We start from the raw sequence: 144179 nt of genomic DNA, 5'->3' as shown, positions 1-144179 counted from the left end.
ATGCTTTACTTTAAATCCCCATGACTATTTTGTAACTACCAATTTGTAATTTTTAATCCCTTCTCCTTTTTGACCCTGCCCCCAGACCCTTTCCCTTCTATCACCCCAACGAATCTATTACCCATCTGACACCACACATAGTTATTACAATATTATTGACTATATCCCTTATGCTATACCTTACATCTCCGTAACTACTTTGTAACAACCAACTTGTACCTCTTAACCCCTTCCCTCTTTTCCCCCCCATATCCTTAACGCCTCTCCCATCTGGCAGCCATCAAAATGTTTTCTGTATCTATGAGTTTATTTCTTTTTTTGGTGTTAATTTTGTTCTTAGATTCTATATGTAAGTGAAATCACATTGTATCTGTCTTTCTCTGTCTGATATACTCCACTCAACACAACATGCTCCAGGCCCATTCATGCTGCCACAGATGGCAAGAACCCATTGCCTTCCATGGCTGAGCAATATTCCACTGTATATATGTACCACCTCCTCTTTACCCATTCATTCATCAATGGACACCCAGGCTGCCTCCACATCTTGGCTATTGTAAATAATGCTGCAATTAACATATGGATGCACACATCCCCTCAAAGTATAACAGCATTTGTGGTTTCTTCGGATAAATACCCTGAAGTGGGATTACTGAGTTCTTCTTTCTCTCTTCTTATAGCCTTTGTTTTAAGTCTATTTTGTCTGATGTAAATATTGCTACTCCAGTTTTTTTGTTGTTTTCATTTCCATTTTCATGAAATATCTTTTTTCATCCCTTTACTTTCTGTCTGTGTGTGTCTTTCAATCTGAAGTGAGTCTCTTGTAGGCAGCGTTTGTAAGGGTTTTGTTTTCTTATCCATTCATCTTTCCTATATCATTTGACTGGAGCATGTAATCCATTTATATTGAAAGTAGTTGTTGATAGATATGTAGCTATTGCCATTTTATCATTCATAATTTTTATTTTTTTTCATCTTAAAGAAATCCCCTAACATTCCTTGTAATACTGGTTTTGTGGTGATGAACTCCTTTAACTTTTTCTTCTCGGGGGAAGCTCTTTATCTGTCCTTCGATTTTAAATGATAGCCTTGCTGGGCAGAGTAGTCTTGATTGTAGATTCTTGCTTTTCATCATGTTGAATATTTTGTGCCAGTCCCATCTAGCCTGCAAATTTTCTGCTGAGAAATCAGCTGATAATCTCATGGGAGCTCCCTTATAATTTTCCAGTTGTCTTTCTCTTGCTGATTTTAGGATTCTCTCTTTGTATTTAACCTTTGACATTTTAATTGTAATATGTCTTGGTGTTGGCCTGTTTGGGACTCTTTGCATTTCCTGGACTTGTATGTCTATTTCCTTTACCAGGTTAGGAAATTTTTCAGTCATTATTTCTTCAAATAGGTTCCCAATCTCTTGCTTTCTCTCTTTTCCTTCTGGTACCCTTATGATGTGAAAATTATTATCCTTGATGTTATCCAAGAGGCCTCTTAAACTATCCTCATTTTAAAAAATACTTTTTTTGTTTTGCTGTTCTGATTGGGTGTTTTCTGCTACCCTGTTCTCCAAATCACTGATTTAATCCTCTGCTTCATCTAGTCTGCTGGTGATTCCTTCTAATGCTTTCTTCATTTCAGTTACTGTATTCTTCACTTCTGACTGGTTCTTTTTTATGGTCTCTGTGTCCTTTTTTGTGCTTGCAATCTCTTTGTTGAAGTTCTCATTAAGTTCCTTGAGCATGCTTATAATCATTGTTTTGAACTCTGTCTCTGGCAGGTTGTTTGCCTCCATTTCATTTAGTTCTTCTTCTGGATTTTTCTCCTGTACTTTCATTTGGGGTGCATTTCTTTGTTTCCTCATTTTGGCTGCCTCTCTGCATTTGTTTCTATGTATTAGGTAGATCTGCTCTGTCTCCCAGTCTCGGCTAGGTGGCCTTATGTAGTAGGTGCCCTGTGGGGTACAGTGGCACATTCTTCCTGGTCACCTGCACCAGGTGTTCCAGCAGTGTCCCTTGTGTGGATTGTGTGTGCCCTTCTGTTATAGTTGAGCCTTGATTGCTCTTGGCACATCAGTAGGTGAGATTGACCCTTAGGCTGACTGGCAGTGCGGTTTGGCCACACCTACAGCTTATTGGCTGCTGTGCAGGTGTCTTACGCCACTGAGAGAGATCTGGCCAAGTGGACTCTGGTGCCTTTGGGACCACCTGTCGTGTGTGCTACTTGTGGGGCTAATTGGGTGATGCTCTGCTATGGTCTGAAGCCAACCTCCAAGTACAGTGGTAGCTCAGTTTTTGAATGTCTCCATTGACAAACATTTCGGTTTATGAACACTGTAAATTTTATGGATCTATGGTATCATTAGATAGTAAAATTCATACTAAATTTCCAGTTTTAGGGGTTGATTTTAAAGGTCTGGAACAGATTAATCCATTTTGCATTACTTTCTATGGGGAAAACGCACCTTGGTTTTCAAACGTTTCAGAACTCGAATGGTCTTACGGAACGGATTATGTTCGAAAACCGAGGTACCACTGTATGTTGGTTCTGGGGCCTCTTGGGAGGGGTTCTGGTGCAGGCTCAAGTCAGCCACTGCCTGTGTCTGGCGAGGCATGACATGGTGGGAGCTACAAAGTGATCCACAGTTGTTACTAAACCTGGAGGCGCATGGGAAAGGCCACACTGTGAACTGAAGATGGCTGCCACCAGTACCAGGCCTGGGGTAATTCCACAAAAAGCCAGGACTCCTGGAGGCCTGCTGCCACCTGCTGGCTCCCTTAAGATTCAGCCAGTGATAAAGCTTTGTGTGGTATGTAACTTGGGTGAGGCAGGGTCTCAGGGAATCACTTGAGTGGGAAGAGTTATGGTCATGAGGTTAATGTAGACTCTGGTGTTGTGCAAGTGCTGAGCCTGGAGCCACTCAGCAAAAGTCTCAGAGCACACCAAGGCCAGTTGCCACCTTCCTGGGGCCTGTGGACTCTGAAAGTTTTCCAAGAAATAGTGCAATGCAGGAGAGGCTGCTGCTCTTGGAGAAAGTGCCTTCAGCTGTGTGCGAGTTGGGTAAGGAGAAGCCCCAGCTGAGTCAGCAGGATACAGCAGCAGAGCACACAGGGCCAATCAGATTCAGATTTGGCCTGTGGGGGTGGGTTCAACATAAGAAAGATGGCGCCCACCTGCTGGCTGCACAAGATGAGGACGTCTCACCAGAAAAAATGCCGACTGTCCTCCAGTCCTCGCCCTGGAGTCACACTCCTCATTCTACCTTCCCGTATGTCTCCAAGGACCTGGAGTCACTGTCCCTCTGCTGGAGCCCAAGGTGAGTGCCCACGAGTGAATGAGCCTGTGCACAGGCTATGTAAGAGGATGTCTGGGTTTCCTGCAGCCTTCCATCCTACCCTAACAGTTGGAATCCCCACAGTTTTTCATAGCCAGATGTGGGTGCTCCTCTTCCTGGCACCAGTGCTCTGGGCTGGGGAGCCTGGTGTTGGGGGCTGGGGCTCCTTGCTCCTCTGGTGGGGGGAACCTTCACAACCGAGATATCCCTACTGATCTCAACTGCCACCGAGAGGTTTGGGGTCCATTCAGCCTCTCCGTCCCTCCTACCAGTCTCATTGTGGCTTCTTTATATTTTCAGTTATAGGACTTTTGTTCAGCTAGACTTCAAATGGTTCTGCAGGTTGATTGTTCTATAATTTAGTTGTAATTTTAATGTGTTCACGGAAGGACACAGACACAGTGTTTATCTACTTTACCATCTTGGAGCTCTCCTCATATCCTCATATTTTGATTTCTTGTACAGCTGAATCCATCTGCTCTCCAACTTCCAAATTTTATTGACATTTTTCCTCTTCCATTTTCTTTGTTAAAAATCCCTTTGCAGTTGTTTTCACGGACACTAGGAAGGTATCAGAGAAATATGTGAATATCTAGTTTGTCTTTTGTAACTGGAGCTTCAGCCCCTTATTTTAGAGATTTGAAGCATGATATCCAGGGAGAGTGCATAGCTGGTTGGAGACAACATGGTGATGGTCTTTTGATTGTGGTCAAATGTTCTTCCTACTGTTTCAGTCTGTTCAGGTAGCTATAATAATACCACAGACATGGTGGCTTATAAACAACAGAAATTTATTTCTCATGGTTCTGGAGACTAGGAAGTACAATGTCAAAGTGCTGGTAGATTTAGTGTCTGGTGAGAGACTGGTTCCCAGATCATAGACAGCCTTCTTCTCACTGTGTCCTCACATGGCAGTAGAGGTACAGGATATCTCTGTGGTCTCATTTATCAGAGCAGTAATCTCATCATGAGGGCTCCATTACTCCCTCATGACCTAAGCAACATGCAAAGGCCCCACTTCTTAATACCATCACATTAGGCATTAGATTTCAACATATGAATTGGGGGTGGGGGACACAGGCTTCTTCACCCTGACTCTGAGCAGCCTCAGGAACCTGATCTGATAAAGTTGAGGAAATTTCCTTTGTGTTTTCAATGGCAAAGAGCAAAGACTCCCAGCTTTTCACTAAAGTTTGAGAGAGCATAGAAAGTTGCGATTCTTTATCTTTGTCATTTCCTTACCCATGATATTGTCATCTGTACTTTGGAGAACGATTAGAGTTTCTTATTTTCCCTCACAGCAGGCTAATGTGTGAGGGAGGCTCCTCATTTTAATAAGTTAGTTTCCATAAAAAGGGTGAAATTCCCCTGAATTTTTGAGTAACATTATAGATATTTCCTCTTAAAAAAGAATACAACCAGGCTATAAGACTATGTGTATAAGACAAGGCAATGTGATGACGTATAGAGGAGGAGTTGGGGAAAGTAGTGTTAATGGTAACCCAATCAGGGGCCAGGATCAAATAAAGCAAACTAAGAGGAGAGGCTAAGTGTTATAGCAATAGGGGCCAGGGAGGAGGAAGATAAACTGTCATCTGCTAAAGAGTTTATATTTTTGGGTTGTGAATATCTCAACTATGAAAGAGAAGATCTTGCAATAATATGTGTCAGAAGGCTTAATGCTTGGTGCTGCTATAATTCAGAACTATAGTCACCTACAAGTCTTGGCATGTCATCAGTATGTACCTGCCAGCCCAAGAACACCACGGCATGATTCTGGCCAGGAACACTCCTGAGGCATGAAGAACTGCAAGAAACCAACTATCCAATGGATCTGGGCCTCCATTTCAGTAATTATAGCTGAGTCTCCCCAAACCCAGATTTCACCCTTGGTACTCACTTGCAATGGATGCTCCCATTTAAAAATACCTCAATTGAAGAACATCTTTACAGGACTTTCAAGGCTTATAATCAGACCATATTTGAGCTGGAAGAGACCTTAACAATTACTTCATCTAAACTTTATGTTTTATAGAAAAGGAAATTTGGTCCTAGGAATTTGCTAGGCCCCACTTCTTATAACTAACTGATAGTAGACTTTTAGAAAAATTGTATTCCCCTTCAGAAAGAGTTTCATTGGGGGTTAAAAGTCATTAATTCACTCAACAAATATTCATTACAGGCCTATTATGTGGCAGGTCTCTAGACATTAAGGATCCAGGGGTGAACAATCAGACAAAGCTTCAACTTCATGGAGCTCATAGCCTGGTGGGGATTGCAGGGAGTAAACAAGAAAACCAATAAATATATAATGTACAACATGAAAATAAAGTACAAAAGGTTGACAGTGAGTAGGGGATGATGGCTACTTTAGACTGATGGTCAAGAAGTTGCTTTGAGGAAGTGGTTCATGACCAGACACCTTAATAAAGTGAAAAGAACAAACAGTGGGAATATCTGAGGCAGAACATTTCAAGTTGAAGGAACAGCAAGTGAAAAATCCCTGAAATGAGAAAAATACTGTAGTGTTTAAGGAACAACAAGAAAGCCAGGGTGAATGGTGCATAGTGAATAGTAGGGGAAAACTAGTAGGGGAACAGGGTAGTCAGAGAAGAAATTATACAAGATCTTCTAGGCCACAGAAGGACTTTGGATTTTATCCTAAGTGTGTGGGAAGCCATTGGAGAGTTTTGAGCAACCAACAGAGTTTTGGGGTAACTAACATGAATTGCCTTTTAAAATGATAACTCCCACTGCTGTGTGTAGAACAGATTGTGGTAGATAGGGGTAGAAGCACGGGGGGGCAGTTAGGAAACAATAGTCCAGATGTGTCATCGGCAAGGATGGTAATGGTAGAGATGAGGAGAAATGGATAGATTCGCATTATATTTTGAGTAAATAGCTGACAGGACTTTATCAGTATTGAATGTTGTACAGGAGGAGATAGAAGTCAAGGATGCCTTTAGAGTTTTTCTTGAAATCCTGCGCAAATGAAATGATGACATTTCATGTGATGGAATCACTGGGGATGATCAGGTTTGGGGAAAGTGATAAACTGAGTATTTGAAAATATCAACTTTACATGTTAAGTTAGAATGAAGAAGTTGAGAAGTTATTTAGATAAGCAACTGGAGATTACAAGGAAGGTTGGGGAGGAAGATATAAAATTTTGAATTATGAATGTCTAGATAATATTTAATGCAACTGAATTGCATGAGATTGTCTGAAAGGTGAGTGTAAAAGGAAGTGCAATGATTAAGTGCTGGAATAATCTAACAAAAAGGGGTTCAGTGGAAGAAGAAATATTATTAATAGGGAAGAAGTAAATTAAACAGGTGAATCTGGGGAACTGTCGTACTCCAGGTTGTTCAATTACTTTGGAAGCTGCACACAAACATTCATTCATTTATGAATTTATTTATTAAAATATTTATTTAGAGAGATAAGTTCTCTTCTCATCCCACATAGAACTTAGATTCTTATGGTGGAAGGCAGTCAATAACCTAGCAAATCAAAATCAGGATAATTAGAAATTAGTAACATGAAAAATAGCAACAGTAAAAGTATAGATGATCAATAAAATCAATAAAGTTTTCTCTTTAAAAAGACTAGTAAAAGAGACAAACCTCTGGCAAAATTGATAAAGAAGAGATAGCAGAAATCAATATTAAGAAAATAGGATATAACTACAAATAGAGTAGATATTTTTAAAATCATTAGAGATTATTATAAACAACTTTATGGCAGTGTATTTTAAAAAATGTAAATGCCCATCAACTGCAACATACACATTCAAGAAATTCATCAAGATAGACTATATGGTTGTCCATAAAGCAGGTCTCAATAAATTTCAAAGTATTGATGTTACACAGATTATGTTCTCAGAAAATGTTATTAAATTATAAATTAATATCAATAAAGCAGCTAAAAAATTTCCCCAAATTTGGAAATTTAGCACCACATTTCTAAATGATCCAATGAGTTAAATAAACTACAAAAGAAATTCAAAAATATTTTGAACTGGATGATAGTGAAACATAGCATGTCAGTATTTGTGGGATGCAGTTAAAGCAGTTCTTAGGGGGTAATTTTGGCTTTAAATGCTTATATTTGAAAATAAAAGATTTATAATTAATGCTCTAAGATTTCATATGAAGACATTAAAAATAAGAGTAAATTAAATCCAAAAGAGTAGAAGAAACAATAAAGATAAAAACAGAAATTAAAATGAAGTCCCAATTAAAATCCCAGCAGACTCTTTTTCCTGTGAAAATTGACAGGCTGCTTCTAAGATAAGTATGAAATGCAAAGATCTAGAAATCTTAAAAAAGGAACAAAGTTGGAGGACATATACTGCTTCATTTCAAAACTTACTATAAAGCTATAGTAATAGAGATGGTGTAGTTTGGCATAAGAATAAACAAACTGATCAAGAGAACAGAAGAGTAGGTACAGAAACAGACCCACACATAATATGGTCAGTTGATTTTTAGCAAAGGCACCCAGACTATTCAATGTTGAAAAGGAATTTATTTTTTTCCAGCCGATGGTGCTGGAACAACTGAATACCTGATGGTAAAAATGAACTTCAATTCTTATCTCTCTATATACTCCAAAATTAATTTCAGAAGGATTAAAGACTTAAAAATATAAGCAAGAATCATAGGGATTCTAACGTATCCATTACCTCTTAGCTACAGGGCAGAGCAGAAATCAGTAATTAGAAGAAAAGTGTTTTTTGGTGAAATTTTATGCTCAAATCAATGTTGTAACTGTAGCTGAAATTGTTATCACATTCTAAATAAGGGTAATTTTTGTATGAAATGTAAATCTAGTATGAAAGTCGTGTGCTTATCAATAACACTTTAATGAAGCCATTTCCATCTAAGGAGCCATTAGTTTGCGTTCTGGGTCACTGCTGAGTTCAAAGCTTGAGAATTTTAAGTTAGGAAATTTCCTTTATTCCATATGACTTGTATTACTTCAAGTCTCAGAATTATAAGGGACCTTAGAGACCACCTGGTCCAAATCCTCTTTTTCAATTGAGGAAACACTTAGGCAAAGATCTCACAGCTACTGTGTTTCCCCGAAAATAAGACCTGGCTGGACAATCAGCTCTGATGCGTCTCTTGGAGCAAAAATTAATATAAGACCCGGTCTTATTTTACTATAAGACTGGGTCTATAATATAATATAATATAATATAATATAATATAATGTAATGTAATGTAATGTAATATAATATATATAATATAATAAATATACTATACTATACTATAATATAATATAATAAATATAATGTAATATAATATAATACCAGGTCTTATATTAATTTTTGCTCCAAAAGACACATCAGAGCTGATTGTCCAGCTAGGTCTTATTTTCAGGGAAACATTGTAGTTGAGACTTGGGACAAGAATTGGTCTTATAACTCTTGGTTCATTGTTCTTTTCTCTATTGCAAACAGGTAAGAAGAGAAATCCTGGAAACATCTTATTTTTGGGGGCGTGATGGGGACAGAGTGTCAGCTTTGGGGAGAGTAGGGTAATTACAGAGTTTTTCACAAGCCCTGTTCCTCAGAAGCCGAACTATGTATGCATCTTCTTTCCTCCTGCCGTCACTAATCAGTCTCCTTGCAGGTTTTGGTCAGGCAGGTGAGAAGCATGCTGGATACTAAGGAGTCTACAGAGAAGGAAGTTCAGCAACTCATTTCATAGAACAGGAACTGAAACCAGAGAAGTTAAGCCATTTGTTTTCACCCTCCTCTCAGTGAGAGCTTCGTTCTGTTGAAGGCTGCTTTTGCACATTGCATTTAGTCATGATGTGTGGACTGTGGGCCTTATTGTCATGAGGCTCTCATTTTACTGATGGATAAAGCAGCAAACCGGAAGTGGTATACTGTGATGAGAAAATTATGGCAGGAAATGAGATGGCCATTACCACCCAGGCATCTCCTGTTTCTCCCTGGCAAGGCTCCTTTTGAAATCTTGCATTGCCTCCCCGTTGAGTCATTCAGCAGGGCTTCATTTAAATTGTGTTCATTTGCATTCACTCTCATAATGAAGTGTATTCCCTGTTGGATTGGAACAAAGCCTGTGGTTACTTTGTGCCTTCTGTGCTGTGTCCATTCCCTGGTAGCCTGAACCCACCTTCAGTGTTGACAGTCAGAGCAAGAGCAGAAGAAGGAGTGATTGGCAGGAGCAGGCCACTGAATAAATGAAATAACATAACGTGTGCCTGACACACAATCTGTATTCAATGTTTGTTAGCGCCTGAATCATTGCAATATGATTACGAAGCACAGTACAGCATGTCCTCTGACTTAAAGGGATTACCAGACCTTCTAACTATCAACCAGTCTAACGACTTAGTATTTAGTTTGTACCTTTGTTTTAAAATCTGAATATTGCACGTTAATTCCAAATAGTTATGCAACTATTTGTAAGAGTGTCATAGGAGTAAAAGCTGTCTGGAATTAACATTGGCACATCTAAAATGAAAAGGCCCTTTGTAATCACCAACACATGGTGATTACAAGTTGAAGGTCAGTAAAACATGCTCAGACGGAGGACAGTTAGGTGTTTGGCAGGGGCCTATGTTGTTTCCAACACACCCAGCCTGGCCTCTGCTGTGTAGGACATGGTTTGTTCATTGCACTGTGAACCCCAGAGGTAGAGCATGTGAAGGAGAAGCCAGTTTTACAAATTCCCTGGGTTTGGGAAGGGACATATTCAGTGCTCAGCGGAGAACAAAGCTTTCCGGAAAGTGTGCTGCTGAGGGGATGTTCTCTCCACACCTGTGTTGTGAGTCCTTAGTGAGGCTTTATCAGCTAAAGCAAGTGAATGAGGCTGACTCCTTGCCAATAGCTGGGGCAGCAGTGTCTCGTCCTGATTCTCACAGGGATCTGGCCTGGAAAATTCTTGTCCAAGTGGGGATGAAAGGTCTAGACAGTTATATAAATATGCTTCTAAAATGTGAAGGGCAAAAGAGCAAATGGCAGAGCAGGGCAGACCTTCCCTGGGTCATGGGTGTGGATGACTCAGCCCACCCAAGGTCTCTGGGACCCCTTGCTCAGTGAGTTCACATGAGTCCTCACATGTCAAAGATTCTCATGCTCCAGGTTAAGTCTTTCAGCATTACGGCATCTACTGGGAGAAAGGGCCTGCTTGAATACGTAGTTCTAGTGAAGAGAGGCCAGCCTCAGAAAATCCAACTCTAAGCTTTTCTTTTTTATTTCTGTTTTTGCAATAAAGTCCCTTAGTCAGATATAAAAGTAGTGAAGGGGTGTTTCCTTCCTATCAAAAAAAATCCACCTCAATTCTTTCCAAGAGATCCTATTTTCCTTGGAGAATACAGGTGAAATCAAAGAAATCAAAGAACCTGTGACCCTCTTGCTAACCCTCCCCTTGCCCATAAGGAAAATTCTGGAAATTCTAGCATTGTTGACTCTGCATTTTCCCTTTGCTATGCTCTCCTCCTTACTCTCCTTTCCACCCCTGCCACCTCCCCAAGAGTCATTTTTAATACAAGGATCTAGTTTATTAGAGAATAGGAGAAGTGCTAGCTAGAGAATTTATACTGGAAATGAAGAATAGAAAAAACAATAAATCTAAGAATGAGATGAAGTGCGAGAAGAGTCCAGGATGGTAGGTTTCAGAGAATTTTATGTTGGGAGTTGAGGATGGGGGAGAAAACATTCTCAGGGAGTAACTTCCATGTACATGGGGAGTGCTGAGACAGAAGAGCTAAAGGGAGAGAGGAGGAATAAGACATCTGACTGTAGGAAAAGAAGGTGGTTCCCTGGGAGAAGGCACGATATTTGAATTACCCTGAATTGTTTTTAATGACTATTTAGTTGTCTGATTGTTTTTCTTTGAATTGGGAGGCACTATTTAAAGTTTGGGGCAGGGGGTGAAGGCAATTATATTCATGTGCTTCCAAAAAGAAAACCACAGTGAGCTTATCTTTGTACCAAATGCATAAGTCCTGCATAAGTAACAAGAAGCACTTTGTCCAATGAACAATCTGAAGTGTGCTGACTTCACTGTGTCTCCCCCAAACCTCTCTGCTTTGGGAGTTGGATAAGTTGCCTACTTTCCTTTCTCTCACCCCTGTAGCAACACTATGCCTAATTGCTGCTGACAACACTTTGCTAAATGTGCAGGGGTGCAGCCTTTTGCCAAGAACCAACTGCAAGCCAATGCCATTCTTGCCCCTCTTCACCCAACCCCTCTCCTGGTGGTGCTCCAAAGGTGGCAGGAACTGTATAGTCTTCATTCAACCCAAGCTACCAAAGGTGCTTGTCCCCCAGTAGACTTCCCAACTGTCAGAACTATCTTACATGGAGGCAAAAGGAGAAAACCCACTCTTTATAATCCCAGCTATCTTCTAAGGAAGGTTGTTCCTTGATGAACGGAAGGCTGTCAGTTATGCTTCTTACCTTGATGAGTTTCTATCTGCAAGTTTCGGAGCAGAAGCTATACGAGAGAAGAAATGCTCTGTATAATAGGAAGGGATTTGAGATGAACTGGGTGTGTAAAGAGAAAAGAAGGAAAGAGGGAGAAGGGAGCATGGGAGAAGGTGGAGGGACATGTGCTGTCCTTTGCAACTCCAAATCTTTAGCAAATCCTACTAAACTCAAAAAATAGTGCTGACTTCTGAGTCCAAGCCGATGCATGAAGAGACTGTGCACACAGACTCAGGATCCATTGACAGAGTATCAACAGAATAAATAACTCTTGGGAATTGACAGAAGTCATAAAGAGGGCTGTGGAATTGGGGTTTGGAGTCAAGTTTGCCTGGATCCCTTGGATAGCTGATATTGGATTTTCATTACAAAGAAGCTTTTCAGTATACAGTTGGAGATACAGTTTTAGAATGCAAGTATTTCTGACAGAGACAATTCATTGGCGTAAGGCATACTAAGGTATAAAGAACTGATGTCTGATTCAAAGGATGTATTCAAAAGTACATATAGGAGGTTAGTAGGAATCTGAAGTAGAAGAGTGAAAGAAAGAGATACTAGTAGACAAAGTGGGGTAGAGAGGGGGGGTATATTTGTGCCTGGGCTAACGAAAATTTGCAGCATGTATGGGAAAAAAGGTTACACATCGCATGACGAACAAATATTAATTTTTCTGTATTGCTCTATGAAATGTGAATTTAATGAAAAAATTTAAAAAGATCTCAAATTGTGTTCCTAAATCTCAATGACATAAAATAATATATATTCTCCCACATCTTCTTTTTAATGACCTAAAAAAAAATCAGGTGTGAAAACTTGAGATTTTGTGTTCTACGCATATACAGTATACATTCTGAAGTTAATACTCTGGGTGTGTGTCTTTATTCTTCATTTTTAACATGACACACATACAAGTGAACATATTTTTGTTATAAAAATGTTTTTGTGTTTTCTTTAGTTTCACTAAATCACTTCCCAGAAATGATTTCTTGGTTAGATTATTTGATCTTTTCTGTTCTTGACAACGGACACATTTCTCTACCATCTCCTCACTCCCTAGGATAAAAACCTACAAATGTCAATTAGTAGGATTAAAATGAGGCAATTCCAATTGCATTATGAACATTTGAAGCTGCTTTGCATTTTTCTAAATTCCTTTGGGGAAAATCACCTTTGTTAATGAAAAACACATTTGCAATATCGAAATTATAATTGGAGGCGCAGCCTACTCCAAGAGTTCATACATATTGGTTTATTGGAGAACAGATCTGACAGATGGCTACTTGCATTTGGGGCCAAAGAGTCTTCTGATAAGTGCTGTGTCTGTGTGTGGGATTCAAGCTGCATATGCTGCTGGGGTTCAGAATAAGTGGGAATATTTTGTGAACTGGTGGCATAGTCTGAAAGAAGCCTGCTGTGGGAGGTTATATCCTGAGGCAGCAAGGAAACACGCATGAAGAAGATACACTTCCCAGAGGGTTAAGAGATTTGGAGGACGTCATTGCCATTACTTAAATCTGTCCTTAGCCTAGCTGCCCCCGTGTATACCTTGGTTTAGGAGGAAAAATACTGAAGGAAAAACTGCAAATTCTGTCATACATCAGACTCAAGCAATCCTGCTTTGGGATTTCTCATATAGTCCATAACACAAGGAAAGGAAACCATTCTCTTTCATTTCCTTCTAGAACGCTGCACAGCTCTGGTGCCCTATGGGTCACTGTTTGCTGCAGGGCAGCCCAGGGGAATGGCAGCGATGGTCGTCCCAGGCAAAGCTGCACTGGATCAGGGCAGGACTTACTTGGTGGAGTAATGGTGACCACAAGTGGGGAAACTGCTATGCCCAGTGGAGACTAGAAGAGAGACCATGGTACACGCCTATTGAACCAAGCAGATGCCATGGGAGTGATATTTCCCTAAGTACACAGCCCATGGGGATGACTAGCTGGAGCAATTTGTGGGCAACCCATCTTCCAGGGACTTTGAGGATACCATTCTCTTTGCCAGAAACATTCTCTTAGTCACCACAACTGCTTCTTTGCTAATATCATCTTCCATGTAAGTGTCAGATTTTCCAAGAAGCATTTCCTAACCGTTTACAGTAAGCTGGTTTCACTCCCTGTCTCACCACTATCCTTTCTTATCTCCCTATTGGACAACAACCCCTCCCCCATCGTTTGTAAGGGTCATGATAGTGAAGTTCATACCCATTGGGTCCACCATTGTATATATAGCATTTGGTATAGTACCCGGAAACTAGTAGGAGTTCAATGAAGATCTTATAGCCTTCATGCTTGTTGTTTGCTGTTCTGAAGAACTTTTCCCCTCTATTCATAAGTCTTGCTCCTTTGGATCAGTTCCCTGGGCTCTGCATACCAGTTACCTCACCAGTTATGGAGGTCTCCCCTCACCGTAACCCTTCTATTTGCCTCCTGGTTCCACCCCTGTGGTGTAAAACACGCAAAGGAAATTGCCCCGCCTATGAGTCTCCTAATTCTTCCCAGTGGCCACTGTATTTTCACTTTAATTCCCCAGCTTTGTGTGAACTTTACTTTTATCTTTTAGCTGTTTGGTAACAAAAGATAAAGGGAACGGAAGAATGAACATTCAAATGAGTAAATAAGGAGCATTCTTAGTGGAGGCTTGAAGGTGTGTATCAGTCTTCACCTTGAAGAGTCACAGATGACTTGCAATGTATTGATAACGTTATAAATGAGAGTCCCCCACTTCTGGTGCATGTTGAAGCTATATGATATCTGTAATTAAAAAAAAAATTATTTTTAAAGACCAGTCTCTATAAAATCCTGAGAGCTTTACCTATATTTATCTCAACAGTCCTTCTCTTATTTACAGAACCTAGATCATTTCAGTGTATTGTTACTGGTATTTTTTTAGAAGGCTACTCACAGGGGATTAAATTTGAGTGCTTGTGCATTGTGCCATTAATTGAGTTCTTAAAAATATTTTGGATTAATATTTGTCAAAACTAAAACATTATTTTCAATATTAATTGAGGGGTTTATCTTAAAGGTGCTAATCTGTTTTTTCAAAAAATTTCCTGATTTAAGAATTATAGGTATATCTGTAAATATATATAATATACATATATATATGTATCTATAGATATAAATATCTATAGATACACATATATAGATATAGATATCTATAGATACATATATATATGTATATACACACATACAAATATACGCAAATCAATTGTAACAAATTGACATGTATTTGTGGTTGTGAAATTTGGTTATAAAACACGTATTATAACATGCTTTTTAAAGAATGAAGGGTTATAGGAAGGTATATTGTGTGTATAGTATTTTCCTAGATAGAACAAACTATGTGAAGGTTTTGTTCTCTTATCTGTGTGTACTTTGACCAACCCATGGTTATTTAGGCAAATTTTGAGTTATTTCCCTTGGTAGGAAATAACCAAGACCTCACAGTTGTAAAGCATCTGGCCAAGGTCTTGGATATAACCTAGAGACTTGAAACCATTTTCCTCGGTGCAGCTCTGACTGGGGTGAATAGAATTTGAGTGTAACTCGTGTCCTGGCCAGTGAGGAGCAATCTCTTAGTCACTGAGCTCACACATCAAGACCTCTTCTTTTGTCAGGGATAGGTTTGATGTACAGACCTCACTATGGGCTCACTATGCTGTGTGTGTCATTTAGCGCCATGCGCCGTCATCCCTGTCATCATGCACAATGAATGGCACTGAGCAGGTTGGGAGGTACGACCCTTCTGTCATTGGGTGGCTGCTCACCAACTTCCGAGGGAATTCACTAATATTAACAAAACCTTTATGAAAAAGAGGAAACCAAAGGCAGGACAGCAGCAGGCCTTCAGAAACTTGGGGGCAGTGCTGAATACCTCCCTGAATTGCTATTGTTAGTTCCTGAGAATATTTCAGGAGGACAGGAACTGTGAAGGAAGGATAACAGAATTGGGATTTTTAGCCAGAGGAAGCAAGGCTATAGGTGCCATTTAAATAACCAAGCATATCTGGTGAGGTTAATGATTAGGCATTTCCTTCCCCCACCCAACACATACACAGCGCCTGAGAAATAGATAAAAATGTGAACTGTAGCAATCAGAATATGTATTAAACATAAAACAAAACTTTTAGGACCTGCGATTCCTAACCAGAAGGTGCAGCAGAATCACCAGGAATTCTTTCTCAGAATAAACGTGCCTGGGCCCTGTCTCAGGCTTACTTCTTTGTCAGGCAGCCTGGAGAATCTGCATCGTGGTTTGGACTTACGATTGGGAAGGCCCTTCTTCGCCTTTCATCTTTCTGGAGCACTGGGTTCCTTGAGAAGTTTTTCCCAGTTGACATGGACCTAACTTTGCTATCAGCTCACATCCGGCAGGAAGATGGCCTTCTTTCTACAAAGCACAGGATCTGGTAGTAAGGGGACAAATTGTTTTCTGAAAGGCCAGCAGAGGGAGCTGAGAAATAAGTTTTCCTCTTGCTAAATATTCCCATGGCTGCAGATGTTGCAAAACAGTCAACTTTTCTCTCGGTTATAATTTGGAACAGATTCAACCAACATCCTAATATCCCAGAATTTGGCAAGTGAGGGTGCCTTGTATTTCAGTCCCACTTCGCCTCAGTGAGCCAGACATGTGGTCCTTGTTCCTGACTGATAGGGGGACAAGTGTAGCACACGTCAGCCTACGTGGGTGTCTGTGCTGACTTATGGTCTTCTTTGGGTTAGAGCCAAAGAGAGCAAAATCAAACTGGACTTTGGGTTACCAGACAAAATGACCAGTGCATTTTTCTTCAGATTTTCTTTTTCTAATAAGTTAAGGAATGATTTTCCTTAAGGTAATAAATAGTATTATTCTTTTTGAGAGATGCGTTATTGAGGAATCTGATGACAAGCCCTTCCATTTGATCTGTAAAGGAAATAGCTAATTATGCAGGACAGACAGCCTGAGGATGATTTATGCTAGTTCTGCAAATGGGTCAAATAGGTAATTTGTATGTGAAAAGGAGAATCGGCCATAGAAAAGGAGTAAAAAAATCAAAATTAAACCTAGCCTTGCAATGGCGAAGAGAAATGGAGAAAAACGAAGATGCAAACTTGAATTATGAAAGAATTGTACTGATGAGTAGAATCCATTAAGTTTCTGAGCAAATGGAGTAATAACATTAATTTTATACTAATGGAAGAACTTCAGATAATTTCCTGGGTATTAGGGGGGAATGATGATCAGAACCAAATGGAACATAAGTATTATTCAAATCAGAGTCCCTATTCAAATGGCGAATGAAATAATGTGACTCAGCTTAAAAGTTGCAATAGGGCTATTATTTATTTATTTACTCATTTATTTATTCTGAGAGGTCCCTACATTGGGTCCGACTTGACTTTTCTGGTTTCTCTGTAGATGAAAGCCAGCCTAGGAGCTTTCAAGGTGTTTCATTGGAAGGACACACTCAGCTTTTGTCTATAGTTCCCTGCCCAGGTAGTTGTAGACACTGCTGGACCACCCTCTCTTACAGGGAGACGTGTCCACATCAGGTGATTGATAATGTCTTCTTAAGAGGTCAGAGCCCCCAGTCATCTGGCAAGTTCACAGGGTTGAGATCTTTCCTCCAGGACAGGAACTTGGTGGCTTTTTCAAGTTCTTATATAACTAGTGTCAACTGAAGGCTGACTTATTCCTTGAGATGTAGGTGAAATTACCTTCAACTCTCTAATAACTGTGCCTGTGGAAAGTGAAAACCAAGATGCTACATTTCCCTAGGGCAGACCAACTTGACGTTGTTTTCTGAGTCTCCTCTGCCTTCTTGGCCTTCTACGTCCACTGGATTGTCTGGGTCATCCATGTCAAACATAAAGCAGAGCCACTTTAGTTTCTACTACACACACACACACACACACACACACACACACTCACACACACTCACACTCACACAAGCATGTACAAGACTCTTCACTGAAGAGAGTCCCGGAGACATGATGGAGGATGTCCAGATGAGAGTTACAGGTCAAAATGCAGCCACCCTCTCCCCATCAATAGCACCCATTTCTCTCTCTTCTTCTCTCCGGTGGATTTCCCAAGAAGATCCAAAGGCTTTTCTCTTTATTTGCAGAGTGTTTCCGCACTTTTCTCTTCAGCCTTGGTGCTAGCAAACCTGGAGGTGCACGGTTGTGGTAGTGACAGTGTGGGGAGTAGCAGAGGTGAACTTTTTCCCTAGGTCCTTCTCAAATGATTTTTCCAAAGGGGAAGAGTGCCCTCCTGAAGACAAATTTTGGTACAAGCCCTAAGTTAAGATTTTGTCAATCTTGTTACGATGATTTTAACTCAATTACTGGTATCCTTGAAAGAATAGATACTCCACCTACGTTGAGCTCCATTTACAACCTTGATCTTGAGCCATAGAAACTGCTGGTTAGAGAAAGGAAGAAAGTTGCAAATATTCTTGTGAAGGAAAAACATGTAGGAAAAACGTGCATTACAAAAGTATTCTTTTAAAGCAATAACACAGATTTAAAAAATCCAATCAGTTCAGATGATCACATAATCATAATAAAATATCTCATTGCTTTCTTTCCTCTCCTTCCTTTCCCACCTGCTCCCCAGAGGTAGCCACTTTTGACCGTTTCTGCTTTTAGTTTTTCTAATGGTTGCCATCATAACTTCCCTGAATGCGAGGGATGACTGAGCTCAGACCATGAGGGTGGGGCAGGGGCACTGGAAGGCTTAACTTGAAACCTGTGGGCAGGAAGTTAGGTTAGAACCTCTGCTGAAACAAGAGGGGCCCCTTCACTGTTGGTTGCCTCCTCAAATTTAGTGATTCTCAAACTTACACCACCGGTATTGCCTGGGAACTCGGCCAAAATGCAAATTCTCCGGCCCCACCCCAGAATTTACTGGATCAGAACCTATGGGGGCGGCACCCAGCAACTAGTGTTTCAACAAGTTCTTTAAGCAATTCTGTCATGCACCCAAGTTTGATGAGCACTGCTGTAAGTCAACCACAGAAATCCCATTCCTCCTGTTGGTGGTTACGAATGGACATGTGACCCTGGTTGGGCTAATGAGACGTGATGGGAGGTTTGTTTGGGGGGGCTTCTGGGAAAAGAGTTCTTGCTTTAAAAGACATGCATGGAAGACTGGGAGCCATTTTCAATCCTTCCACATTTTGTGGTGTGTAGGTGAGATGGTGGAATTGTTGCCGACTACTTATGGTCCTGGGGTGAGCTGACACACTGAGTAGGGTGGAGGTGAAAGGTGGATAGATCTGGATGTATAATGATATCCTAGAGCCCTGACATTAACCATCCTGCAATCATCCTAACGTGGACACATTGTGAGAATAGGTGAGGAGACAGGATAAGAGAACGAACCCACTCCGCCATTTATTTCATAGGCATTTGATTAGTCATTTTCATACCCGATCCCTGAGTCCAGAGCCCTTCCAGTCCCCCTGTTCTGTTGTAGTCTTCTCTTGCGTAGCTAAGCTGATATCTCTTCTGCCAATGTTTATCTCTCAGTGAAATTCTACCCATCAACTGGCTTCCAGAGACTCATGAAAATCCTTGGCCTGCTGATGATCTCCTATGCTCTCCATATTCCTCCGTGTCTTTCTTTACTTGTCTGTCATTTAGATGGGACTTGGAAAGGGCAGAGAGAGAAAAGAATATATGTACTTAGTTTGCCGATGTGAATCAGAAGGCCCAACTTGTTTGTTTGCTCTCTCATTGAGACTTGACACAAATTGTCCCTTGTAATCCATTTCCAAAAGAAGAAAATATGAAGTACATCAAGAAGGAGGAGAGCTGTTCAGTGAGGTCTACTTGGAACACCCATGTAACCTTGTAGTTAAAATACAGGTCCTTCAAATAGACAGGGACACCGAAGTGACTCAACCTGGCAGCAGAAATCAGCAGGGCTCCGAAGCTTGCCTTAGATTGCTTCTACCCTCCCCTGGAGTTTGGGCCAATATCCTTCCTTCCCAGAAAAGAACTCAGAAGATGTGGACTATGAGTCCTTTTACCTTCATAATTGTATGAAACGGAAGCTTCAGTTGTCCAGCACAAATGGATGGAGAATGTATATCTAGTTTTCTTCAAACCTTGAACCACGTGATATGAGTTTGAGGTAGCACTTACATTGGTGAGAAACCACCATGAGATCTCTAGGGCCATCTCAGATAGCCATCTGTATTCTCCTTTATAATCTTCTGACCTAAACTTTGTTCAGCCTGCTGTGGTTTTGCTACATCAGATATTTCTCTTTGCTCTGTAATCCTTCCTGAATAATACCTGTGGATTTTCTCTCTCTCTTGAAATGTCAGAATGTGACAGTATGTTTGTTTAGAAGGATTTGTTTTATGTGTATTCCTTAATATTCCTCTTACAGTTAAAGAGATGTTACAGTACTGGTCAAGTGCTGTATCTAATTAGTGACCTCCTTTTCAAGGGCAAGGCATAGCAGAGGCATCACCATCTGACCCTGGGTCAGGATGTTGAGGCTTTTTCTGGCTCTAGAACTGAGTCAATTCACTCCTTTCTTTGTGAGCTTCAGATTCTTCCTCTACAAAAGGTGGAGATTAATCACAGCCCCTGACAGGTTTGTGGTGCTGAGACTTGACAGGCCTGAGGTCTGTAATAACGTCAGTGTTGTATAAGCAAAGCCAAAGGCCTGAAGCATAAGCGAGGACACCATCACCGCCATGGAAAGTGTCAGCAACCACCTGACCTTTTACATTTTCACTTAAGAAGGAGACGACTATCCATCCCTGTAGCTTTTCCTGTCTAAATCTTATCTGTAATGCACTGCAGGGGATTTTTCGTTCTATAAAGTGGGACTGAAACCTTAATGGCATATTTTAAAGCATTCTAAATATAGAGCTTTTTTTGACACCCCCTCCACTTATCCACAAATGATTTGACATATATTATAGTGGTATGCATTTTTTTCTCTCTTTCCTAAGCAGTTGACTTAATTTTCATAAAAGAGCTCTGTGTTTGTTGTTGTTGTTTTTGTTTTGCACTCGTGTTTCATTGGTTTAAATAAGTGACCTCACCATATAATTGGAATAATAAGTACAGTTTGTATTCCCTTGGGATGCATTTGCTTAGGACTAGATCCCACTGAGTTAATATGTACAATACATGTGGTGAGAGAAGTGAATGACGTACTACCAGTCGTGAGCACTCAGCAGACCCTGGGCATCCACCAAGGGGTTTTGCAAAGGACTGCACAGAGAAGGGAAGTTAGTTAAGGGCAGGTCCATAACAGGAGCTTCTTGTATGCCGATTAAATATGTTCCCTTTAAAGTGGTCCGCTAGAGCCTGGCTACTCACAGTGTGGTCTGGGGACCAGCAGCATCTCATCATCTGGAACGTGTCAGAAATGCAGAGTCTCAGGCCCCACCACAGACCTCCTAAACCAGGATCTTCATTTTAACAAGAACCCAGATGATACAAAATCACCAGAAAGTCTGAGAATCACTGCTCTAGGCATGCTTTGGGACCTCTGTTCTTCCCACGCTGCACACTCTCCCTTGGTGGGCTCATCTCCATTTGAACTTGGTACAAAATAGGTATGCGACAAATATGGGGTGATCTCGTTCTGAAAAAATGCAAAGGATTGTTTTGTTGGAAATTGCCTCCAGAGCCAGCTTATGGACCACCCAAGAAAATCAGTTTCATCACCTTTGTCTGCATTTCCGCTCGCTGCTGCAATACATTACAGCACACTCTTTGGCTTAAAACAACACAGATTTATTCTCTGATAATTCTGGATGTCAAAACTCCCAATTAGTCTCCCTGGGCTCAAGTCAAGGTGTGAGCAGGGATGCTTCCTGCTGGAGTCTCTGAGGGAGACTCTGTTTCCTTATCTCTTCCAGCTTTCAGAGAACATCTGTGCTCCTTGGCTCATGGCCTCCTCCTTGCATCCCTCTGACCTGTGCTTCCATATTCCAATCAATCTCCCCCTGCTTCCCGCTTAAGGCCCCTGCGATTACACTGAGCCCGTGTGCATCATCCAGGACAGCGTCCCCATCTCAAGATCTTGGCTTGATCACACTTGCCAAGACCCTTTACTGTGTAAAGTAACACATTCTCAGCTTCCAGGGGTTAGAATGTGGACGTCTTTGGGGAGACATTATACAACTTTCCACAACCTTATCAGATGTTGTTTTAAGGAAATTCAGCATTACTAACATTACTATCTAACAATGCCTGCTATGTCCCAGGTACTTTACATACAGGAAACCTACTTCTCCTAAGAAAAGCCCACAGTAGATATCCTGTTTTTGTGAATGAGAAACCTGGGGTTCAGAAATCACAGGGATTGGCACCCCGATCCTCATGCATCCAAGCTTATTGAGTACCTCTTGGCACCTGGCTCCTGTCTTCAACATATTCCCAAACTCAGCACAAGTGACGTCAGACAGTCCAGGGTTACCCAGTTACCTGTTATGTCCTAAAACCCATGCTTATTTTGAGAAGGAACTTTTAAACGTTATGCAAGACTAAAGTGATGGTTTTGTTAGACCAAACCTGAGCAACTTCCTGTGTACTATCAACTGACTGATCAGGGCTCATTTCTAGAAATCACACACCCAGACAGGAGAGCTCCCCATCTTAAAAATCACAGGAGTCAGACAGAAATGCTGTCCCTTGGTAGGCGGCAGCGTCAGAGAGGTCCCTCTGACGAGCGGCCGTGGTACACTGGGGTTCACACTTTCAGTGGGGCAGAGGAATAAAGCTGGGATAGAACAGAGACTGCAGACATGGAAACATTTCAAACAGGTTTTTATAAAAATAGCTCCTATACTTGCTCTGAAAGCTTTGCTATGGGCAGAGAGCAGATTCCCCTCAATTATGTGGCTATAATCACTTTGTTACTGGAATCACCCCAAAGGGCAAGTTCTGTGTGCATAGGGCCACAGTCAGCTTTCAGCATGTTTGCACCTTCCAGATTCAAATGTCCTTTAGCAAGATGGACACGATCTGTGTGGTTTTAAAACTTGCAGGCTATTTTCTGATACTTCCCCCACCGCCCCCACCTCCAGCCCCCGATGTTCTGAAATATTTGAGGATGACGCTAATAGACTCCTCTGCTTGGCCAATATTATCTTTCAAAACTGAAATAAGTTTTATAGCAATCCAGTTGTGCTTACAGATGTGACTGAATGCAGAAACACTTAAGGCACCTCCAGACTCCAAAGTCTTAGTAATATCCTCATTCTTTTTTCCATCCCATGCGTCTAGAACCACACGTGAAACTTCTTGGGAACAACTTTAACTCTGCAATACCAACGTGGCATTAACATTGAAAGTAATTATGTTTCTAATGAAAATGTGTATATGTTTGCATTGCCCTAACTACTTAAAATTTCATACACAAAGTTTTTTTTAAATAACAGATAAAGCAGACTCCATTTATGAAACTGGCCCAAACTCATTTCATCCTTTTGCCATCAGAACTAACATTCAGAAATTAATTCCTCACTTTATTTTGTATTTTATACTCTATTTTAAGGATTATATTGTATATTTTCTGACCATTATGGTTTGCTATAACTGAGGGACAGAACACATACATTTCTGCCTTGACCTTTCCAGTCCTTGCCTCGGTTTTCTTATCTGTAAAATGGGATAAATAATATGTGCCCCATTTACATACAAGGTCGTGATGAAAATCATGAGAGGAAAATGGGTTTGCAGTGAGCATGAAAGTCAAGTGTTCTCTTCACTGATGTGGAGAATTAGTTTAAAGTGAAGTTACACACGTGCATGAACCATTCCCTTCCCCCAGCAGGATTTGGCTGTTCTGTGTGTAATTACTCAATGTGAACTGTGGGTTTCATATCACTGGTAAAATCAGCTGCCTTTGTCACTTCCTGTTCTGGCATTGCCCTGCTGAGCACCTCGTGATCTTGGGAGAGTAGAAGCCGGCTGGTAGAGCATCCCAGGTTTGGCTTAAAAATACAGGTCTCGGATTGTTGGATGAGGTTTCCTCTCAGCAAAACCCCAGGTAGAGGGAGGATCACAAGTTGGCCTTTCTGCAACTGGATCCCTTTCCCTTCTCTGGTGTCCCCACCCCTCTCCACAACACCACTTCCTTGTCCCCTGTGCCTCCAGGCCGATAAAATTGGGTGTGTCATTATTTGCACACGTGTTGGGCCCGGCAGGAATGGGCTCTTGAAACCACACTGATGGTTTGTGGTCCAGAATTAGTCACCATCCCCAGCCTCTCAGCACTGCAGTGCTTTGTGGACAGCCCTCGCCCTTCCTCGCTCCTTTCCGTGCCCCTCCCAAAGTGTCCCAAGTGGGCTTTGCAGCCTGTTTGGCCTTTTAAACAAGAATGGCAGGGCCCTCCTGTTCCCCAAGTCGGAGCCAATATATCACATGTTAACCTGTTAGCTATCAGCGGACTTTCTTATTAAGTCACATGAACTGGATCTTTGAGGGCACATCTCTTCAGGACACATCACTTCACCAATGAAAATTATTTTCTTCTCTAACATATGTTGAGAACTGGCTACATGCCAGAACTGAATTGAGTCTTTTGGATGTATTATCTCATCTGATCTTGTCAGCTCTGTGAGATAGATATAATTTACATGTAAAATAATTCATTTTACATGTGAGGAAAGTAAAGCTTTGGCAGGTTAATCAACATGCGCACAGCCACATAGGTGGTCAGCTGAGGAAGCAGGATTCATACCCAGGGAGTCTGATACCAAGGGCCCTGCTCCCTATAGGGCTTCTCACTCCAGCTCAGGCTCCTGAACTCCCAGATCCTTCCACATCACTTATGGGTACATGAGTGCTCCAGGACAGCTGTGTAAAGCACTGTGCAAAGGACTCAGGGCAAACACGAGCGGATGTCACTTGCTGCAAACACCCCTGGGCAGGTGGTCAACAGGCACCCTATTTCTCCACTCTCCAAACTAGGGAAAGATGAGCTTGGCCTGGGGCTCAACTGGATGCGTATGGGCCTGCACTCCAGCAGAGGGGTACCACCACCTTTTTACTCTCTCTTTTTATGGGGCAAGTGTGACAGTGGCTGTGTTTTGCTCTTGATCTGGCTATTCCAGTGCTCATTCAGAAACATTGGCTATGGTTGGTACGGTGTGGAGTAGCCGGCAAATTCCATGATGCGGGGCCCACCGAGAGGCTGTGGTCATAAATGGAGTTCCTGTAGTCAGAGCTTCCCAGCACACGACAAGGAGGTCACTTATAATCTAATAGTCGATAGCCTTCCACTCAGGAGAGACAGACTTCATGCCCTGAGAACATGTTCAAGAAAGGAAAGCAGGGCGCCTGTAAAGTTAGTCTGCCATTTGTGGGCCAGGTTAGCGCGTCGGTGGGTTGAGTCCTGCTCACTTAGCTGCCACAAGGTATATCTCTATGTCGATTCCTTGTAGGCCTTCCCAGTCCGTGCGGGCTGTTCCGTCCCCCGCGCTGGGTCTGAGCAGGGACCCTGTAGGCCGCTGTGGTCTGCTGCGGGTGTACTATAATGGCTGCTGCATCCAGAGGCTCCTGGGGGCCTTTCTCAGAAGTGGTCCCTCCTGTAGAGCGTACCCCACACGTGTGGCTGAGAAGAGGGGGACCTCAGGTACGTCCTGACCCTTCATCCCATGGCCCCAGCTTGCACCAGTGATGGCACCAGTGTCTTCTCTGGCACAGTGTGCCAATGTGGAATGAATGTTGCCCAACTCGGCATGTAGAAGGGGTCGAAGGGGTCCTCCAGGGTGGACGATATTTCCCCTACCCCAATGGTGATAGCAGGTCAGGGGAGGGCTGTAACCAAGGTGACCACAATGACTGTTGGCCAGCAAAGCCCCTGAGAAGTCTGGTCACTGGCCCTACGGAGGGGTGGTGATGTGGTGGTCATGTCATCGGCCCTCAGAAAACTTGCATGTAGATTACCCACATAGGAGGACCGGGGGCTGTGAGTCTGCTGCCTTCATTCCTTTGGCTCCTCCTCACAATGGCGAAGGGCTAGGGGAAGAATGGGGCCTGAGATGCTTCCCCAGGATGGAGCGGTTACTGTACCGATACACCAGGGGGGCCTTCTGGGGAAAGAGAAGGAGGCTCCCTAAGGCCCCAGCCGCAAGAATCTCTAGATGAAGCCTCTATGCAGGTGAGTAAGGCCAATGGCTGGCAGGTGAGGGTTAATGCAAGACTTTTTGTTGTAGAATGAGGTACCTAGGCTGGCTGGCCCAGTGGGGCAGACACACCTGCCTCAGTCTTGCACTGGACTCACAGTGAATACGTTTGCATACCTGTGTGGGGCAGGTCATTTCCCAGAGACCCCAGATGCAAAGTTGAAAACCCCTGCCAAGACCGCAGGCACCACCTGGGCTCAGCCTGCCCTGTCAGCGTGTACTCTAAGATTCCAGGCAGGATGGGTACAGCTCCTAGGTTCCACCCAGGAAAGAGTTAGGAGGCAAAGGCCAGAGGAAGCCCAGAAAGGGAAAAGGGGTGGGCCAAACTGCTGTCAGAACCCCTCACCTAAAGCATGATGGCTAACAGCATTTTTGTTAGATGAGAAATGGAGGAATTTCTAATTCTTAAACCTGGGGAAAATACTGAAAGCCTGACAGGGAAAGCCAGGCTCAGCAGAGAATCCCGGCAAATGCACATGAGTGCTGTAAACCCCAGCTCTTGGCTTGGTCAGCTCACACCCAGCAGTGGGCTTGTGTTCAATGCCAGGGGGATGAATCTGGCCTTAAGCGAGCCTGTGGTCAGCCATCTAAGTGCCTGCACCGTGGCTGCTAGTTAAGGGCAAAAAAGGCTCAGTGGAGCCAAGGTGAAGGAAGTGGCTGATCAGCCAGTGGGTTGGGTGTTCTGGTGGATTGCCCATGCTGGGCTCCAGGCAGCCTGCCCAGGTCTGTAGACTTAGTGTGGGACCAATTGTGAAACAAAAAGCCAGTGGGCTACCTCAAAACCTGGAGAGGCCTTTGGAAAATTATAGGAATGGGCTACATTTATTGGGAACTTCCTTGGGGCGGTTTGTATTAGTTGGGGCAGAATAAGAAAGGGCAGATAAAGACCTAGAGCAGTTCTGAGAAGGAGAGTGACTGACCCTCAGGACATGGTCAAGGGTGGAGGGAAAAGGGCAACAAGGGCTCCCTTCTTGCTCTAGGGCTCCCTCTAGGGATCAGTGAGCAAGGCCCCACTCCTCACTGGGTTGCAGAGACTTAAGAGCAGGAAAAAAAGGGCACCGAATCTTGACCGTTTCAATCCATCTTTGAGGTCTGGTGTGAATGGAGTGCTTGGGAAATGGTGATATGGAGAACTCCTTGAGGGGGCAATCGTGAGGCCCAGGTCCCTCTGCCATGGGGACACCCCTGGATCCTTGAGAGTAGAGGCCTGAGGGATGGGGATACGAGAAGTTATCCTGCCACCCTCTTGCTTATCTGGGCTGCTGGCCAGGTTGCCCTGCATATTTCTCTGGCCTCCTGTGCTGGGGCTTAGTGCCTATAGCTGCAGGACACTGAAAAGTGGTTTTAAAAGGGCTTGAGGGGTGGGGAGTGGAAGGAGACTGGCCCTGTCACTGCCCATAGCCAGTCAGTCTGAGATGGACACAAATAGGACACACAGATATGTCTTGGTGATTTTACTAACACACTTTCTGGTCCCTGGAGGTTACCTATGGTGGCAAGATGGAGACTTCCAGATTCCCACAGAGCTCATTGCTCCAAAGAAATGAATACATAATCTGGCTCACTTTGGAAGGAGAGAAAGAGCCCAGTTGGTTGGGCTTGGGCACGTCTGACACAGGGAGGTGAGTGGGATGGGGAAGATCACCTCCCTCTTCTTACTCCACACACGACAGCTGTGTCCTTAAATGATGAGTCGCTGGGGTCAGAGAGCAGAACCGAAGCTGAGTGGGAAGGTCTCGTGAGTGACCAGAGGAGTTCTCTGGATGACCAGGAAGCATGGCTTCTCTTCTTCCAGTGGGGAAGGCTGAGACCCTCCTGGACTCAACTTCCCACTGGACTGAAGCCTCCAGCTCTCCAGGTGTTAGGGAGCTGACATTTCCCTAAGTCCCCTAAACACCTGGCCTGTAATTTAGACTGCTTGGCATCTGAGCCTATAATGTTCATTTCTCCTGGGTAAAACCTCTCTCATACTAGTCCCGTAAAAAGAACAACTGTGGGCAGCACCCCAGCTGGGGCAGGATGCTAAGAGAACGGAGGCCTTGGGCACCTGGGGACTCTTCAGGTTATTACTGATGACACTGGCTGATGTTCTTCCCCTGCCACTTTGGGGAACCAAAAAAATGTAGGGTCAAAGAAATGTCTTTTCACATGATCTAAAATGTCCATCCAATAGAGCTCAGCCCTGAACAACAGACTCGTCTCCAACTGCCTCCTGGACCATCTCCACTTGGATGTTTGCTGGGCATCTTTAGCTTAATATGTGCCGACATCCACTCCCTCTCCCCAGCCTCCTCCTTCCCCGTCTTTCCCACCTTAGCACGAGAAAATCTGTTGTTCCATTTTCTCAGCCCATGGTCCATGTACCTTCCCTGGATTCCTCTCTTTGTCTCACAGCCCTCATCCAGTCTGTTAACAGACCCCACAGGACCCATCTGGGATGTAATTAGAATCTCAGCTCTTCTCACTAACTCACCGGCTACTACCAGAGCCTGCGTTGGTCCCTATGGCACTGCTTTTGTAACATTGAGAAAAACACCACCCGCACAATTAACGGATGGACAGAACCTTTGTGCAGAGAAAGGTGCCCCTTCCTCTGGAGGGATGCTGCTCCATATTAGGCCCAGAGCCTTCCTGCATTTCAGCTGCCCCTTCCCCCCTGAGACCCACACCTGAGTCGTGCATCAACAGCACAACCATGTGTGGTGTGCTGGCTGGTCCTCACTGGTCTGAACCCACCATCCTCTGTCACCTGCACTGTTGTAACAGCCTCTAAAGTCTCTGCTCCTTCCCATGCCCTCCCCATCTTTCAGACTACTCACCCCTTTCTGCTTCCTCCCTGACTGCTTGAGCTGGGACCTCGCATCTCATCTTCTCCGGTCCTTGACTATGGATGCCAGAGCTATCTTTTAAAAGTACAGGAAAGTCGAGTCACCCCTTTGCTCAAAACCTCACTCTAAGTAAAAGCCAAAATCCTGGACAGGTCTTGGACAGCCCTGTACAATTTGTCCCCTCTCACCTCCTTGCCTGTCCCTAACAATCTCTCCTTCTTCCCTTTGCTGCAGGCACACGGTTTTTCTGCTGTCTTTGGTCCCACTTGGCTTGCTCGCACCCCGGCACTCACTCTCCCTTGTGCTGGAAGGTTCTTCCACAGATATTTACCTGGCTCTTTCCTCACTTTTTCTCCCTAGGTCTTTACTCAAATGTTGTACTGTTCAACTAGTCAAAACTGTAGCCATGCCTCCTGAAGCCCAGCCCCCTTGCCCCTTCTCACAGCACTTTTCCTTTCCTCTGCAGCACTCACCACCTTTTAACATATGTACTTGTTTTCCTGATTTATCGTGTTTATGTTGGTCCCTTCTCACTAGAATAATCCTCAGATGAGCAGGAATGTTTGTCTATCTTGCTTTGGGCTATACTCCCAGCACATAGAACAGTGCCTGGTACCTAACAGGTGAACATTTCATTTGATATTTGTTCAGTCAATGAGTGGCAGGAAGCAGAGTAGGCATCTTACATCGAACCATATGAAATGATTGTTTTTGTGGGTCAGAAGCAGTCAACTATCAGCAACTTCATGTGGTTCAACCTAACATAATGTGACCCGTAACAGTGGCCCCAGGAGGTGTTCTGTGGGGGACATTTGCCCCTGCTTTGCTCTGTGTGCTCCCATTCAGAGACTTCAGGTTCTGTTTATAATCCCTTGGTAACCAATTTCTCATTTAAATAGGCTTTTCTCTCCCTAATCTCATGATCCATGGCACAGGTAGAGCCTTGGCAGGAACAGTGCCCATCTTGACCTTTAGAACTCTAGATGTATCTTTTTTTGGCTATGAGATAGTTGGAAAAGTGAAAGTTAACAGACTATAAAACTGATCAGCCAGCAGAACTAACATCAGAAACCTTGGCTGAGGCGAGATCAGTAATGAGCAGGACACGTCCACCTCACTGCTTAGTCCCCCAAGGAAGGAGGCTCGGAGCCAAATGTCTGTACTGAGTGCCCCGATCAAGCAGAGTGTTCAGAAAACAAGTCTCTTCCTCTGCCAGGTGGGGCTTTTTCTGTTGTTTGATTGGTTTTTTCCTGTTTTTGCTATACAGCCAAGGGAAAGGGAATAAAACCTTGAACTTGTGCCTTCCATATTCCACTTCCTTAAAGATATAGACTCTTAAAATCCATATGAAGAGGGTCTTTCTTTTGGGATCTCCAAATGCCACATTGCAGGACACACATTCTGGAGAGTGCAGGAATTCAGAGTTTTGTTTAGGGATGGTAAACATGTTCTAAAATTGTTTGTGGTGATAGTTGTACAGCTCTGTGAGTTGAATGTCACTGAATTGTACACTTTAGATGGGTGAATTGCATGGTAGGTAGGTTATATCTCAATAAAGCTGCTAAGAAAACAAAACAAGGGACATGAAGAACAAACGTGAGAAATTGTCTCAAAATGCAGAGGACAGTAACAGAAGTGATGAAACGAAAAACAAGGAGGCACAGACAGCAGTATGGTGGTTACCAGAGGGTAAGGGGGGAGGAGGATGGCAGACGAGGGTAAAGGGGGTCAAATATGTGGTGATGGAAGGAGGACTGACTCTGGGTGGTGAGCACACAGTGTAATATATAGATGATGTATTACAGAATTGTATACCTGAAACCTATGTAGTTTTGTTGACCATTGTCACCCCAATACATTTTAATTAAAATAAAATACTTTAGGGGAAAAAAAGAAAAACAAGGAGGCAACAAATTGGAGAGCTAGCATGCAGATAATTAGAGTTTCTGAAGAGATCCTAGAACGAGTGGGATGAAAATCACAAAGAACAATATAAAAAAAACCCCTTCCCAGATTCCTTACAAAATCGCTCAGACACATAGATACCTAGACATATCTGACCCCTATGAATGACGACTAAGTACATTAAAAAATAACTTCAGTTTCACTATTTGATAAAGAATTTTTGCCTGAACAATTGGCAATGATTTTTAAAAAGACAAAAACAATGCCAACTGTTAGTGATCCAGGTCCCTCAGACATCACTGGGGACATAAACAGGACCTTCCAGGGGACAGTGTAGAAATACATATCAAGTCTTAATGCTTTCTTAATCCACTTTCCCACGTTTCCACCTCTAAGAATTCACCTGGGAGTGGGGGGAGGAGTGAATTGACCTAGATATGTACGAGGATATTGTGAAAATTTGTCCTCATCTCAAAAGCCCAATGATACAGGGTTTTGTTGAATAAATTTGGTGCTCACCACATAATGAAAAACTATGAGGTCATTAATGATGATGATTTAGAAAAATGCTTAATGACAGATCTGTTATTTTTGGCAATGGAATATAACAGTTTATAAAACAGCATACCTACTATTTTTTATTTTAAAATACATATATCGAGGGTGCCAAAAAATGTATACAAGTGGACACTTTGGTCAACGTTGCTCAAGCAGTAGTTCGCCCTAATCGGAAGTGTCTGGACGCTGATGGTAACCACTTTGAGCACCTCTTGTAATTGCAGAAGTCAAACGTGACTTGTATTCATCTTTTGTTATCGGTGTATATTGATTATTACAATTTTAGTAGTTTTTTCCTTTCTTAAAATTTGTATACTTTTTTTGGCACCCTCTGTATATTTACAGGATCTAATGCACAGCATGGTGACTCTGGTTAATAATAGGGTATTGTGTACTTAAAAGTTACTGAGAGTAGATCTTAAGCATTCTCACCTCATACACAAGACAAGGGTAACTACATTAACAGTGAGAGTTGATGAATGTGTAAATTATCGTGGTCTGCGTAACCATTCTACAATGTACATGTATACTGAATCATTACATTGTACACTTTAAATATATACAATTACACTTGTCAATTATATGTTAATAAACATATATACATATATGTATACACACACACACAGACACACACACACATATATATATATATATATATATATATATATATATATAGAGAGAGAGAGAGAGAGAGAGAGAGAGAGAGAGAGAGAGAGATATGCAGACTGAGAATGGGAAAAATTTTCATTACACCTTAAATGGTAACAGTGATTTTTATTTTCTATATGCTCATTTAAAACTTGCATAACCTTCTATAACAATGAAAATAACAACAAAAAAGGAATGTTTAAACAGTCCTCCATTGACTGTCACCTCAGGGTGGAGTCTACCCCCTCAGCCAGTGCCTGCGGCCCTGGTCAGTGGCTCCTGCCACTTCTGCATCTCCTCCCGCAGCCTTACCCTGTAGCCACACTCCGTTCCTCAATGGGTTTCATGTTTAAGCAGCTGTCTGCTGTTTCATCTGCCCGGAAGTCCTCCTCCTGCTCCCCCATCTTGCTTCCTGCCTGAACTACTGTCTCCTGGGTTACCTTTCCTGGGAAGCTGTCCTGGGCCACCCAAGCAGATCTCACGATTTCTTGCTCTCACCCTACCCTGTGCGTGCACTATTTTCGTTCCTTTAACAGCACTGCTGTTATGTTTACACTTCTCGCTCATGAGTCATTTGAGGATTAGGTTCTTAATCATCCTTGTTTACTCAGCATCCTGCACAGTCCTGGATAAATGTTTATGGAGTGAATGAGTGAACAAACAAATGAATCTGTCTACTGAGCTCTAGGCTCACATACCTGCAGGGCATCTGTGCTCAAGTGCCCCTTAAGTCTCTAAACACAACATCCCCCAAGCTGAGCCCAGCGTCTTCTCCCTGGGGTACCTCGATTCCCCTCCCCTCTCCTCATTAGCAGCCCTCCATTTTGATGTGCCTCCTCATCTCTCGGATTGAAGTCAGACTGTGGGCATCTCTTTTTCCTCCTACAGAGATTCCCTGGGCCTATCAATCCCACCACGTGAATGGCTCTTGCCTTGTTTTCCCTTCTTTACCTGTACGATGCTGCTTACTTCTCTCCCTCTCTCTCCCTCTCACCTGGATATCTGCCACACTCTCCTCATTTTGACCCCAGTTAAAATCTCCTCACTGCCTTCTATATCCTTCAGGGTAAAGTCAAAACTCTCTACCAAGGCTTACCAGGAATCCATCCCCAGTTCAGCCCTGTCTATCTCTCCACCTTCATCTCTCCTCCATCCCACCCTTTTTCATCCTTTTCAGGAGCAACCTGATGAGTTCTTTCCTGCCTCTGTGCCTCTTGCATGCTGTTTTCTTTGTCTGGAAGCCCTTTTCCAACTCTCTTACCCCCATAACTCATTCATCAAGCCTTAATTTCAAAGACACTTCCTCCAGGAAGCCTTCCCTCACACCCCACGTCCCAATTAGGCCTCTCTGATATAAACTTCCATAGCTCCCTACACTTCCCCCAACATAACCCTTCTCGTGCTGTATTTAACTGTTTACTTAATGATTCTTCTCTCTCAACAGACTGTAAGTTGAATGGGAGCAGAAACCAAGTTTGTTTGTTCATGAACATTCCTTCCATGTCCAGCAAAAATAAAGTTCCATCCCAGTACATGGTTAGCATTCAATAAGCAAATAGATGAATGAATTTTTGCTTTTGCTTTTGCTATTTAAGATGCTGCTTCAAATTTTGGGACCAGACAAGACACCCAGTTCTTCATTTTCTAAAGGTCAGGAAAAGGGGAGCAGCACTGCAGCAGAGCCTCACTCAGGCTTCTGACTAACTCACAGTGGGCTCTTTGGAGGGAAGGCTGTGTGGGGCCTTTCCGGGGGTGCTTTTCATCCGATTGCCTTTCCAAGTACTCACAGCCAACTTCCCCATCAGTCACGAGTTTTTCCAAGCCTTACAGGAACCTACCATAAAGAGTAAAGGAAGTTCTCTGTATGTTCCTAAATGCTACCTTCAAAAGATTTTCAGAGTTCCCGAGTCAAAGGTCTCAGGACTGAAACTTTGCTTGGTGTCAAGTTCCCTGTGAAGATGTTACTGGGTTGGGGCTCAGGAGAGCTATTTACTGCCCCCCACCCCCCTGCCATCCCACCAAAGTCAGGATAGGAAAAAGATCAGTGGTATTTAGGTCTGGCAGACAGTAATGCAAAGTGGGGCCTTCAAAGTCTCCAACTGGCTGAGTCCAGTTCAGAGAAATCCAGCACCCCTGGGGAAGTTGGCAGGTAGCTGGGAAAACTAGGCTGGTGTGATGGGTGGGAGTCTTGATTAGCAAATATTCACACCCAACTCCCTCTCCCCTCCCCCTCAGGGCTGTGTGTACTTCCTGCCTCATTGACTTTGGACTTGGCCATGTGATGTGTGTTGGCCACTGGAATACAAGCAGACAGGATGTGAGCAGAGGCTTTAAATATACCTGTGTGATTCTTCCCTGTTCTCCTTTCATTCACAAGGAGAAGAATATGCCTCAGGTCAACAGTGCTCCTTCAGCCTGGTCCCCTGAATATAAATTTTGGACATATTTAGTTTGATACGGCTATTAGATATCTCAGCAGAGAAATGTATGATTTTGGAGCTCAGGGGGTGGTCTGGGCTGGAAATCTACAATGGAGTCATCAGCAGATAAATGGCATTTAAAGCTTTGAGGCAGATGAGCTCACCAAAGTGTGGGTATCAACGGGAAAGAAGTCCACTGAGTGAGTCTTAGTTTCCTCCACTATGTAGAGGTCAGAGAGACGAGAGAAAGAAGCATAAAAACGGAGATGGAACAGCCAGAAGGTGGGCAGACAGGCAGGCCAGGGAGGAGTCCTGAGAGGCAACTGGGAAGAGGACTTGGAGTTGGGGACAGTGATCAAACGTACCCAAAGCTGCTGATAGGTCAGTGAGATGACATGGAGAATTGATCTGTGGGCATAGTGACAGGGATGTCATCACTGTCTTTGATAAGAATGTATTCTCTGGAGTCATGGGGGCAAAAACATCAACAGGGGATTCAGGAGAGAAGAACAGTAGAGACCTTTGCAAGAGTAGAAAATTCTTACGAAAGCTTTGCTCAGAAATGAAGGAGAGAAATGGGGCTCTTGCTGAAGGGGGAAGTAACATCAAGAGAGATTTTTTTTTAATAATGGGATGAAAAATAATAAGTTTGAATGATGATGGAAATGATCCAGAAAAGCAAAGAAAATGATGATGCAGTAGAGATGGAGGAATGATGACAGTTGGTTCATCTCTGTAACAGGAAGAAGGTTGAGTGCGCAGGCTTATAGGCAGGGAGTGGGGCAGATTTCGCGGTGGGGGCCTGCAGACCTTCTCTTCCAATTGCACCAACTTCCTCAATGAAATAGGAAGCCAGGTAATCAACAGAGGGTGAGCACGTGGGAGGTGAAGAAGAATGTATGACAGAGTCGTCCAGGAGAGTCCAAGAATGAATGGACTGAGGATTTGTAGCTTGCATGCTGGCTAGCAGTGACTCTCTTACCGCTAATAAAACCTCACAACAGACCTATGAAGTAGGCTTTATTATTGTCTCATTTGCAGCTGAGGAAATTCAAGCACAGAGTGGTCAAGAAACATGTCCAAAGTCATACAGTAAGAAAGTAGGAGAGCCAAGATTTGAACACAGGCAGGGTGGCTCTGGGCCCAAATCCTTAATCACTAGGTTAGGGTGACCCAGTTAAACACATAAAAGCCTGTCACGGAACTGAACGAAATGGAATGAGGGTTGAATTAACATTTGTGGTGCAACCACTGTGTGTCAAGTTCTGTACTAGACACCTTCACAACTCTGTGCAGTGGTGGTTATTATCAACCCTATTTTACTGCCGAGGACATTGAGGCCCAGAGACAACCAGATGTTTGTTGAAAGCTGCAGAGCTAGGAAGTGGGAGAACTGGCTTTGGAACCCATGTCTGATTCCGAAACCCACACCCTGTACACAATGTCAAAGACCCATTATAACATGTAAGAGGTCTCCCCATCTAAAGTGAAGTTAATAGCTAATTATATCACAACCCTCTCTACATCAGGTTGAGGTCCCTTGGAACCTTGATTCTGAGCAGGTGGAGAACTTACTATGGGGTTCTTATAGCAGGAACATTTTAAAGGAAGGTGACGTTAGGGGAATGCTGGCTGTCTGACTGACGATTTGTGGATGCCTCATGCATTTCGTGAGGACAGCTTAGAGGTATATGGTGAGAATCTTAGAATTTTCTTTCTTTTTCTTTTTTTTTAATCAGTGTTATAGCCTTATATCAGAAAAGCACTTGTACTACTTATACAAGCATTTTCAAAAAACATTGTCTTAAGAAAGCGTTCTCATAATGCATCATCTACACTGAACAGTCACCACTTCCTCAAATGCAAGGAAGCAGACAGTTGAAAAAAAAAAATAAAAAAAGCCAAGAGGCAGCCGTTGTTTATCACGACCTCTCCTCAGTGAGGCCTGAGATTCTTTAGAACAGGAGCTTTGCTTCCCATGACGCAGAGCGGAGTGTCAACTGGGATATTTCTGGTAAAACTGAAAGCAAGGGAAGCAGGCTGCACACTTCACAAGGTTCCAGCCCCCCGGGGGCTGTGGGTGGGGTTTCGTGGGGGTTCGGGTGCCATCCTCAAGTCACAGATGAATGGACCTTTCATCTGAAAGAAAGGAGGACCCAGGCTGGGAAATCAATCTCCAGCCGAAGATTGCCTGTGAAGCAATCATAAAGGGGAACACACACACACACCAGCTAGAGGGAAAGATCGAAAAGGCAAGAAAGGTGCGAATTGTGACTAACTCGCCGCTTCAGCAGCTACTCAACGGAACCAGAAGAAAAATGTCCCTTAAGTTGCCAAGAAACTGGGATTTCAACCTGAAAGGAGAGGCTGGGAAAATAGGTATGGTCAATGTCTTTTGGTTACCTTTGTGGCTCTTCTACTTGAGCACCCACCATTTGCATGTTGGTCTGCAGGGAGCATAGTCTACTTGAAAATGGATCTTGGCCAATCTGGGCTTGGGGGAAAATTTGCATTCAAGTTGATAAGTTGGCTCAAAGTTCCCAAACACTGGGAGGGGGTTCTCTTTTGTTTGGAGGTGGCGGTGGAATGGAGCTCCCTCGTGTGTGGGTTCTGGGGTATGTTGGATGGGCTAAGGCTACAGATCACACAGAAAACTGTGAGTTTTTCTCTATGTAGCATGGAAGTCTTGTTTGGACACTCATCCATATTTTGAGTGGTTTTTGATAGGGGCACAGAGGGTAGATAAAGTCTTTTGAAGTGTTTGATCTGTGAGTAAACTCAAGGCGTCCCGTTTTGTGAGCCCATGGGGTGTCCAGGCCCTCTCTGTGGACTTAAGCTGAGGTGGGGTTGCTTGTAGCCAAAAGTGAACAATGAGGACGAGACAGGAACATGGAAACATTTGAGGGTATAATAGACAATTTTAGCTAAAGGGACAGAATGGAAGGGAATTTTTAGATAGAGGAGTTGAAAAAGAACAGTGTATTTTAAATTAATTATCTTAAAGGATCCTGGCATGTTTTTCTGAGATGTTGTAGCCTTTAATCCATACCTCTTTTCGTTAATGATGATAGTGACACATTGATTTTATTTATTTTTATTGTATTTTAAAAATATTTTTTATTAGTTTCAGGTGTACAAAACAATGTACTAGTTAGACATTTATCATTTATACCCCTCACACAGTGATGACCCCCTCCCCCATCTACTACCCCTCTGACATCGCATATAGCCATTACATTTCCACTGTGACACATTGATTTTAATTTGTTATATAATTGTTATCATGAATTTGTTTATGTGGGTGTCTTCTACTATTAAGTTAATCGCAGTAATTTAGGGTAAAACAATTGGCCCCAAAGTGATTCCCTGTGTTTTATACTTCTACCTATATGATGAGTTTGATATTCCTTGATATTAGACGTAGATAAGTGCTAAGGTGTTTCTAATGACTTGCAAAAGTTTCGCTTGGAACAAGGTTTGAACTTGGGCTTTTAAAGACAGTTAATGTGCTGCTAAAATAAGTGGTCCATCGCAACGTCATGAAACGGTGTATTAATATGTAGATCTGAGAAAGGATTTGAAAGAAAATCGAGAGTAATCAGAGATGCCATTTATCTTGGTAACGAGGGAGGATTAGCAATCCTAGTCCAGGTTGGAATCACAGCATGCTGAGGTCAGTTCAGAGAGCAGGTAGTGTGCCTACCTCTTCCATAAGCGAGAGATTCTTCTAATTACTGTTGGCACCACTATATTTGGCTACTGTTTGTTCTATTATATGTGATAAAAATTTGTTTTAGAAGTAAGATTTCTATGGTTCCGTTCCTTTGAAAGGATCCTGCTTCTGTTTACATGGGGTCCTTCTATCCTCTCACCATTTGTGTTTGTCTTACTCCCCTTCTGTTTAAAAATGGGAAATGTGAGATAATGGATGATTAAATGATTGAATGGTTACATTTTTTCCCCCCAGAGATATAGGGAATTACCCATTAGAGCTCAGGTTTGTATATTCTCAGACCCGGGATTAGGTTGGGTCGATTTCATGGGTCGATATTTCTTAAATCATGGTCCTGGGGAAAGCCCATGTCAAAGTCTCCTCAAGTGGTTGCTCAAAATGGAAATTCCTGGGCACCATCCTCGTTTGTGAAATCAGAATCTCTGGAGGGAGGCCCAAGCCTGTGCAATTGGACAAGCACTCCCTCCATCCCACTGAGGAAGAAGTCCCGCTGTAGGGGCTGCGGCCTAAGTGAGTAGTCTCGGAGAGTTACTCTCATCTAGCATTGAGCATGGTGCTGGGTCCTACTGGGCATGTGACGAATATTTGTTGTCTGAATCAATGATTGACTACAAGCAGATGATACTGTTTAGTATAATTTCAAATAACTACATAATAAAATGTAGAAGAGCCCTTGCCATTCTCTGTAGCATTTTATAAGTTTGTCATCCTGAGAGATTGGAATGCAGCCAGAATACTTTTCACGAGTGTCACATCAATGAGAATTCAGATGACAAGCTGACTCCTCCCAGGGGACAGACTCATGGACTCAGAGGAACTCTGATCCCATCTCCCGCACCCTGTTTCTATATGTGAATGTAGGAACGGGCTTACCAATAGGTTAAAGAAGCCCCCTATTAAGAAGACATGTGGAAGCCAATGACCTGTGGTTTTTCCAGCCTGGGCTAGTGAGGAGTAGATCAGGATTTCTCAACCTGGATACTGTGGCTATGTGGGGCTGGAAAATTCTTAGTGATAGGGTCTGCCCTGTGCATTAGAGGATGTTAACAGTGGGTTGGCCTCTACCCACTAGATGATAGTAGCACCCCCTTACCACCACCAGTTGTGACAACCAAAAATGTCTCCAGGCATTGCCTGATGTCTGGGGAGAGACTTCTTCCCTCACTGAGAACCACTGGAGTAGATAATCACCTAAAGGATGGAATTATAAAGTCGCTTAGGACCGGAACCCAAGTATTACCTCATGACTCACTGTCTAGGTCAATTTTCAAGAGGCTCTAAGATAAAACTTCAGGGAGATGGGCAGTAACCTAGGGAGGATGCCAGGTTCAGCACTTTCTTAGGGAAATAGCAAGAAACAATCCATCATGTGGCCCAGAAAGGGGCCCCAGAATTTTTTTTTCTTTTTGCGATTTGTGCAACCAGTTTCCCCTAAATCTTTTAAGTGCTGAGCCAGGGCTGACATGAAAGTGAAAGTCTCTGAGAGTGGGAAAGGGGCTCTTTACTGTACTTCCACCTCAGAGACCTGGGGAGGGCCCCGCTGGATGGCAGGGCTGACCTGGAGACCACCACCCTGGGCCTGGCAGTGGTGGAAGAACTTGAGAACTTGACCCTGGCCATCTTGCATGTGTCCTATTATGGGGTAGTGGGGAGGAGGAGGGGATTAAAAGAAAGGGAAATGCAGAGCAAACAGACTTGACTTGAGGTAGAGCCAAGAGCATACATTTCTTCCTTTGATCCTTCATCATCTTCAATTTTAGTCCAATAATTAAAACTGTGACAGCTGTCTACTGTTCTCACGCACTGTTAGGCAAATCTTTCACTCTTTCACATATTTGTCTTTCCAACTCAGTTGCAAGCTCTGAGGTCAGGTTCTAGGACACAGCATCCTTTCTTGCACTGTCTGGGGGTCAGACACATCCAGTGCTTTGCATGTAGGTGGTCTATGGAAACAGCATTGACCAGCCAGGGAAAGCCGCCTTTGCCCTGTGGTTTGGGAGCATTTAGTTGGAAGATTGCTGGGTGAATTTCACAACCATCCTCATTGTATCCAGTCACATTTCATTTTTTTCTCAGTTTCCTCAAGCCAGAATAGGGGAAAACAGGCCCTAGAGAGCATGTGATTCTGAGATACCTAATGAAAGTGACTATGGAGGGGAGGTTGTTTTAACTTTTTTCTCTCTGAAATTTAATGTTGAAAAAAAATATTCAGAAACAAAAATTCATTATTTTAGACTCCCAAGTAGTAAAGTGAATAATGACAGTAGTGGAGGTTGTTTTTTTTCCACTTGGTAAATCATGATTTGTTTGATATGGATATTAGTTCTGTCCCTTAGAAAATCAGAGTGAAGGGAATGAAAACATTTGTTACTTGAGACCTTTGTAACTAGACCAATTTTTAAAACCATAAGACTTTATGCAATGTAGGTTATTATTCTCATTAAAAGAAGTCATATTTGAAAGTATAGTTTTAGATAGATACATGCACAGAGAGGTCTATAGATACACAGGGATAGAAAGAATCCAATATATAAAGACGTCTATGAGTCAGTAAAAATGATTCAAAATGAACAAACAACATGAGCGGACATCTTAAAAGCTAGGAATAATACTGCCAGTAAACATATGGAAATATTCTTAATCACAATAATTAGGAAATGTAAATTAAAAACATAATGATATACTTTTTCTCACCCACCAAACTGGCTAAAACGAAAAGGCCTGACAAGTCCAGCGTTGCCTAGGATGTACAGCAATAGGAACTTACCTTCACTGAGGATATAACCATTTTGGAAAACTGTTTGGCATTGATTAGTGAAATTGATGATGTGCAAACCCACAAAGCAGCCATTTCACTCAGGAGACTGTCCCCTGGAGCAGCTGTTGCTCATGTGAACGAGAACAGATGTACGGAAGTTCCACAGCAGTATTGCTGTAATAACAGGAGGCAGGAAACAACCTAAATGCCCGTCAATAATAGCACGGAAAAATAAAGGATAGTATCTATAAAACAGAATGCTACCTAAGAGCAAAATGTAATTGATTATAGTGATACATTTGAGTGACAGTGAATAGCAAAAACAATACTGGGCAGAAAAGGGAAGTTATGAAAGAGTGGAATGAGATTCATTTGTATTAAGATTAAGAGCCACAAATATATGTGGCAATACTATAAAGAAAAACGAGTTGACTAATACAAAATTCAGGGTGAGTGTTACTTCGGGAGGGGAAAGGAAGGGAAATGCATTTGGGAAGCTTCAAAGGTACCTAACGCCAGTGGTAGGTACATGAGAGTTTATTTTATTATTGTATGTCAAATGAACAAAGAAACGAACATGTAAATAAACCCTCAAAAATCTGGAAAAATGTACACAATTTGTTAATAGTAGTTAACTAGGGGTGAAGGATTTATGGGTAAGATATACCCACACCCATATGTGTTATTATTTTACAAGTATTTTGCAGGCTTTTTATAATGAAACAGTATTCGTTGTGTTAATAAAAATAGCCAAAGCTAAAACGAATTTCAAAGCGCTTGGCCAGGCACGTTGGCACATGTCTGATAGGCAATGCAACTGTAAAACCCTTGTCTGACTGCAGAGTTTGGAACAAGCTAGAACCAATACCTGATCACCTGTAGACTTTCTGGGCATCTGTACTCAGGATACAGGTTTTCTTGAAAGAGTGACATAGCCCCACAGGGACCAGGCCAGCCTGCTTTAGCGTAGTTCTCACTTTATCTGAACACTGGAATGCTGGTTCTCCAGGTTGGTCTTTATTCGGTGTTCCGCTTTGCCAGACTTACGATGCCCTAATCTGGACCAGCCTGTGTTGTGGACCAGATGTAGTCTATGTGCTGTGGCTGAAGCCTTGACACTCCCTGAGCAGCTCCTGGTCCCTGATAGATAGAGGTCCTACATGTACAGGCAGAGTTAAGGACAAGCATATGCCTTCCTCAGACAGTGAACTCTGACACGGGGCTGTGCCCCTCTCAGGGCCCATACCTGTCTTTATTCCTTGTTCAAGAAAAAAACGTCTGTCTCTATGTTGTCATTGACTTACCTTTAAGCATAAATTCTTTCCAAAAGGTGTATATGCCTCCTGCTGCCCAGGCTGACAGCCTCCTGGCCTCTTGGGGAACAGGGACGAATGTCATCCTAAACAGCAGCAGAGTGGTGACAGGGGGGAAATCAAAATCTCGTTTTCTGCTCACTCGCGGGCATAGTCCTCCGTGCAGACACTAGGCAAGGTTGACTCAGATTCTTCACTTTGTGTTAGATTGGGAGCTAGAGGGTACTTGGATTGGCAGAGGTGAACTCGGTGGCTCTCAGTAAATGTGTCTCTGCAAATGGGTTTAGAGTGCGACGCCACATGGTCCTGGCATGGTATATACAGAGCCCTACGTAGGGCTTCCAGACACGGTAGTGCTGCCACTGCTGGCTCTCAGTTTACCTATAAAGCATGAGTGCAGAGCATCTAGTAGGAGAACCCTAGGGAGACCCTGCCTGTCGCCTTCAGAGCTGGAGCATGGTCCTTTGGGTAACGAATGCCCGCTGTAGGGGTGTTGGAAAGATCCTGGGACTGATTGAGAAGAATAAGTTGATGATGATGGTTCCTTCACACATAAGACTGCTTGAAAGAAGAGAAGTATAACCTCTCATGAGGTAGCACTGTGGTTGGGTAATTGGATACAAGAGAAGGGAGTGTGTGAAGAGCTAAAGGGAAGCCCCAGTGATGGCCACAGCAATTGAGACCAAAGGACACCTGTGGAGAGCCAGGAAAACACCACGGGAGATCCATGGGGAGGCACAGGCCAGTCAGAGGGGCTCCATCCAGAGAATAGTATGTAAATTTTGTAGACTCCCCGGATGGGAACTGAGATATGTAAGTTACAAAAAGAGAAAATAATTTACAGATTTTGTCTTATGCTTTGCTCATCACCATTTTTTCCCGTTTTTCCCCTTTGGAAGCTTTCTAAAAAACCCTCCAAAAAAATCACCTTACCAAAAAAACAAAACAAAAAAGTTATACCCATAGGTCTGGCGGCCAAATATAAAGGCAGTCCTGCTCTCTGCTTCTTTCTGCAGGGCTTATAGGCTAGTGGGGCACCAACAAGGAAACAGTAACCAGATATCGAGAACAGCCTGGGATGAGAACAGCCGTGGGAGCCAGAGGAGGGCAGCTACGAGTAGGAATGCTGGTCCCACCAAGTCTAGCCTGTCACTGTCATTCCTTTTTTTTTTTTTTTTTTTTAAGGATAGAAACATGTACGTTCCTCAGTGAATCCATCTTTCTCACACTGGTGTTCGTGTACACAGCCTCTGCTTCTCTGGAGAAGAAAAATCTTTGTAATTTGGTATAACTCCTCCTTGTGAAGGGATTAAACTAAAAGTCCGTACGATCTGGCCCCGCTCACCTGCCTGCTTGACTCGCGCACGCGCGCACGGACTCACACTCTAGACCTCAGTCACATTTCACCTCTTTTGGTTCCCTGTTCATTGACCTGGAACCCTCTCTACTCAGGGTCTTTATTACCACCCCATTCCTACCCATGCCTTCCTCACAAGTGTAGACATCTCGTCCTCTCGGTGTCCCTAAGTCTGCACATCCCTGGACGGAGAGGATAGTTATCCTTTCCCAAGCTATTTAAACAGAGAGGCATATAGCTCTAGAGACTGTCGACTTCCGTTGAGGTGAGCTCAATGAATGCTTCTGAACTTGCATGATATGAGTCAATCCTACCAACCGGCTGCTTGGTTGTTGAACAAAGAAAATAGTCGTTAATTAGTAACATGCAACACCAGGACTCCAGGCCCTCCCTGGAGAGAATAAACTCTAATTGCCTGCAAAGGGCACGGACAAAAGACTGTCTAAGGGACGAATTGCCCGTTGACTCTCCTTGATAGGAAAGTGGGAGGGCAGGAGGGCCATGTAGTACAGAAAAGAATGCATGGACTTGGGACCCTTCTGCTAATTTGCGGTGAATCCCAGGGCAAGTTGCATAACTTAACTGTTAAATAGGATTAGCATTGCATATGTTGAGAGGAAGAAAACATTTCGCGCACATAATACATTAGGTGCTCAGCAAACACCAGTTTCTTTTCTTAGAGATAATCTCATATCTCACCTCAGATCAAACTACATTACCTTGGCACCCTCACAGCATGGGCTTACTGAGTTCTGTTTTAATGTCACAACCTCATTTTTTAAAAAAATCATTACAGCAAGGATTGATTTAATGAAATTTGCTCCTGATTTTGTTGTAAAAATGAGAACAAGGAATGGACAATGCCAATGACAGTCCCTTGTGTAAGTCTGTGTGAAAAAAATTTGTTGAGCATTCAGTGCTCAGAAATACTATGTCTCTTTTGAGGGTCTGCCATGCTTCCTCCTTTCTGGTAAGAGAGTTGTGTAACTTACTGTGTTTCTCATTTTGTCTTGGCTCACAGGAAGCTCAGAGCTACATTGAAGCTCATTCACAACTTTCACCCATTCAACTATCGCACCTATTTTCCTTTGTCTTTGATACCAATGTATGTGTTCATTGCAAATAAGTTTTCTGTTTGAATATTAAAAACTCCATTAATTTTTTTATTTGAAGAAGAGCGTGTAAGTATATGCATTATATCAGTACACCTCTCCTCAGATAGCCTATGGGTAGATTTCATACTTACTAGTAGCAATTGGGCATTACAATTTTTCTAAGAATGGTGTTCAAAGAATACACCATTCTTTTAGCTCATACATGAACAGTTCTACTACCACTCACATTTTTCCCCTGGAGTTGCATTAAATGATAGTATCTTTAGAACATTGACGCCTACCATTTCATGTCATGTCATTCATTCATTCATTCATTCACTCATTCATAAAACATCTATTTCCTACCCTCTATGTGATAGGTCCATTTAAAGGAGCATTCTTGATGTTGTACTTCTCATGCTGACAGCACTTCCTCACCTACACCTTTGTCTTTCTGAAAAAAAAATGTGTTTTTCAACTTTGGTGCCACCACATCTTCTCCATAAGCTGCAAAGTGTCAGTCACCAGAACTGTGACTGACTCACCAGAACTGTTCACTTCCTCGCTTCCTCCCTGTGCTACTCACCCACTCCTAAAATGTGCACACATAGGTCTTAGTTCTAGATGGGACTGGCGATACTTTACTGCTGGACCCCTAGCCTACGGCTTCTGAACCTCTGGTGTTGATTCCTTGTTGGTTTGGGAGTTTCCAAGTGAAAGAGGAAGTGCTACTGTATGAAGATTTTGAGGCTGATATAGAATTTTTTTAAATTTTAAAATAATTTAATAAATTTTACAAAAAGAATTTTCTGACAGTTTGAACTAGCTGTAATAAAATGAGCCAACTATACTTAGTATGACAGTCAGAAAGTCAGTTCAGAGTCAGATTGACTACATTTGAATCCCACCATCACTAATTACTAGCTATGTGACCTTAATCCTCAGTTTCTTCATCTGTGAAATGGACACATAATGCTAATCCATATGGTTATTGGGAGGATTAAAGGAGATGATTTTTGTAAAACCATAATATCATCACTGCTATGTGCTTCATAAACATCAGTTGTCATTATATCACCACTCTGGGCCTTGCTACCATGTACGTATGATATCAACTCCTTCTAACCAAGTCATTGGTGAAAGCTGCAGCCAGCAGTGCTAGGGTTTTCTTTGTCTTGACGCAGTTTAGTTTTTTTCTTTTCTTTAGACAAATGGTCCTCACAACATCCACTGATTTGCTTTCCTGTCCGTCCCTGGCCCAAAACAATCGCGCTGGTCTGTAGCTGACTGGCTATGTCTTGTTTCTACTCCTCTTACCTCCAGTGTTTGAATGTGCTGTTCTCCCTTAATGCCCATGAATTTTATCAATCATGCTTATGTAGCTATATGAGTTTTCTTCTTTTTTCCTTTTTCCTTCTTCTTTCTTTTTAAAAATTTCCTCCCTCTCCTCTCCTCTCCTCTCCCTCTCCCTCTCTCTCTCTTTCGCCATTGCATTCCTAAGTCAGTAAAGGGCCTGACTTGTGACTTTCCTATAAGATTAATGAGGAGCTTCCGGGAAGGTCCCAGCAGAATGTCTGCTGTAGAGATATCACCGTCTCTGTGCCGTTGTGAGGGAGAAGTTCCTCAAACTTCCCTTACTTTGGGTGGGAAAAGAGAGACTCTGCATTGTGCACTGCCTGGAGGACCCTCCCCCATCACTGAGGAGCCACTTCCCTCAGAGCTGCTAATGTCTCCTACTGTCCCATGTAGTTCTGGCCACAGAAGTGAAGTTGTACGTTGTTTGTTTGGGCCTCACTAGCATCAATGTTTAATGTCTGTGGTCACTTACATATGGGTTACAGCAACAGTAAACTGCTAGTGTTTCTGGTTTACTGCAAGAATCCTGCATGTGACTTACTATTCATTTTCAGATCCTTATTTTTAGATGTAATTGTGAGGAAACAGCAGGACCTCTGAAATGAGACTCCCTGTCTCTTTTTGGCCTCAATTTTACTGTTGCAACCCAATGGTTCCTGTGAGTGCATTTTTCCCCTCTAACTGTCCTTCTACATTTTATTCTGTGTACTGGTCATTATAACCCAGAAACCCATTTTGCTGGTGGGTGAGAAATCTCACCATGCACACAGCCCAAAGTTATGGTGATAATAGGACCAAGTACAGTTGTCATCCCTGGTCCATTCTCAGCCCAGGTCCTTCATGCTCTGTTCTGAGACCTACTTGCCTTCTCTTCATTTGGCACCAATCCCCTTCTGAGCCATTCTGAGTTCTCTGGCTCAGCTAGGGTGACAGCCTTTCTGATATGCCTCTGACTCAAGGGGTTCCTGAGATATGAGACTGTCAGTACGAAAACCAGAAAAGTCATCCTAATCCCAGCACTCTATATCTGAGAAAACCAGGTATTTTGAGAAAATAATGCCATTATTGTGATAGGTGTTCTGTATATCTATTGAATTGAATTTCTGGTGCAATCACACAGTTTAGGCTAAACTGATACTATGGGAAATTTTCTTAAAACCTTGAATTGTTACGTTTGTTTGTTGTGTTTTTTTTTCCAGTACCCACAGTGAGAAGCCCTTTCAATATTTTTCTTCTGCTTACCTGAATCTGCCATGTTATCTTCCTCCACCTGTGTTTATGACATTTTTTAATTTTTGCTCATACTTTCTCTGGAAGCCTTGGGAGCCATACATGTCAGTCATATGGCAAGGTACTTCTTTTCAGAATCACACAAAATTCCTGCCCTGTGGAATCTATATCTGGCCCCAAGGTTTGCTATTCTACTTTCTGGATTTCTTTTTTCAACTATACCCCTCCTCCCCATCACTATGGCCACCAGCACCCATCTCCTTCTGGAAGCCTTCCCAAATTGCCCAAGTAGGATTAATCCCTCTTTCTTCTGTGGAATTAAACTTTGCTCACTTTCCTTCTATTCTGGTTGATACATATTTATCAAAAACCTACAATGGGCTGGGAACGGTACAAGCCTCAGGATGTAAGAAAATAAAAATGATTAAGATCTTGACCTCAAGCAGCTCACAGTCTCACTGGAGAGACAGTGAAGCAGACAAGTGATGTAATTGCAATTGCGACATTTAAAACTCTGACACAAGGTTTGTTCTATAATTAAAGTTTCCTTGCTCCACTTGAGCTATACTCTCTAAATATCTACAAGGGGAAAGCTTTAACTTGTTAATTCAAGTCTGTACTCTCCAAAAAACAACTCAGGTTTCCAATCCCATACTGCTATTCTTACTAATAGCCACTAGAGGGAGCCCGCAGACAATGCTAAACTGTTTTTATTGTTTCTCTCCAGAAAGCCCTGGATTTAACCAGTCTCCGGTCAGCACAAAGTTATCCCCACATCTCATCCTTCTGTGGCCTGAACTGCCCAGCGTTATAATAAAAGTTAGTGGTGATTTAGTCATCTTTGTGTCTTTACAGATGAAAAGTGAGGTTCCACATAAACAGTTTCTTGAAAGAAAACACACATACACACCACCACCACCACCACCACCACCACCACCACCACAACCCCCAACTCAACTAAGAAGCCAGATGTGAGTTTAGTGTGTTCAGGGGATGTCTTTAAGAATACCACCTTGAAGTCAGATAAGCGGATTTGATTTCCAGCCCAGACTTTTATCATCTCTGTGACTTTGGGCAAGTAGTTTCCTCAGTTTTCTCATCTGAAAAATGGAGGCAGTAGTCCTGCCCACTCTATAGCCTTGTTATAAGAATCAAATAATGTGAGTTCGTCAAATAGCATAGTGCCTGACCACAGACCGTTGTTTTGTTATTGGTAGGCTCTCTCCTTTGATGACCTCATCTCCAACAATACGTCCTCTCCAAACAGCTCAACTGCTCATAATCATAAGTCAACCATGTCATCCCTATAATTGTATCATCTCTGAAACCTTCCTTCTGGGTTTTCCACACTGTGACCACCACACCCTATGTGCCCACTCTAGCAATTCTCTGATCTCAGTGAACTACCAATCCACAGGTGCTACCACTTTTTCACTCCCAATCATCCATTACAGCCTCTTCCCCAATAGATTCCTAACACCGACATTGTAGAACTGCTGAACGAATACCCTTGAATTCTCTGGCCTCTCTCCCACTATCATAACCATCTGGAAACACCCCTAACCCTGTTTGAACCAATGAGCCACCTTCTCGGTGCCTATACCTGGGCAGCCGAGCATGGCCGGGAAAAATCAGACCACTGAGCATCTTGGACTTAACTTAAAATTTGTAACCAATACTATTAGGTAGACATTCAGCAGAGCCAGACAAGCCTACTCTGCCTACCTAGTAAATTTACTTTCCTTTTCCCCCTAAAGCTACTTTTTTTCCTCCTCAAGGTCTTACCACCTTCTCTCGCCATCACTCTCACTTTGATATTTCATAAAGAAAAATATGAGCAACTGAATGAGAACACCTTGTTTTCCTGCCACCAGGTGCCTTTGTTTACCCACATCTTCACCTCCAGTACTACCCTTAGCTCTAGGCAATGAGGGCCCACATCCCGAGGCCCAGACCCTAGAGGGTCATGCTCTGGTCAGGCAAGGGTCAGGCTCCGGCTGTATTCCTCCTCACAGGGAGATGTGTCTGGCCAAGGGGATGTGCCCACCTGTAGTCTGTGCCTTGCTTGCCCTTCTAGACTGCCTGGGACTGTGAAATTCCCTGCAGGACAGAGCTATTTCCAGGGCCTACACAAATGTTTTCCTGGGTCCCTCCAATGGTTGTTCTGTAGGTGGTTGACTGCAGGGACACCCAGAACAGAGCTTGGATACATGGACTGATGTATGTATGTGCATATGTGTGAGGCCTCTCATTCTGAGCAATGGAGCTGGAGGTAGGAAGTGTAGGGCATGGGCTACCGAATGGGGCCTCCATGTATTTTCTTGCCACAGGGTCTGAAACGTCAGTGGTGGACCTGGCCAGTTCTCATTCTGCAGTCAACCTAATTAGGCATTGGTGTGTGCCACCCCTCCAGGAAGGTTGTCATCAAAGTCACTAGTGATCTGTACCTTGGCAAGACAAGTGTGAGTCCTCTGTCCTCTGCTCACATCTCTACTCTGCAGTGTTTGACATACCCAGCCATTTCCTCCTTGAAATAATTTCAAGGCTTCCTTGATACCACACTCCCTGGCCTCCCCATGCCTCACGGGCCACTCTTTCTGAGTCCTCTCGGGAGGACTCTCCTTCTCCACGAGACCTCTTAACTTGGAAATGCCCCAGCAGAACTGGCTATAGCATTTGCGGGGCCTGGTGCAAAATGAAAATATGGAGCCCCTTGTTCCAAATTATTAAGAATTTCAAGCTGATGACGGCAGAGAATTAGGCCAAGCACAGAGAGCATCTATGAGTGGGGCCCAGGATGCCTGCACAGGCTGCACGTCTGTGAAGCCAGCCCTGGTTGCAGGGCTCAGTCCCCTTCTCTTCCCTTCATCCACCCTCACTCACTGGGTGATCTCATCCCTTTCCATAGCTTTCAATTCCATCTGGACTTTTATACATTAGCCAACCTCCCTGCTGTGTTCTAGACTGCTCAACATCTCCACTTGGATGTTTCATGGGCTTCTCTCTCCTAGCACGTCCAACACAGAATTCAGAATGATCTTTCTTCCTACCCCTCCCCACCCAGTTTGCCTGACCTTAATAAAAGGCTCTACTATTCGTCAGGTTGCTCGGGCTAAAAACCTACAGTCATCTTCCATTCGTCTTTTTCTTTCCTATCCTGCATCAAATCCACCAGAAAAAATTTCTGGTTCCATTACCGATTAATGTTTCCAATATGATGATTTCCAGTATCTCTGATACTATAAACACCATCACTTCTTGCCTACTCTACTGCAGTCGTTTGCTAACTAGTCTTCCTGCCTCCATTCTGGTCCTATACCCTATATTCTCTGCAACATGGTGACTTGATATCTTCAAAAATAGAAGTCAAGTTATAGCATGTCTTCTTTAAAACCCTCAATGTACGTGGAATGAAATTCAAAGCAATGGTCCCAGCCTGTGGGATCTGACCCCTGCCCTTCTCTCTCAACCTATCTGCCACTCCTCTGCTCCTTTCACACTGTCCTTCAGCTACACTCACCTTCTAATTCCTTAAACATTTGGTTCTCAAGGCTACCTCAAGGCCTGTCTGCCTGTGCATCCCTTCCCCAAATCTTACCATGGCCTTTCCTGCACTCCATTCCGTTTCAGTTCAAATATTATCTCTTCAAAAGGTTTTCCCTACCACCTAACGTAGCTCCCACAACTCCCATCTCTCTTTATCCCATTATCTTACTTTATTTTCTTCATGACATTTTTTGTAACTGAAATGACATTCATTTGTTTGCCTGTCTATGGTCTGGAACCCCCACTAGACTGTAAGCTCCTTGAAGGCAGGGTTTTGTTTCCTTCACTTCTAGATCATCGTACCAAAAACAGTGTCTGGCATACAGCAGGTGATCAAAAAGATCTGCTCACTTTCCTCCACCCCAGAGCAATGAAGTCAGTTAAGGCCAACGTATGTTTTTTGTTGTCCTTATTAGGGTTGAGCAACAGTTTGGTCTAGAGAGGCAGTTCTGACTTTCTTGTGGAGAAGGAAGTCGGACTTTCAGTTTCTGAGGTTAATTTGGAACAGCATGTGGGTGACTGAGTATCAGCTATTCTTGAGCAAGTTCAGGACCTCAGTCAAAGTCTTCTTGATGGCGGAGACTAAAGTGTTGTCAGAGTTCCTTCACTTCAGACTCAGGGGACTGCAGGTGCATGTTCATCAGCCTGCTTCCCCTCCACCTCTTCTCTTTAACATTGGTTTTATCTTTAGCATCCAGGGAGTTCCTAATCCAGGCGCAAAGTAGCTTTACTCAGGAAATACAAATACAAAAGTTATACATCAGTGTTGTTGGATGAGCAGTTAGAAGTGGAAAGCTAAGATAAGAGGTGAGGAGCAAGACAGAGGACGCATGGAAGAAAGACAGAGGGAGTGAGACAGAGGCACTCAGATGGAGAGGGCTGGGAAAAGGAGGAGGAACAAGTGGAGAGTGTGAGGTAGGTAGAAGAGGAGCCTCCATGTAGGTGTGCAGTTTGGGAGGATACTCTTCAAAGCCTTACAAGTTGACTTTCACCAGCCACCCATCAGCAGTCAAATTGAGCTTATCAGCCACGTGTTCAGAATGTAAGTACGCCCTTAGGCAATTATCGATGACACAGCAGGCTGTGATTGTTACTCTGGACTATGTTACTCAAGTGTCATTCTACGTTTTCTCTCTTTGGAGAGACTGGAAAGCTGAAATCCAGGATTTCTCAGACTCTCTTGCAGCTAGGATTCTAGAAATAGATTACATTCCTCCAGTTAGATTCACTCATATGAAATCTGGAAAGTGGAAGTAAAGTGCAGGCATCTTCCTGTGGCTCCTTTCTGGCTCTTGCTCCTGGCGTGCAAACTCGGAGCACATGAGGCATCTGGGCAGCACAGCTCCAGTGTCCACTCTCCAATGTCCTGGGCATGAGGATAGTGGCAACAGCCACTGTGCTGGGGTCTTATTTGTGGTATTTCCCCAATGATGGCTTCCCAGGTGGTAACTCCCTGAGGGAATCAGGTCTGTATTGCTGTGGGAGGTGTTCTAGGGACTTAGCACCTACTCCTTCAGCTCCTCCAAATATTTCATAAGTTTATTAACCACCTACGATAACAATAATTCTTGTAATAATAATAATAATAATAATAATAATAATAATAATAATCCTTATAATCCTAATAAGATCATAATCCTTGTAAGGTAGTTTCTACTTCCTACACTAAACTCTGATGAATATATTGGCTTATGTCACCATTGCAAAGTTTGCGTGCAACTCTTATCTTCTCCACTTGGAATGGCCCATTTTATAGACTCCTTCACCAGTGTCTCTGACACCATTGGCACCTCAGCAGTCAGTTAATGCCTGGGCAAATTGTAACCCTCAGGGACACACTTCCGCTGTTCAAATATTCCACAAGAATTTCACCAACCAGGAGGAATATCTCCTACAATAACTCTAGCTAGCACTTCCGTGGGTCCTTCAAAGAGACAGAGTCATCAGTCCAGTGGCCTTTCATCTCTAGTTTCTAGTTGTCTTTCTCCATGCACCCCCTTTATTGTCCACTCCTCCCTGCTCTATCATGTTGCCAAGATCTCCTTCTCAGGGCTGTCTGTATAGATGTGTGACCTGTGCATTCACACAGGGACCCAAACTCAGAAAGGGCTGGAGTTCGGTTTAATGCTTTGCTGTCACCATCTTGAAAGTCAATAATTTTTGCCCAAGGGGACCCATATTTTCATTTTGCAATGAAAATATCATCTACAAATTATGTAGATGACCTGAACAAAGTTCTCCCACCTTGTATCCCAAGAACTGGGTCATTATTGAGCTAGTCCTTGACTTCAGGACCTTTTTCTACTATAAATAGTGCACACCAGACCTATTAATTCTATCTCCTACCTCTATCTCAAATCTGGCCACTTGTCTTAACTCCATTTCAGGTCCAGATTACACTGCAAGCCTCCTAACCATTGCCCAGCCTTCAGTTTTCATGGTCTTTTACTTAGTCTCTGCCAGTTTCCCAGTCCCTGCGTGTAGGGATAGTTTCACCGATCAGAACAATCTCTCCAGGACTCAAGGGAATTATGCGAAGTTGGCATGAGGTTCCTGAACTGAACCTCCCTTACCCCCCTTCTAAACCATTGATTGTTCAACTTGACTGACATCTGGGGAGGATTTTAAAAACTCTGCTGCTTAGACTCCACTCCAGAGATACTGGTTTAAGTGGCAAGGGGTGTAGTCTAGGTATTTGCATTTTTATAAGCTCCCAAGTGACCAGATATGCAGCAAACCTGGAGATCTGCTGCCCTGAGTGCTGCCACAGCAGAATGGCAACTCCTGTGTCAAGTTGGAAAGGGGACCAGAAACAGTGATTCCTGAAATGTTTGGTGTTGTGTTACTTCATTTTCATTGTTTTGAGTTTTGAAATTTTTTCTTCTCTAGTAATGTACATTAAAGCATTCTTTATATTCCAGAGTACAGCTTTGAGTAATGTACAACAGTCCATGAGGTGAAAAAAAAAATAATGTTTTAGTATGTTGCTGAAATCAAAGGGTGAAAGTTTTTTTGCTTATGACATGTGTGTGTGGGGGAGGGGACACTAACAATAGCTATTGATGCTGGAAAAAGGGAAGTTTCATCCTTTGTCTCCCAGCAAGTCCAGGTGACACTTATTTCACCTGATCTAAACATGAATTGCTTATCGAGTATTCTAGAAGGACTTGCTTTGGGAATAATATTGCAGAATCCAAAACTTGTAGACCACTTCCAATTCTCTCAATAATTTTCACCTGCACACAGAGTCTCATTCCATCCCCAAAGTTTAAGGACGCTTGTCCTTATTCAGAGCCCAGAGAAGATGCAGGACTTGCTTATGCTTGCTCGGTGAGTCGGGGTGCTGACCTAATCCCAGCCAGTCTTTTCACTCCCAACTCAAGCCTCACTGCTGGTCCGCCAGGCCTCTGGACAGGAACTCGGAGGGGTATGGGGAGGGCCAGGAAAATTTCAGGTGTGTAAAACAAGAACCCGATATTAAGGGTGAAGAGAGAGGGTGTAGGATACACAGCACGGACACATATGGCTAAAGAGCCACATGGGCATTTGGCACATTTTAGAGGATAGGAAGGGCCTTATTATCCTCCGATTAGTATAGCTTTCCTCTTCCTTCTTTCCCGCCCACCCCTGCCATCTTTCCTTTCTATTCCTAATGACTTCAGAGCAGTTTATGATTATCCATACAATACCCAACTAGCACCTATATCAGGTCAACTTCAGTATCCTTCCAGTTTGTGCCCTGGATTGGCTTCCGTTAGCCCACAACCCTCCTGAGGTTGTACAAAAAATGATATGTGTACGCGCAGATCCTCAAAAGGGTCTGCAATCTTATAACGGTTAAATCCTCTCGTTGATGTTCCCAAGCAGAGAAAAACCCCTCAGTAAGGAACCGTCTGATAATTAGCCCAGATGTAATGTAATAGGCATTTGGCGCCTGTTCTCCGTCCCGCCTCTCCTGCCCCAAAGTATTTTCTGGGTGTTGTGTGTAGAGAGATGTGGAGGAAAAGATAAGGCTGAGTAAGGAAACGTCCCATGGTTCCCTAGTCCACAGTCTTTTTCTGGTCTAGTCTTCCTGGCCAGAGCTTATGCGATGATGAGAACTAGCTGGGAAATTCCTGGAACTGCTTCTTATTGCTGAGCTGCAATGCAGGTCCTGGCCAACTGTGGGACCGCCTCCTGTTCCTTGAGGTGTAAACTGAAGCAGACCGGGGCCACCAGATGGCAGCACATCAGCAGGGGCTGGGATGGCTTGGTTGGCGCAGCCAGACTTCTGGAACTGCTCTGGCAAGCTGAGCAAGTTCATGGCCGCCATCACATTAGCTTCAAAATAATGTGACCGTGTGGGTATAATAGATGATTGAATTTTGGATCCCACTTATTGTGTTAGGGTAGGGATTTATTGTGCTTTCTATCATCTCACTTGGTCTTTATATCATAAAGGGGAAGCGGAAAAATTACCTTCCATACCCTGACAGCTCTAAAGGGGTACAACTTGATACTGCTGGAAAGAAGCAAAACTTATTAACTCATGAAATCAGCCTTGCAAAGTATGGAGCATAAGTTATGGTTCCATTTGTACTGTAGCAGTGTAAATATTGCAAACTGTTCTTCAAGGTAGAAAGGAAAAAAAAAGAGAAAGATTATGAATTCCATTTCAAGGAGGGACTTGCCATTTCTGCTTCCGGGTGACCTGAGGTCCACAGTTACTTGTTTAATGGTAAGCTTCTAGAAGATGGGTGGTGTTATTATCACTTTACAGATAAATGTAATGGGCCTCTTTGGGTCTGTTCCCCCCAGTTCCTCCTCTGAGTGCTCCCAGCCCAGTCTCCATGGGTGGCCACAGGCTTGGCCCCTGTAACCCTTCCGCTTTGGACAGAGCTGACTGGAGTATGCTCAACATCTGACTGAAGCTGCTATCTTCTTTTCTCCCAGTCTGAGCTTTATAGAGAATAGGCATTTGGAACTGAACCCTACAAATCATAGGTCACTGAGAGGAAGACCCTTAAACTCTACTAAGAGCTCAAAACTTGCAAACTCTACCTTGATTTCTACTCATTCTGAGCCATGATTTTTTTCAAAGCTTTCTTAGAGTTTTTTGAGATAATATGTTATCCTTAAAAATAATTATACACACATGCAGACTCATTATCTCTATATGCACGTGTGTGTCTACATCAGGGTTTCTCAACCTCAGCACTATGGCCATTTGGGGCCCAGCAATTCTTTGTTGTTGGAGGTAGTCCTGTGCATTGTAGGGTATTTAGCAGCACCCCTGGACTCTACCCACTTAATGTCAGTAGCAGCCCTTCCACTATAACAACCAAAAATATCTTTAGACATTGCCAAATGTTCCCCTGGGATAGGGAAGTAAGACCATTCTCAGTTGAGAACCACTCATCTATTTATCTATCTATCTATCTATCTATCTATCTATCTATCTATCTATCTATCATCTATGTATCTACCTATCTTTCTACCTATCCAACTATCTACATTAAACCAGCTTGATTCAGAATCTGTTTCATGCCAAAAATTGTTGACTCAGACAATGAGAAAACAGGGAAAAATTACATGAACTGCCCAAGTACGAACACAGCAAGTTATCAGCAGAACCAGGCCTGGGTATTAGGTCTCTTGAATACCACCCAGTGGGCTTCCTACTGCTGTCCACAAGAGAACTCCTTTGCGGGGTCTCTAACCGCCCTGACTTGCCAACACTGTGCTATCCCTTGTGCTAAAACCCAGTGCCACTGGAATTAGAAGATTGTGTTTATGGAAGGAAACACCCTTGGCTATATTCCCTTATTTGTTTGGGACACCAAAATGAATAATCTGGATGAGGAGCAGGGTTGGACTTTTTCACAGGAGTGTGGGCTTGTTGTTGGGGATGGCATGCCCTTGGCCTGCGCTAGTGCCCATCACAGGGACACCCTCAGCTAACTCTGGGGTCCTGCTCCCTTATAATCTGGGGAGATTTAGCTTGATATGCTGGTCCTCCCCCACATTCTCACGTTTTCTGAGGCCACAGACCTCACCTAAGTCACTGTAGGCTGGTAGGTGTCACTTTTGTACCATTCAGAACTTGCGTAAGCTATGGAAACTTTTGAAGGTCAGGACAAGATGAGACCATCACCCAGTTCTGTGTAACAAATGTGTAATAAATGTGAGCAGATGAAAAAAAAATATTTTGAAATGGAAATCTAGTAAAATTCAGTCAGTTTGATCTGCAGTTATATGAGTTCTGGCAGATGCATAGAGTCATGTGACAACCATCACACTCAAGATACAAGACAGTTCATCACTGTAAGGAATTTCCTTCTACTGTCTCTTTGTTTGTCAACCTCTCTTCACCAGCCCTAACCCTGGGCCACACATCTGTTCTCCGAACCTTCAGCTTTGTTTATTCCAAAACATCATATAAATGGAATCATACAATACATAACCTTTGGAGTCTGATTTCTTTTACTCAGCAGAATGCATTTGAGATCTATCCATGTTTCTGCTTGTATCAATATTTTTGTTCTGTTTATTTGCTAACTAGTATTACAGTTTTGCTTTATGTTTTCTTAATGACTAATGACATTTAGCATCTTTTCACTTGGTGAAGTGTCTGTTCAAATATTTTGCCTATTTTAAAAATCAGTTTGTTTGTTTTCTTATTGTTGCGTTTTGAGAGTTCTTTATATATTCTGAATACAATTCCTTTGTCCGATATCTGATTTGGAAATATTTTCTTCCAATCTGTGGCTTGCTTGTCATTCTCTTAGTGTCTTTCATAGAGTAAAAAGTTTTTATTTTGATAAAGTATAATATTTTTCTTTTGTAGATTGCATTTTTTTATGTGAAGAGTTGTTTTTGATAATCCCAACCCAGGATACTCTATGGATATCAAGTGTTTCATGAATGTTACAGACTCTTTGAGCCTCTTATTCAGCTCTTGCCTGCAATAGTTTGCAAATATTTTCTTTCATTTTTCCTCTGCAGCACTGCCCACGTGAACACACCCACACACTTAAGCATTACAAACACAGATTTCCTGTGTCACTGTGAACGCTCAGCCTCCCTTTCCAGGCCTCCTCCCAAAGATGACAATAGTCACATTTTCCAAAGTGTTTTTTTATCATGCAGGGCAAAGAGCTGAAAGATTAGAATAGTCAGTGCAATTTGTATGGCTGAACACTCCAGAATGTGATTCTGGATCCTCTTTCTCAAAATTCTGCAAATAGAAATAGCATTCTGGAAACTCATCTCCTCAAAAATACATTTGTCCCTGGTATCACAAAACTCATGCTCTATGTCAATGGAACTTAATGTTCAAGTCAATGAATCAGGTTTTCTATTTGTATTTTGGAACATCTTCCTGTATGTTAAAAGGAAGAGATGCTTTCAGGAGCTGCTCTTAAATCTGGGTACAGCCCCCTCTCACTTCTCTTAGGTTTGATTTGAAGTCAGCCATTTCACAATTGGAACAATAAAAAATGCCAGGAAGAAAAGGAGAGAGGGAAAAGGCAGAGTTGAAGGAGAACAAATATGATTCTTGAGCACATGAAGTAAATCCTTACCATGTTTCCCCAAAAATAAAGCCTAACCGGAAAATAAGCACTAGCATGATTTTTCAGGATACTCATAATATAAAATAAGCCCTAAAGCATCTTTTGGAGCAAAAATTAATATAAGACCCAGTCTTATTTTGGGGAAAATACGGTAGGGCTTATTTTATATTACGAGCATCCTGAAAAATCGTTCTAGGGCTTATTTTCCGGTTAGTTCTTATTTTCAGGGAAACGGTATTTCCATTTTTTATTTCACATTAAAATATTACTATTTCTTTTCTAAATGTGCCCCATGCCAGTTTATTATAAGATAGGTCAGTTATTTTATGTTTGATGAATCTCCATTTAGTGCACATACTGAGTTTAGTGAAATTATTCCACTAAAACAAAACCCAACCCAAACATTGCATGTTCTTTTTCACCTTGAAAGGGTCTCTTATGCTATAAGATGTGCCAGGCCAGAGGCACATCTCAGAATTGGGAGTGAATTCTGTGTGTCACGGTATCAGTCACAGAGTCACCCATTCGTGGTTCCCCTTCTTCCACTTCCTGTTTGTCCATCTGTGCTTCCTGCTTCTTCAGCTTCTGCACCCAGGACTTCAATGTTTAATTTGTTCTTTAGTGAGCATTGGCTAAATGCAAACACAAGGATAGCGAAAAAAGAAAGAAGAATGATGTTCTTCTAATTCTTCTCTGAGCAGCAAGAGACTTGGGGTGGAGGCTGTGAGAACCGTCAAGGGGTTGTCAACCACAAAGAGACATATCAGGGCAGGGTCTGTCTTTGACCTCAAGAAAGCCCAGGTCAGACAGAGGCACTACGGTTGCTCACGGATGCATACACACTAAATCCTAACATTTTTGCGAGGACCTTGGGCGATAAAAGGGAAACCCCCTAAAGCATTTTTTTTCAGACAGCTGATATATTTGACAGCTCCGAAGAGGAAACAGAACTGCAGGATGTCAGCAGCAGATTCGTAGAGGAAATCCTGCATTCTGCACAACCTCACTCAAATGCTGTGAAACACGTTCTGAAGTGAATAGAAACACTGGTGGTAAACGACATAATTTTATGACGAAGTAAATTCTCAATAATTTCCCACAAGTCAGTAATTCTAAGCAAGCCATTGACGTTGATTATTTTTTCTATTTCATGATGTTTCATAAAATTTAGAATGATTTCTTCTGTCAAACCATAACAATTTTTAACAGCATTGCAAAATGTCACAGCAATGAAACCTTTCTCACATTCCACAGCCCTCTATTTTATGATACAGTAGAAGTGTCAGAAATTTTCTGCCGTGTCGTTTTTTGTTTCTTTGAAGTATCTCACCTGGACTTCATCATTTCTCCTTACACTGCTAAAACACCAAACACTTGGCCTGATTCCTAAGAACCTATGATTTTTCTAATTTTCAGTCGTTGAATTTTCAGGAACATAGAGTGTCCTCTCAATTCCCTCCTACTGGTTTGAGATAGACATTCTTTTTTTTTTTCAATTAAAGTTTATTGGGGTGACAATTGTTAGTAAAGTTACATAGATTTCAGGTGTACAATTCTGTATTACATCATCTATAAATCCCATTGTGTGTTCACCACCCAGAGTCAGTTCTCCTTCCATCACCATATATTGGATCCCCTTTACCCTCATCTACCACACCCCTCCCCCCTTACCCTCTGGTAACCACTAAACTATTGTCTGTGTCTATGAGTTTTTGTTTCTCATTTGTTTGTCTTGTTTTTTTTAGTTTTTGGTTTATATACCACATATCAGTGAAATCATAAGGTTCTCTGCTTTTTCTGTCTGACTTGTTTCGCTTAGCATTATACTCTCAAGATCCATCCATGTTGTCACACCTGGGCCTATTTCATCTTTTCTTACTGCTAAATAGTATTCCATTGTGTATATATACCACAATTTCTTTATCCATTCATCTATCGAAGGACATTTTGGTTGTTTCCATGTCTTGACCACCGTAAACAAAGCTGCAATGAACATTGGAGCACACTTGGAGATAGACATTCTTAACACCTAAGAAAGTATTCTTCTATTCTTGATAATTAATTTTCTAATATGAATCAATATTGAACTTTATCAAATGTACACTTACAATCTTTTGAAAACATAGGGCATTTTAGTTCTTTTACTTATTGATGTACTAAACCATTTAATAGTTTTCCTAATATTAAAATATCCTTGCATTCTGGGAGTATTCTAGACACTTGGGAGAAATCAGTGATGAAACAGAGGCAAATCTCCAACTTTGTGCTTTGTAGGGTCTATTTAAAATGGTCCTTATCAAAGGAAATAGGAATTATTCCTCATTTTTCTATACAGACTGTTCAGTTCCTCACTGCTTCCATTGTGAGTTTCTTTTGTGTGTATGTGGCAACTAAACATACATAGTTCTCAGTTTTTCTTTTTACAGCTTTATTGAGGTACACTTTATATGCCATAGAATTATTGCAAGTGTACAATTCAATGATTTTAGTAAATTTATAGCATCATGCACCAATCAGCACAATGAAGTTCTGAAACACTTTCATCATCCTAGAAAGTTCCCTCCTGCCCATTTGCAGTCAATCCCTGCTCTCTTCCTCAGACCCAGGCAACCACTGATCTGCTTTCTGTTTCTATAACATTGCCATTTCTGGGTGTTTCTTATATAATGAATAGTAATACACTGTCCTTTGCATTCAACATGATGTTTTTGAGGTTCATCGTGTTGTAGCATGTGTCAGTACTTCATTCCCTTTTATTTCGGGGTAGTGTCGCATTGCATGGCTATACCGCATGGTGTTTACCCATCCATCAGCTGATGGACTCAGGATTGTTTCCATGTTGACCATTATGAATAATGCTAGTGTGAACATTTGCATATGAGAAATTTCGTGGACATGTGTTTTCACTTCTCACGAGTAGATTCCCAGAAGTGGGATTGCTGAGTGGTATGGTAAGCTTATGTGTAACTTTTTAAAAAGTATTCAGTTTGGGGAGTATCTCCCCCTCTGTTCACGAAGAGTTTCTTAGTTTTTCCTTCGTTTTGAGGTAGCCCCAGGTTAGTTGGAAAAGTGCCCCCTACCTTCGCTGGTACGGTGACTCGTTTAGGAGCCGGCAGGGCCACCATTTTTTCTCTGGCCGGACTTTCAGCACTTGGGGTAAGCTGGAAATCACATGCCCAGCCAGGCCTCTGTTCTGTGAGAAGTGGCTGTTGGCGACCCATCTGTTCCTCGTCTCTAGGGCTGCTGTTCCTTTCTAGGAACTGGTGCAGATTCTTCTTGGGACACAACCTTTTCTGGGGCAGCTGTTCCTCACATACACTGAATTATCAGTTGGTCAACTCTTTTCTCAGTCCAGCCCTGCCCATCGTACATCTTCCAGAAATCCTCCTCCCAACAAATAGCATCCTTCTTTACTTTTACTTTCATTTCACATTTCTTTATTATTTATTATTATTATTATTATTACTACTACTGAATTAATTATTTGGTCATTTCAATGGAAATTTGGAAATGGGACTGTTACACCATGAGGTCATACTGCCAGGAATTCCAGGTGGTTATTCCTCCATGGGCACCCTCACGTCTCCCTCTCCTGCTCCCTCCAGCAGCCACACTGTCCTTTTTCTTTCCCTAACACCAGCTCTTTCGTAGCCCCAAAAAACATGTTCAGGTTCTGTGGTTTCTGTGATGTTTTGACTGACAGCTCCAAGCTATACTGACCCCTTCTTACTCTGAGAGCTCTTTTATTTTCTTTCCCAAATAAAGATTCCCTCATGTCTGCTTCCCTTTCTCTAATTGTATACTCTGCATACATTATGATATTAGTAGAAACTGCTAATATACAGAGAACAGAAGAATTTGGAGGGGCTGAGAAGGACCTTAGCAAGCATCTTCTTCAACAACCTCATTTTATATATGTAGAAACTAAGCGCTGGAGAACTTATTTTTGTTCATGACACTAATAATAAGTAAATCTATTCCTACTTTCTATTTCATAAAAGACATTTATATATATTGTATCCTGCTGGCACACAATTCCATCAGGCAAAAGAGGATGATTTGCCCAAGATAACAGAGGTAGCTCCTGAAATGCTCTATTTCAAAACTTTTGGACTTCTCTTTGGTTTAGATTCTATAAATTCTTCCTAAGATTGGGACAGTTTCTCCTCAGTGATTTCTTCTTTCTTGACTCACTTGAAGTCTTAAAATTTTTAGATTGGGAGACTTGGCCATATAGGTCATTGAACAGAAAACTGACATAGAGCTTTTACAAATAACTTTTGTTTTCTTTATAAAAAATGACAGCAAATAAAGATGTAAAAATTATCCATAATCCTACCTCTCTGGAAAACAACCAGTCTGGGGTGAATCTTGCCATTATGTTTTTCTTTGCTACACCACGTATGTATTGTGCTTCTTCTGTAACAATATGTATGTGTATGTGTAGTTTTTTCTCACAAAATGGAGTCACCCTGTATATACTATTTTGAAATCAGCAATTTTTAATCTAAATACATAAATTCAATGTGTTCCCATGCCATTATAATCTAATAAAACATCATCTCTAAGGCACATATTATTTTACTTTATGGCATAGCATCCTTCATTCAACCAATTCCATGTTGTTGGACATTTAATTGTTTATACTTTTTACACAATAAATGTAACAGTGAGTACCCTTATAAAGAAACTTAATTACATACATTATTATCTCTTTACCTAAATTACTAGAAGACCTCCTTGGATGAAAGGGCATGGATGTGTTTGCAGTTTTTCATATATAGTCTGATTCAGAGCTGGAGGGATATATCCAGAAGATGATGTCTCCGTAATACTTGGGAGCTGAAGTATTACTCCAGAATAAATCAGCCATGTAGCCTATTGAGCCATCAATGTTTGAATAATAGTTACAGTGGCTTTTGTCTTTGTACCTCTTACCCCGTGTTATTACTGGGACCTCTCAGGGCATCTTCTTTGGGCTGATGTTACAATTCACAAGCACTCTATCCAGGAGTATGTCAAACCATCTTGTTTGATTAAAATCAGCCAGATTATGTCTTTCACCAAATCCATTTTTCTTAATCAATTAAATGAATGCATCTCTAGAGGCATTTGTTTTTTGTATAGAACTGGAGTCCTGCCTAGTTGGCAAATTAAGTTAGACACGTTGCAACTAAAATAGGATTATCACACAAAGTAGTTGCCTGAAAGATGTTTTATAGGTCAATCAAAAAAAATTAGATTGGGAAATGCCTTCAAGATGCTTTATTTACATCCTTTTATTTTACAAATGAGGAAATGAAGGCTCAGAAAGGCCAAGAGAATCCCGCAGCTGGTTTGTGTCTGATCTAACTTGAACCTGGATCTCTTGGGGCCCAATCAGATACACCTTTCACTGTACCATCCTGCCTCTCTGCCACAGGGCCAGGGTAGCTGGTGGTCTACCAAGTGCTGGCGGTTTACCATGCAGCAGTGGTAACCTACGGACTGTCACTTCCTCCAACTTCTGTCAGTGCAAACACTGATAATCAGTCACTCCCTTCTTTCCAGTGCTAGGCCTTGGATTCCTCAGACATTACACCCAGTCAAAAGGAAATGTCATGGAAGACAGAGCCTCTTGGCCTTCCTTGCAGCAGCTGTTTTTCAAGGTGGGGCTGTCCACTCCTCCTTTCCCTACCCTGAGGAATTACACACACACACACACACACACACACACACACACACAAACACACACACACACACACACACACACACACACACACACACACACACCATCACCATCAACAAATCTTTGAATAAAAGTTGACTTTACAGGAAATACTATCCATGACTGGAAGCCTGAGGAGTCTCTCCGTTCTTCCCCTTCATTAACTGATAAAATGACAGTGCAGGGGAAATGGAGGGGCAGGATCTGTCCTGGAAGGAATGTGTACGTGTGTGGTATAGCATCTGCATAGTATCATTCCGCTGTGCTCAGAGGAATAACTAACAGGTCTGGAAATGCAGGCCTGGGAAAATGAGCAAGTTGAAGTTCAGGGCGATAGCTGATGTGTGAAAAAAAAAAACAAACCCTAAAAGAATCTATTTTTAAAAGCCTAATAGAATGTTGAAAAAGAGTTTTTATGACTCACACATTTCAAACACCAACATAGAGAATAAGTATAATGACCCCCCCATTTATATCTATTATTGAAATTTAGCAATTATCAAGATTTTGTCAATTTGCTTTGCTTTTTCCTTTGTCCTTTTCTTTGCTGAGATATTTTAAGGCAAATCCAAGACACTATGTAACTTTGTTCCTCATGCTTAAGCATGCATCTTGAAAAATAGGGACATTTTGTTTTTAACCACATTGCCTGATTACTCCTAATAAAACTAATAATTTATTGGTATCATCTATCCTCTATCCATAATCTAATTGCCTCAGTATTTAATAGAATCTTTTTATTGGGTTGTACAATAAGAGAAACATTATGATTTGTGTGTTAAGCCCATGCACTGCAAGAATTGTTCATTGCTCACACTCTTAGTAGCATTGTAAGATTAAAGATCACTATCTCTGAAAACCAGTGACAGCCCTAGGGACAGCCTGGAGTGACATCTGTAGGGTGGGTAATGACTTGTAACCTCGTCAAGGCCCAGTGCTTGGTCATGGGGCCAGTTCCTGAGCATTGCCCTGGCTGGCTCATTGCTGGGAAAGGCTGGGGACACAGAATTCATTCGGGCTTATAAAATACAAATATTTCAAGGATTCCAGGACGCTATTTATTTATGATTGCTAGTGACTAAGCAAAACCTTTTCACTAGAACAAATGACTAGCTTTGGCAATGAAAGGGTCAGTACTCCTCCTAAGGCTTTAGCACACCACAGTCCTGTGTGACGCCAAGTCCTTCCTTAACACTGGTGTCTGGGAAGCAGTTAGCTTTGATGCACCGTTCAACAACCACACTGGCCACCCAGGGTGCATTTACCGGCCCAGTTGCCAAATCTCCATTTCACCTTGAGCTGAGGAAGAGGCAGCCCCAGGCAGTGTTCAGGAGGAAGCATTCACAATTCTGTAAGTTTCTGGTTATTATGCTTGGCTTCCTGTTATGCAAAGATAGGCAGAGGGGGCCAGTGAAGTGTTGCAACCAAGAGAGACATACACCCACAAGGAGCAACTGCCCTGGAAAGTCCTAAGAAACATGAAAGCTCCAAACCTGCACCCCAGAGGCACCCTAGGTCCAAGAATTGTCCAGAGTGCAGAAGACCCTGCAAGCCTAAGAAGAAACAGAAAGCCAGTTTTCGCTCTCCCTTCCTTCCTCCCTGTCTCCACCCCCTCATCTTCTCTCTCTTTCTTTGTTTTTCTCTCTCTCTCTCTCCTTCATGTTGTTACTGAGACCACATTTTTACCTTTTCCTGCAAAAGACATAGCCAAATGGGAAAGACATGTCTTTCCCAAAGCAGACTCTGCTCTTTTAGGTTGAAATACTCACTGGTCAAACAATGTAAGACATTCCCCAAGTTATAGAATATGGGAAAATGAAATCTGCATAATTCCTGCATTTGGAGGCAGGCAATCAGGGAACGACTCAGCTATTTCTTTGAATTAGGTTAGTAAATTTATCTCATGGGCGAGTGTCCTGGGGAAGCCTGTGTGATTTACTCCCGGGTGCACAGAACCAGCCCCTTTGCTGTCCTTAGTCCTACAGTGTGTTGCCCTTGGCAAGGGACAAGTTTTTCCCAAAGTTAAAAATGAAACTTAGAAATAAAAACAAACTCCAGGACAGCGATCACAGGATAAATTTAACCTAAAGCCTAAATACCAGGTTTCGAAGGTAGAAAGACTCTAAAAGTTCCCCACCACCCTGAATGACGGGTGCTTTAAAATGGAGGGCAGCTGGCCTTGGAGAAACAAAAAAAGGGATAAAGAAAGAAAGGTTGGAAGTTCTGAAGTTAAAAAAACAAAAACACCACACCTAATTTTCATCAATGAGGGCCATCTTCCCATAGCGTGATAACTGGACAGACCGAGGATTTGCATGTGTGTGGTGTGTGGGGGACAGTGTGTGTGTGTCTGTGTGCAGGGTGTGACGACAGGCCTACTGTTTCACGCAGTTCTCCAGCAGCTCCCTTCTCAGCTGTGCTGGGGTGCCAGCTGCCAGCTGCCGTGTGACCTGAGCCCTGGGCCTTAGCCTCAGGTTAGTTCTATGTTCCTCCCTCCCACGCCATGACCACATTGGGCTTTGGTCAGCATCCTTAGGTCTCTTCAAATGACCTTAGGCAGAGAGTTGATAAGACATGGCAGGACCACCTAGTATGTTCATTTTCCGTTGGGTGTCAGCACAACCTCCGTGATGGGCTTGAGGTTTCAGTGCCATTGCTTTGTCACTTTTCTTTCCAAGGCCTGCTGAGCCTTGCAGAACGTACATTGAATAGAAAAAAGTAGCACAAAGTTGTCTATGCATAAATGAAGGCAGCATGGGTGGAGGCTGCGGCAGGGGTCTCATGCGATAGATTAAGAATATTGGCTCTGTTCCCTTTCCAGAGGAAGAGGGGCGCCGTCTCTCCTTCATTGTCTAACCCTGTGAGTTATTACACATTGATTCTCAATGTAGATGCCTCTCTGCCGCGAAGATGCATGCTTTTCTGATGTCTGTATGGCTTAGGTATGGATATTGGGATTTGAAGTCAGATCTCTAGCCATGTAGCTGGGACGCATCATTTATCTTCTCTGAGCTTCATTTTGTCATCTGTAAACGAGGATGACAATAGGGTGCTTACCACAAAGAGTTAACCTGGGTGTTAAGTGAAACTAAACTTGTAAAGTGTTTGCATTGTGGTTGACACTTGGTAAATACTCTGATGTATAAATACATTGATGTGTACCATTATGAACAATAATTATATCAGGAATCATGTTTTCTACTGGCCACTCTGCTAAAGTGGGCAAAAGTAAACATATCTAGAAATCCCACAAATAGGTAAACTGGTCAATATTTGTTGCAAATATAAAATCCTGATAGTGCCTTACATTTCATTGAAAGTGTTTATTTTATTCACTCAACAAATATTCAACTGGCCAGATGCTCCTGTAGGAGGTGTGGTTAGACTGGTGAAGAAAATCTGTAAAAATCCCGCTTTCTGATGGTTGAGCTTCCATTCTACCTTCTTCATCAGTGGTATTCTCTTCCCTTTCTGATTTTACCAGAAAGAAAGTCTCAGCTAGATGTTAATCTCTCCTTAATACTTTGTGGTTCATGATTGATTACTAATCCCCCGCTTTTAAACAAGGAGAACATGACAGGACTCAGACCCATCATGAAACAGGGCTGCGACCGAGTCAGCCATCGGCAACAGGGGGCGGTGGAATGCATTTTTGTGTGCCAGAGTGCACAGTAAATATTTGAAATCCCACAGGTCCTGAGTTCACTAAGAGGGTTTCCTCTATTTTTCAAACCCTGCCCATTACCTAACACCATGCCCTGTAGATCGGAAATGTCCCATACATTTTTCTGATTCATTAATTAAAGGGATAAGAAAGACAACTTTCTTTGTTAAAGAGAACCCATTTTATGAATCTATTATTTGAACATTGTTTTCTTTCCATGTAATGCGCATGTGTTCTCTCTCTCTCTCTCTCTCTCTCTCTCTCTCTCTCTCTCTCTCTCTCTCTCTCACACACACACACACACACACACACACAGTTCCTTCCTCTCTTCATTCCTTCCAATTAACTTTTCTGAGCCAGACACTGGAGGGTCCTTAGGATACTGAAAAGAATAAGGACTTCCACAGGGTTTGGGGTTGGAGGGGCTCAGGGAAGGCAGCCTTCTCCATCCCCTCATTCGATGCAAACTGGCTGAGTGTTTACCATGCACCAGGAACTGTGTTGCGTTCTGGGATATACGATCAACCGCCACAACCCTGCTCCCAATAGCTCGTTGACCCCGGAAGCAGGGAAGCAAGTCAGAGAACAAGGTGGTTGAACAGGTAGGGAGTCACGTACTGGGCATGATGAGATGGGAGGGTGTACTGAGAGTTTTAGACTTCCCCAGAGTTCTGGTATTGTCAGGTAAAGCCTGTGGATTAAGAAGTTGGGGCGGGGGGAGAGGTGCAAGGGGAAGCCAGGACATTTGAGTGACATGGACATCTCAGATCTGAAAAGTAACACAATAGATGTTCAGAAACCAAAGAAAAGGATGAGCACAGAAAACATTATTAGCACGAAGGGGAAGCATTTTTGACTTGAGGCTATGGAGATAGATACAAGACAGAAAAGATTACTATTTTCCTGGGGACTTGAAAGCGAGCTTGCACTAGGTCTAAGTATGGAAGAAAGAAAGTGCAGCAAGAAAACCCATTATCCCCAAGAGTTTGGGGTTGGAGCAGGGGACTGCTGCCTCGAAGGGGAATGAAAGGAGACAGTCTGTCATACTGTGCCCAGCAAAGACACAGGGTCAATTCTTGTCCATTCACGCTCCTGGGACAGAAGCTGTCCTTGGGGAGCAGATGGTGCCTTTGGGTGGAGAAATAGGCTCCTCTGTCTCTGTGTGGATGGATGGAGCCACACACCAGAGTAACATTTTGATGAGAGGAGCACCAGCTGAGTTTCAGCCCTACTCACCCTTTCTGCCGAGACCCTTGTACACTGCATACTTACACAACCCTCCATGTTCTGCAAGAGGTCATGTCACGTAGGATGTAAAGCACCACTCAAAAACAAGAGGTCCTTTTAAAAGAAGGGTTCAAGTTTCTGATCTCAGTTTTCTCTCTTAGAAAGATATGTTTGACTCCCAAGGTGAGCTGAAGTCACAGTGGCCTCAGAAATAAACATCTTCAGGCTTTTATTGTATGAAGGAATAAACACCTTCAAGCTTTTATTGTATGGCTGCAGTTTATAAGGTGCTGGAGCTATAAAAAGGTTTTTAAGGGCAAGGACCAAGTCTAAACGCTCAGCCAGTGTGCATCGAATGAGAGGATGGAGAAGGCTGCCTTCCCTGAGCCCCTCCAACCCCAAACCTTGTGGAAATCCTTGCCTCCCACTGCTCCTCGTGCAGCCAGTGGCTGAGGTCTGGTGGACTGTGTCCCAACCGCCTCTCCTATTCATCCTTTTCCCACTGCCACCATCCTAATTCAGGCCTCTGGATTTGCACCTGGAATATTGTACAACGTCCAACTAGTCTTTCTTTTATCCTTTTCTTTCTCCCTTTTCCTCCTTTCATCACTTCCCTCTTTCATTTCTTCTTTCTTTTCTCGTTTAACATAAAATCGAGTCCATAGTATGATAATAATGCAAATAATAATTGCCTCCATTTAATGGCTATGTTCTAAGAGGCAGACATTGGCTGGGGCCTGTGCACTTTTCATTATTAATCCTTATAGGATGGCCACCCCACCAAGTACATATTATTATCACAGTTTCACAGCGGAGGAAACTGACCCTCAGACAGAACGGCTGCATGTGTAGAAGCCCGTGCCATCTGCTACTTCACCCCACCTGCTCTTTGTCAGGCACTGTGTTAGGCGCTGGGTACACAAGGATGAACAAGGCCAAAGCATCAAGGCACAGCCCCCGTCTTAGAGCACTATGGAGACGGTTGCAGAGTAAGAAAAAGGACCAGGTAGAAAGATAAGAGCTTTGATGGGCATTTGTCCCCAGTTAAGGAGAAACAAAGCCCAAGAAGTGACTGAGTCTAGCTGGGCTGAGAAAGGTTCTCCTGGGAGGTATGGCCTGAAATATGTCTTGAAGGTTGAACAAGTTTTCCAAGAGATTGAATTGGGAGTGAGTGGGGATGGGTAGGGAGAATATTCCATCAGAGGGAATAGTATATCATCAAAGATAAAGTGCCAGATGGGTATGGAGAAAGAGCAGGAAAGGCAGTAGGAAAACCACAAAGGACTCTGAACCCTGTGGTAGGACGTCACCTTCATCTTTCAGAATGAAGGTGTTGGAGGGTCATCCGAGGCTTTTAGGCAGGAGAGTAACATCAGATTTGTGTCCATAAACAATGTCATTCATGGACTGAAGGTGAGTCTGGTAGGAGGGAGATAGGTCAGGGACCTACTGTATAAATCCAAGGAGAGGATAGACGGGTGCCCAAAACCAGGTGGGTGTAGAAAGGAAGGCTAGATCAGGGAGAGACAGAGTTGTTGATTGTGATGACCGCAGGAACGGGGCAGCTTTCTGATCTGGTTGGTTGGCTGGGAAAAGGTCATTCACAACACATCATAGAGACCAGAGGAGATAAAGGAGACTTGGGTATGTTTGTTGGTGCAAAGCAGGAGAACGATGGGAGATGAGGAAGTGGGAGGTAAGTTTGACTTGTCGCATGGTGACCTTGAGATTACCAGTGAGGTACATGCCGGCAGTTGACTAGATGGGTCTGTAGCTCACCAGAGGGTTTCCGGGTTAAAGCCATATAAATTCTACTCTCTGTTTAAGTTCATTTAAACATGGTTCCCAGACTAATGCTCAGATCAACATATTGAGAAAATACCTTCAGTGGTTCCCCAAGGTTTGAATGAACTATTCCTACCTCACCCAAACATTCAGAGCCATCTAAAATGTAATCTAAACTGAGGCAAAGTTGAGAGCAGAAATATCTCAAAAATAGACCCTAGAAGATTTTGTGATTATTCTGAGGGGTTGTGGTCAGAAGATGGGAAAATGAAGAAAGGAAGTGATAACGCTTCCCAAGCTGACCTGTTTATACTTCCTTCTTTAATTTTCTCTTGCTCCAACTTGGGGCAAAAAAGAGCTAACTTTTACTGTGGAAACAGCATCCCTGGGAATGTGCACTTCTTCCATTTCTGGCGCCCTTACTCAACCGCAGACTAAAATTCAGCATGTGCAGTACAATTATATAACTTGTCTGTATTTTGTCATGGGCCTCCCTTACTAAGGTACATGAAGTACCCTATTACCTCTCAGACAAAATTGAACTTCTCACTCTTCCACTTGAAGCCACTTTTTCTCTGGGTCCTTCAACTTGATTTCTCTATTTGATGAAATGTTTCCCCACCTTTATGGCCTATTTTGTCCCATGCTTAATAATGATAACACTCAGATTCCAGAAAGTGCTGAACGATAGAACTTTCTGGGATGATGGATGTGTTCTCTATCCGTATTGCCCAATAGTCTAGCCAGGAGCCACATGGAGCTACTGAGCACTTGAAATGTGGCTGGTGTGACTAAGGAACTGAATTTAACTTATTTTAATTCATTTTCATGTACATAACCACTCACAGCAAGTGGCTACTGTATTAGACACCATGATGCTAGGGGCTACTCTTTCTCTCTCTAGTAAAGGGTGGGTTTCTGATTTCATGAGACCCACATTTCCTCCTTCCCCAGAGTGTTCTGTAAATACTTAGAAACTGCCTTCCAACTTCCCAACTTCCCATCTTGCCTCCCTGGTCTGCCTGCAGCCCCCTCTCCAGCTCACAGCCTGAAATCCTTCCTGAAAGGCTGGGAGGCAATGATTAGCTCACAAGTGAAGCTCATCAAGGTTATTATTTTCATTATGAGGAACAGCTCCATTAATAGTAACAGATTTCTTTGTTTACTTTATCCGGGAACAAGTCACACCCACAAAGAAGAGAGGTCATTCAAAGGAACTAACAAGGAAAGTTAGTCAAAACCAAGTGAAACTCAAGGCCCACCAGGCTTTCTGCAGTGATATCTGAGTTACCTCACGATGCGCCTGGCTGATGAGCAATGCTGAGGGACAAGGTGGGAGCTGGCTGTGACATGGGACACAGAGTTCGCCTGCTTAGTCAGTCACGGGCTCATGAGAGCCCCAGCTGTCATCCATGTTTGGGTCTAATTTCAGCAGTACGGAGGTTTGTACTGAGTCATCCACACACTAACTTATAACACATGACCCAGTGGTCATAGTCATGCCGCCTACGCTGGTGATGATAACAGGCACTCGAGAAACACTAGGTGGATGTATGGGTTAACAGTATCATTTCCTGAATATAAAACACGGTGAGTGAAGGCCTTGGCCGTATGCAGACAGACAAGGTGGCTGCCTACGTGCCACAGGGGCATCTAAACTCCTCTTGGCCAGGTCAGAAAACATTGGATCCCCATACCTACCCCTGCCTTTGCCAGACCATTCAGCCATGCACAGATACTTCCAAGGGGAGGTTTTGGTTTTTGTGTTCTTGCTTTTTCCCCAACAGAACACAAAACATTTCCCAGAATGAACCATAGATTAGTATCCCAGCAACTGTGCTGAGTTAATGCTCTTTAATCTATGGCGTCTTTTTGGCTCCTGCTGCCCCCATCCCACTTCTTCAAAGCTGTTGGACACTTCAGTTTCTCTGATCTCCTACAGTGGTTCTCACTATTTCTGGGGGTCTGGGGAAGTGGGGGGGCTAGCTCATGAGACCTGAGTCCCTATAACCACCAGGTGGCACCTGCCTATTTCCCTCTTCTCCTGAGGCTGAGTGAAGACTCCTCCTATGTCCTTGCTAGGAGGGGGGTCCTCCCTCCCATGTCTGATACGACTTCTGCTGCATGGTCACAAAAGTCACACCGGGCTGGGTGACACAGAGGCTACTCAGGTGGGGAGAGTCCCCATGCATCTGCCAGGCTTCCTCACTCTTTCATTTTCTCCGGAGATCGTGTGTGTGAACCATTCTTTTCATCTCTGCCTACAACTTGCCCTCTTTATAGGATACAAGTCTTTGCAAGTTACATTCTCTGACCTAGAGAGACACAGAGCTTTATACAGCTCTTCAAATTCCCTCCTCCCATCGTATTCCTGCCAAAACCCTGCTAACATTCCTTCAGATCTTCTTCACAGTCTTAGAGTAAGTGACCAGCCCCACTGTCCTGTGAGTTATAGATACAAGAGGTCTTGAAGAGAGCAGTTAACTAAGGAGCAAGAGATAAGAAAATTTTACCCGGGGTGCAGGACACACGGATGTATAGCAAACCCTTAATAAGCATACTGCCAAACTGTAGTCAAAATGTGAAGTTACTTGTTACTACAGCTGAGTATGTACTGTTATGATGACGTCTGTCTAACAGGAGATTGGATCAAGTATGTCTTGCCCCCAGGTGTACAATATAATATGACCTCTCCAGTCCCTGGTGGGAGGTAAGGGGTGACCGCAAGCTGGCACCTGGGAATGAGTGTATGTGACAGGAACAGACACGTAAGGGAGTGCAGTTAGGGCAGAGTCCTCTTCAGACATTAATACAGGGTTGGAGGGTGACACACACAAATAGGGTGATAACTCTGGATAGACAGAGGATGCCAAAAAACAAAAAAGGATACACATTTTAAGAAAGGAAAAAAAACTATTAAAACTATAATGATGTATAATAACAAAAGATGACGACAAGTCACATTTGACTTCTGCAATTACAAGAGGTGCTCAAAGTGGTTACCATCAGCATCTAGATACTTTTGATTATGGCAAACTACTGCTTAAGCAACGTTGACCAAAGTGCCCACCTGTATACATTTTTTTGGCACCTCCAGTAGTTAGAGTCAATGCCATATAAAATTCTGATGTTGGAATGTATGCCATGGACATAAAGTTTGAAAACCACACGTCTAGAAGGACATAGAAAGAAAAGAATCAAAAGCAATGGGAAAAGTTATCAATTCAATACACTAAAGATAGGAATGAAGATAGAAAGCTTGGTGATAGCGCAACATTTTGAAATAAAGATGGAATCTCCATGCTGGCAGTAGTAAGTCAAGTCATCTGTTGATAAAATTTGTGAGTCACATTTGCTTTCCTTAGACCAGGGACTGTGCTAAGTGGTTTGTGTATGTTAGCTTCTTTTATTTACACAACAATTCCATAGAGTAGGTAGTATTATTATCCTAGTTTAACAATCGAGGACACTGAGGCTTAGAGAAATTGCATAAAGGACCCAGGGTCAAAGTGCCAGGAAAGGAAGAAACTATCTCTAACCAGGTGGGATGCAATGGGAGAGAGTGGAGGTGGCTTAGTTCAACTACGTGGTGAATTCTGGGGAGCGTCAAAAGCTGAATAAAGGGATGATAAAATGGAGACTTCCTCCAGCAAAGAGAGGAATGCAGACACAGGACTGGCAAATGTGAAGAGAGTAGTCCTGGATGCGAGTGACCACGGAGAAAAGCTCTGGACACCTGGCCCCGATCCAATGGCGGGACGAACTCGTGTAAAAACAAAAGCCAACTACACAGTGCAGTGATTCGAGGGGTCTGGATTAATATTCTGCTTCTGCGTTCTGGCAGATTTCTTTTCCTTTCAAATGCTTGTGTGCTGTGAGCCACATGAGAGGGACAACCTGACTGAAACGGTCTAGGAAAACGGCCACAGGAAGGTCCTTAGTCCAGTATAAATGGCTGTAAACACTCCTAGCAGGCGGGGGCCAGAACGGCCCTCAATGACACGCCACAGGAAAATTCAGGAGGAGTCAGCTTCCTGCATGCTGGCTGCGTGGACAGGGGCCAGGGGTGCAGGGGGTCTGTGAGGGCAGGACTCTATTTGAGGGTGAGGTCATGGCGGACGCATCAGCTCCTCCTCGCGTGAAGAATGCCCGGCCGCTTCCTGAGCCTCCGCAGCTGCATCGGACGCACCCTGAACCCTCAGAGCGCGGCATTATTTTCTCCTCTCTTTTGTCAGATACTGACTCCCACGCAGGAAAAAGGAAGCACCTTTTGTCAGATGCTGTGGCCACTTCCTCTTCAGAAGGCTCCAGCCAATCTTTCACTTTGCAGAATGAGGGGGCCGACCCCAGCGGCCGGACTGCCTGCGCCCTGGGCTGCTGGCTCCTGCCTCCGTCTAGATCTCGGTTCGGCCTCATCCGGAGCCGGCCTCTCGCTGGGTCATGGGGGACTTTCTCTGATACGGATCTGGACCTGTGAGCCGGACTTGGCTGGGGCCCCACCCGCTGCTCAGCCCCTTCGGGGGTTCCTCTCGCACCTCTCCGCCCACTCTTTGCACACTGCTTCACATCCCTCAGTCAGTCTGCCTGTTTGTTCCTCTCCATAGCTCGGTCAAGGAGCGTTATGACCGGCGAGCAGATGGCCTTTCACCAGTCGTCCACCCCCAACCCGCTGGAAAGGCCTATCAAGATGGGCTGGCTGAAGAAGCAGAGGTCCATTGTGAAAAACTGGCAGCAGAGGTACTTTGTGCTGAGGGCACAGCAGCTCTACTACTACAAGGACGAAGAAGACATGAAGCCACAGGTACTGGCTGGGCCCTCTGTCCCCATTACTAGTTCTCTGTCTCTCTCTCTGTCTCTCTCTCTCTATCCAGGCATGCAGGAGGTGGGTGTGGAGCCCAGCTAGATGGCATACAAACTCACAGGGGCCTTCTTACTTGAACTAGACTCACACCCATTTGAGAAGAGGTCACTCTCTTCTTTTCACTATTTTCTAGATATATAACCCAAATTGCAAAGATGACAGTGTGATCCTCCTCCAGGAAGCCCCGAGATGAACATTGTGGAGCTTCCTAAACGCAGCTTTAAGTCAAGGCTGGCGACGTGGTCTTGAGGGTGACACTGAGTGTGAAGGCACAGAGAGAGATAGTGGATTTGGTTATAGGAAAAGTGATTTGGGGCTTCCATGTATTTGTTTAATCAATATTTATTGAGCATCTACTATATGCCAGACACTGTTCTGGGTACTTGAAATAACCCAGTGAGTAAAACAGATAAAAATCCCTGGCATGTAGAACTGCGAAGATGGGTGGAAAGGCAGAGAATAAACAAAATATATAAGGAAAGTTATATGGTTTATTAGAAAATGACGTGTTCTATAAGTAAAAATAGAATGAGTTAAAGGGGGGTCAAGTGTTTGGGGAAGGTGTTACAATTTTTAAAAGGGTCGTCAGAATGATTTGATGAAGAGGGTAACATTTGAGCAAAGACTAAGGAGGAAAGACAAGTAATCAAGGGGATCTCTGGGGAAAGAAAACTGTAGGCAGAAGGCACAGCCAGTGCAAAGGCCCTGAGGTGGAACATGTCTGATGTCCATGAGGAATAGCAAGGATGCCAGTGTAGGAGAAGCAGAGCTAAGGAATGAGAGAATCAGAGGGGAGGATGAGGTCAGAGAGCTGGGGGTGGTTGTGGAAGGTTGGAGAACAGATAGCAAAGGGCATCGCAGGCCACTCAAGTCATTTGAGTGTTTACTCTAAGGGTGATGGAGACATTCCCAGGAGAAAGGGAACATTCTTTAACGTATGTTGTAAAACGATGTCTCTGTCTTCTGTATTCAAAAATAGATGCAGGACTGGAGGGAGGAGGCACGAGGGTAATCTAGATGAGAGGTTATGATGTTTAGAATCTCAGTGTGCTGGAGGAAAATGAACAGATTCCTCATATACTTTAGAGGACAGCAGACAGGATTTCCCGATGTAGTGGACGGGACTAGAGAGGGTTTTGATCTTAAATCTTGGGCCCAAGTCTTTTTTCCCTGCGTCAGTGATTCCTCACAGCCATCTTGGTACACCAGAGTGCGATGGAGACTGTTAACAATTCCCCTGGGGCCCCAGGTATTAAACTCTGTGTCTCAGGACAACTAGTCACACTATCTAGACCTCATGTCTTTGGAGGTAGAAGAGTGGACGTGGCCAGAAGGAACTTATTAGGGAAGACAGATTCTAGAACCTTCTGGGGTCAGAAAAAAAGCCCCAAGAAGGTTGAGGATATTGGGGGTGCATGGCAGGGTATATAAAGAAAGGAGACAGTCATTTTGGAAGAGACCAGTTCTCTTTAAGGCAGACTCGAGGATCCGTGAGGTGTCGGCAGCATCTGGTAAAGCAGGCCCTCTACTTAGAGCTGTGAGTGTCTGTCACTGCAAAGGCTGCAGAAGGGCCAGAGACCCCACCACAGATGGGGTTCTTGGTCAGTGTCCTGTGCATGGTAACCAGACTTCCTTCGCTTTGTGAACCATCCAGACACTATCATGGCCAAGCAATTACAGGCGAACATGATGGTGAGTGGTGCATTTCTAGCCGATGCAAAAAGTCTTCCCACCTGCAGAGAGTGAGGGAGATGGCAACAATGTGTGGGCCTCCCTGAATTAGCAGAAAGGACAGCTTGGTGCGGTTTACTCCCACGAAGTGTAGAGGGTGAGAGGGTGAACGGTACCTTATCTCCAAGCTCATGTTCTTTTCCTGGCTCTACTACTGTCTGGCCATATAATTATTCAATTTTTCTGGATCCCTCTTTCTTTTTTTGTAAAATGAGACAATCATACCTGGCCTTCATTTGTCACAGGATCAAATGATATGAAGCAAGTGTAAAAAACTGTTTTGCAAAAGCATAAACTGAAGAAAAGGGGTTAATTAAATTATTGAAGGTCCTAGCTTCTCTCCCGTACTTCTGGAGAAGGAAACCCAAAGTTCTCTCAGGATTACATTAGCCTGAGATAATTAGGTAAAGCTGCTTCCAGGATGACAAGCATGGTTTATTTTGTAGGAAATCTATTAATATAATACATCAGATCAATAGGTCGAGATCAATAAGTCAAATGAGAACAACCACACAACCCCTACATTGATGGTTGAATAAAGCATTTGATAAGATCCGATACTCATTTCAGATATAAAAAGTTGTTTTGTTTTTTTTAAAAAAGCTTTTAGGAAAAAATTAATTTCTTAGAAAGAATATTTTACTTTATATGGATATGCATTTTTTTTAATTACAAAAGCTATATGTATGTGCATGGTAGGAAATTTGGAAGATGCAGAAAAGCACAAAGTAGAAAACAAAAATATCCCATCAGCAAGAAATAGAAAACCAAATTCTCATTTCTTTCAGTTTTCTCTGAACATAAACATTTATAAACTCATCTGTTCTAAGTGCAAAATTGACAGAATAATATTCTTTAATTAAAAAAATTAACAATATGTCATGAATATTGTCCCTTATTAAATATGCTACAATGTAATTCCTAATGGTGGCAAAATAATCTATGGTATAGACATTGTATAATTTATGCAACTAATTTCCTACTGGAAAATGTTTGTATATTGTTATTACAAACAAGAATTAAGAGGACATCCTTGTAGACTTTTCATATATCCATAATTATTTTATTAAGATAAAGAAAAATCTATTCAAAATAAAATAATTTTATTATTATTGTTTAACATTATTTTGGGAGTCACAGACATTGCAAATATCTAGAAATGGAATGAAAGTTACAGACATGAGCTAAATCTGGGGGGAAAAGTAAAGGTATATTTCTACACTATGTTTTACACCACTTATGATTCTGGATGGATTAAAAACTTAAATGTAAAAAATGAGTTTATAACAATCCTAAAAGAAAATGCAGTTATCTCCATAATCTTTGGAAGACAGGTGTTTTTTTGAACATAGCAACAAAAACAGCACAAGAAAAAGACTAATTTGTGTAAATAAAAATGTCTATACCTTAAAAACCAACAAAATAAAGTGAAAGGCAAATAATGTTTGGAAAGGAAAAAATGTTTATATACAATATTGTTTATAGATTCTTTCAAATCTACAAGAAATAGCTTAATAGAAAAATGGCACAAATGGACAATTTTCTCAAAAATGCTGTGACCAAAAAGCATATATAAAAAGTTTAGCCTCAGTAATAAATAGAGGCATGCAATGTAAGCTAATGAGATACTATTGTCCCCTTATCAAATTGGGAAAGATTTTCTAGAAATTTCAGTGTTGCTAAGGACTAGCGAACAGGAATTTTCATGAGCAGCTGGTGGAAATGAAAATCTATACCACCCTTCTGGAGGGTAATATGCCTTTTAAAAATGCAAACCCTTTGACCCTGAATTTCTAGTTCTAGAAATTTAACCTAAGTGGATGATTAACACTGGCATAGATTATTAAATTTACCTGTGCAGGTTTTCACCACAGTGTTGTTTATAATAGTGATATGAAAACAATGCCCAGTAGTAGGGGCTAAGTTATGTCAGAGAACTTGTATGTGTCTATGCAACAGGATATAACTCAGCCATTTGATGCCCTAAATTAATACTTTTTGAAATTGAAAGATATACATAATATAATTGTTTTGGGAAAAAAAGCAGTTTACAACAGAATATGATGTGTATACTAATCCTGTTCTTGAGGGAAAAAAATTGTGACTATATTTTTGGAAAAAGGCTTGGAAAGAAATGTACAGAGGTATTAACTGTGGTTATCTCTGAGTACTGGAGTTACACATAAGTTTTAATTTTCCTCTTTTTTGTCTACTTTCTAATTTTTCTACAATATAAATTCATTGCAAATTTAAAAAGAACACACATGCGCACACACACACATACACATACACACGGTACCTACAAAACTCAAAAAACAGAAGACACCTCAAAAATATTAGAGAAGTCAGATGAAAAAAGGCTCTCAAGTGTACTGATGATGTGTGTGTAAATTGGTGCGACTTTTCTAGAAAGCAATTTGGCCAGATTTCCAAGAGCCAAAGAAAGTTCGCACTCATAGACCCAATCATTCTGTTTTTAAGAAACTACCTAAAAGAAATAATATGCTATACTCAGTGCTATGTACAATGAGAAACATTGAACCTAAGGAAAATGATTACATAAATTATAGAACCCTAATCTATAGAACCCTAATGATGGACTCCTGTGTCTGCGCTTTCATGAATCTTGGGTCCAATAGAAGGGTTCGAGAAGTCTGTGCAATTTTATTCTCTGAGTTCTCAGAAAGGTCTGTCTAGCTCTCACCACATATGCTCTGTAACTCAATGACCTAGCTTTTTATAACTCATTGCAAAAGGTTCTTTGTGAGGGAAGTTGTTTAAAACAGAATCTTACCAAATTGCCTGGAAGTCTCTCCTTGAACAATGATGGTTTTAGATAATCCTGGCTTCATTGTCCCATTGTCTCGTCTCCTGCTTTCGGTGAAGTTACCCAGGCAGTTGTCTATGGGTGGTATGCTGGTAAATGTTTAACAAATGTCTCTCTGGTGGGGAAGTTAATTTGGATGCAGCATTTGCCAATTTCTGTGGTGTAAATACTCCCACCGAAGCTGATCCAAGCGACCAACATGACATCACTGAACACGGGCTTGAGAAGAGATTCGCAGTAGCACAATGTTATGTAGTATTTTGACCACACAGATGGAATAGATGTAAATAACCACATGAACAGAAATCACAGTCAAATATAGTACATAATTTGGAAGTGATGAATCCTACATATTATTTTTCCTTTATTTTTAGTATAGAATATTTCATTGTAAGTTATTATAATTTTACTTTTTAAAATGGCTCTGTTTAACAACTGGCTCACAGAATTCCTGAAAATGTAACAGTTCTCCTGAGCCAGTATAAGTGGGTTCTGGCAGACCACCGTCCCATTGCTCTCTCATACTGCTGTAGGAATTGTGGCCTCCAGCATAAATCTTGCCCTCCTTCCATCTTTGCACAGAGTCTACCCTAATCAACTTGCCAAGTACATAAAAGTGCCCATGGGCAACTTAGGCCCTTCCTTGTCTGGGACAGTTCCTGCTGCCCATCAGTGTCACCACCTCCACCCTCACTAATGTCTCTTTTACTCTTTCCTCCTCTTCCTCTCTCCTCTATTCATTTATGATGTTCAAGACTCTCTTGCTCAATTTGAGGAAATAGAAAGCAATTTGTCATTTATGCCTTGGTGTGATTAAGTTTAATTCTGATCATGACTTCTTCCAGCAAGTAAAGGGGATTTGTAAGTAAAGCCTTACTTGTAATTCTGGAATCCCACTGACCAAGGTTTGAATCATAGCTTTCCTATTAACAAGCTTTGTGATCTTGGATCAGCTAGTTAACCTCTCTGAGCCTTACTTCCTCATCTCTCCAATGGGGAAAATATCAGCCCATCCCTCATAGAGCTCTTGTGAAAATTAAATGTGATAATATGTTCAGGGCATTTAGCACAGAGCCTGGCACCTAGTAACAGTTCAATAAATGGTATTTATATATTTTGTATTTTCTTTATACTATTTTTAAATGAAATAATTTGGGGTATTAAATACTAGTTTGGAGAGGTACTTAGGAGAGGCAGGTACCCCTGAAATCTCACTTTCTTTTCCTTCCTACCAGGCAGTATTCTCTTCTATCTAAAAATAACATGACCTTTTATTCTGGTACCATAACTCATGCAAATTAGCCCAGCAGCACAGCCTCAGGGTCATTTTTTCTGAGGCCATAGATATTTAAAGATGTGGATGGGTGGAGGCTAGTTCTAAGTAATAAAATTAGAGACACGTGAAAAAATGCAGAATTCCCTTTTATAGACTTTTTTTTCCTTTTTCTTCTCCTTCCCCTTCCCTCTCCTCCTACTTCCCCTCTGTCCCTCCTCACCTCCCTTCTACTCTTCGCCTTTCCCTCCTCCTCTTCTTCTTTTTCTTCTATTCTCTTTCTCCTTCAGCCTTAGACATTTTTATTTCTAGACCCTCAAGAAACATTTATTCTTTGAGGCTCCTGAGCTGATCTGAGAGTTCCTTAAAACTCTTGCTTTTGTAGCTTCTTTGTTGCCAATCTCCTTCATCCGTACTTGGTTCTGGAATAAAGACACACACGTCTATTCTATACAGCTCACAATCAGACATGCTACCTCCAGTAACCACTGAGATGTAAATGATGAGTAACTAACTCTAGTACAAATTAACTCTGTCCCCTCATGCAGTCACTTAGCCTTTCACAGTGTTGGTTTCCTCATCTGCGAAGTAGAAGTGGCAAATCTTGCCATGCTATTGCTATGAAGCTGTTGTGAGGATCTAAAGAGATCCTGCATATGACAGTGCACAGTAAATGGTAAAGCATCAGACCTACCCATCGTGGAAGTGACTTATTTTTTCTAATAACATAATCAGGTATAAGAGGTCACATACCCTACTGCACCGTCTCTCCCCTCCTCTAGGGATCCATGATCCTCCTGCCCACCTCCAGGGGACGTTAAGCTGAAGGGTCCCTACTAAGACAAGACAACTAGGATGGTGAAGAGCACAGGCTTTGAACTCACTTCTGAGATGAATTCGCATTCAGCCACTTACGGTGTTTCCCTGAAAATAAGACTTAGCCGGACAATCAGCTCTAATGCACCTTTGGAGCAAAAATTAATATAAGACCCGGTATCGTATTATATTATATTATATTATATTATATTATATTATATTATATTATATTTTATATTACATATTATATTATTATATTATATTATATTATATATTATAAGGCTGGGTCTTATATTAACTTTTGCTCCAAAAGATGCATTAGAGCTGATTGTCCGGCTAGGTCTTATTTTCGGGGAAACATGGTACTACCTCTGTGACACTGGGCAAAGTATAGAACCTTTCCGATGCCCAGTTTCCCCACTTGTAAATGGGCAGGATGATACCTTGCTTGGAGGATTGCTGGGAGGGCTAAATGAATAATATATTTAAGGTACTTAGCAAAGGGGAAGACCCCATCCCCTAGAATGCTAGCTGTGGTTCAGTCCTCAATGGCCCCTCTGGGAGCCCGGCAGATAGTACGGTCCACTCAGGCTCAGCATTGCCTTCACAAAGATCAGGTGTCTGGTTTCGCCAGGAAGTTGGGTTCTTGGAAAAACAGGAGGAAGCAAGTGTTGATGAGGGCGCCGTCTCAGCTCATTCTCCTGTCAGGACCTTGTCCTTTTCTCTCTGGGCACCCAGTTTGCTCTCACGTGGCTACCACCTAATTTGACTGAGGCCTGAATAGCAGAGGGTCCCATTCAAAGCTAACTTTCCATGCTCTTCTCCACCTATTCCACTCCCCAATCCCATCATTATCCTATCTGTCCTCCAACTTAACGTTAGTTCATAGGAGATAAAATTGCTGACTTTTGATATTTCAGGGTTGTATGTATCTACCAGGAAGTACAATCAAAGAGATCGCCGTAAACCCAGAAGAAGCGGGGAAGTTTGTCTTTGAAGTCATTCCAGGTAGGCGACAAAAGGTGGGACAGATGTGCATGACACTCCCGTTTTCCTTCTGGATCCTAGAAGTCAAAGCTATATTCAGTGAGTCTGTCAACAATTAACCAACCAGCCTAGTAAGAATACACAGTAGCTCTGTATAGAGTTAATAAACCTATACTAGCTCAATAACTAGCAAGTGGACTCGGTGGGTGCTCGTTTGGTTCAGTTCCGTAAGTATTTAATGAGCGGGGACTTGGAGTCAGGTATTCCCACTAGGCTCTGGGACACCGATCTGAAAAGTACACTCTTTGCTGTTAAACAGAGTTCAGCCTAGAAGGTGAGTGGGACATTTAACATTAACCGTTAAAATGTAAATTGAACCACGTGAAATTGCCATTTGGTAGGTGGAAAACTGTTAACAGTCACGTCTCCTATGGTTCAACATGACCTAATGAGAAACGACAGCTCCAACTTACGGAGCACCTAGCACATGTCAGGTGCTGTAATTCACCTATTGCACATGTTAGCAGCACCCTGGAGGGCGCTTTTCCCAATCAAGAGTTCCTTTACCTTCCTCAAACGCATTTGGGGCAAGGGGAATTTGTCTCGATTCGTCTCAGGGGAGTTTGCGTTTGTGTGAACCAGTCACACTGAGGCTGCTTCTCTTGCTCCTTCGCCAGCCCCAGCTCCACCAGAACTTTAGAACTTCGACTCCCAGGGTACAGCCAGTCTGCTGGGAGGAACTAACACAGCAGGGGAGGCAATAAGTGCCCTGAGCACCCCTTTGCTTAACTCCCTCCTTACCACTCACAAGGCAGCTGTGTGCATGAGAAACTTGATGAAGAAGGCAGTGTAGCAGAGAGGTTAGATGGGTCCAGTCTGGGGCCACCCTGCCAGGGTTCAAATCCTGGCCCTGCCACTTACTGTTTGTGTAATTGTGATCATATTATTTAATTTTTCCCTGCTTTTATGTCTTTATCTGTAAAATGGCAACAGTGATGATGGTAGTTAGGATTACATTAAGAACTATATATGTAACACTTAGCACCTGCAATACAGTTAGTGCCATGTAAGAGTTAAATATTTTGGGGGAGAACTAGAGGAAATGACATCATAGAAACTAATCCTAGAACTGGCTATGACTATAGAAAACAAAGAAAAACTTTTCTTTTTGAAGTTCATCTTTTCCCAGATGGCCTCTCACGGGCCCTTCCTTGCTTTTTTATCTGAAGGTCTATCCATCTCTCTTCCTCCTCAGAGGAACAGCTTATTTTTTCAGTGTCTCCTGCCTAGGATAAATCCACTGCTTTCCCACAAGGCTTCTTCCATTCCTAGGATCCTTTTCCCAGCACAATTCATGGGATGCAACCATCCACCGTGACACGTGTCCCAGATTCTGAATTTTCAATTTGGGGGAGCCCTACTGAGAGCTGCAAATTCACTGTGGGCTTTGAACCAAATGTCAGTACCCTCGAGGATTGCTGTGCTCCAGTGGGGTGAAGATCTGTCCTCTCGTTATCACTCATACTTGCAAAAATGTCTCCTGGGCTGCTAGGGGAATTCTTAAACAGATTCTCTCTCTCTCTCTCTCTCTCTCTCTCTCTCTCTCTCTCTCTCTCTCTCTCTCTCTCTCCCCCTCTGCCCCTCCCCCTCCCCCTCCCTCTCCCTCTCCCTCTCCAAACTACAATTCTAAAGCAATACTCGTAAGGTGGAGAACGATTTTCCTGAAGGCACCATCATTCCTAAGCCTCTACCCAACCTAAAGTGAGACAACTCTTTATTTTTTATGATGCCCAGAATTTTCAGTCTCTCTTTTTGTCATCCTCTTGTGCAAGATGATTCTCAGGGGCCAACACTGGCATAGGAAATGGCCGTCCGACCCAGGGCCCTCTCTCTGTGATTGCCAGTGTTGGTTGCACAAAGGCTATAGAGAAGACTTATTGTAGTTACGTGTTTTTTTATCTGTGACAGATAAAAATTTAGGGCAAACTTTTCTCTTCCCATTTACCTCTAGCAGAATAACTGTGTCTTCTCCTCCCACCCAACGGGAATCATCAAGGATAGGAGGTTTATTTCTTCTGTTGCATATATTGCATTTAATTCTCATATTTCCTTATTAGATGTTGTCATTCATTTAAACAATAAGTTTATTGAGCACCTGATATGAGCCTGGCACCCATTGTAGGAACTGGTCCAGCAAAGAACAAAACAGCCTGCATGCAGCTTACATGGGAGGAGACTGACAACAAATCAGATAAATGAGTACATTATACTTTTATGATGGGATACATACTATGGAAAAATTTTAAGCAAAGGAAAAGTGCTGTGAGGTGGGGATGATTGATTTGTCATTTTAAATAGAATGGGCAGAGCAGGCATCATTGAGGTAAATTTTGAGCGGAGATCTGAAGGAGCTGAAGGAGTAAGCCAAGTACACATCTAGAAGACGCATCCCAGGAAGGGGAACAGCCAGTGCAAAGTCTCTGAGCCTATTTCACATGTTTAGGAGACATCAAAGAAACCAAAGTAGTTACAGTGGAGTTGTGACAGGAAAGAAGAGTAGGAGATTTAGTTAGGAGTGGACACAGATTTTACAGGCACTGCAGGCGATTATAAAAAGTTTAGTTCTTGTCCTAGAAGGATGGGAAGCCATTGGGAAGTTTTGAGCAGCAAAGTGGTATGATCTGACTTATGTTTTAAAACTCTTTTGAGTTGAGAATAAAAAGGGGCTAGGGCAAAGCACAGAAACCAGAGAGAAGGCTATTGCAATTATTCAAGTCAGAGGTGGGTATAGTGAAGGGATGAGAAAGAATCAATTTCTGGACATATTTTGAAGGTAGAGAGTACTTCATTTGTTGATGGGTTGGATGTGGGAAAGAGAAGTCAAGGTTGACTCTGAGGTTTTCACTGAAACAATAGGAAAAACAGATTTTTGCATGGAGCAAGTTTTGGGTGGAAGATCAAGGCTTTAGTTTTAGACCTATTAAGTTATTACCTGGATTTTAATGATAAGGAAACCAATGTTCAGGATAATTTAGCTATTGCTATGACAGAGATAAGGATAGGATGTTAATTTGAAGTGGGAAGAGGTGATGTTAAGAAAGTGTCCTTAGAAATCTGTGTGCACTATTGGTGGGATTGCAAATTGATGTAGCCACTGTGGAAAACAGTATGGAGTTTCCTCAAAAAATTAAAAGTAGAACTACTTTATGACCCAGCAATTCCACCTCTGGGTATTTATCCAAAGAAATCCAAAACACTAGTTTGAAAACATATAAGCACCCCTTTGTTTACTATAGCCCTATTTACAGTAGCCAAGATACAGAAGCAACCTAAATATCCAGCAATAGATGATTGATAAAGAAGAAGTGGTGCAATGGAATATACAATGGAATATTACTCAGCCATAAAAAAACGAAATCTTACCATTTGTGACAACATGGATGGACCTAGAGAGTATTATGAGTGAAATGAATCAGAAAAACACAAGTACCATGTAATGTCACTTACATGTGGAATCTAAAGAACAAAATAAATAAATAAAAAAAAAACCAAACCAAAACAAAAAACCAAAATAGAAACAGACTCATTGACACAGGGAACAAATTGATAGTTACCAGATGCGAGGCGTGGTGGGAAGCAAGGTGAAAAAGGTGAAGGAATTAAGAAGCACAAATTAATTGGTAGTTACAAAACAGTCACGAGGATGTGAAGTACAGCGTAGGGAATCTAGTCGATAATACTCTAATAACTACGTATAGTGTCAGGCAGGTACTAGACGAATTGGGAGGATCAATTCATAAATTATATAAATGTCTAACCAGTATGCTGTACACCTGAAACTAATATAAAATAATATTGAATGTCAACTGTAGTTGAGAAAAAGACTTTAGAGAAGATGATATTTGAGTTAGGTTTTGAAGGGTCAATAAGAGTTCCTTAGGCACTGAAAAAAAGAGGGAAGTTTCTTTCTGATAAGGAAACAGCCCAATAAGTGACATATTTAAACAGATTGTTTAAGTCAGAGAAAGTATGTGTCAGAGGGCAGAGTTGCTATTCGTGGGCTTTGTATTAATGTTAGGTAACTTCCCTCAAAGCGAGCTATCCTAGCACCCCAGTGTGCCCAAACATGATTTTTCTTTTTTCGTAGGGCAACAAAAAATTTTCAAATTCCCTTTGGTTTTGGTTTCTTGAACCTGTATGAATATCACTGAGCCTTACCTTCTTTACCCTTTGGGATGACCTGATTCTGAATCCATTTTGTCATCAGGACATCAGAACTTCTGACCAGAAGGGTCAGTCCATGGAAGCCCTGGCTATTCAGAAACATTCTGAGAGCTATTTCTCAATAGTGATGCCATGATGGGACTAAAGGATTTCCCAGAAATCAGGGTAAACTAAAAAGACATGTTCTTGACAACACAGTAGACTGGAGTATAGGCATGATGGGAAAGGATGCCAGATAAATTTTGGCCAAGGTCAAATTTGAAGCAATATGGGCTAATGGAAACTCTTTTGGAAGAAAGGAGACAAGTGGTCTTGCCCTGAGTTTGGCAGTAACTTACTGGGTACCAATGAGCAGATCCCTTCTGATTTCTGGGCTTCACTTCCAATTATCAGGAGAGCAGAAATGATACTAGAGCCCCATTCTATTTCAAAGGGATATTGTGATTGCTACAGACTTCTTAGTTCTGTCCTGAGCACTTTTTACTTTACGTTTCACTTCTGGAAACACCCAGCTCTCGGGATGTTCCTGAATGCCCAGGGAGGGCTTCCATGGACTGACCCTTCTGGTCAGAAGAGCTGATGACCCAATTATAAGATGGATTCAGAATCAAGTTGTCTCAAAGGGTCAAAGAAGGTAAAGCTTGGTGACATTAAGATAAGTTCAAGAGGCCAGAGCCAATGGGAACTTGAAAGTCTTTTGTTTTCCTGCAAGAAAATATAGGTTTGGGCACAAATGTGGTACTAGAACAGGCTCTCTTTAAGGGAAATGCCCTGGCATTGAGAGAAGAATGGGTTGATGTCTACAAATGCACTTCGAAATTTAATAGCATCCTGTAATTGAAAAGGATTACTGTTATTTTCTTGTCCTTCCTAAGACCTATGTTTGATGCTCTCCTTCTCCCTCTTTTCTCCCTCTTTCCCTATTGTTCTTTTTGTCACTTTCTCTCATTCTTTCTCTTCATCTCTTCTTCCCACCCACCCCCCCATTTCCTCTTGTTATTTCCTTCACCGTTTTGTCCATTTGAAAACACAAATCCGGGAAACACTCTCTATGTCTTTTTATAATCTTGGGTTTGAAGAGAAAATGGTAAAGGAAGTCCGAACAAACTTCATTTGTCCATCATGTATATGTTGAGAACCTACAATTTGCGGTGTCTTGTGCAGGCAGGAGAGCAGTAATCCTGAACAGGAAGCACCAGTTTTGTGAGAAAGGCACACATGTGTGCACTGTCTCTCTCTCCTCGGTCCCACAACTGAGTTCAAGGGTAGCTTAGGAAAGCATCCATGATCAGCATGATGGACTGAAGTCTCCCAATTGTATGTGCGCATCCTGTCTCCTCTAATACTCAAACTGTCTCTCCCCACCCCATGAATTTCCTCTTCCTTTTTGGTAGAAAATGGCTGCTGTCCTCCAAGGGAGCACCTCTCAACCCAAGTCATCCCAATTGCAAACCATTGTGGTCAATGGTTTCTCTATAGAATTAGAGCTTCAGCAAAAACAATAAGGGTGCACAGATACCCAGTGCCACTGAGGCTAAGTAGGTAATGCTTTGGTGTCGTTTGACTGGTTGTTTAGTTGAACCAAGGAGGCAGTTCAGGTTTGGCATCTCTTTGCTTCCCCTTGCTCCAGCCCTTTGCTACTCTAAGACCTTCATTAGTGTTCCTTCTTCCTCCAGCCTCATGGGACCAGTGTCGCACGGGACAGGACTCCTATGTCCTGATGGCCAGCTCTCAGGCGGAGATGGAGGAGTGGGTTAAATTCCTTAGGAGAGTTGCTGGCACGCCCTCTGGAGGTAAGGACCCCTACCTGTATCATTTCAGAGATGGGGAGAAGAAAGTAGCTCCAGACATGATCTTTCCTTGAACAGTGTTCAAAGAAGACTACTCTGAGGCTGTACTCGTTGCCCCTAGCTTCCCTCCCCGGGTGATCTCCGCTGGTGTGTGGAGTCCACCTGTGAACCCAGGATCTGGGGCAGGGAGGCAGTTCTGTGGCCTGGGACCTGCCAAGTAGGGGTTACAAGAAAAGAAGTGACCTGAATGGGACAGCCAAACTCAAGAGCATCTGTCCCAATCATCCTGAACAGTGGCAACCTATTACAAAAAAGACTAGCATAGTTTCGTTAACCATTTCCCAGTTCCTAAACACAATATTTTTTATGGTGCTGATCAGGCTGAGAGGAGGCTTTTATTTACTAAAGCTCTATTAGATACTGTCCAGCCTGCAAAAGCTTAGCTGCAACCTTCCTTACTGCCCTGGATTGCGAGATTGTTGACATTTTCTGTTTTCCCCAATCCAGCACTTTAGGCTGTCTGTATTGATCAGGGTAGTGGATGTTGCCTAACTATGCACGTGCTCTGAGTCAAAATGCTGCCTTTGCGCTGTAATCAGCATCTGTACCCTGTGCGGTGCTCGGCTAAGCCTTGTCATAGTGAACTGCTGCACTCTGTCATAAGCCACAGAGGGATTTTGCCCTCCCCCCACCCAAGGCCACCAGCCTGAGAAGCAAGTGAAGCATACATCCTGTAGGCAGGGGAAAGTCCAAGGGAGGAGAAACACAAGTGCAGCACTCTTTATTTATTCAAGAAGCAGTTTGGCTCTGAGGTAGCATTTCAAATGTTTTTAAGCCTCTCCTTGAAACCAAGTCGTAGATCTCAGGATGAGAAGGCATTTGAAGACCGAAGAGTCCGGTCTGAAGCCCCGGGGCAAGTCAGACATTTGTGCTTCCTGTTTGTAAGTCAGGAAACTTCGGTCCTAAAGAAATAAATGATTTTTCCAAGGAGCCCAGCAGCCAGGGGTAGAGCCAGGGCTCCTGCGTCTGTAGACAGCTCTCTTCTGCCACAGCGCAATGCCGCTTGTAAAGCACCCCTAATCTGGGTCTACTACATCAGCAGTGCCTTCCCCCTCAAATATCTGAGAATGTTGCTGCAGCCTCGTTGCAGCCCTTTGTGAAACTTCCTGTGGCTTTTTGTACCCAGAAGCTGTCCACTGCTCACAACCTTCCCTGCTACCATCCTGGTTGAGGTACCATACTATCTTGTCCAAATTACAGTCTGTTTTCAACAGAGCAGCCAGAGTGAACATGTTAAACCTGTCATATCAGGATCCTTCTCCACTCAACACCGTCCAATAGCTTCTTTTCTCTCTCAGAGAAGTCTCCAGCCTTATGATGACTCATAGTGCACAATCTGCCCCCAGCATTACCTCTCGGACCTTGTTTTCCAGAACCCTCTCCCATGCTCATTTCACTCCAGCTTCACCAGTCTCCTTGCTCTTCCCCAAACACCCCAGGCATGTGTCTACCTCAGAGCCCTTGCACTTACTGTTTCTTCTGTCTGCAATCCCCAGGTAGCTGCATGGCTGGGGCTTTTGCTTTCTTCAGGTCTTTGCTCAAAGACCACCTCAGTGAGCCCGTTTAACTCTGAACTCCTTCCTTCCCCTACTCCCAGACCTCTCTATCCCTCTTTCCTGCTTCATTTTTCTCCTTGGCACTTATCCCCTTCTGACATGCTAAATATTTTACTCATTTGTTTTGTTCACGGTTGGTCTCCCCTCACTAGAATGAAAGGTTCAATCTACTTTGCAGATTTTTCCCCCCTCTGTTTTGTGTAATGCTGTTTCCCAGAATCTAAACAGTGGCCTGACATAGTAGGTGCTCAGTAAATATTTATTAAATGAAAAGGAAAGGAATGGTCTCCTCTTCCCACAGCATCACTGTGTTCTACTCCCCTAGGCTCTCCAGGTAGTTGACTATCAGTTTATCTGTGAAATTACTTGGTAAATGGGTTGTTCCCCCTAGAATGATCTCCAAACATGTTAATGGTGAGCTTCAGTGAAGTTCTTTACGGTTCATAGAGCCCTTAAAGAATTTGATCAAAGCTATGGATACTCTCCCCAGAAAAATGTTCAGACAAAACAATTTTGCATTCAGCTGCAGGATATATTCAGACCCTGTAGTCCATCTATACACCTCAGGTAATGAATCCCAACTTGAAGTTTTAGGGGTCACTCTAGTGACCGTTCTTCAGAGCTAAGGCCTCTTCCTGCCCCAGGCCTCTTTCTGGCTCCCTTTCTCCCTTGATGGGAGAGATGGTCCACCTGGTTCTCATGGCACACCCAACTTCTTCCCCGTGGCTCCTCCTGCCTCATAGCCGGCTCCAAACATTCCTCTCATCTTATCTGATTCTGGAACCACTTCCAATGTGGGTGCGTAGGTGTTTCCTTACATGTCTTAGACACCAGCTGGGTGTCCTACAATTTAACTCAATTCTGACACTGCCCACCTGGAGATAGCATCAGATTCCACAGGTTAAGGGATCAGTCCTACAAGACTGCCCCCAGCCTTGCACACACTTCAGATGCCAACGGCAAGTCCACGTTCTTCCCTGTGCTTCTGGCTGACTCTCTATATAGATCCAGGTTCCAATCCTTGGATTTAATTAATTTGCTAGGGCAGCTCACAGAACCCAGGAAACCAGTTTACTTACTAGATGCCAGTTTATTATAAAAGGATATAACTCAGAGATAGCCAGATGGAAGATATGTGTAGGGCAAGGTATGGAGAAAGGGACAGGGAGCTTCCATGCCCTCTCTAGGAGCTCCACTCTCCTCATATCTCCACATGCTCACCAACCTGGAAGCTCTCTGAACCCTGTCCTTTTGGGTTTTTATGGAGGCTTCATTACAGAGACATTGTAATAAATGCCTATGATTGATCAAATCATTGGCCGTTGGCAGTTGATTCAACCTCCAGCCTCTCTCTCCTCCCCTGAGTTCTGAGTTGGAGGGTGGGACTGAAAGTTCCAACCCTCTCATTACATGGTTGTTTCTGCTGGCAACCAGCTCCCATCCTTAGGTGCTCTCCAAAAGATAAAAGATAACTTTATAGCTCTCATACAAGAAATTCCAAGAATTTTAGGACCTCTGTGCCAAGAAAAGAGTCACAGACCAAATAAATATTTCTTACTGTAAAACATACTATCACCTGTTAGAGGGCAGCAACTTCCCCATAAGTTCTGGATGCAATTCCAGGTTTACTAGATTTAAGTAGGAGAAAGGGAAGAGAGGAGATCACATCTCCACTTCTGGTAACTTGTTCCAAGACTCACAGCTGCCCATTTTCTCCAAACCACCTACCCCCTCCTTTTAGTTAGAGAGCTTTGCTTTTCCTGGATCCGCATACTGAAACCTGGTCTCTGTCCCATCTCCAGGGAGCAGGCAAGCCACATTACAAATCGTTACTCAGTTGGGACCTGCTCTGCCCTCTTCCTCTGGAGGCTGGCCATCAGAAGTTTTTCTCAGGCCACGCTGGGCGTATAAGCACTGCACTAAATTGTGCATAGCTCTGCTGGGCTCAACCAGATTGTAAGAGCCTGGGTTGGCCCCGTGTGTTAAGTGTGTTTGTGTGTTTGCTAGCACTAGGCACAGAGAATATAAATGTTGAATTGTTAAATACCTAGAGTTCCTTTGCTTCCTGTCATTTTTTAAGTTCTCTGTGTCTTTCAGAGCATGATTTCACAATCTACAGCACATTTTAGCTTGTGGGAGTGTGCTGTCTCTGTGATTCGTTGTTAGTCCCTGTGTTCTGGCTAAACTGGACATTAAGAGTGATGATTTTTACTTATTTTCATTAACTTTTTCATTCCTCTCCCCCCAAATCTTAACACAGACACGTACAGATTTATTCACTTACTCAAATATTTTTTGAGTATGTGTCATATGCCACACACTGTGCTAGCACTGGGGGTACAACACTAAGAAAGAGAGAGAGAAAAGAGAGAAAAAAGAAAAGACAAAGTCCTTTCCTTCAAAGAGCTCACAGTATAGTAGAAGACACAAAAATTAATTTATAAAACCCCAAAGGAAACCGTAAAATTACGACTCTGCAAAGTACCACAAAGAAAAACACATGATACCATGGGGGGGGAAATTTTTGTTTGTCAAGAAGTTCAGGGAAGCCTGAACTAGTGATGATTTAGCTTAAGTCTGAAGGGCCAATAGAGGCTAACTAGGCAGAGAAAGGGGAAGAGAAGTGTCTCAGGGAAATAGCACGTGTAAAGGTCCTGTCGCAGAAAGGAGAATAGGCTCTGGATTGAGAGGAAGATGAGAGCAGTGAAAATAGCCTTGTCGAAGATGTTGGTCTTCCTTCTAAGGTGGCTTGGAAGAGGGAGGTGGTGGAGAGGGAGAGAAGTAAATAGGTTTGTGCAATGTTTCAGAGGTGACATTGCCAGGACATAAGAGAGAATTCAACAAGAAAGGAGAATGTGGTATCAAAGACGAGTCCTCTCTCCCTGGCCTGTGTGTGAATGAAGAGGTGAACACTTGGTTGGCAGTATCACACTGCCCAGGGCCCTTCCTGGCAATCCTTCCTGCTCCTGCCTAGCAGAAACCCCCACCCCCCTCCCAACCCCCACCCCAGTGATGCCGAGAGACATTTCTAATCTCCTGGGCCTGTCTGGTAGCGTTGCTGCACTATTTGCTAAATCATCTCAATGGGAGGGGGGAAATCATTTCAGTTTATCTAACAACCCACCTCCAAGACCGTTCTTTCTGAAGGCTTGACTGAGCCACCTGCAATTCTGAAAGCATTTCCAGGGAAGGGTGGGCTGGCTTCATCAACGCTAAGTGAAATCCTGTGTTCCTGCCAGATGCTTTGATATATGGGGCGATGCTGGTAAGGGCTTGTGTGGGGGATTTTTTTTTTTTTAACCCACCTCCATGGTATCTCTTGAATGGCAGTTGACAATTAGCTGCTAAGTAAAAGGAGGCACTTATTTTTATTGTGGGCCGTGACAGCTTTATGTTCACTCTTTAAAAGCCAAGAGTCATGTGTATAAAGGTGAGAGGGGAGGGGAAGTGGTGTGGGAAGGAGGAAGGGAGGGCTGGGGCAGGTGCCGACAGATCCCAGAGTTTCTGTATGAATTCAGAACCCAAGCAATATTTACAAGCATGTGCTGGTCTGGAAGCGAGAGAGGATGGTTCTCCCAGGTTGGGGAGGAGGAAAGGCTTGAGGCCGGCCCCACAGAGGCTGCGATTCCTCACGCTTGCCTGCCTCGTATTCCCAGGATGCCGCAGTGGGAACTGGGCTGTGGCTTTCCCACCCTGGCACTGATCTTTTGCTGGAATTTCAGGAGGAAAACCCCCAAGCTCCGAAAGAAAGGTATTTCTTCCCTCTTTTGTGATTCAATTCTTCCACTAAAAGACACTTTGCCCAGCTCCCCTTCTCTCTCCTGTCAGAGATGGGGATGCTCTTGGAACTGAATCCTTGGGAAGCAGGTACTAGTGGCCGACAGGGCCTGTGGGGAGGGGGCGGGGCGGGCTCTCCTGGCCTTGTTGGGCTGGACTGGAGGGCTTATTCTGAATCCAGAAGTGTTTGAGTCATGGAGAAGGAGGGACCAGGTTAGGAAGGAAGTGACAGCTAATCTTTCCATTTCACTTTCCCCACCAAGCCTGTGTCTTCGGCGTTATTAGCAAGTCTGGGGAGGGGGCTTGAGAAGTAAAGGCTGGAGGATGGCCCGTGAGCAGAGACTGGGCAGCTCTCCACCCCTGTCTCCCTCCCCTTCAGAGGGGATGATGTCTGAAATTTCTCCTAGACAATTTTATCCCACTGACTTTAAACAAAAGGGATTAAAACACTGAATTTAGAATCAAGGGACAAATATAACCTTAGGCAAATTGCTAATCTGACTCTCAGTTTTCCTATCTGGTAAATGGAACAGTAATATCTACTTCCTAGGGTTCATATGAGGACTAAATGAGAGCACATGTGAAAGCTTCTAGAATAGTTTGTCATAAAATTAGCTTCATTAAGTTTATCAATAATTATAATTGTTATATTACATATTATAATTAGCTAATTAATTAAAATTTGTACCTGTTGCAATGGAAATGCCTTTGTTAATGTTGACTGATCCAACATGAACAGTCCTGAGTGAATGAGATGCTGGAAGAGGGTAGAAAAAACAGTAAGGCACTAGTTCCCTGAAGGAGCAGGTACAACTTAGGAGGGCACGGTACAGAAGGGGAAGCCTGTGTTTTTGTCCTTTGGTGTCCTTGGGGGTGAAGAAGGTGAAGAATGGTCTTTGCATATCTCCCAGCCCACTGTTCAGTCTTCCTCCTTCACCGGCCCCTTCCTTAGTCTCGCTGGGATGTCTTGGTCCATTAATTTCCCCATATCTAGGCTATTTCATGTCAGTCCAGTATCACAGAGTAGCAATTAGGAGCCAGAAGTCAGAGGTAGGTAGAAGTCAGGATTGGGTCTCTGGGGTTACAGAGATTTTTAGACTCGAAGGTCCTTCTATACAATCTGAGATGAAGAGTGATGAAGCCTGACATGGACAAATTAAAGAAAAAAGGATGATCTTTCTCTCACATAAGAAGGGACTCCGTTGGTCCTGATGTCTCTAGAACTTGCAGTGGTTATGTCTTGTTGAAGCGAATAGTTTTGACTGATTTCTAGCCTGGAGATGGAAAGTTTGAAGTCTTCATCATATGGGTGATATTTAAAGCCCTTTGTACAGATGGAGAAAGGAAGACCTGGAATACTTTGATATTCAGAGGACAAGGAGAAAAAGAGGAATCATCAGAGGAGGCTGAGAAGGAGCAGCCAATGAGATAAATGGAGAACTGAGAGCTTGGTGGACCAACACCCATGGGAAAAAGTGTCTCAGGAAGGAGGGGTGGTTTGCTGTGTCACATGTTGCTGATAGAGCAGTTAAGATGAAGACTGAGAATGTGACCCCAGGATTTAAGAATGTAAAATAGGCCATTGATCCTGATGAGTGCAAGTTTGCAGAAATGCTGATCAGAGTGCATTCAGGAGAGAAGAGGCTGAGAACAAGAGGGATGGGAGACAGCAGGTAGTAACCGCTCATTATGGGCTGGTCCATCATGTGTCAGGCTCTGTGCCGGGAAATAAAAATAGATGGTGAGCCAGACGGGCTGTCTACCTTTGAGGCGCCCACAGTCCAGTGGAAGAGAGAGATGTTGAAATAAATCATCATAAAACTACATGAGAAGTGGTAGAAGAGAGGTATATACAGGAGTTCTATGAGCACGAAGGAGACAGTGACCAAGTCCCGCTGAGGTGAAGACATCTGCACGCAGGCGGTAGGAAGATCAGGTTTCCAGGTGGGAAAAGGAGCAAGGGCATTCAATCCCAAGTTTTCAAGAGCAAAGGCCATTGTTCATTCTTTGTGTCATGATCTCCAGCTGCCATAGTGGCTGGCCCGCAGCAAATGCTCAGTCTGTATTTGCTGAATAAGTTTTAAATTCCAGTGGAAGAAATTTGGAAGAAACAGAGTTGCAAAAGAAACCATGGCAGTAATTTTGAAAGTAGCAGCAAGGATAGAGAGGAGAGATGGTTTAAAGTATATTGTAAAATGTACTGATCTATCTGGAGGGAAAGAGGGGTGTTGCAGATAATTCGAACACTCACAGTTTTGCTAATTGGATTAGTCTAGGGCAGGTACCTTATGCTAATGGCTTTGTGTTCTCAGTGCCTAGGAAAGTGCCTGGTGCTTAATTGTTTGATTGGCTGGCTGAATGCTATGGCCCGCGAAGAAGGCTACAGAAGTGGTGATTTGGAAGTGTTGGCAGTGGCATGAGAGCAAGATTGGAGAAGACACTGCAAGAACTGCCATTAGATGTTGAATTTATGAAATATAGGAAAGAGAGGGAAAGAGAAAGAAATGATGGAGATAGAGATCACACACAGACACACACACACACTCACACACACACACACACACACACATATATGGAGAGAGAGAGAGAGAGATCTTGACCAGATATGTGGATGTATAAGTTACCAGTTTATAGGTGGTATGTACATGTATGGAATCATGAACTTTCCCAGGAGAATGTCTAGAGTTGGAGGATGTCAGTTGGAATGCCAGGAAATGATACACTAAAGGAGCAGATGGAGGAAGGCACACAAGAAATGAGGTTACAACAAAGTCCACATGGAGATGGGAATAAAATGAGAGTGCATGGTTTTGTAGTCATGTAGGGAGAAAGTCTGGAGGAGGAAGAAGAATCAACGTCATCAGTCTTCAGTGAAGACCGGTAGAGTGAGGAATGAACACAGGCCAGATTTTCCCATTAGAAGGACACTAGAAATTTTATTGAACAGATTAGGTGGAAAGATTCAAGCTGATAAAACCAGATTGCGATGGATTGAGAGGTTGAGAAGTGAATATTAAGGGAAGAAGTAAAGGCTGTGAGAGGAGACGACTCTTTCCTGTAGACACATTTTTCGATAAGTATCCTGGCGAAGAGAAGAAAGGCAAGTGTTGGTTGTTTGAGACCTGGGATAGGAGATTAGTCTTTTGTAAATTGATGAAGACTTAGACTCCTGTGGGTTCTTTTCAATTGAAAAAGAAACATTTAAGATGCAGAAGAGAAGGAGTGAAATCCTGGAAGCGATGAAAAGGGATGGAACTTACGGTTCAAGGAAACATCATTTTAAGAGGAAAGTGTAGGATCCTTCTCTTCCTCTGAGAGAGGCCCAGAAGACAGACAGGTGGAAGGATAACAGAGGCAGGGACCGGAAATGAGAGAGTTCACTCATAATATCCTCATTTGGGGCTATAAGGGAAAGTGGAGACAAGGTCACCTGCTGAAACAGAGAGGAGAGAGAATGGGTGGTGAGCTCAATGGGAGTGGTAAAGATTTGGAACCAAGGTCTTACAGGGATTGGAAATACAAATTTCCATGATGTAGTATGCTGTGTTCCCTCGTAGCTCTCAGTGGCCTGATGGAGGCATGGAGAGGGTAGTGGAAACTGGCAGAGTGGAGATGATAAAGAGGAAAGGAGTGTTGGGAAATGAGCGTGCTGATGAGAGTGACACTGAAATGACTGACTGAGGAGTATGGGAGGGATAGAGAAGGAACACAGGGTAAGGCAGATAGACTCAGAGGAGGAGAAAAGTTAGAGGACTGGCTATGCAGGGAAGTGTAGGAAGAATGTGATTCTAGATCACCTGTAAAGTGGAGCGTTTGCCTGGGGACCTCAGAAATGGAGCTCACATTTGACAGCTCTCATGTCTCTGTGCACACACGCCATCACGTTGTGTTTGGGCGATCTTTCCCTATGGAGTCCTGTTTCAACTGCTCTGAAACACATCTGCCTTTCCCTTTCAAGTGCCTCTCTGTGGACCCCTCAAAGGGAATTTTACAAATGCTGTGTGGTCTATATTTCAAGTCAGATCATTTCAATAATTTCCCTCCAATTTGATGAAAGTATCTATCAGCTTCTTTCACAGACAAATAGGAACCGAATTCTATATTGTATATATCCTCTAATTTTTTTCTCATGATTTTGCATGGGTTCTTTCATTTTTCATAACTCGATGGTGAGCTAAATGAATGTAAGAACTACGTCTTACATTCCCTTATCTGTATAGTCCATTCCACGTGGCCTACTGATGGCACATGGCAGGGCACTCAATCAATGTTCATGTGAAGCTGAACTCATCGACTGAGGCGATCTCTCCTAGTGTTTAAACTAAAGAAATGCCAAAATTATCATTAATCACAGAAAGATGAAATAATTCATTAAGTAATTTAGCAAAATGAGTTGACATTCTACCAGGCTTTACACTAAACATTGGGAATAAAAAAATTGTCCCCATGTTTCCAGCACCAGGGAGCCTACAGTTGTGCAGAGGGCACAGGGACATACAAATAATCATAGCACAGTGTGGAAAGGGATCGGGATGTTCGAGAAGGAATACGGGTACACAGAGTAGGAACAGAGTCTCTCAGGCCAGGGTCGGGAAGGCTTAGCAGAGGTAACAATATTTGAGTCAGGCCTAGGAAGACAGATGGAATTCCAGCAGACAGGGAGGAGAGAGATAAACTGCCTGAGCAGTGAGAAGCAACTACCATCCAAGCGCACGAAGACCTGAGAGCACTGTGGGCTTTGGGAACGTGACGGTGAGGTGCTTTAAGGGCGTGGCAGGAAGTCAGGCAAGAAAGGTAGGTAGAGGCCAGGCTGAATGCCAACCTCAGTCAGGAATGCCAACCCCAGCTTTCAGACTTTAGCCACAAAAATATTTAATCAGTCGCACTGAAATGCAATAAGATGGACAACAGCCCAGCGGGTCTGGTTGGGAGTAGGGAGAACAGAGACCCACCTGCTCAGCTCCTCCTACGTCAGATGCGCTCCTCTCTTAGCCTGTGGTGTGATGACGGAGGGACTGCAGAGGAACCCCCTAGGACTTTGAAAGGGTAACTTGAAAAATGCTGTGGCAATTGGGAAATAATTGGATGACTATTAAAAACGGGCAGGGGGGGACGTACTCAGGTAGATCAGTAGTTTAGAAAGGTAAGTAGCAAGAGGGTTTAAACATGTTAGAAGAAGCAGTCATGGGTGGGAGAGGAGTCCAGCCTGGCCTAGGGCAGTGGGTGGGGGTGGGAAGGGACATGAGAGATTCTAGAACTCATTACAGCTTTTTATAGGTGGAACCCATGCTAATTAAAGAGTGGATGTAGGGGACCAACAAGAGAGAAAGAGAATCATGGGGAAAACCAAAGGGCTTTGGGAACCCGTGTCCATTGATTGAAGTGGTCGGTACAGTAGAACCCATATTATGACAGAGGGAAACTCAGGCAGGACAGAACTGAAGCCATGACCTGTCTTCTGAACCTCCAGGACACAAAGGGTATGGGGAAAACAATGGCTAGCCAGCAATTCTCCTGATTTACAAACTAACCTTGTTATACCACTGGGGTGGAGCCAAGTGCTGATAGCGCAGGGATGAAGCTGGTCCACACATGCTTTGCTGGAGGCAGTGTAATTTGGAAAAATATTTTTGAAAAGCAATTTGCATACCATCGAGTGATAAAAATGTTCAAACTATTTCACCTAGTAATTCTACATGTGGGAATTTGCCCTAAGGAAATAGTTCAAAAGAATGAGAAGCCCACGTTCATCCATCCAAATGTCAAATAATTAATTAAGCAATTAATTAGAAATAATACATCGCACTACATACATTCCAGGATGACTGTTCTCTGTGGCACTGTAAAAAATAGTAAATAATCTAAATGTTTAAAAATGCTGCAATGGTGTAATACACGATGGGACATCCATGTGATAGACTGTTGTGCTTTAATACTATGTGACACAAGCAGAATTAAAAACGGCCTGCTTGCTACTGTGGTTACGAGCACATTCTCTTGTGTTGACTGCCCGGGCTTGAATTGTGACTGTACTGTGCCCTGGCACCTGGGCTTGGCAAGTTCATCAGTATCTCTAAGACTCAGTGTCTTTAACAGTAAGGTGGGTATAACAATACTACCACTTCATGGGGGTGCTGTCAAGATTAAATGAGAAAAGTTGTGCAAAGTGCTTACTTAGCACAAGTCCTCGTACACAAGTACTTGGTAGAAGTGAGTTGTTATTTTAAATACATGAACATGTGGGTCAATAGAAAAAGACTGACAAAGACTTCCCCAATTTCCAGCTCCAAATTTATAGCCCCAGGAAATATTAGGGGTGATTTGTTTCCTTTATTTTGTTTAGTATCATTTCCCTAAAACCTTTGAGGTCATAGGTAATACTGAAAATCAAGAAATAGGCAAAGCACTGTGACCTGTCAGTTCATCCAACGGAAGTCAGAGTGATGGACGGGTCCTGTTTTTCTCTTCCCAGCGGTGTTTGGCCAACGCTTGGATGAGACCGTGGCCTATGAGCAGAAATTTGGCTTCCACCTAGTGCCCATCCTGGTGGAGAAGTGTGCAGAGTTCATCCTTGAGCACGGCCTGAATGAAGAGGGCATCTTCCGACTGCCTGGACAGGACAACCTGGTAAAGCAGCTCAGAGATGCTTTTGATGCAGGGGAGCGACCCTCCTTTGACAGGTACGCTATCCTCACCTTGCCCTCCCCTCTGCCTTCCTTGGGTAAGAGGATCTCTCTCTTCCGGTTGAGCTATGGGGCTCGCACAGACACTTCCAAGAGCCCTGGCTTGCAACAGAAAGAGCCTTTTGTTTTGCTTGTAATTCAGAACCTGGGAGCCTGGAGCACAGGAGGGTATGGTGATCAACTAATTACCTGAAAGATGGTGGGAACTAGAATAAAAGCCTACTGGGCAGAATCAAGAGATGTTTACGGTATAGGGGAAGTGGGGAGTAGGGGAGACACAGGGAACTAAGCTTCAGGCCCACCCTTCCAGGCAGATGAGGAACGTGGAAGAGCTGAGCTGGTTGTACAGCGCATGTGGTGTAGGGGAGAACACACCATATCTAGAAACAAGGGCTCCTATAGTCTTCCTCAGTTTTCCTGAAGTGGCTAGAATGAGCACTCGGTTTGGGAGACCACAGTGCTGTCCAATTCGGAATTTAGTTCTGAGCCCTTATGGAGGGAGTACATACTGACAGCTTGGCAGCCTGGTGTTCTCCCGAGTCTCCTCTGTGGAGGTTGTCCAGTTCTGTTGGGGGCATATCAGGGGTAGGGACATGTCTCCCCACTGTCCCCCTGCCACCCCACCTCCTCCAGCCACACAACCGAGGTTTTCTTTGTCATGCTCAGGTAGTACAACTCCCACCCTGACATTGCACAGTGTCTGCCTATTGTGCAATATTTGCCCTGGTGGCCTATGTGTGCTTGTCCTGCTGGCAAGAAAGAGCCTTTGTTCTTTCCAAATCAGCAGCCCATAAACCAAGATTTAGTAAGACCGAATGCTATGCAGTTTCCAAAGGTTGAAATTCCCATGAGCTTATTTAGGACTGAGGAACAGGGTGAACAGCTGCGTGTCATGCTGTAGGGACAGTCTCACTGCTCATCTCTCCCTCACCTCCCACTCCAGTGCTCAAAGTCTCCCATTCTCCCTCCTAAGCATCTTTAAAGCTCATCTGTTTCCATTCTCACAGCCACTGTCCTAGTTTGGACCACCATATGTCTGTCTTTGTTGCCCTTGGCCTGTAATAGGTTAATTTACCAAGGGTGCTATATTTTAACAGAAAATCAATGGGCACAGTTGTTCCTGGAACTATAGCAGGTTATGCTCATCTAGGACCTTTCGGCAGCACCATGAGTCGCATTGCATGTCATTATCAGTCACCTGTCAATGAAGCTCACCACCTTTATATTCAGTTTTCTTCTTATATTTTTAATTAGCTTTGAGTTGATCAAAGATATAGGTGGACTGTTGCTAAAGAAACGTGAACAATCAACCATGAAGAACAGAGGTGATGTCTGGGTTTGCCAAATACCTGCCCTAGGCTTGAGCTTTTGCACCTATGAAATCAGCACGGGCGACAGAGTCAGTCTTTGATTCCTCTGAAATATTTGGGGCTGGAAGGAGGAAAGTCATCACCCATCTCCACTGCCACAACTGAGGGGTAGAGTTTATACATCCATAAGTAGGAAGGGTTCTCAGGGTCTTCCAGGACCAACTCCCAGGTCCACATGATCCTTGGGGGTACCCATCTGGAGCCTCTATATCGGTCATATGTGTAGTTCCACTGGGAGATTCCCCAAATTGCTTCTCTAGAACGAGACAAACAAAGGAACTCTAATTTGACAGATTCTAGTGCAGGTGTATCTGGCTCTCATTGAACATATCAATATGAATTTAAAAATCTCTGGTCCAGTCTCTACTGGACTGGATACTGACCAGCCACAAAGATGATACGTTTCTGATACCCACATTTCTATGACAAATACACGTAGACATTCTGCATGATAAGATCAGTGCTTCAAGGGAAGGGTGGGCAGAGCCATTTAAGGGGCCTTGGCTAATCTCTGGCAGATCAGAGGTTGAACTCAGAAGCCACCTGGCTCCTGACTTACCCTTAGTCCTTGATTTAAAAAAAAAAGAAAATCATTCAAGAATTTCCATTGTGTTGGAGGAACACAGCAAACTCAGGAAAAATCATGCTGGAAATTTACACTATAAAAATGACATCTGAGTCAGCCCTGTTCTAATGGAGCCCAGACACTAAACCAAAAATTTACAGAAATAACTATATCATTTCCATTGTGTTAAGTGCTAAAAATGAAAAATAGATGGTACTATGAGAATTTAGAAGAGGGGGCTTTTGACATGGTCTGGTGAATTTAGGGAAGTCACCAAGAAAAGGACATTTAAGCTGAGACTCAATAAACAAGCATGAGGAGTTTATTTTTGTCTGTGAAATAAATCCACCCTTATCTTCCCCTGGTAAAATGAGTCGGGCAGCTGTCTATGGATTTCAAGATTCTAAGATGATTTGTATAGCTAATGATGTCCTTTGATTATAACTTTGAAGTGTCTATACTGTATCTGTGGTTATAATTCCTATTCTAACGTTGGATGTTTTTGCTGTCTTAGTTTCTCCTGATTAAACTGTTGAATAGTTTCTCTCTTTTATTATTGTTTCTCTTCAAAAGAGTCTGTTTTTGACGTATCATCCACGTTGTTTTTCTCATTTTAAATTCTTCGTTTTCTACATTCATTCCCTTGGTGTGTTTTGTGTGTTGGGGCTGTGTCAGGCCAGGGATAATGCATCGGAGAATGGAACCCTGGAGGCAGGAGGCCAGAGAGGCGGCTGGGCAAAATCCTGGCAAAAGAGGAGGAGAGGGGTTTAGAGTGATTCACACGACACTTGGATAGTAAAATTGAGCGTATTTGGGAGACTGATTGGATGTGGGGTAGCGGGCGGCCTCAATCAAACCAGAGACCTTGGATTCTGATTCAGCCCACTATGACGCGTGTGATGCAGGGACGTTAGGAGAAGGCCACTCCTGCAAAGGTGTCAGCTCGTTGTCTTTCTGACATTTTCTTGGGAACTTCTCGTGTATTTTGACAAAAGGGCTTTGTCCAGGGTATTTTTAGGCAGTGACTCAGTACGGAAGGCTTTTCTAGAATCCCCACCCCTGATTTCCTGAGTGCATCCGTGGGGCATAGACAGGGCTCTGTGCCAGCCAAGTTCTCCTGTTGAGGAACAGAGTTCACAGGCTGCAAATTCAGAAGACAGCCCCAACCACTGGCTATCAAAAACAAACAAACAAAAAATGTCCACAAAATGCCAAAACAGAGTTTTACAGTCAAGTCCTGAGATTCTTGTTTCTGCTGCCTCAATGCCTCCCTTCTCCTCCTCCCGTCCAATCCACCCTTCCTGTCTCTCCTCCAGGAGATATTTCTATACCCAGCAGATTCTATATTCCCCATCGCTACAACTTAGGAGACACTCAGATTAGCTGAACCTCTTATACACGACAGCTTTTGAGATACTACCAGGACTGCCTCTTAAGAATACCAGTCTTTCTTGATATGAAATAAATCAATATTTCTTCAAGTATATGGTAGATGGAGACTTATTTTTGTCTGTGAAATAAATCCAAGAGCTCTGTAAACCAGAAGTCAGCAGACATTTTTTAAAGGGCTACCCATGAAATTTTTAGGCTTTGCAGGCCAGACGGTTTCTGCTGTAATGACTCAACTCTGCTCTTACAGTGCAAAACCATCCAAAGACTATAAAAACGAACACTCATGGCTGTTTTCCTGGAACACTTTATTTGTGGACGCTGACATTCAAATTTCATATGATTTTCACATGCCATGAAATATTCTTCTTGTGAGCTGTTTTGCCAGCCATTTAAAAATGTAAAATCCATTCTTAGCTTGCAGGCTGTGCAAATACAGGCAGTGGGCCAGAGTTGGCTCCTGGGCCGTGTGTCCACCCCTGCTGTAACCCAGAGACGCTGAGCTGAAGAACCCGTGTCTCTTTCAGCTAATCAGGCAATCGTATGAATGTTGTCCCAGTTCCTGCAGTGGGGCCTCCTCGCCCCACACTCCAGGCTGCCGGCTCCATGCTATAACTCCTCGTCACTCTATAGACCTTGTCTGAAGAGTCAGTCTCCTGTGGACATTTAACTCCGCATCGAGTGTCCCTTTTTCATATTTCCATACAATCCCAGGTTCTGGACTTCCTCTGTCATGGCACTAACCACACAGTGTTGTAATGACTTGGTAATGTTTGAGTCTCTGTAGCAGTGTGGCTCAATGAAATGAGGGATTCTGTGTATCCCTCAGGTTCACTGCTGAAAGCCCAGTCCCTGATATAGTACCGTGTTTTCCTGAAAATAAGACCCAGCCAGACCATCAGCTCTAATGCATCTTTTGGAGCAAAAATTAATATAAAACCTGGTCTTATTTTAATATAATATAAGACCGGGTATAATATAATATAATATAATATAATATAATATAATATAATATAATATAACAAATATAATACCCGGTCTTATTTTAGTATAATAAGACCCGGTATAATTAATATAATATAATAATATATAATATAATATAATACTGGGTCTTATATTAATTTTTGCTTCATAAGATGCATTAGAGCTGATGGTCCGGCTAGGTCTTATTTTTGGGGAAGCATGGTATCATGCACCTAGTCGGTTCTATCAGCGCTTACTGATTGAATGAATGATTGCATAAATATATGAATGAATCCCAGAAGTATTTCAAGGCTCTGAGGGATCAAAGAGATCAATAGACCATGGATGTAAAGGAGTTATCACATGAAAAATGAGACACTAAGTACAGAATGCTAAATTCTGGGGTGCTAAGTGACCTGGAGAAAGAAGAAAGCAACGAAGACTAAACGGTTGAAGGTTTAATGAAAAAATAAAACTTGAACTTTTCTTTGAGGCAGTTGGGTAGAAGAGGTAAAGAAAAAAGTATTGGAGGTTATTATTCCAGAAGGGAGAATTAGCAAAAGGATTTTGGTTGGACACACCTTCGTCAGACTCTATTCTTCTTCAAGACTCCCCTTTGGAACCTGGGATTCTCTTCAGTGGATCGCCAGGGGGGAGGTAAGGTGAGTTCTGGAGTTCTGCTTTCAAAGAGCATGGCTTATTTTCTTCCAGAGACACAGATGTGCACACAGTGGCCTCCCTGTTAAAGCTCTACCTCCGAGACCTCCCAGAGCCCGCAGTTCCCTGGAGCCAATATGAGGGGTTCCTGTTCTGCGGACAGCTCATGAATGCAGATGAGGCAAAGGTTGGTCTCTCATTAGAGTTCGTTGTACTGCTTCAGAAGGAGGCGATGCTTACTGAACCCTCTTCTGGTAGACAAGCAACAGTGGGTCAGGGGGCCCATGCCTTTTGGTGGGATACTTTGTTAAACTGGAACTTCCTCAGCAACAAAAGGCAAATGAAGCCAGTCATGGTGACAACCCCCATGGGCTGTAGCAATCCAGTAAAGAATTGAATCCTAATCAAATACCCCCAAGTCACTTTAAAATTAGTATGAGAAGGAAGATGCATCTGAGAAGGGTTTGAAGCAATAAGGCATTGTTGGACATGAGGTCAGGCTGACCACACTGGAGGGCAGGTGAGAAGTCAGAATGTACCAGCTCCATGATGGCCCTGAACGTCAGGCCTGGGCATCCAAGGAATGCACGTGCCAGAAAGAGGAAGGACAGGGAGCTTTTCTTTGTTTCTTTCAGCTTCGGTGACCTAGAGGGTCTGTAGCTTCCTGGCCTTCCTCTCTCTGGCACATGCATTCCTTGTATGACTGTCTCGGACATTGAGGGTCATCATGGAGCTGGAATATTCTGACCTCTCACCTGCCCCCCAGATCGGTCAGCCTGGCCTTGGGTCCCAGCTGGTCTCAGCAAGGCCATAATTGCTGAAACCCTTCTCAGAGCGTCTTCCCTCTCCAACGACTTTTAAAGTGACTTGGGGGTATTTGGTTATATTCCAATTCTTTATTGGAATGTTACAGCTCAGGCATTCATTAAGCAAACAGTTATTGTGAGTACGAGTTGTCAAATGGTACTTGTCTCAGCATAGCTCCGAGTTGAGGAAGAGGACATAACAACAAACAAACAAACTAATAGACTACAAAAAAACGGTGAGCCTCCCAATACTATTTTTGCAACATCTTGTGAATTTATTGTTATTTCAAAATAAAAAGTTATTAAAAACACTACTACTTTTGCAACATCTTGTGAATTTATTGTTATTTCAAAACAAAAAGTTATTAAAAACACACATGTAGAACTCTGGGTACAGAAGAGACTGCCCAAGAGTTGCTTTTGCACACACACACACCAATTATGTTCCAGGGTCTCATGGCTGGCAAGGGAGCAGGCTCATTTATTGGTGTTAAAAATCTCTTTCCAGGCTCAGCAGGAGTTGACGAAACAGCTCTCCATCCTTCCTCAAGAGAACTACAACCTCCTGAGCTACATCTGCAGGTAAATGTCCCCTGCCACGTCAGAAAGCCCCTAGTTAGAAGAGGAAAGAGTGTCTCTGAACTCAAAGATTCTGGTCCAGACTTTGGAAGGCCAACTCTATTCACTTAGCTCTGACAATTGAAAGGATCCCCTGAAAATTTGATTGGCACAGAAAATGTCCATGCTGCCTCCTCCAGCCCTCCCCAGCTCTGCCCAGAGAGGCCTGGGACATGCATGCAACAGAACCCAGCATCCTTATAATGTTTCTAGAACTATCTCCCATCTTCCTGACTCTGGACCATAACTTAACACTCCAGCGACATTCACTCCAGGCCACCCTTTCTGTTTCTCTTTCTGAGCACCTACTGTGTGTCGTCTCTGTGGTAATATGTAGCGTGTGGATTGACCTAGATCTGGCTGAGTTAGGAGACTGAATCTCCATGCCAGACAGAGATGAAATTTATCTTTACTTTTAAAAAATAATTTCTGGCAGTTTCTAGATTATAAAAATGATACATGCTTGATTTGGAAACCAGGAAAATGCTATAAATAAATAAGAAATAAGAAATAGAAATTACCTACAATCCCCTCACCCATCAAAAATCACTATTAATGCTTGAGTGTGTCTCCTTCTGGATGTTTTTCTCTCTATGATAGATTTCTTTACATAAATATAAATATAGTGGAACATTTTTTTTATACTGAATTAGAATTATATATCATATATAGATAGATAGATATAGTTGTATCTTGCTTTTTTTTTTTTTTTTGGCTTAATGCTACATTGTGAACATTTCCCTGTCATGAAATAGGATTATAAATAATTCCATAATATTCCATAGTGTTGCCTCCTTTGGCCCCACCAACACTTATTTGATAATTTCTCTATATTTGGAATTTTATGTTGCTTCAGCCTATCCATTTAAAAATGGTTTTTAGAGAGAGTTTTTAGAAATCCTTTGTTGACCTGTTCAGTTTTTTTTAATAGTGATTCCGAGAACTGTATGCCTCAAATAGGTAGAATTATAGTAAAAATTGTTAATATTGAGCACCTGCTGAGAATTTGAGATGTTTGGTGCTGTCATTGGAGAATGAGAGCAAGGAGGCACTGTGAATTCCCCTCTCTGAGATTTTCTCAGAGATGATACAGTTTTCTTCTCTCGAGATGGAGTGGGATGGGAGCTAAGAGCCTGGGAGATAAGTTCATAAGGGCAGAATAAGAGGCAGTCACATACCTATTTTAGTCCTTCTAGTCTCTTAGCTCCCTGACCTGGACCTGCCTTCACCAGTATGACTGTCCTCCCCGTTCCCAGCCCTCGGCCACCACCACAGGCGGGCAGGCCCCTCCTGTTTCTCTTCTTTCTTGATCTTGAAGCCTCTTTTCTGGGTGAAGCTAAACTCTTGTGGGCAGAGCAGGCTGGTCCCTTTCCTGAGATTAGGAAGAAAGAGTTGGGATCCATCTCTGAGATCTCATTGGTACCCGGAAGTGCTTCCTTCTGGCAACTTCCTACTTCCTACTCTGGGATTTCCTGGCTGTCCGCAGGTTCCTGCATCAAATCCAGCTGAATTCTGCTGTTAACAAGATGAGCGTGGATAATCTGGCTACTGTGATTGGTGTGAATCTCATCAGGTCGAAGGTGGAAGACCCTGCTGTGATCATGAGAGGTATGGCTGGTCCTGCAGGCAGGTGCAGAGGGAGTAACAACTGTTACAACACTAGACCTTATGTTTGTGCGCTGATCGGCAATTTGCCATACATTTTCAGCTGATTATTGTGTTTGAATTGTAAAGTAGCCCGGACAGGAATTATGTCCATTTTTCAGATCACAGCGGAGGTTAAAGATTTACACAATGGTCACACAGTACAATAGGCTAGCACAGAAAGAGTTAGCTAGTGTTTCTTAACCGTTTCTTATGTTTAAATACCCTTAGCCAGAGAGAATAAATGAGTTTTGTTTTATAAGCCAAGTCACAAAAAGGCTACTTGTTAAAGGGGTGTTGAAAAGTCTTCTGAGATTGTCTGGGTTCAGTGAAAAAAGTCTTGTCATAGAGTACTGATGTCTTATGTGGATTGGGGAGGCAATGTGCCTGTCACATATTCACTATGTGTGCAATAAGAAATCAAATATATTGAGGACCACATTAGGAGAGAGAGATGTCTTCATTTTCTCTCCTGTTAGATTGCTCATTTCCTGATTAAAGACTGATACAGGAGAGGGGAGGCTGAAAATAACCCTCGTCACCCCATCCCAACATCCTTCTTCTATCCCTTCCATTTCACCACAGTCTCCTACCGCAAGCAATTAAGAAGGGTTCTATGAGGAGCAAAAGGAGGTCCTTTGGGGCCCTGTGTTTTTAGAGCCACGTTTGGAGACATCCCATGGGTGGAAGCCCTTGAGGGTTGCATGTCTCCTGCCCCATGGTCAAGCACCACAAATCTTTCTTCTTTCAGGTGCTCCTCAAATTCAAAGAGTGATGACCATGATGATCAGAGACCATGAAGTCCTTTTCCCCAAGTCCAAGGATGCACCTCTGTCACCCCCGGCCCAGAAAAATGACCCCAAGAAACCTCCAGTGCCTCGAAGCTCTGTGGGCTGGGATGCCAGTGAAGATGCCCCAATTTCTAGGGCAGACAGCTTCAGTAACGCGGTAAGGTGCAGAGAGCCTTCCTTCTTCCATCTGACTTCTTTTAGTCCATGTCATTCTATTTATGAGCGGCTCTGGGGTGGCAAGTTGGGGGGTTTGGGATGATGCTGTGGCAGTGGGCACAGCTGGTACAGACTCATTTGAACTCATCTTGAAAGCCTGGCCCCTTTCAAAATGTAGTCTCTTCTTGCATCCTGGTAGTGGGGTTAGGGACCTGTGTGCCAGTCACCAGATGACTGAGCATTGGGACTCCTCACTGAAGCCCACTCTAAAGGAATACACTTTGGAACACAATCCAGGGAAGTTCAATGGGGAAAACGATATACCACCTTGTAAATGTATTAGTGAGGGTTGTTGAAAATTCCGGGCAAAGTCCAGAGAGAACTGGTTTCCTGCTAGTCCATGAAACGTGATTCCTTGCTCAGCGTATGTGATGTGTTCGTGTAATATTTCTCATTCCCTGATAAGCTGTCTCAACAATGTCAACCTCCTCGTTTGTACTGAAGGGTTGGGGCTCACGTTCCTAATGTCAGAAAACTCTGCAGACTCTGAAATTTAGATTATTTGAGGTCAATAATTTACAAAGGTCAAATATTTTTACATATTTATAGAAACAAATATTTTTTTAAAAAAAAAGAACATGTGAACTTTATATAGCAGCCTGATTCTTTATGTGAGACCAAGAAAGGAATTAGAATGTTTTGGTTGTCCAGGTAATGTAAGTTACTTACAGTACTGGTAATCCTGAGGATGATTAAGAAAGAACTAAAAAAAAAAATTAGGTAGTGATAGTAGTAATGGTGATTTTTCATAGGTGATATCTGGACACAATGCACCTTACTAACACTCAAATATTAAATTAATGTTTAGAAATGCTCATACTTCATATAATGGAATCATCCTAGGAGTCCTTGAGAGACAAATTTCTGCTATTGATTGTAACTGTATGGGCATCTATGGGCAGGTACTGTGCTCGGAAATTTAAATAGATCACCTTTGGAGTCCTCACCATAACTCTGTAGGGCAGAATTTATCATGGACGTTTTCTGGCTGAGGACCTGAGTCTCAGGGAGGTTGACCAGCTGGCCCAAGATGGCAACACTAGAATGTTACAGAATGGGATATAGATCTAGTTCTCACCCCAAGGTCCAGATACTTTTGGTTCCAGATGGGGTTGCTGAAGCAGGTGATTAGCTAAAAGGGTTAGAAGGAGAGTTAGAGCCCTGATTTTCTGAGTTTACATTTAGCAGTCATTGTTTTTCTTTTTAATTTAACTTAAAAAATGTAACATATACACGTTTCAAAAAATAATAAAAACAGAAGGAAAAGAGATACATGGAGAAGTCTTGCTCCCTCCTCTATCTGTACCCACCCTATCCTTCCCTGCCTTTAATTTCTGTTTTTCTTTATGCTGTACTTTACATCCCCATGACTATTTTGTAATTATGAATTTGTACTAAATCTTTTCACCTTTTTCACCTAAACCCCCAACCACCTTCCCATCTGGCAACCATCAATTTGTTCTCTGTATATATGAATCTGTTTGTTTTGTTTGTTTGTTTATTTTGTTCTTTAGATTCCACATATAAGTGAGATCATATGGTATTTGTTTTTCTCTGTGTGACTTATTTCACTTAGCATAATACCCTCTAGGTCCATCCATGTTGTCCCAAATGTAAGATTTCATTCTTTTTTATGGTGTAGTAATCTAGTAATATTCCATTTATGTCTATCTATCTATCTATGTATCTATCTATATGCATATATAATATATATATCATATATTATATATACATATATATGTATGTATATATATCACATATATATATGTATATATATATGTGTGTATATATATGTATATATATGTGTGTATATATATATATATCACTTCTTCTCTATCCAGTTGTCTATTGATGGGCACTTAGGTTGCTTCCATAACTTGGCTATTTTAAATAACGCTGCAGTAAACATAGGGGTGCATATATCTTTTTGAATTAGTGTTTTGGATTTCTTCAGATAAATACCCAGAAGGGGAATTGCTGGGTCATAAGGTATAGTTCTACTTTCTTTTTTTCTTTTAAGACCACACATTTAATTAGATGCATTTATTTTTATGACTTTTTAAAATTAGTTTCAGGTGTACAAAACAATGTGATAGTTAGACATTTATACCCCTCACAAAGTGGTAACCCCCTCCCCCAATCTACTACCCCTCTGACATAGTATACAGCTATTACAATTCGAATGACTCTATTACCTATGCTGTATTCCACATCCTGTGACTATATATATTATATATATACATATATATAATATATGTGTGTGTATATATATATATATGTATGTATGTATATATTTTTAATTATAGTTGACATTCATTTTTATTCAGCTTCAGCTTCAGATGTACACTGCAGTGGTCAGTCATCTACTCCGTCCATGAAGTGATCTCCCTAATAAGACAACTGTCCATCGGATACCCTACAAAATCTTTACAACATTATTGATTATATTCCCCAAAGTTGGCCATAAAGAAGAGTGAAATTTTACCATTTGCAATGATATGGATGAACCTAGAGAACATTATGCTAAGTGAAATAAGTCAGGCGGTGAAAGATAAATACCTTATGACCTCACTTATATGTGGAATTTAAAGAATAGAATAAATGAACAAACTAATCAGAAAGTCTCAGAGATATAGAGAAAAAACTGAGGGTTGCTAGATGGGAGGGACTGGGGATGAGGGAGAAGGTGAGGGGATTAAAAAGGTAGTTCTACTTTTAATTGTTTGAGGAACCTCCATACTGTTTTCCATGGTGGCTGCACCAATTTGCAATTCCACCAACAGTGCATGAGGGTTCCCTTTTCTCCATATCCTTGCCAGCTCTTTTTGTTTGTTAATTTATTGATGATAACAATTCTGACAGATGTGAAATGATATCTCATTATGGGTTTAATTTGCATTTCTCTGATGATTAATGATGTTGAGCATCTTTTCATATGTCTATTGGCCGTCTGTATGTCCTCTTTGGAGAAATGTTTATTCAGGTCCTCTGCCCATTTCTTAATTGGATTGTTTTTTGGTGTTGAGTTGTATGATTTTTTTTTATAAATTTTGGATATTAACCCCTTACTGTATGTATCATTGGCAAATATCTTCTGTCATTCGATAGGTTGTCTTATCGTTTTATTGATGGGTTTTTTTTTTTCTGTGCAAAAACTTTTAGTTTGATGCAGTCCCATTTGTTTATTTTTTCTTTTGTTTCTCTTGCCCAAAGAGACATATCAGAAAAAATATTACTAAGAATATTGTCAGACAGTTTACTGCCTATGTTTTCTTCGAGGAGTTTTATGGTTTCAGATCGTACACTTAAGTCTTTGATTTATTTTGAGTTTATTCTTGAATATGGTGTAAGAAGGTGGTCTAGTTTCATTTTTTGCATGTATCTGTCCAATTTTCCTGCCACTATTTATTGAATAAACTGTCTTTACCCTATTGTATATTCTTGCCTCTTTTGTCAGAGATTAATTGACTATATAGGCGTGGGTTCATGTCTGGGCTCTCTGTTCTGTTCCATTGATCTATGTGTCTGTGTTTATGCCAGTACCATGCTGTTTTGATTACTACAGATTGTAGTATAGTTTGATATGAGATAGAGGGATACCTCCAACTTTGTTCTTTTTTTCTCAAGATTGCTTTGGCTATTTGGGGTCTTTTTTGACTCCATATAAATTTTAGGATTATTTGTTCTAGTTCTATTTAAAAAAAAAAAAAAAACCACTGTTGGTATTTTGATAGGGATTACATTGAATCTATAGATTGCTGTGGGTAGTATGGACATGTTAACAGTGTTAATTCTTCTTATCCATGAACATGGTATAAGCTTGCATTTATTTGTATCTTCTTCAGTTACTCTCTTCAATGTTTTATAATTTTCTGAGTACAGGTCTTTAGTTTCTTGGTTTTATTTATTCCTTGGTTTTTCTTTTTTGATGCAATTGTAAATCAGATTGTTTTCTTAATTTCTCTGCAACCAGTTTCTAAATATTAATTTTGTGTCATGCTGCTTTACTAAACTCATTTATCTGTTTAAATAGGTTTGTTTGGCTGGTTAGTTGGGTTTTTGTTTTTGTGGGTTTTTTTGGTAGAATCTTTCGGGTTCTCTCTGTATAGGATCATATCATCTGCAAATAATGACAGTTTTACTTCTTCCTTTCCAATTTGGATACTTTCTATTTCTTTTTCTTGTTTGATTGCTTTGGCTAGGACTATCCAGTGCTATGTTGAATAAAAGTGGTAAAAGTGGACATTTTTATCTTGCTCCTGATCTTATGCTTTTAGCAAATTTTTAGGAAAATGCTTTTAGCTTTTCCCCATTGAGTATGATGTTAGTTGTATGTTTGTCATATATGGCTTTTTTTCTGTTGAGGTATATTCCCTCTATTTCCACTTTGCTGAGAGTTTTTATCATAAATGGATGCTGGATTTTTTTAATGCCTTTTCTGCATTTATTGATATGATCATATAATTTTATTTATTTATTTATTTGTTTCAGGTGCACAAAACAATGTAATAGTTAGACATTTATCATTTATATCCCTCACACAGTGACAACCCCCCTCCCCCCATCCACTACCCCTCTGACATTACACACAGCCATTGCATTTCCACTGTCTCTATTCCTAATGCTGTACTCCACTTCTTGTAACCATATATATATATATTTGACATTCATTATTGTTCAACTTCAGCTTCAGGTGTACAGTACAGTGCCCAGGCATCTACATCATCCCTGAGGTGGTCTCCCTAATGAGACAAGTGTCTATTGGATACCCTACAAAATCTTTACATTATTGATTGCATTCCCCAAATTGACTTTCGTTTCTCTGTGGCAATCTTGTGGTTATCCACTGTGCTTTCTAATCCCCTCACTTTCCCCTTTATTCCCCCCTCCTATCTAGCAACCCTCAGTTTTTCCTCTATGTCTCTGATACTGTTTCTGATTAGTTCATTCATTTATTCTTTTCTTTAGATTCCACATATAAGTGAGATCATATGGTATTTGTCTTTCTCTGTCTGACTTATGTCACTTAATATAATGTTCTCTAGGTCCCTCCATATTGTTGCAAGTGGTAATATTTCCTTCTTTATGTCTGCGTAATACTCCATTGTATAAATGTACCACAGTTTCTTAATTCAGTCGTCTACCGATGGGCATTTTGGTTATTTCCGTGTCTTGGCTATTGTGTATAGTGTTTCAGTAAACATAGGGGTGCAGAACTTTTTTTGAATTAAGAGTTTTGGATTTCTCCGGATAGATACCTAGGAGTGGAATTGATGGGTCATAAGATAGTTCCATTTTCAGAGTTTGAGATCATATAATTTTTATCCTTTATTTTGTTTATGTGGTGTATCACATTAATTGATTTGCTGATATTGAGCCAAACTTGCATCCCACGTATAAATCCCACTCGATCATGGTGTATGGTCTTTTTAATGTATTGCAGAATTTGGGTTGCTAATATTTTGTTGAGGACATTTGCATCTGTGTTCATCAAGGATATTGGCCTATAATTTTATATCTTTGCAATGCCTTTGTCTTGTTCTGGAATCAGGGTAATGGTGGCCTCATAAAATGAGCTTGGGAGTCTTACTCCTCCTGAATATTTTGGAATAGTTTGAGAATGATAGGTGTTATTTTTTTTTTTTTAATTTTTGGTAAAATTCACCTGTGAGGCCTACTGGTCCAGGACTTTTGTTTATTGGGGTTTTTTTGATTACTGATTCAATTTCATTAGTAGTAATAGGTCTGTCAAGATTTTCTGTTTCTTCTTGATTTCTGTCTTGGTTTTATTTTCTTATTTATCTTCCCAGTGTTCCTTTATGTAATTATAAGCAGATATGAATGTAAATTTTTATTTACTTACCTTTTTACTCAAAATGTAACATAAACTCTCACATACATACTCTCTCACTCTACACACACACACACACACACACACACACACACTCCACTTTGTATCTTGAATTTTTTTACTTAACAGCATATCCTAGAGATTTTTTCATGTTATTGACATGACATAGACAGCTGCCTCATATGACCTAATATTTCATGTTTTGACCTCAGGTGTATAGTGTTCCATTCTGCACATGTACCATAATCTACTCAACCAGCCCCTATACATAAACAGGTTCTTTTCCATGTTTTTGTACTACAAACAAGACTGCAATGAAAAATTTTGACCGCACTTCATTTTGTATACAGGTAGATTTCTGGGCTAAATTCTCAGAAAGGGTTACTGAGTCAGAGGTAAATAGATTTGTAATGTGGAATTTTGATTAAAATTGTCAAATAAAGTTTGTGCCACTTTGTCTTTCCATCAGCAATGCATAAAATAACCTGTCTCCCTACAGTTTCCCCACCAGAGGTGTGTTGTCAAATTATTGTGGGTTTTTTTGGGGGGTGTGCCCATCTGATAAGTAAGAACTGATATTTTAGTAATTTCAATTTTAATTTGTTTCTCCTATTATAAGAGAGTCCAAACATCTTTTATGTGTGAGGGCCAGTTGCAAAGGACAGTTGCCTGTTCTTTGCCCATATGTATATTGGTTATTTGTCTTTTCCTTCCAATTTTTGAGAGCTTTATGTATTAGGGAGAGAAGCCTGTTGTCAGTGATATACATTGCAAATATTTTTGCCAGTTTTTTCTTTCATTTTTGACTTAGCCTATGGTGATTTTTGTTTGTTTGTTTTCATTTTGTTCTTTTTAGTTTGAGGTGTCTAGGAAACCCATAGAGGTTGAATTTATCAAACTTTTCTTTTATGGCTTCTGGATTTTGAGTCATAGTTAGAAAAGCCTCCCCATTCTAAAGTTGTTAGGACTCTTTTACCGCAAACAAACAATGCTTTTCGTCAGTGCTTTACCTCTAGAATATGAGTTCCTTCAAGTACAATTTCCTTCAAGTCCTTTTAGAAAAGGCCACTCAGATAGTCGACTTACTTGACAAATGAAGAGATGATCTTCTAGTTAATAATTGCAAAAGTGTGCAGCCAAGGGATACTTTCTTTCAAGTTTCTAATCCTTATCTTGGAGCATGACACATGTGGGAAAAACCCATGTAACATCCATGGCCATTTTTTTGTAGACCAGCGACTCGGAGGCAACCAGCCCCACCGGACAACAGCCGAGTGACAAGTGTCTAGAAGACAGTAGCAAAGCCCCCAGGGAAAAGCCAGGAGATTGGAAACTACAGTCACGAAAAAGGACTCAGACACTCCCTAACCGGAAATGCTTTTTGACAGCAGCTTTTCAATGTGCCAACAACAGCAAAGTGGGGATCTTTAAAAATGAGTTCTGGTCATCTTCTTCAGAGATGAAGGCAGGGGAAGGGCATAGAAGAACAGCATCTCAAGGTATGCCAAACTTTTCTGATGCCCAGAGGACTTCCACCTACGATAATGTCCCTACCCTGCCTGGGTGCCCTGGGAATGAAGCAGGTGCACTTTCTTCCCATGCCTGTGACTCCAAAAGAGATACTCTTGCCAGCCCAAATTCTGAAACTGGGCCTGGGACAAAGAACTCTGGAGAAGAAGAACTTGAATCTTTGCAAAAGATGGTCCAGGAGCTGCAAAAGGAAATAGAAACACAGAAGCAAATGTACGAGGAACAGATTAAAAAGTAAGTTACATACAGAGGGTAGCCACTTGGCTTCCATCTTAAGAAGCAATATGGATCGTTCTCATCTGCCAAAGAAGTGCTATTATACACCTTCAGTTTAGAAATACAGGAATTTATAGAAGTTGGGCCTAGTAAGGAAAAGGGTAAAGGGAGCGATGAGAAGACTAAATTAATGAAAACTCTAAGCTTTAAATTAAATTGATGAAAAGTTAAATATGTAGCTTAGGTAGCTCAGTCAAATATTTCTAAATAGTGGTTCTTTATATAATTTCACTCACATGTAGGATATAAAACTGAAAGCAACAAACGAATAAGACAAACAAAAACTCATAGACACAGACAACAGTTTAGTGGTTACCACAGGGAAAAGGGAAAGCGGGGAGGTAAGGAAGGGTAAAGGGGAGTCAAATATATGGTGACAGAAGATTTGACTTGGGGTGGTAAACACACAATGCAATACACAGATGATGTATTATAGAATTATACACTTGAAACCGATATAATTTTATTAACCAATGTCACCCCAATAAATTTAAGTAAATAAATAGTGGTTATTTAAGGATCAATATGCTTTAATGAATTAAGAGGAATTAAAAAAAATTTTCATATTAATGTGATTCATTAATACTGAAAATATTTATTGAGCACCTACTGTGTGCTAGTCACCATCCCAGCTGTTGGGGAATAGCACTGAACAAAACAGACAAAAGTCCCCATGCTTATTATAGAGCTTTCCTTCCAGCAGGGACAGACAGACAGTACAAACAAGTAATGCCAGATGATGGGAAATGACACGGAGGGAAACAAAGTAAGGCAGGAGGTTGGGGTGGGGTTTGAGAAGGGGGTTCCAGTGTTAAATAGGGTGATCAGGAAGGCCTCACTGAGAAGGGGGCATTAGAGCAAAGACCTAAAGCAGAAGAGAAAACAAGTCAAGTCCATAGATGGGGGAAGAGCAGGTCAGAGAGAGAGAACCAAAGATGCAGAGGCTGGGGAAGGGAGCAGGTCTAGTGTGTTCGTGCATAGGAAGAGCAGTGCTGGCTGGAGCAGGGGGAGTAACTGAGAGGAGAGAGAGCAGAGAAACGTAGGAGGCCAGAGCACATAGGGGCTTGTCAGCCACCTTAAAGCCTGAGTAAGACAGAGATCCTGGAAGGCTGGACCTGGCTGAAGCTTTACCAGATCATTGGCTGCCCACTGAAGTCTGGCTGCAGGGGGCAAAGGAAAGCAGGAGGTCAATGAGGTGGCTATTGCCACAATTCCATGCACATCCCTCAGATGCTTGGACACAATTTGCTCTCCTGGGTAGACGAACTATTTGCCTGAAGTCTCTCTCCACACCTCTGATTTTTCCATGAGCAGCCTCAGTCCAGCTCAGCCCATATGAACACTAATCATGGGGTAGTGAACTGTGAACTAACGAGGTTTGCAAATTAGAGGTACTTTTCAGTCCATTAAAACTCAGGCTCATGAAAGGAAGACTTTTGTGAGCCCTCATCCTTTGTTCCCTACAGTGAGCTGGCCGTCTAGAAGCAGCACGTAGCTCCTGAAATCAATCATGTATAGAACTTTAAGGCTTGTGTCTTCGCAGTGGTCAAAGCAGCCCCAGAGAAGACTCCCACTGTACGCTACCATGAGTGTCATTGACAGACTAGGGAAAGAATTGGCTGCCATGGAACAAAGTTTTCTGAATCCACCATCAGGAGGCCTCCCATCCTTGGCAGAGGGAGGAGAATTAACAGCCCATAGTGTCTAAGCTTCATGCTTCAGGCAGACCTTCTCATCTAATCCCCCCAGCAACCCTGTGGAATGGCTAATATCCCCATTTTACAGAAGAAATGGGGGCTTGGATAGAATAAAAAGATGCCTGAAAGTCACACAACTCATCATTGGTTGGGCTGGGATTTGAACCGAGGTCAACCAGCTGCCAAGCCCACTCAGATCCTACATCTCCCCTGGAATGAGTGGTCAAGATAGAGCAGTGTCTCATCTGAGATGCCCCCCAAAGCAAGAGGTACATGGAGACCTCAGAGAAGGAAACTACATTTGTTATGGGAGGACCAGAAGGAATGAGACCAGTTTCGTTTTAAGAAGAGATAGATAGGGATAGGCAAGGCTCTGAACAGGGGCCATTGCATGCAGAATGGGCCAAAGTTCTTGAAGACAGAAGCAAGGCATGGGCTCAAACGGGAACTCAAGTCTCCATTTAAAATGGTCAGGCCACTGGGGAAACAGGGAGGCAGCTCCTCAAAGAATGAAATTCTGAAGCAAATTTCCAGTCGCACAATTTCCCCACATAGGCTTAAAAATGGCCTATGTACTCTCATTCCTAAGAGTTAATTCAGCACAGCTGGCAGGGGGGCACCCGGGACTGGAGTAGGATTTTGGCCAGTAACAATGAAAATCCTCCAAATGCAGGAATCCAACAGATTCTTGACGTGGAGCAGGATCCAGAAGTGAGGGTGGGACTGCTAGGACGGCTCTTCCCGAAGGGAAGTTCCCCTGTACTTCTCCAAACCTTGATCCCTACCAGACCGTAATAATAGAAGGTTCTAGTCCATACCCACCATTGAAGCAGGATGAGACGGCGCTCACATGTGCAAAGGTGTTGGGAATCTGGAATGTGGGTGGGGCTTCAGCCGTCAATCAACATTTCTTTTAAGCAGAACAGAGGCAGGGTGCTGTGGGGGTGAAAATATACGTATATTAGAGGTAGTCCCTTTTTCCAAAGATGTTAGTATCTGGAGGAAGATACAAGATGTAAAATGACATGAAAAACAACAACACAAGGGATGTCTCAAGATGGTGATAAATGACAAAATAGGAGCTCAGACATGCTCTTGGAATTCAGGTTTCCTAGGAAGTGCTCACGTGGGGGTTAGGACATAAATAAAAGGTACAGGATGGGTACGGGTCTTGTGATACAGAAAGGACAATGGACAGAAGAGGTTGTGAGCAAAGATGAAGGGGCAATGTAGAGGTAATACTCAATTCTTTCATTCTCTTCTTTCCTTCCTTGTAGCCTTGAGAAGGAAAATTATGACGTCTGGGCTAAGGTGGTAAGGCTCAATGAAGAACTGGAGAAAGAGAAGAAGAAGTCTGCAGCCTTGGAAATCAGCCTCCGCAATGTGGAGCGCTCCCGGGAGGATGTTGAGAGGAGGAACAAGGCCTTGGAAGAAGAAGTCAAGGAATTTGTCAAATCGATGAAGGAGCCCAAGACGGACGCATGAGCGTCCCCCGAGTACTGCAGAGGCAGGCTGCAGCGGCCCAGCCCTGCTTCCTTTCTCCTTGCTACCTGATGACTGGGAAGCAAAATTACTCCCTAAGAGGAGAGAACATTTTGTGAGAAAACGTCACATTTCCCAGTCCATAGACCAATGACATTTGTAGGAAGATGAGGGGAGCGGGGACATATGTGGACATCTAAGACTGCCTATGGTTGTATTCAAAAGGATTCCATATTCCACTGTGGTCTCAGGCTGAGTGAAACAGAACCTTCCATGGCTGGATGGCTATGTCCAATGGAGCCATTGGAGGCAGGCCACATCCCAGGACCCAGGCAACAGGCTATCCCCAACAGGCTGGACTGAGGCTTAGTTCTTTGGTTTCTGTGTGGAACAACTCACCTAGTCAGATGGCCTCAGGGTGTCTCTGAGACTTAGGGACTGAAAATGATCTTCAGCTTTCTAGTGTTTACCGTGGTGTGCTGTTTTGAGGGGCTGCACCTAAGGAAGCCAGAGCCCCGTTCTACCACTCCCACAATGATACACACTGTCCAAGGATTGGAAATTCAAAAATATTACTAAACTAAGAGAAAACAAGCAATAAACTGTATTTATGAAAGCAAAATGGATGAGAAAATTATATTCAAATACAGCAAAAACAACAACAACAACCACCACAAAGAAACAGGCCTGCTGTTGATCCATACAATGCCTTTGTGACAGTTAGTAAACGGCTCCCCTTCCTTGGAGCAGATGCGGTCCTCTCTAGGTACACAGCTTGGTGAGCAGGGCACAAACTGGATTCCAGTCCCTACTTGCCTTTCTATGACCACAATTCTATAGGGCTGGCCCATTGTGGTGTAATTTTCTTAGAGGCTGGTTGGAAGTTTAGATAGTATAGTCACGATAATAATATTTTTTCTGTTTCACCAAAATGCAACTGATTTCTAGTGGCGTAAGGCACTAGAGAATAGCTAGGAGAGGGGCTTTTCCAGCAGGCAGCTGACTTTCCTCTTACATTAAGCCAGCTTGGAAGAGGCCCCTGGTGAGGCCCCAGGCTGTGCCAGGTAGGATGATAGAGTCCTTAATGGTTTTCTAGTTAGATGGTCTCCAAGCTCTTTGGACTGTGTACCCCATCAGTAGAAAATATTTGAGCATATACCCCCTAATGTAGGAATATTTATTTATTTATAAATTAAATACATGTATTACTAATGTATTCATATGTCATGTGTATTATAAAACATACACAGAACAGAAATCAGATAACGATGAGATAAAAACAAATATAAATAGATGTTCCCGAATGTGCTTTCAGCTGCGGAGACCACTGGTCCAATTTCCCAGCGGGTATTACCCATATAGTTTTACACATGTCTTCCCATTGCGCCCATAAATTTACTTGAACTCTTGAAGCCCCGTGGCTTAATCAGTGGCTTGAAATCTGTGGTTATCACGGTGAGAGTTTAGCCTTCCTCAGCATATGTTTCCTCCATTATTCCTTTTTCTCCCTTTGTTTTCTTACATTTTCTCCTCCTCTGTTTGTTTTCTTCCCTCTGGTTATTTCCCCCTTGCATGTGGCCATGGCGTATGACTCACAGAGTGAAAGATACAGACAGGGGCTCAGTGTTTTTCAGTCCTGCTACTCTGGTCCTGCTTCGCCCACCCCCCATTCCCCAGAGGACCAGACCAATGGAGAGCAAGGACAACACCTAGAACATTCTCTTAGAAGCCTGCTTGCAGAAGATTGGGAGGTAGGGGACTGATTTGGAACATTATTAAGTAAAGCAATAAAATATTTGGTTTCCTGGGGTTTACTTTTTTTTTTTTTAACTACAGAATAACAAACATGGAAACACTTACTGAACACCTAATTTAGGTTGATAAGTGTCTACAGGTCTGCCAGGCATGTGTTCTTTCCTGTGTTCTCCTATGGGTTACTTACACTCATTCTTGGAGTGCTAAAACAACTCAAGTAAGAAAGTAGCTGGCATCATAAATCCAAAGGAAACGTGTGTTTGAAGATGCAAAGAGGAGGCCCGGAAGTCTGTTGTTTGGAGGTCCATGTTGTAGAATCTTACTGGTTCGGAGCGAGAGCTCAGACTGAATGGAAAGACTACCTTTGAATCCCAACTTCCTCCTGGTCTCACGATGCCTCTGGTCCTCTTCCTTCCACCAGTACTATGAGATAACAGAGCTACCATTCCAGCTTTAGAAGCTGGAGTGTGCGTTCCTCTTTGCAATCAAGAGGAAAGCTGGCTTGCTTAAGTTGCCACTACTTGCTCCTGTGCCACCTTCCATAAGAGGGGAATGCAAGAAAGTTTTTCCAGGACTTCCTCATGAGTTCCAGGAAGGGCCAAGAAAAAAGATCTGGAGTCTGGTGCCACTGTCCTCAATGCCCCAAAAGGTTACACATGAGATGCATGACAAGGTAGTTCCAGGCCCCACCTGGACCAAAGTGGCAATTTCTGGAAGGCAGAACTCAGAGACTGACCTATGTCACTGGTGCTCGATTGGACCCTGGAGCTCCCACGTTTACTTTCAAAGGCCTACCATGGGCAGGATCTACTAAATCTGCCTTTCTCTAGCCACCCACCTCTTTTACCTTACCCCCTCTTCTACCAGCACAGGTAATGAGTCTAAAAAAGTCTGCAGCATGCACTTTAAAACCTCTTCCCACCAAAATTCTCCATTTACCTCACAACCTTAAGCATATCACGTATGAGGACACTTTTCTCTTGAGTTTGAGGCAGATCTGATGGTTTTCCAGTGAATATATGCCCTAGAGAGGAGGACACTTTGTATTAGGGGATTAGCTGGGATGATTCCTGCCTTGGTCCATTCAGGCTGCTGTAACAAAATACCACAGCGTGGGTGGTATGTGTCACAGTTCTGGGGGCTGGAAGTCTAAGATCAGGGCCAGGTGAAGGATCTCTTCTGGGCTGAGTTGCAAACTTCTCCTTGCATTCCAACATGGTAGAAAGAGCTAAGGAACTCTTGGGGGTCTCTTTTTTAAGTCATTAGTCCCATTTGTGAGGGCTCCACCCGTATGATTATGTACCTCCCAAAGACCCACCCACCTCCTAATGTCTCCATCTTGGGGAGTTAGGAATGCTACATACACGTTTGAGGGGTGAGGCACAAATATTCAGACCCTAGCAATTTCCTGCCAGTGGATCTCGGTTAGACTATGTGGCGTGGAGAGATAGAGTGTGACATCACTAGTACAGAGCCTGCTGCAGAGGATGTAAGCAGTAAACATTTTTCTTGTGTTGTCTTGACCAATTCTTTAAGCGCTGCTCAGAGGCTGACTCCTCAGAACAGCAAGAAGCAGGAGACTCTGAGGCAGCCCCAAGCTGCCAAGCAGGAGGACAGGGAGTACCAGGGCACAGCAGCCGTTGTGCTCTCAGGCTCAAGACAAAAGGATGTGCGTGCATTGACGTCATGTAACTTCCACATTCCACCACTTCCTCTGCAGATACCATCAGTGGTCAAGCCATGCGCTTGCTGGGGAGCAGAGAGATCGCTTAGAGACTGCTCCTGCAGTTCACATGGGCTGCCTCTACAAGAATCTCACAGAAGCCTTCATCCTGCCAGAGAAGGCGGGATGAGGGAAGCTCAAGGATGGGGGTCCAGCTGCCGTTCACTCAAGGGGCCCAGGCTGCCATGTGGCCAGCAGCAGACACTGCTGCTGAATGACTTCAGACAAGGAATGTGCAGAGAATACCAACACGAACGTGTAATGTCAACCTCTCTTTCCTTGCGCTTGAAAACTGTCTTAGGTTCATAGAATAATGGCACTGGAAGACACCCTGAAGCTTCTCTTGTCTAACCTGTTCATTTAATGGCTGAGGAAACTGAGGCCCAGAAACAAAAGCTGAATTGCAAGTGCTCACACGGTGATGAGGACTGGTGATTTTTCAGAGCTCCTCTAAGCCACTCTTCTGTAGTTCTTGTCATTCTTGGCTTCTCTCCAGGAGTTCTTTTCCCGGGATCGTGATGTGACATTTACTGGACATCAGTTGCTGAGTGCTTCCAGAATGTAGCCCTCGACTCATCTCTTGGTCACAACTAAAATATGCTATTTTTCACCTACTTTGTCTTTGCTGCTCTAAGACCATGGTTCTCAGTCTGGGCTACACAACAGAATCACGTAAAAGAGATTTTAAAAAAATTCTGAAGCTCGAGATCCCACCCCATGTCAATTGAATAAGAATCTTGGGTGGTGGTGCCTAAGAATTGTTTTTCCTTAAAAAAAAAAAAAACAACTTTGCCGTTTATTTTAGAATGCATAGAGGACTCTGTGTGAATGGATGGTGGTGGTGGGAGGAAACAGGATCCCACGTTCCCCCTCCTTGCCTCATCTTCACATTTTCGCTGCGACATTCGTCTGTAGTCGAATGATATTTCCCTGCCGCTGACGGCGGGGTGCGACTTCACCCTCATGCCCTCAGTGTTCCAGAAAGGATGTTTAGGAAAGCAGATGTCCATTTTTCTATATTTTTGTGTTTTTCAAGAATGAATAACAATAGGAAATTTTTATACTTTAAAGTAATCACTTATTTTAATAAAATGTAGCACCTTAACTGTATTTACTTAAAAATATAAATACTGTAATTATTTTCTGTGTATTTTTGACACCTTTTGGAGAACAAGGGTGAAATCAATTAACGCAGTGGAAAGGTGAAGATGTGTCCTAAGTTACATACAGGCTCTGCCATGTGGAGCTCTCCAGCCCAAATCAGCCCATTCTGGCTGGAGGCTTGCAGCTTTGAGTGTAGGGCACTGGAAATGTCTTCAGCCTGTTTCGCATGGTCTGATGGTTTCCGGAATACTCCTGCTAGATCAGTGAGCAGAGGAAGTGTTGCCGTGGGTCTGCTTTGGAAACAAGGCCCATCGAATGATGCATTTACCCAAACTTGCCCTCTGTTTCTTGCTTTTTACCATTACTACCTTTTGACTAAGACACAAAGCCCTATCTCCCTTAAAAGTCACTCCTTCCTGGCTGCAAAAGAGGGCAGTGGTTTGCCTGTGAGCTGGCCTTGGGCTGAACACCAGACACATTCTGTGGCAACTTGAACTTGATCACCAGGAAGCAGGTGGTCTGGATCAAGTACTGTGTATATTTTATAGCTGGATATTACCTTCAGTGAAAAATCAAACGCAATAAGGAAAAGCCAATACCATACTCTGTAATATTGAGTTTATTCACTTGTTGAAATGCTGATTATTAAGCAAAACTAATACCCTTAGAATCCAGCTATTATCACCTTCAAATTTCTCATGTAAGATTTCATAGTATTAGACCAAATTACAGGTACATCATTGTTTGACTTGCACTTATTTAGTCATTGACAGTCAGTGTTGTGTGTTTTCCTTTATCTTCTGAGAGTATTGGAATATATCCCCCAAAGAATTTGAGGGTTACTGGAAAAATAAAATACATGGAAATCATACAACATCCAGCATCTGCCATATCAATCGAGATAGTTGATCTCTGCACAATGACATTCTGAGTAGTTGTGTTGCCAGTGATATCTTCCCTTAATACAAGTAAATAGTACCCAAGAGACAATGAAATGTTACAACACTGAGTCTTCCTCCTGCATCTAAGTGTTTTAGAAGAGCTACATTTGACTGGAGACATTTAAAAAAAAAAACAACACATTTCTTGAGTGCTCTCTATTCCCTATCGGCTTCACCTGCAACATCTCAATTAAGTCTCACAACAAAGTATGAGGTAGTTTCGAGTATCATCTCCATTTTACTGAAGAGAGAACTGAGGCTTCAAAGCTTAAGTAATTTGCTTAGTCTCACAGTATCTTATTTCTAAGAGACGATTTTTTTTCATTTGAACACTTGAAATTAATATGTCCAATATGTGTTTGTTCCAATACCACCAAGCAATTACCTCAATTCTGACACTATCTACTTGGAGTTAGTGTCAGACCCCACAGGTTAAGGGTCCGGTCCTATAATACTGTTGCCACCCCAACACTTCAGGTGCCAATTGAAAGTCCAAGTTGTCTGTCACCTGTGCATCGGACCGACCAGCTTTAGATCAGAGGTTCCCACAATCCCCACTTCGGGTGAGAGTGGCTCACAGAACGCAGAGCAACAGTTTACTTGCTAGATTATTGTTTTATTATAAAAGAATATAACTCAGAAACAGCCAGATGGAAGATACGCATGGGACAAGGCATGGGGAAGGGGTGTGGGGTTTCCATGCTCTCCCCACATCTCCACATGTTCACCAACCTTCTGAATACCATCCTTGTGAGTTTTTATGGAGGCTTCATTACATAGGTATGATTTGTTTAAATCATTGACCGTTGGTCATTGAACTCAGTCTCCAGCCCCTCTTCCCTCCCCAGGAAATAACAAAACCAAAGATACGGACCACTGAATTGGCCCTAGTGATTGCTAGCCCTCTTTTTTGCCTGGCATTCCAATTTAAATTATTATTTTTATTTTTTTATCTAGTGTATAGTTTAATTCATATAATTCAAATGCATGTGTGAGATTAAAAGGAGTAATTGTTTTAAAAGCAAGAATTACCAACATATATTGGGTGCTGAATATTGCCTGCCAGACTAAGTGCTTTAGTTGTATTCACTGAGTTAATCCTAACAAAACCCCAGAGCTAGATAGCAGCATCCCTGTTTTACCGCAAAGTAACTTGCTTCTGCTTTTGCTCCTGCCTTTTACTGTGACTCTGCAAACTGTCTCATGTTCAGAGGAAAGCTTTTTTCTGACAGCTTCTGGGGTTGGAGACGGAGTCGGGGCACGTTAGGGCACTACCACAATTTATACAATCTCCAGTAATTGGCTGCATTGCTCCTCTGACAAATTGGCTTTTGGAAAATTAGTCTACTTTCACATCTTAATGGCCAAGCTCGGCCAACTAGAAACAGAGATTTACTGGAAACCATAGAGAAGTGAGAAGGGAGGCAACAGCATAAGTGAAGTTTGCACCTGACAGGAAAAGATAGTTGCACAGAGACTACAAGGCAGGTGGAGGCCTCTTCCTGGATTACTAAACTGAAGGTCATAGCTGGGGGAGGCGGAGGGGGAGCAATGGGTAGAAACCATGCAGAGAAAATGAGCAGGCAGAGGGAGCTAGCCGTTTGGAACTGTGGTGGGTGAGTGTCTCCTGACTCTGGGCAGCCATGTGCATTTATACAGCTGAGGGGGCGAGCGCAGCTCCAATCCAGCCCACACTCTGCCCTCCAAACCTTGCACCCTGACAGTTCACCCAGGGGAATGAGGCCTTTTCCTCCACACAGCCAGCGTGCTAAGCCCAGCGCTTGCAGGGCTGCACAAACCCATGGTGAACACAGTTTTCATCTCACACCAAGGAGCCATAATGGCTGCCAGACATCTCTCCCACAGATTGTCTCCGTGGGGGAGAAAGGGCAGCGGAGCACGTGGAGAAAGAGGAAGTTCAGGCATGCCACAATTGTTACTTGTAGCCTGATAAAAACTCAGAGACAGAAGAGGTAAGAGAACTCTTAGATCTCAAGATGTTTTCCAAGAAGTCCATCTGAAGATAGATCTTTATTAGTAAGTGAAGCTATTATTATTATTATCTATCATTATTACTTATAGCAGATGAGAAGCTCTTTTTGTAGATACAGAAGTCAATATCAAAAAGTTTAGTGATAAACCATCAGAGAAATGCAAATGAAAACCACAATGAGATACCACCTCACCCCAGTCAAAATGGCTATCATCAATAAATCAACAAACAACAAGTGCTGGTGTGGATGTGGAGAAAAAGGAACGCTTGTACACTGTTGGTGGGATTGTAGATTGGTGCAGCCACTATGGAAAACAGTATGGAGGTATCTCAAAAATCTGAAAATGGAACCACCTTATGATCCAGCAATTCCACTCCTAGGTATCTATCCGGAGAAATCCAAAACTCTAATTCAAAAAACATTATGCACTCCTATGTTTATTGCAGCACTATACACAATAGCCAAGACATGGAAACAACTGAAATGCCCATCGATAGATGACTGGATTAAGAAACTGTGGTACATTTATACAATGGAGTATTACGCAGCCATAAAGAAGAAAGAAATCTTACCATTTGCAACAACATGGATGGACCTAGAGAACATTATGTTAAGTGAAATAAGTCAGACAGAGAAAGACAAATACCATATGATCTCACTTATACGTGGAATCTAAAGAAAAGAATAAGTAAATGAACTAATCAGAAACAGTATTGGAGACATAGAGGAAAAACTGAGGATTGCTAGATGGGTAGGAGGGTGGGAATAAGGGGGAAGGTGAGGGGATTAGAAAACAGTCGGTAACCACAAAATGGCCACGGGGTTTTGAAAATTAATTTGGGGAGCGTAATCAATAATGTTGTAAAGATTTTGTAGGGTATCCGATGGACACATGTCCCTTTTGGGAGACCACCTCAGGGATGATGTAGATGCCTGATCACTGCACTGTACACCTGAAGCTGAACAATAATGAATGCCAATTATAATTTTATATATATATATACATATATATATGTATATATATATGTATGTATGTATATATATGTATGTATATACTTACAAGAAGTGGAGTACTGCATTAGGAATAGAGACAGTGGAGATGTAATGGTTCTGTGCGATGTCAAAGGGATAGTGGATGGGGGAGGGGGGTTCACACAGTGTGAGGGATATAAATGATAAACGTCTAAGTATTACTTTGTCTTGTGCACCTGAAACTAAAAAAAAAAAAAAAAAAAAAAAAAAATTTAGTGACAGATAGAACCAGTAGTCTGCAAATTCAGAAGCACAGACATCCCATTCTAAAATTACCTCCTTTCTCTAGTCTGGGTGGTGGGTGGTCCTGATTAAGTTAAATGGGTGTGTTACCTTAGGGGAATTGTTCCAAATTTATAATTATTTAGTCTACTTCCAGGCATACTATCCATCTAATAGTGCCCTCAGGAGACTCTGCGTCAGAAACCTTTGCCTGCCAACAGGACAAGCTCAAATACCTTCACTCGGTATAGTGAGCACTTAGAGAATGGTCAGGCCAGTGCCCGTTTGTATTGTAGGGACCCCCACCCTCCCTTCATGCATGCACACACCCCATGTTACCCAGGAGCTGCCATGTCTGTTCAACATGTTCCTCAGCCCAGCTTGGCTGTCCACTTATGGGGCCCAAGACAATTGCTAAGACAATACTGCCTCAGGAAACTGCACTCGGCTGCTTTAATTGTGTCTCCTCCGCACACATCGTCATACCATTCACTGGACTGGCAGTGTAGTCCCTCGTAGTTACCCTGTGAGACATCACTTTCCTCGCCTGTAATGGTGAGGCTGATCCTATCCATCACACAAGAAGGCTGTCAGAACCAAGTAGGGTGATACATGTGAAAGCGCTAGACAAACGTGAGCTGTTAGCCTGAGGATTAGGGTATCCTGCCTTCAAAACCCCCAGAATGAAGAATTCTCCTTTAAAAAGGCTTTGTGCCCGTTTCCCTGTTGACACACTGGTTCTCACAGTGAGACCTGCCACCATGTAATACAGTAGCCCCCCTTATCCATGGGGTTCATTCCAAGAACCCCAGTGGATGCCTGAAACCTTGGATTTACAAGCCTACATATGTAGTACAAAATACTATATATACTATGTTTATATGTATATGTAGTACAAAAGCCTACATATACTATGTTTTCCTTCTACATACATACCTATGATAAAGTTTACTTTAAATTAGGCACAGTAAGAGATTAACAACAATAACTAATAATAAAATAGAATAATTATAACAATATAATAAAAGTGAATGCTGTCTCTCTCAGAATATCTTATTGTACTGTACTCACCGTACTCACCCTTCTTTTTATGATGATGTGAAATGATACAATGCCTATGTGATGAGATGAAGTGAGACGAATGATGAAGACATTATGATGTGACATTAGGCTACTATTGACCTTCTGATGATCTGTCCGAAGAAGAATCATCCGCTCCAGTGATCCTGGGTCATCCAGCCATGACAATGTCAATGGCTGAATGTCAGGATCAGAGATGGTGTCTATGGTTGGGGACATTTAATATTTGTACACTGCGGTTGACCATGGGTAACTGAAATCACATAAAGTGAAACTGTGGATAAGGGGACTACTGTATTCTCCCAGTCGGGCAGAGGGTCTACCCAGCTCCTCTGAATACATTGTCTGAAAGATGAGGGTTCTTGTTCACAATGAGGACATCTGGGCCTCTTGATGCAGCCTGAGAAAACAGGCTGTTATTGCATATAAAGTCACTTTGGGGAGTTTCAAGTTTTTGACCCATTGTGCACACAAGAAGCTACCAGTGCAGGAATGTGCTTACACAGCTCATGGAGACCCCAGGCACCTGGCTCCTCCATTTTGTCTTCCAGGAACCATGTTCACACCAGAGCATTTGGTATGGAGAAAATTCCTGGGAGAGATGCAGGAGCCAGACTTATACCTTCAGCCAGAAGGAAGCCTCATGTGCTAGGATGGAGGGATGAAGTGACCCTAATGTACTTATCCTCCGTGCCACTTAGAAAGCAATCTTTCTATAAAACAAACATAAAACAAAACAAGACAAAACAAACATTTTTCCCCAAAAGGTTATTTAATAGCCTTTTAAAAGCCGTTGTTTCAAAACAGCCCAAGGTGGTGAACAATTAATAACATTTGCCATTTACATAGATTTCAGAATGAGAATTACCCGAATTTGAATCCCAGTTCTAGCCTATTCTATAATGTCATTATGAATTCTGCTTCATAATGACCAGAAAAGCTCCCCACCTTGGTGTATTTCTTTTCTAGGGCTGCCATAAGCAACAAAAATTTATTCTCTCACAGTTCTGGAGGCTAGAAGTCCAAGATCAAGATGTTGACTGGATTGGTTTCTTCTGAGCCCTCTCTCCTTCGCTTGTGGATGGCCGCCTTCTCTCTGGACCTTCACATGGTCTTTCCTCTGTGCACATCTGTGTTCTAATCTCTTCTTATATGGCCACCAGCCACATTGGATCAGAGCCCCTTCTAATGACGTCATTTCACCTTACTTGCTCTATCTCCAATACAGTCTCATTCTGAGGTACTGGGGGTTAGGAATTTTTGAGGGGGACACAATTCAGCCCATATCACTTGGTAACCTTTGCAGTACTGTCACAGATCTCAATGATGCGGGATCTTTCAGAAATTCTGAAATCTTTCAGAATTTCTTCCGCACATCAACAAAAATTTTAATATCTTCATAACTAGAAATGACGGGCAATTGTTTCATCTTGTTTAAAATTTTCTATCACAGGAGATGAGTAAAATCAGAACTCTAAAAATTTTCTCACCCATAGATGCCATGAGAAGGACACTGGATGGGGGTCACAAAAACTGGCTTTTACTTGTAGCATACACCATTTTTAATTAGATTATTTATTAAACTATTATTAATCATAATATTTTTGTTAATTCGGTGTGATGGAACAGTATTTTACTTGGCCCAAGAACCCTGCATGTCCAAACCTACACCCACCTAGCTATTGCTGTGGTGGATTTGTGGGGATTTGCCAGACAGTTGTATGGTCTTTATTACTGTGAAGATTTTGCCCCAAACTACAGTTGAATCCCTCAGGGGCCTGGGCTGAACCTTATGGCAGTAGAGGAGCCTGGGCTCGATGTGGATCTGCAGCCTAGACTCCGGGACTGCTGAGCAACTTCCCCAGCTCCTTTTTGCTCCCCCAACCCCCATCTCACCATTCTGACACTGAGAAAAGGCAGACAGGGGAGAAGCACGGTCAAGGAAACGGGGGAGGAGAGTACTTTTCTTAATCTTTGTAGAGCTTTTCTAAACCACTCATTCCAGAGTCCCCAGTAGCCCAATGTATCTCCTAGCTGGTAGAAGGCAGGGATAATCTAATCTTGTGTGTGTGTGTGTGTAAAATTCACACCTCTTGATTCTTAACAGTCCTCAGAAAAAGAAAGAAGTGGGGAGTCGGGGGAGGCGGTGGTGGCAATGAGGTGACTACACTTCCCTCCTAGTAGCTGAGGCTTTGGAGGTCAACAATGAAGAGACATTCATAAAGGCCTGGAAGCATCTTTGTTTCCTGTGGGTCCACTGAAAACTGCCCATGTTTGGAGAAACGTCCCCATAAAGGTGAAGACAGTATTTTGGAATTCTTCTAGTAGGCCATAGGCCTATTTGTTAAACCCCACGTGAATAAGTGAAGAAAACAAATGCAAAGTCAAGAAATGGTGGTTACCCACTCCTGCCACTAGTGGGAGCTCCAGGTTCATGCCTCTCCATCAACCCTAGGATGTGCTAGAAGGTAGCCTGCGGGTATTTTGGTGGGATCTTGGGCTAGGGGGATGAGAGGCTGAGGTCAAAACTCTCTCCTGCAATGTTATCTACTGAGAGTCTTATTACTTCAAACAGCTAGTTTGGCAAGAGAGGACTGGGGCCTTGCCCCACGTATTGTTTCTTACACATTGAGTTTAAAAAACACAGGATCTAGAGATGAGGGTGGGGGCCCAGGGCACAGAAGCTCATGAGACCAGACATTCTGCTCCAGGTTGTAAGCTGCATCTTGCCTGGGGTCTGGACAAGAGACATCCATTCTAAAAGCCCCAGACACTCAGCCTGGCCCAAGCTCTAGAATGTGTAACAAACGCCTATTGAAATACAGTGATCTCTCTAGGAGAGCTCCCTCTGAATATGGTTGCTGAGAACCAGGGGTGACAAGATGACACGGAGGTAGGTGTGGGCATCCTCGCCCCCATCCAATGCACCTCATTAAGACTGACATTGTTATCTTTAGTTCCCCAATTTGGGACAGGCCAGTTTGTTCTTTGTCCAGGCCGTTGTTTTAGGAAGAATGGTGCTGAGTGCAAAGTTGAAGGTTTGTGGCTGTCAAAGGAAACCCCTGCTGAGAACCGAATGTAGATAGACTCTTCCCTCAGGCCTGGGAACAAGGTCCCACTGAAGTAAACCCAACATGCTGGGTTTACTTCACTGCACTCACCACAGTTTGCATCAGGTTGGTGCAAAAGTAATTGCGGTTGAAAAGGTTAAAAATAATAGCAAAAACCGCAATTACTTTTGCACCAACGTAACAATAATGCATTTTTTTGGTCGGATGATTTGATTAAAGTTGGTTTCATCCACTAAGCACCAGTAAGATTCGTGGGGCACAGACTGTGTCCATCTGGTTCATGCATTAAACACAGAGTGTGGCGGAGTTCCTGGCACATGGTAATTAACTATTCTGGTAGCTCCTAAACTGTATGCTGAGGCACCCCACCCTCCCATGAGCTTTAGCAAACTGGCAAGAGCACCAAGATATTTTACATTTTCAAGGGAAACACAGCAATCGTCAGCATTTACAGGACCCAGAGCAGATTACCAGCTTGAAGTACTTCAGCTTCAACATTTGATCACTCGCATTCCTTTCAGGGACGTCAAATGTATTGAAGCTGGGCTTTTGCTTGTTGCTGTGATAAAATGCAAATGTCGCACAAAAATCAACATGGAGCAGGAAATGAGAGCGGCTGCGTGCAATCTGATTCCAAAGTTTGAGAAATCATGCAGTGCCCAGCAAAAGCACAAATCCCATTAGTTATTGCAATTATTGGTAATTTTTTCATAAAGTACATACATCATTATGTACATCATTGGAAAGGGAGGACACATGGGAAAAACTTACACTAACACTCATCCCAGAGCTCCTTCTACATTGTTTAAAAACAAAATAAAAACGAGTATTGTTTTTTTTTCAATATATGTGGATTGTTTTTCCAATAGCTACTACATTGTTAAGACATAAATGTTTACTGAATTGTTTAGATTTCACTATTTAATAAATGGCATCTTTAAGTATTTCTTTTGGCTCAAGACAACAATGAACCACTTACTGAGAAACTAAGAGCACCAAGAACTGAGAAGGTTTGGGACCCTCTGGCTTAATTAATATTTGTTGATTGACTGATGGACTTAGGATGGCAATTCTGTTCCTGATTACTTTACTACAAAGTAATTCAAAACGAACAACCATAAAACACCCTTGGAAAAATAGCATCAATGACCTACTATTTCGCTGAGAAGAGAGTTCTGTCACTGAGCTCTCTTTTTGAGCAATTTAACTATTTATTGAATACTGAACCATTAGGCAGGCCCCAAGTTTTTGTTTATTAACATATTTTAACAGAAGCTCACTTAATCCTCCCAGTAATCTTTTGAGGGAGATTGTTACAACGGAGGAAAACAACCCAAAGAGGATAAGTGGTAAATACAAGATTTAAAAGCAGGTTTGCTTAACTCTGGCACCAATTCTCTCAATAACCATCATAATGATGATGATGATAACAAAGTTTGATAATTTATCATGATTAGCTATAATTTTAGCTAATTATACCTTTATTACTATTGCTAAAATTTAAGCTTTAATGATATGTCAGATGTACAAACTGTTTACATGGATTATTCCACTTAATGATAATAAAGTCTTAAGAAGTAGGTATTATTAGGATGATGACTATTTCACTAAATAAACAAATAAGCAAGAAAATAAATAGAAGTTTCACAAGGTCACATGACTAGCCCAGCATCTCACCGCTGTTGCTGGTGGAAACAGATCTTTAATTCAGACTGACTGTGCTTCATGCTAATAATGCTGGCAAAATACAAGGAACTGTTGGATAAAACCTGGTTATCAGACAAATTACTACAGTCAAGTCATAGTTACTGGTGTCAAAACCAGAGGGTTGAGAAGCAAGGCTCATTAAATTGCCGAGTTGTTTTCTCGTGTGTGTGTAGTACTGTGTGTTGCAGTCCTTAGAGAACTGAAAGTTTCAAGAAATGTGATGGCCAAGGAAGCTTCTCTCCCCAAGGGTCAGTGACTCTTTTTAGAGGACTTGTGTGGTCATCTGGGGGCACCTGGGCTTCTCAGAGCCAGGGCACTCAATCTAAGAAGACACTTAATTGCTTTGGGGGAGCAATTTGTGTTGAAGTGCAGGGGTGAGAGCAGTGGACCGGGTACCCTCAGTGCCTCTCCCCATCTTCTACAATCACTCGTGCAGTCTGCTCAAGGATAGGTATCCCAAGGAAAACAACATACAGAAAAATATAAGATTGTGTCTTCTCTATTCCATAGAGCAATACTGACAAACAGTATTGCTCTTTGCTAGAGGAATTATTAAGAAAACAATACTTTATTAATTTTTTGTCCCCATCTGAACAGGGAAATTGAGTTGGGAGCATTAATTGATCAGGACTGGAATGTTAGGCTGCAGCGAACCTCACTGACTATAGGGCAGGTCCCTTGGGTCTGGCCCCTGCTCTCTTAGAACCTAGAATGGAATGCCCAACAGTGTGTCCAATCGTTTCAAAAGCAAGGGTTTTAAAAGAGAATATGCTTTGACTCAGAACTGAAGAACCAGTACTCTCAGAGAAGTATGTAGTCCTTCTCACGGGAAGATACCATCCCACTGAAATAGCTTTTTGCGTGTTTTCCACCTAAACATTTCGTGGTTTTTGTGTGTTATATTAATGATCCTGGCTAGCATGAAATAAGTTTTCCATAACACAAAATTCAAAATAATTAGCTTTTGGAAAGATAAGCAATAAAGCAGCCCTGGGTTGAATTTTAGGTGTTTTTGACCATCATGTTTAGGACATGTTATTATTATTATTTTAATTTATTTTTTAAATTAGTTTCAGGTGTACAAAACAATATAATGACTAGACATGTATATACCTCACAAAGTGAAAACCTCAATAAGTCTATTACCCATATGGCACTGTATATAGTTATTACAATATTATTGACTATATTCCCTATGTTGTACTATAAATCTTGTGACGATTTCTTTTAATTATAGTTTATATTCAATATTATTTTATATTAGTTTCAGGTGTGCAGTGTAGTGGTTAGACATTTATATCATTTATGAAGCAATCCCCCCAATAATTCTAGTACCCATTTGACACTATACAAAGTTTTTACAATATTATTGACTCTATTCCTCATCATATACTTTACATCCCCATGACTATTTTGTAACTACTAATTTGTAGTTCTTAATCCTTTCATCTTTTCACCCAGCCCCCCAACCACTCTCCCATCTCTCTGGCAACCATCAGTTTGTTCTCTGTATCTTTGAGTCTGTTTCTGTTTTGTTTGTTCATTTATTTTGTTCTTTAGATTCCACATATAAGTGAGATCATATGGTATTTGTTTTTCTCCGTCTGACTTATTTCACCTAGTATAATACCCTCTAGGTCCATCCATGTTGTTGCAAATGATAAGATTTCATTCTTTTTATGGCTGAGTAATATTACATTGTATACGAGTATATGTACCACTTTTTTTTATTCTGCGAAAAGCTTTATTGTTTTAATTTGGTCCATGGCATGGGCGAGGGCTCAAGTGAGGTTAGAAGGCTGCCTAGTGGTTGCAGGGAGAGGCTCAGGCAGAAGTCCAATGCTGAGGGACATAGAGGGGCCCCTCAAAGGCCTCTGGGCTCCAAAGGCTCCTAGTCGAGCTTGAGGGTGAGCCTTTCAAAGAGATATACTCGCCAAACCCAACCAGGGGGTTGGCCAGCCTGTGGAGGTTAGTCAGAGGGTCGCCCATCTTCTTGATGAGTTTTACCTTTTCATCCAGGAAGTGGTTCTCCCGGAAGTGGCAGAGATGTGGGTCTGTGCGGGCAGCACCCAGGGCCTGCAGATCCAAAAGGGCCTGGTTCAGGTTCTTCTCCATGACCACGGTGGCTTCCATGGCATCCTGAGTTTTACCCCACTCATCTTGGGGAGGCTTCTGCAGGTCCTGGAAGAGGGCGTGGCCATCACGCTGGTTTTGCATCTTCAAGAGACATTCGGTGGCCTCACGCTTCTCCGTGGCCAACTTGTAGATGAAGTGGCCCACGTCCTCCAGAGCCACATTGTCGCAGTCAAAACAGAAGCCCAGAGAGAGGTAGGTGTAGGAGGCCCGCAGTTGCAGGTTGATCAGGTGCTTGACAGTGGCCTCCACCTGGGTGAAATAATTCTGATGAACTTGGGAGCTCGTGGTTGCTCAGTAAAGGAGTTAAGCTCAAACAACGGTGTTGGCTGGTCTCAGAGGCCAAGGATGGCTGAGTTGGTTCTGAAGGTTAAGATTAGAAAAGAAGTTGGAGGGTGGTCGGAAGGTGGAAGAAGGGGCTTCCCTGTGCCTGTTCCTCCCAGACACCGTTGTAACAAGAGTCAGATCTGGGGGACCACTGAGGGCACTGTGTGTACCACTTTATTTTATCATCTACTGATGGGCACTAGGTTGCTTCCATATTTTGGCTCTTGTAAATAGCACTGCAGTGAACATAGGAGCTATTCATTCTGCTTTAAAATGTGGCAGCTGAAGAATTATACAAGCTAGGAATTTTGGAGGATAAATTTTTACCTTAACTTTTTAATTCCTAATTTGACTGTGTAGTTCTTCAGCGGCCACATTGGTCATCTGCTGTACAGAATCCATTCGGTCTTTATTATCTCACAGTGACCTATGGCTCTGAGCCCGTGTGGGTCACTCTCTATGGAACTTCTCTTGTCTCCACATTGCCCTGAAGACAGTACAGGAACCCAGAGCATTTTTTTAAAAAGAGGAATTCCTCTATTTTACTTTTATCTTTTGAAACACCTTTTCTCCACCCCCAGCAGTAACTTCTCTGCTCTGATCTTCTATGTTCCACCCTCATCTCAGTCTCAAAATCACTTTCTCCACCCACAACAGAGATGTTTGGTTGATTTGTGTGTTTAATCTGAACTCCCCGTACCTTCTTCTCTTGCCATCTCTTTAATCAGTCTATCAGTCTAGCTTCTCTCATTTGTCTTCTCCTAATTATTTCCCTTTCTCTGCCTCTGTCTTCCTCTGCTCATCATCCAACTCTGCATCGTACAAGTGTAGTAACCTGGCAGACAGAGTCCAGAGAGCAGGCCCTGGAGTCGAACTGCATGTGTTCAGTGCCAGCCTCCCTCTCAATTACCAGCCTTAGCAAAGTCACTGACCTTCTCTAAATCTTAGTTTCTTCTAATAATTATAATAATCTGATTCAGTACAGGGCATTTGGTTGCAAGTAACAGGACACCCAACTAAGAGCGACCAGGCAATGAAAACATGTAATTACCTCCCCTCATGAGAAATCTAGAGGTAGGTAGTACAGGCATGGGAGGACAGCTCCACCATGTCTTAGGGGCTCAGGCTCTTCCCATGCTTTTTCGTCCCTCACCAACCTCGCCTTTTGACTTGTCTCACGCTAGTCACCACGTTTCCAAAATGATCACTTTTGCTCCAAGCCACTTGATCACATTCAAAGTCGAGGAGCAGAGGACACACTCCTTTCTCTTTTTGAGGCACTGATTTCTTTCATCTAGAAAAAGAAGCATCCTCAGAAGACTTGCCTTTACTTCCCCGTGCTCAGAACAATCACATGGCCACCTGTCGCTATAAAAGCAGCTGGGGAGGTACATATCTGGCAAAGCAGAGCGGAACACCTTGGTTTGTTCAGATCAATGATGAGCCATGCTATGGGTATGAACTAAATTAGGGTTCTCTTAGAAAACAAGCAAGAGTAAGCAAGGCATCTGTTTTCACCCGCTACTTCATGATGTTGCCATGAGGATTAAATAAGGTGACAGTCTTGAAACACTGCCTAGCACTTAGTAAGAGCTTAGTAAATGTTAGATATTATTTTTTTATTTTCATCTTAATCACTTTGGATCCTGTCTCATCACCCCTGGATGTAGCAGCCGGGGGGCTTACGCATAATCAGTTCATGCTCACTCTCATGCTCACTCTACACAACACAGATGAAGGGACCTAATTTTTATAGGGGAAGCAGCAGTGGTAGGTGAGAGCCACAGGAAGGACAAGGGACCCAGAGCAAGAGAAGAGAAATAAAGGCTTGGAACACTCCTTAACCAAGTAGAAGATGGAGATGGCTGGTGATACTTGAGAGGATTATTGCACAGTCTTGTGCTCTGGAGACTCTGAGACCATGGAGGGTCTACCTCCATTTCCCGGCTATGTGGTTTTTCCCAAAACAGTCCCAGAGCAGGAGTGAAGAAGGCAGAAAGTAATATAAATCCAGGCTAAGAACTTTGCCTTGTGAATTAGCTGAAAGGACAAGGAGACTAGGTGACTTGAGAATTTAAGCCAGAGAATGGATGGACTGATGGACAGTGGACACATAGATGGGGAGTGAAACTTGGAGAGGCTGATAAATCAGGATAAAATGGAAGGAGAGGAGGGTCAAGGGATCTGCGGTCTTTTTAAGTCCAAGAAGAGGTACAGTCAGTGAGAGTGAAGAAGAGAGAGCCGGAAGAGTGGGCACTCCGCTGAATGTCTAGAGTATCCCTTACAAAATGAGGACCAAATAAATTTATTCCTGTTTGCCTATACCACATGTTACAGGTTTACCTAGTTTGGCATATGTATTTCTACGCAATTATTTACAAGTTTCCATTTTTATATCAAGATTTATAAATTCCCATGTATTGCTATGATCTTTTCACTAGTGCGTTCCTCCTCCCAGCCCAGCAGCCACAGAGTGAAGAATAACAATGCAGAAACTACTGCCTCCTCTAGGGTCATGCTCAGGGATGAATCTTTAACTAGGACTGGGCCAAGTCCAGTGCCTTGCTCTGGGTGTCTCCCACTGAAGCCACCACAGCCGCTACCCTACCTTTGTCACGCTGACCCAAAGGCCACAGGCACAGCACTCACTTATTGAAAAACAGGATGCATTCAGCAGGGGTCTCTCCCCCAGGATTTTGAATAGAGAGACAGGTAGTTGACTATATACAGGGCAGCATGTGGTGGGGATGCATTGGGCCCTCTTCCAGTTTCTCAGTGTGGGTCCCCAGCCCTGACCTTTCTCATATTTCCACATTCATATTTCTAACTGCTGGACACATTCACTGTAAGGGTGGGCATCTCACACTCAGTATTTTCAAACTGGAACTCTTGATTTTCCCTTTCAGATATCCCCCTCTCTTTTGCCGTTCTTAGTAATAGTGTCACCATTCAACCAGTCATTCAAGCTACAAAACATGGAATCATTTGGATTTCTCCACACACTGCTCTCTGTTCCCATCACATCCAAGCTCAAGTAGCTCAATTTCTGAAAATATCTCTTGAACGATCTTCTTCCCTCCTCAAGCACTTATACTGCCTCAGACCAGGTCTTTTTTTTTTTTTTAAATCAGCTTCCTTGCTGGACTCCCTACCTCCCATAGCTCTCAATTAGGAAATAGAGCAACGCTTGGAATCAGTGACCGTGGTGGAAAGCGATGGACAAATAGCTTGAGTCACAGTGAGTGGCCACTGGGTCTGAAGAGTCAGTGACCTGCAGCTGTTTGAGCTTCTGAAAGTAGAACAGCAGGAGACGCTGTCTAGAAGTGAGCTGCTGATATTCTGGTAGGCATTGCTTCTGGATTGGAGCAGGATAAGCCAGGCAGCCCTACTATTGAGCACCTGCCTTATTCCAGTCCTGGTCAAGGCATTAGACATATCAAGCAATGAGTGAGATCAACATGAGTCACGCTTCACGAAGGAAACTTACAGTCTATGTGGGAAGACAGATATTAATCCAATGTGTTGAATGTTACAAAGGAGAAGAGCAGGGTCCAGTGAAGCACAAAACTGGAGGATTTTGCTTCGTCTAAGGGGTTCAGGGAAGCGTTCCCTGGGGAAGTGATAAGAAAAGAGTTTGTAGGTAGGAAGAAAGGACAGACATTATGTTCCAAAGAGATGAACAAAGGAGGCAATTTCCCTATTCATCGATTTCAAAACACATTGGACTTTGCTGATATAGAGAAAGATTTTCTAATGAGGCACATGGCTACGATGTAGCTGCTTCTTTGAGACATCTGGTTTTCACACCACTATAGTTTTCTCAAATATTTCCACTGACATCTCTCTCAAGCCACTGCAAGTAAAAATATTTTGACAATCTATCATATTTTTAATATTTATTTATTCTTTCACCCAACAAATATTCATTGATTACCTACTATATCAGGCACTGTGCTGGGACTTAGGAAAAATATAATATATGTGATATGAACAGTGGTACACGTGTTATGAAAATTGTTTTAAGTTTTGGCCTTAGGGTAAAATTGAAGTTCTAGGAAGATGCCTTAGGTTGTAACCTGTCACTTTTGTGTATCTTGTGCACATAGCTACACATCTCCAGGGGAACATGTGAACCCCAATTTCAAGAACGCTGGAGTAAATAGTAGAAAGGGTTCTAGGTTGGGAGTTCTCGACTCATTCCTGCTATGAAAGCAAAACTTGATCTAGGAAGCTCATTTAGCCTTTTTGGCTTCAGCTTCCATGTCAAAAATAAGAGGGTTAAACTAGATGAATTTGAAGCCACTGTCAGATCTACAAATCTATAAATTTATATACTTTTAGAGTTGGAAGAGACCAAAAACTCATCTTGCCTATCAAATATGTAAATTGGTCATTAGTAGATTCTTGAGGAAAGAGTGGCTAAACATCTGGGCCACTTAAGAACAGAATTAAGAAACACAGACATAGAAGTTCCACTGAAGAGTGTTTATTCAGAGATACAAACATACAGAAGCTTTACCATGAGGTCACCTTCTCCTTATCTCTTCAAGGCTGATGGAATATACACATCTGTCAGAATTCTTCTCTCAGGACTCCATGAGTCAACCAGAAACCAAATTACAAGTAGGTCCACAATTAAACCTAGAGGTAAGTGCCTTTGCTTTCTTATCTCCCCACCACCTTCATTTCTCTGGTGATGTGAAAGTGAAAATTCTCTGAAGCCTGGAGGAGTTCTACAAAGAGCAGAATGCACAAATATAAATCAATCTTTCTTTCTGAAGGAGGATAAGAAGATACAACCTTTGCATGAACTGCCAAAAATAGAAGAGGTGGCACTCCTCCAAGATTCACCTCCAAACCTTTTCAAGTGCTTGCTATGGAGAAGTCCTAGCAAGGCAGCTGTCTTTTTTTTCAGTCTGGGATTTTCTTCTCAGTGGCCATTGCAAAGCTGAAAATCTTGGGAATTCCATTTTAGCCTGTTTCTGTGGGACTTTCATTGCCAACAGAGATCGTTTCAGATCAGCCTCATTTAAAAATGTGTTTTCCAACCCCCCAAAATTCTGGTGTGCCAGTTCTATCGGGCATTGGGAAATTTCTTTGCCTGCACTTAGAATGGACATTGGGAGGGTTTCCTGAGAGCTCTGTGCTGGAGCCATTCCGGGGTTGTAAAATGGCACACCCCCCTCTCATGACCAATATCCACATGTACACATAAAAGTATGATAAAATCAGCTTTATGTTCAGCCTTATGGGAAAAGAATGGGAAAATCAACAGGGAAAGGTGAACAACACATCAAAGGTGGGCCAAGGTTTTCCGTGGAGGAGAGTGGGGCTTCCTGCCTTCCCTTAGTAACACTGCTAATGGACGTTTATTGTTTCCGTACCCTTTGGCACACACTATTCCCAGTATTTTGTGTACATTAAAACATTTAATCCTCACAGTAAGTCTATAAGGTGCTTTTATTCTTCTCACTTGGCAAATGAAGGAACTCAGGTGTAAAAAGATTAAGTAAGAGGCAGACAGGTTGCCTCAGCACCCAGGCTTTTAGCCACTACGTCTCATTGTCCCTTCAGGAGCAGGAGGGAGGCAGAGTTGGCTGAGGCACAACTACAAAGCTATCTGTATGTTCCCAAATCTTGGTAGTCTAGGGAGAACTTAACTCTACCTTGCCACACCTCTGGACAGCTGCAAAAGTGAATGTACAAAGTGCTATCCACTATTAAAGATTTCAAGATTCCTACGTTTATAAAAATGTGGCCAAGAAAACGTGAAATTTCTTCCAATTTCTATATTCCTTCTCCTGCCCCTCCTCTAGCTCTTATAGTTTTATTGCCTTCCACGTGACTAGACTAAAGTGGTCACAAACATTTGTTCAAATCAAATATATTTTAAAATGTCTGCAACACCTAAATAGCTGTATATACACACATATCGAAATAAAAATTCAAAGTATGTTAAATTATTTTAGGTCATTTTCCCACTTTTTAATAGAATTGGCTTCAGAATTGAAAGAAGACTTAAAGTTT

General features: G+C 42.6%; 1 protein-coding gene and 1 pseudogene across 1 annotated transcript; one reads left to right on the top strand and one right to left on the bottom strand.

The window, feature by feature from the left end:
- The first annotated feature begins 36253 nt into the window (after positions 1 to 36253).
- ARHGAP25 (Rho GTPase activating protein 25) lies at positions 36254 to 125488 on the top strand. The gene is made up of 11 exons (XM_033125336.1): positions 36254 to 36679; positions 75228 to 75424; positions 83052 to 83139; positions 89019 to 89135; positions 100998 to 101205; positions 106207 to 106339; positions 107467 to 107540; positions 109063 to 109184; positions 109972 to 110168; positions 117310 to 117842; positions 120859 to 125488. The coding sequence occupies exons 1-11, from the start codon at positions 36427 to 36429 to the stop codon at positions 121064 to 121066; spliced, it is 2130 nt and encodes a 709-aa protein (XP_032981227.1). The 5' UTR covers positions 36254 to 36426; the 3' UTR covers positions 121067 to 125488.
- Positions 125489 to 137583: 12095 nt separating this feature from the next.
- On the bottom strand, positions 137584 to 138868 carry LOC117033348 (ferritin light chain-like; annotated as a pseudogene).
- Between the last annotated feature and the right edge of the window lie 5311 nt (positions 138869 to 144179).

This window comes from Rhinolophus ferrumequinum, chromosome 13 (genome assembly GCF_004115265.2).
Source record: "Rhinolophus ferrumequinum isolate MPI-CBG mRhiFer1 chromosome 13, mRhiFer1_v1.p, whole genome shotgun sequence".
NCBI classification, from domain to species: Eukaryota; Metazoa; Chordata; class Mammalia; order Chiroptera; family Rhinolophidae; genus Rhinolophus; species Rhinolophus ferrumequinum.
Note: the sequence above shows the minus strand (reverse complement) of the source record. Positions and strands in the feature narration are given on the sequence as shown.

What these genes read in the sequence shown, in the direction of transcription:
- ARHGAP25 (XM_033125336.1), top strand. Translation starts at nt 36,427, where the DNA reads ATGGACCTTTCATCTGAAAGAAAGGAGGACCCAGGCTGGGAAATCAAT. An exon ending in AGGAGAGGCTGGGAAAATAG is followed by an intron (nt 36,680 to 75,227) that starts GTATGGTCAATG and finishes TCCTCTCCATAG; the next exon opens with CTCGGTCAAGGAGCGTTATG. An exon ending in TGAATGCAGATGAGGCAAAG is followed by an intron (nt 106,340 to 107,466) that starts GTTGGTCTCTCA and finishes ATCTCTTTCCAG; the next exon opens with GCTCAGCAGGAGTTGACGAA.